The sequence below is a fragment of the Sminthopsis crassicaudata genome, chromosome 3, assembly GCF_048593235.1.
Source record: "Sminthopsis crassicaudata isolate SCR6 chromosome 3, ASM4859323v1, whole genome shotgun sequence".
Taxonomy (NCBI): Eukaryota; Metazoa; Chordata; class Mammalia; order Dasyuromorphia; family Dasyuridae; genus Sminthopsis; species Sminthopsis crassicaudata.
In genome coordinates, this window is record NC_133619.1 from 602,819,002 (window position 1) to 602,963,180 (window position 144,179).

The 144,179-nt window shown below is 38.9% G+C and overlaps 3 protein-coding genes, 1 long non-coding RNA gene and 1 other non-coding gene across 10 annotated transcripts; 1 reads left to right on the forward strand and 4 right to left on the reverse strand.

Moving 5' to 3' along the window:
- Positions 1-15,035: 15,035 nt before the first annotated feature.
- Positions 15,036-35,554, reverse strand: PPP1R8 (protein phosphatase 1 regulatory subunit 8). 4 transcript variants are annotated; one of them, XM_074305639.1, is made up of 7 exons: positions 35,484-35,554; positions 29,689-29,749; positions 23,712-23,865; positions 20,935-21,155; positions 18,089-18,233; positions 17,016-17,080; positions 15,036-16,521 (listed from the first exon to the last, which is right to left on the reverse strand). In XM_074305639.1, the coding sequence occupies exons 4-7, from the start codon at positions 20,998-21,000 to the stop codon at positions 16,168-16,170; spliced, it is 630 nt and encodes a 209-aa protein (XP_074161740.1). In that variant the 5' UTR covers positions 21,001-21,155; positions 23,712-23,865; positions 29,689-29,749; positions 35,484-35,554; the 3' UTR covers positions 15,036-16,167. The 4 variants fall into 4 exon arrangements, with proteins under 4 accessions (XP_074161740.1, XP_074161738.1, XP_074161741.1 ...); XM_074305637.1 differs by lacking the exon at positions 35,484-35,554 and adding an exon at positions 31,351-31,471; XM_074305640.1 differs by lacking the exon at positions 35,484-35,554 and adding an exon at positions 30,737-31,329.
- LOC141563893 (uncharacterized) lies at positions 20,956-22,300 on the forward strand. The gene is made up of 2 exons (XR_012488532.1): positions 20,956-21,173; positions 22,042-22,300. It is a non-coding gene; the product is annotated as an uncharacterized LOC141563893 (long non-coding RNA).
- Positions 27,612-27,778, reverse strand: LOC141565267 (small Cajal body-specific RNA 1). Its single transcript, XR_012488943.1, has one exon.
- A 1,940-nt stretch (positions 35,555-37,494) lies between the features above and the next one.
- On the reverse strand, positions 37,495-70,205 carry STX12 (syntaxin 12). The gene is made up of 9 exons (XM_074305641.1): positions 69,403-70,205; positions 58,613-58,682; positions 53,437-53,536; positions 46,884-47,021; positions 46,371-46,414; positions 43,089-43,194; positions 42,038-42,110; positions 41,050-41,132; positions 37,495-39,120 (listed from the first exon to the last, which is right to left on the reverse strand). Exons 1-9 carry the CDS (start codon positions 69,527-69,529, stop codon positions 39,028-39,030), a joined length of 834 nt encoding a protein of 277 aa, XP_074161742.1. The 5' UTR covers positions 69,530-70,205; the 3' UTR covers positions 37,495-39,027.
- A 14,508-nt stretch (positions 70,206-84,713) lies between these two features.
- Positions 84,714-108,240, reverse strand: FAM76A (family with sequence similarity 76 member A). Of its 3 annotated transcripts, none has more exons than XM_074305643.1 (10): positions 108,054-108,240; positions 105,497-105,561; positions 103,595-103,649; positions 102,275-102,427; positions 98,556-98,716; positions 97,014-97,100; positions 96,331-96,462; positions 92,621-92,756; positions 87,760-87,861; positions 84,714-87,246 (listed from the first exon to the last, which is right to left on the reverse strand). In XM_074305643.1, the coding sequence occupies exons 1-10, from the start codon at positions 108,132-108,134 to the stop codon at positions 87,160-87,162; spliced, it is 1,059 nt and encodes a 352-aa protein (XP_074161744.1). In that variant the 5' UTR covers positions 108,135-108,240; the 3' UTR covers positions 84,714-87,159. The 3 variants fall into 3 exon arrangements, with proteins under 3 accessions (XP_074161744.1, XP_074161743.1, XP_074161745.1); XM_074305642.1 differs by having other exon boundaries at positions 92,621-92,759; XM_074305644.1 differs by lacking the exon at positions 96,331-96,462.
- Positions 108,241-144,179: the final 35,939 nt, after the last annotated feature.

Genomic DNA, 144,179 nt, shown 5'->3' on the forward strand with positions numbered 1-144,179 from the left:
TTTCCCACCTCACCTTAATTCTTCTTCAGGTTTTCCATTTTCTGGAGAAAGCACTATCAGCATCTTCCTAGCTCCTAGGATTTCTTTCATCTCTTAGTCACAAGTCACCCCATCCTAAATTAAGATCTGGACTATTACAATTGCCTCCTAATTATTCCACCTGATTCTAACTTTTCCCTTTTCTTTAACCCATCCCACCCAACACAAAAAACTTGTGTCATTCATATTCACACACAAAAAAAATCCAGTGGCTTCCATTCTCTCAAGTATCAAGGGGCTCTGTGGTCTCACTGATTTGAAAGTTCTCCTCAGTGGTTATTATATGTCCTCCTATAAACGCCATTTATAACATGCCCTCCTGGCAGTTACAATTACTAGTCTGTCCTAGGCCCAACAGAGTACCTTTGACCACTGACCTTTGCAGTGTCAACTCTACCTGGCTCGCCTCCTCTGAGGCCTTCAAAGGTCTCTGGCCACGATCTCTTGAATCTATAGTTTAATAACCAGTAGCACAGTCAAGAACAGCCACGTGTAATCTTAAAAACCTTTATTATACCTACTCACATAATGTCCTGACTTGTTGGTTCCCTAGTGAACACCTGGTCAGAAGACCCATGTGTTCACTACCAAACTCCTTACCTCTCAGCTACCCCAGGTTAGGGAGCCAGGTTAAAAAAACTCATTGCAGGTGGTTTACCCAATATATTGGGGGCCTTCCTCAGACCATTGGAGCACTCTATTCATCTGTCATCTCTCCTTATTGTCTAACCTTCCCTATCATACAATTTCATGATGAGACTTTAATCCTGTCCATCCAAGTTTCTCACTGATTTTATTTCACAACTCATGCTCATTTATAGCACATGCCTCTCCATTGCCCCCTTGTGGTTCTCAGAAGCAAGTGTATTCCATGTCTCAGTGTCATATTTGTAAGATATTTGTATTAAAGACAGACCTTTCATTCCCTAATTGATGGGCAAAGGATATGAACAGGTAGCTCTCAAGAGAAGAAATAAGAAGTTGTTGAATAAGAACCAAGTTATTGAGACATTTTTAGTCGTATCTGACTCTTTTTGGCCAATTTGGAATTTTCTTGGCTAAGACACTGGAATATTTTGCTATTTCCAAAATCATCTACAATATGAAAAAATGCTCCAATTCACTAACATTTAGAGAAATACAAATTTAAGCAATTCTGATGCAGAGTTGGTGGAACTATGAATTGGTCTGGACATTCTGGAAAGAATTTTAGAACTAGGATACTAGCCATGCATACCTTTAAACACTACTAAGCCTAGATTCCAAAAAAGGTCAAAGAAAGAGAAAAAGGTCCTATATATACTCGCAGATTTACAATACTTCTTTTTTTGTAATGGCAAAGGAAACTAAGGGAATGCCAATAATGTGAATAAATTATGGCATGTGAATATAAAAGAATACAATTGTGTTATGAGAACTGAAAGGGGTTGTCAGAGAAACCTGGGAAGACTTATATGAACTGATATAGAATGAAGTGATCAGAATCATAACAACATAAAAATTAAGAATTTTGAAAGACTTAAAAATTTTGATCAACACTGTGATTAATCATGATTGCACAAGACAATATGAAGCACTCAGTTTCTCTCACTTTTCCCTACATATTTACCTGCTTGTTCCTTGCTCTTTGTTCTCTTCCTATTTTGCAATTTAATTTACTTTAATTGGTGTTACAATTACTATAAACTTTGCCCCTTGGCTTGGAGATGGATCTGAGCCTGGAAATTCTTTTTTTTTTTTTTTTTTTTTTTTTTATTTTGCTGAGATAATTGGGTTGTTAAGTGACTTCCTAGGGTCACACAGCTAGGACATGCTGGGATCAAATTTGAATTCAGGGCTGGTGCTCAATCCATGAAATCACCTAGGTACTATGGAAGTTCTTTTGAGATACCTTGTAATACTCTAACATTTTTGGAGTCGCCCTTGAATCCTGACAGTCAATACCTTTACCCAACACACATCCCTATTTTATGCTTCATCTGATGTTTGGTATCAGAGGGTCTTTGAACAAAGTCATTCATTGTTATAGCTTCCAAGGAATTTTAAATGATTTTGATGGATAAGCACAAGGATATGCTGGTAAATATTTTAACAATTAACCAAAAACACACATTTTTATATTTAAAGTACATTATTAACATTTTCTCCATCATTTTCTTAAGTCTAGACAGTCAAAAAACAATAAATCAAGACTGACTTGTGGCATTTGCTGATATCTGAGGTGTAAATGCTCAACCTAAAAAATTTAACAATTAGCTCTTGAGAGTTGGTATGAGCCAGCTTCAGTTAAATGCCTATATAGGAGACATCTTCTTTCATAAGAATCAGTATGGTAGTATTCTGTTCTGCTGAATCAAATTTTTTTTTTAATAATCAATAAATAGTACAGTAGAATCTTATATTCTCTATATTTTTTCAGTTAATTATGAAATGGTTATGATGCAGTATCATTTGTGAAAGTTTGATGTTTATCTACTTACATCCTCACTGAAGATGTCCTTAGTTTATGTATAGAACCATGGTGACTTTTCCATCAAATTTTCAAATGGAAATTTCCAGCTATGTTGTCATTTCCATTAGAAACGAGAACTTCTTGAGAGGAGGGGCTGTCTGATTTTTCTATTTGTATGCCCAGTGCTTAGCAGAGTGAGCACAAAAGTTGAAATTCACACCACCTCAGCACCCACTATCTGGGCCCCCCCCTTACCAGGCCTTCTACTTGAGGTGGGCACAGGAGAATTTGCTCACTCAAAACTGCCTGAATTTTTGGAGAAACATCATTCTGCAAGATGAAATTAACTCTGTTGATTTCTTCAAATCATTTTCTACTCCAGCTTCAGATAGTCATTTTCTTCCCCAATTCCCATTTCCAGCTACCTATATGTTGTTTTCCCATTAGACTATGAGCTTCCTGAGGACAGGGCCTCTTTTATACTTTTCATTGTGCCCAATGCTTAATAAAGTGCCTGGCACAGAGCAGGGGTTTAATAAATATCTATTGACTGATTGTGCTTAATAAATGCCACATTCATTCATGTATTGTTTTCCCAGTTACCTTTTATCACTATTAATAAATAAGATTTTATTCCATGTTGTTGGTATCTTCCCTTTTCAAATACTGCTTATTGGTCCTTCTATACCTTCTCAATTACATCACCTCCAGCATAGATCTCTTCTATATATACTTTGTCAAATTTGTGTATTTTCCCATCTACCTCTTTGTGCCATATCTCCTCTTCCATAAGCACACCTCTGTAATGTTAAGAGACCAAGTGTAATTGGGTCCACTGTCCTTTTCAGAGAAAACTTTATTATAATGACTTGTGCATTGTCTAGACTACTCAGTGGCAAATCAGTCTATATTCCCTTGTATTCAAGCAGCTCTTCAATCCACCTTTCCAGCCTTCCTTCATTCTAACCTTCTAGCCCAAATGATTTAACTAGTCAATCCCTTAAACCTCCCTTGACACTCTACCTCGAAACCTCTTTACATAAACCTACGGCTGGGATGCACTCTTTCCATTCCACCTTTCAGTAACCCCACCTCTTCCTTCAAGATTGTTTGGATGCTCTCTGGTTAAGGAAGCATTTGATGATCCTCCTTCAGCAAGTGTTATTGTCTTCTCCCTTCTCAAATTATCACATGTACTCATCTTTATACCCATTACAAGCAACTTGAAGGGAAAAATTGTTCTTTGTTTCCCCAGAATCTAGCATAGCCATCTGCACATCGTTGGCAGCTAATCTTTTCTGAATCAAGTTGAATTAGATCACCAGTCCCAGGCAATGGAGTCTGAGTCCAGCATCCTTTTGAACTAACTCTACCTATAGCAGGAAAGCAGCAGTTTCAGGGGAAGACAAAATTTCCCTAGAATCAAGGATTTTGAAACAGTTTATTCTCTTCAAACTTTCTTGATTCTCTGAGGGGCAAGCTGATCCACATTGGAAAATCGTGATTGGTAATCATGACCCCAGAAACCTAATGATGAAGCCAGTTTCCCATCTCTTAGCAAAGATAATAAAGACTAAGCACTTTCAGAAACAGTCCACATGTGAATCTATTTTGCTTGACTATATATGTGTTACAAAGGAGGGCTTTTATATGGGGTAAGGAAAGGTATGAGGTAGAGTAGGTTAGCAATGATGATGATGTCAAAAGAGAGAAAAGCAAAGAACTTCAAAGTCAATAATCAGAAGGGAGCAGAAGTTTAAATGGGGATATGGACTAGCAGGACAGTATTAGTATTAGTCTATTTCTTGTAAAATTCTTCTAAAGTACATGTAAATGTTCACATTTATTATTATTTATTAATTTCATTAAAAAGTTTTAAAGTAGTAGCCCGGGAGTCAGAACTGACCTTCTAGTCTCAGCTCTTCCATAACTGCACAACTCTGGACAAGTGGTTTCTTGAGTTAAATGAAGAGATTGAGCTAAGACACTGCCTGATAATAGCACCTAGTAGTTTTGTAGGATTTTATAGGATTTTTGAAGGTATAGGTACTTCCCCCATAATCCCAAAGGGCAGAAAGTATGAATCACTATTTTATCCCATTTTCAAGTGAAAAAAACCTCAGTATTCTCATGTAATGCTTTATCTAAAGTCAAACAGGGATGACAGCTGAGATCCTTGATCTTCTGACTCCTTATTCTAGGTTTGCCTTTTCCTTCTCCAGCTCTTTTTACAGAGGAGGAAACTGAGGCAAACAGGGTTAAATGATTTGTCCAGGGTTACACAAATAGGAAGTATCTGAAAGTATATTTGAACTCATGATAATGAATCTTCCTGATATATCTTATCCACTATACTATCTAGCTGTCCAAAGTATAGCTACGTAGAAATGCTATATAAAAACTACATGAATGCTAGCTACAAACATTGTTTTAAATTCCTGCTCCTTCCTCACCACCTTCTCTTCCCTCAGACCTTTAGGCTTATAATTGATGCTCTGCCTGTGGGTATGGTAATATAAACTCCAATTATTCCCCCACTCACTAGAGTTCTCTCTCATTCCTCCCTCCCAAGGAAGTATCACTTGGCCTAAGACAAAGATGAGTGGGGACAAGATAAGTCTGCCAATCCCTCACCCTAGGAGGGTGGATGAATGTCCTGCCTAGGCTACTGCTTTGACAGCTATCTGACAATTCTGCTTCTATAGCTGCTTCCCTAGATATTTTAAAGTTTTTTTAATCAGTAAAAATAAACTTGCTCTTCCTCCTTTCCCACCTCCCTAATTCAGAAAGGAAAAAAAAAAAAAAAAGCAAATCTGTGATATAAATACACATAGTCACATCAAACAAATTCTGCATTGGCCATGTCCAAAAAATGTAACTCAATATATGCTTTTATCATCTCCAGGCTAGAGCCAAGCAAAACAATCTCTTAAGATGAAAAAAAATTGTAAGCCCTCTTTTTTGTGATGGTAAAAAATTGGAAACTTTAGAAGCGCCTCCCAATTGGGGAATAGTTGAAAAATATAAGATTCATGTGTCAAGTTCCCTCGTACCTCTTCTGCCTTGTTTGTGTAGGTAGACTGTGGGGTACTTTCTCCCATCTGTTCCTACTTCTACCTCATATATTCTTTCCTTTTCACTCGTACTTTAAGACAATCAAAACACAACTGAACTAAACTCCCTTTATGATCCTTGATGATAGCGCTCTATGGGGACGCAAGTAACATTTCCCCTATAAAAACAACTTTCCTTGTTTAGCCCCTTAACTCACACCTTTTTGTATTTGTCTTCAAAGTTTCCAGGACCTCTGAGCTTTTCATTTAGAATGATTGGAAGTCCTCTATTTCATTGTTTATCCTTTAGAATTATATTCATTTTGATGAATGAGTTATACTTGGCTATGAATCTACATCTGAAGTGTTGTATTCCAAACTCCTACTCTTTTATTATAGTGGCTACACAATTGTGTGTGAGCCAGACTATGGTAACTTGGTACTTTCTGGTTGCTTGCAGGATTTTTTGCTTTGATACAAAAGTACTGCATTTTGGCTGTAATGCTCCTGGAAGTTTTCACTTTGAGGTTGCTTTCAGAGGGTGACCAATGTATTCTATTTTTGTTTTGTCCTCTGGCTCTTAACAACACATCTGTGCAATTTTTTCTTGAAATATGATATTTAACCTCTTTTTTGGTCACGGCTTTCAATTAGCTCAATGATTCTTAAAGTATTTCTCTTATCTGTCTTCCAGGTCAATTGTTTTTGCCATGAAATACTTTAAATTTTCTTTCCCCTCGTCTTTTGACTTTTTCTTTTTTCAAGCAGCTTCAATTTCTACTTGGTCCTTTCTAGTATTCAGTGCAGTTTTATACTTTTCCTTTCTTATGTCAAGCTGTGCTCTTTGCTTGTAGATGTTTTGGAGTCATTCTTTTCTGGGTTGGTTTATCATTACACTTTTTTACTTGCTCATACTTCCATGTTACTTTTTTATCTTTGGACTTAACGTTAGAGCCAAGTTCTATGCCCTTCTAGAAGAATGTTTTGGATTGGTCTTTCTATTACTTTCTTGGGGCAATTGGGTCATTCCAGTATCTCAGGAATGATTCAAATTGAGGACCTGCAAGCTCTCAGTGCCCCGAAGGTGGTCTAATTTCTTAGCAAAGTCTAATTTTATGTTCTCCTTGTCTAAGCTCTACAAGTTCCTAAGCTAGGTCTGCATCTGAAGGGAATATCCCATTGTTCCATTTGGAATTCCAGTAAAGTTATTGGACTCAGGCACCATTAGATGGTTGTAAAGTAATATTAATGGCATCTGTTTGGCCTGGATTCCTGCCTTTGTTTGTTCAGGCTTTGGACTGGGCTGGAGGGTAGGACTGAGACTCTTTTCCTGGGGTTAGAACCACACAGGTATTGCTTCTTACCCTGGAACCCCCAAGCACAACCAAGTTCCCTTCTCAGTCCTGGATTATTAGCTAGAACTAGGTACTCCAAAATTGATGGATTTGAAATCTCTCCCTACGCTCTCTTTGTGTTGGAATATCCCTTGTGGGGTCTTTCCTGGCTAGACATCTATCCCCACTATTGGAAGACCTGTCTCGTCTTTCTATAGACTTTTTAAAAGTGTTTTTTCTTGTATCTTCCGATCAGGAGTCAATTTGGTTCATTTTCCAGATCTGTTTGGAAATGTCCGTGGGTGAGGGAGTGGAGTTCTTCTTGCTGCTCTACCTCTATTCTCAGATGGCATAGCAAAAAGAGCAGAAGCTTTAGAAGACAATCTGGATTTTAATGACAATTTTGAGCCTCTCACAAGATGATCATCTCCAAAGCCTAGAACATTTCCCTTTTCTTCTGCTAATACATTGGTGTGGAAAGAAAATTGGACACTGAGGAGCCATTTCATTCAAATGTTTCATTTCTGAAACAGCAAGGCCACAGAATCATAGAACTATTGAGACTTGAAAGACTCCCAAGAGGTCATAATAACTCAACCTTTTTATTTTATAGATGAAGAAAGTTCACTAATTTATTTGCCCAAAACTACATAGATAGTGACAAGGCCAGACAGAATTCAAATCCGCATGCAATGTTATTTCCAGTGCACCTTGCTGTACTTTTATTTGGCCTTAAATACTTGACCCTAATCTACCTTTAAGGCTCTATGAAACTTTACCACTCCCATTCTTGGACATACATATTCTGTAATCTCAATAAATTGGCCTTCTCTCCTCCATGTCCATCTCTATACTTTGGCACTTACTATCCCAGATGTCTAGGATGCACTCATCCCTCCTTACTTCCACCTTATAATCTCTCTTTAAGAAGCAGCTCTAGCACTATCTTCTAAATGAGTTTATTCCTAATTCCCTCAATTGTGCCTTTCCTCCCAAACTAACGTGTATTTAACTGCTTTGTAATATATATTCCACTGACATTTATGCTGTATATTTTAATAAGTATTTGTCTCTCTCCTCTCCCCAATCCTCTAGCCCATGAGACTAAAAGCTCCTTGAGATTAGGGTGTTCTCCTACTGATCAGAGAAATGCAAATTAAGACAACTCTGAGATACCACTACACACCTGTCAGATTGGCTAAGATGACAGGAACAAATAATGATGAATGCTGGAGGGGATGTGGGAAAACTGGGACACTGATGCATTGTTGGTGGAGTTGTGAAAGAATCAAACCATTCTGGAGCAATCTGGAACTATGCCCAAAAAGTTATCAAACTGTGTATACCCTTTGATCCAGCAGTGCTACTACTGGGCTTATATCCCAAGGAAATACTAAAGAAGGGAAAGGGACCTGTTTGTGCCAAAATGTTTGTAGCAGCCCTTTTTATAGTGGCTAGAAACTGGAAAATGAATGGATGTCCATCAATTGGAGAATAGTTGGGTAAATTATGGTATATGAATGTTATGGAATATTATTGCTCTGTAAGAAATGACCAACAGGAGGAATACAGAGAGGTTTGGAGAGACTTACATCAACTGATGCTGAGTGAAATAAATGAGCAGGATCAGGAGATCACTATACACTTCAACAACAATACTGTATGAGGATGTATTCTGATGGAAATGGATATCTTCAACATAAAGAAGATCCAACTCACTTCCAGTTGATCAATGATGGACAGAATCAGCTACACCCAGAGAAGGAACACTGGGAAGTGAATCTAAATTGTTAGCACTACTGTCTATCTACCCAGGTTACTTATACCTTCGGAATCCAATACTTAACGTGCAACAAGAAAATTGGATTTACACACATATATTGTATCTAGGTTATACTGTAACACATGTAAAATATATGGGATTTCCTGTCATCTAGGGGAGGGAGTAGAGGGAGGGAGGGAGGGGAAAATCTGGAGAAATGAATACAAGGGATAATGTTATTTAAAAAATTACTCAAAAATTACTCAAGATCTGGAAAAAAAAAAAAAGAGAGAGAGAGAGATTAGGGTGTTCTCTCTTTGTAATTGTATATCCAGCAATTAACAGTGCTTACCATACAGGAAGGGGCTTAATAACTGTTGATTGAGGTATGCCTGAGAGATTGGGATCAGGACACTAGAGACCAGGAACTAGGGGAAAAGAGGATGCAGTGGGAACAATGGCTCATGTGGTACAGTGGAAAGGACTATGGTCCTCAAATCAATGGGCTGCAGTGCTAGTTCTGACATTAGTTGTGTAGCATAACCTCTCCCAATTCCTTATCTCCAAACAGGGATAGTATTTGAATCGCCACTTCCCAGCATCATTACGAGGAGTGTGCTCTGAGCTAAGAGGATGAGGAGACTGCTGTGGGAGAGAAGGAGCCTGAGTGTGTCTGGTGAGCCCCAGAGAGGGACCAGGGACATAAAGCAGAAAGTGCTGAGCGGGCCCACAAGGAGAAGCCTGAGGTGGGGCAGAACCTCCCCCAAGCTCTGAGGTTACTTCCTGAGAGACAGCCTGGCCCAGAGGTGCAGGGAGGAAGGCAGAGACGAAAAAGAAAAATGAGAGGGGGAGAAAGGAGAGGCAGCGGAGGGCAGGCCAGGCGTGCTGCTGCATTAGGGCATCCCAGACTCTCACTTGGCACAAACCATTTCCAGTGAGCAGCTCAGAGGTCATCCCTCAGCTGCCCAACCTGCGCCACCCATGCTGAGATGGCATCTGCACAGGGTCAAAAGATGCACAATGGTGATTCAAGAGATGCGACAAGCAGCTACCAAGTGCCCAGTCTAGGCCAGGCACTGCGGGGGGCTAAGGATACAGAGAAAAACCTCCCAAAAGCCCAGCAGCTTCACACCTGCAGTTAGCCAAGGTGTACAGCACCCCTGCTGGTGCTATCTTGCCTGGAACACTGACCTGCCACCGGAGAGCTCCTCCATCCCCACTTCCCTTCCTGTACTGTACATGCCTGCATAGACACGTCCCTCCCCCAGCCCCATTTACTACAAGTGAGTGCTTGGGTGTGCAGCTGAATCTGTGGAGGCATGCTGCTCTTCCCCAATGGTGAGAAGCTGCAGCTCCCTTGGCTGGCAGGACACACGGTCCTTTTCCTCTCCTGCCTCTCATTACTTCTCACAGATGCCCCTTGCACGTGGTCCTGCTCCACACAAGCGGACTGAGCCTACTGGCTGAAAACAGAATCACTTCCTAGTCAACCTAGCCCTGAGCAATGGAGATTGCTATAGGGCAGTGAAAATGTGCTGGCCATGCAGTCTGGGCTCAGCTTGTTTTAGAATCCATCAGTTACTAACAACTCGATGCCTGTTGCCTCCCCTGTGGGTGCTCGTGTCTGTCTGCAGACTATAGGAGCCTGCAAATGTTTCTTTCATTAGGTTCCCTGGTTGCTGGCAAGGCAGAGTAGTAAGGGACCCTGGAGGCCATCTGGTCTTCTGAATCATTTTAAACTCCTATCTATCTGAGGGACAATCCTCTCCTTCTGGCCTGTATCATGCCTATCAGCATGTGTCATTATCCTTTTTCTCTTTCCTGTGTCCTCTATTTTTCCTCCAAAGGTCCCTGCATTAGGGTACGTGTCCAAAGAGCTGGACTCAACTGTCGTGGTCACTGACTCAGGTGTGGCAAGGCCCTTGGGCACCCACTGCCCCAACAGGCCTGGAATGCCACTGTTCTGGGGGCTCAGACTCGGCACCTTCTTTTCTCCATAATCTGCCCTTCCTAACTTAGCCATTTTTGCTGGGGCCACCATCACCACTGCCGACCATCTGGGCCCTACTTCACGATCACATATTGCAGGGGATAGAAAGATCCTGGGGACCCCACAGAAGTCACTGAAACCCTCCCGAGATTCCAGGAAACAAGAGAATCACACACGTGGTGACAAAAGCCCAATAAGCCTTAAAGCCCTATCTTTTTATCTCTGACTGTTCAGTTCCACCTCCCACTCAGGATCAGCTGATACCTCTTTGCCTTCCTTATTCTCCTCCACTCCTCTTGCTGCCCCATCTTAGCCACAATCCCTATAGCCTGCCACTGTTTTCTCTGCCAGAGAAGTCTTCTTAAGGCACAGGTCTGATCATATGCTTCCTGCTTTAAAGCTTTCTGGGGCTCCAGAGTTTAATGAAGAAAATATAGATTCTTTAACAAGTCCTGGCCTTCTAAAACTTAGCTCAAACCTATCCCTCTAGCCTTCTTCAAACAATTGACAAGTATTTTATTAAAAGCCTATTATAGAGGGCAGCTAGGTAGCAGGAGGACCTAAGTTCAAATCTGACCTCAGACACTTAACACTTCCTAGCTGTGTGACCCTAGGCAAGTCACTTAACTCCAATTGCCTCAGCAAAAAAAAAAAAAAAAAAAAAAAAAAAAAAAAAGCCTATTATATCACCCAAGAGTCTTAGATTCTATAAGAGATATCAAATACTTTATATAAAATATATGCAAAATAAATTAAATAAAATGAAGGTCAAGTTGAGGCCAAAGGCACTAGGCAAGCTTGAAAGTAGGAAAAACTTTATGCAGAAGTTGGCATTTGAGAGAAGTTTTGAAGGAAACCAGGGATTTTAAGAGGCAGAGGTGAGGAGAGAGGGAGCATTCCAATCTGGGGGCACAACTTGGGCAAAGGCACAGAGATGGGAGATGAAATATCATGTAAAAGATCAGTATCCTTATTATTCAACTCTATTACATCCTCAACATCCCAGACCAAACCATATATTGTTTCCTAACTTTGATTACCATTCCTTTGCTTTGATGCACACTACTTCTTGTGGATAAAATCTCTCTCAAATACATTTTCCTGCCGAGACTGATTTCTGTAAGCTCAGCCCACAGAATCAAGAGTTGCAAAGAACCTTAAGAGCTAAGTGCATCCCACACTTCCATGAGAATCACATCTTTAATTTCTCCAATAGATGGATACCAGACTTCCCTAAAAGACCCTCAGTGAAGAAGAAACCCTACTTTATATAAAATCAGAATCTATCTCTTCTTTGCTGCTTCTGCCTGTTGCTTCCTGTTCTGCATTCTGAAGCTAACAGCCAACATTTCTCTATAATCCACCCTTTTCCTTTTTTGACAGACCCTATTTGTTAAAGTCAGGCAGTTTCTGAAGGGTGTGATAAGACTAAGGTGATCACTCCCAGCCCCCAGTAGAGCTTCTTGTTAATCAGATTGAGCTAGGCCCTCCTCAGTGAGTCCTCTTGTGTCCTTGATTTTGCTAATCAAAGTTAGAGTGGTCTGGTCTAAGTGGAGATCAAACCAGAAAGAACTTGATTGAGATGGATTATGCTTTTCTAGTCAAGAGATTGCACTTGTCTCCTTATCCTATGGAACTGAGAACTATATTAATCTGCCTATTTATTTACATATCCAGGATTGTCTTGCTTTTATCACAAGAGGTCCAAATTAGGCTAAACAGAAAGAAGATATATGTACACCTGGATCTGAAAAACCCTGTCAGGTCTCACTCTGGATCTTGGACACAAATGGAGACTAGCATCACGCTGCATGCTTCTAATAAATTATATCTAGCTTAGAAAATTGCCTCTGTTTCCCTACTTGTTACATTTCATTTTTGACAACAGCCTATTTAATTCCTTCTCCATGAAACTTTTCATTAGATACTAGACTTGATAATTACCATCCCGTCTTCCAGGCTAACTACCATGTTTCTCCAACTGACCGTGATGTGATGTGGTCTCTGTATCCTTAACCATCTTGACTGCCCACCTTTCACTGTTCACCCTCCAGTTTATCAGGCCCCTCCTGAAGGGGGGGCACCAAGAACACACTGGTGAAGATGCTACCTCACTGGGAAGCTGTACCACTCTAAGTCCATCATTCCAGGCACCAGGCTTTCCTTAAAGAAACCTGAGCTCTCCTGAACTTTGTTGGCTGCCACTCCATTCCAAGTTAGGCTGCAATCCACTCAGACCCCAACATCATTTTCACCCTGCTAAGTACCCACCCCATCTCCTCCAGGGAGGCTTCACGGATCTCCTTGGTGTGGGCTGGTATCTCCCCAAGCTGGAGACTCTCATCTCAAGGATTCTAACTGCACTAAAAGTACTTGTTCATCTCTATTTCTTCCAATGTCCTGCATGCAACAGGGGCTTAAATGTTCATTGAATTGCACTAAAGGGCTGGCCTCCATACTATTTTTCCTATTCCCCCACACCCTAAGAGACCAAACTGAGCTGCAACTCAAAAGGAGGAATCCTCCTGGAATGCAGGAGGCCAAATCCTAATCCAGCAAACCCTGTGAGGTGGCTGGGCTTACTTACAATTAAGTGGGGTATTTTACCTTTAAAGGAGCAGTAGGGCTCTAAGTGACCCTGCCTCTCTGCTCCATGCTGAACAAGAGAATTTGGCACAAAGCAGTCTGAATCTGAACAGCTAACAGCAAGGTTCCATTATCCCGTGGCAATGTGCCCGGTTCGTGCCAAAAGGGCTGAGCAGTGGAGATGCCACGGTGAGCCCCAGGATACAGTGACATAGAATGAAGCACCTCCTCCTTCAGCCAGACTCCTGAAATGGACAGAATGAGAACAAAGAGGGAATATGTTAGGTTTGCTCCACATACAGAAGGGAACACCACGTGTGCATATCTCACAATAGTTTTATTATCATCAAGGCACAGGCCAGGAAGTTTGCTGGATAGTGCCCACCTCATCAGGGAGGAACAAAATACAAAAGCCAAAAAATCCCACTCTCCCCATTCTCAAAATTCTTTTAAGTACCTAAACAAGAAAATCCATTATTACCCTAACACATTTTTGAGGTTCTGCACATATATATTCTACAAATTTAAGAAATTACTACAGATCAATCACATATCTATATCACAAATGCACTCACATTCATATGTGGCAAAAATATTATCCTGACGTTTAGTTATTTGTCATGTAACCGTGAAATGAGGAGTCTGACTTGACATCCACAAATTAGAGGCACTTTTCAGGATGGAGATGTCTTGGACATCCAAGTGGTGGATATCCAATTCCTCCAGCTGTTTGAATTCAATTCAAGGAAAAAGCAAACTGCCTGAGGTTTTAAGGGAGCTGGTCAGCAGGGAGACTTGGAGAAAATGAGATCTTCAGAGAACTTCTATCACCTCCCAGAAACTGCTTTTCACTTCAGGCTGGAAGCATCTTACAGAGGTATTTAGAAGCTGAAAAAGGAATGGTAGGGGCAATCAAGATGCCCCTGGCCCTTGGTCCAATTTCTGGAGTTAAAAATGTAAAGTGGAAATGAAAAACCAAACCAACCCTCCATTCTTGTAGGTCAATGCCCCACCTACAAAGGGCAGTAAATTCTGGATTTCTCTTGACAACTGAATTCCTTGTAAATAAAAGGGAATGCTATCCCTGCCAACTCTCAGAACCAAAAAGTCATAGAAATCACAGCACTCGTGAAGCATCCATGCCAGGGTCTGTCCCTGACTCCAAATGGCCCGAGCGGAATGTACTTTTCCATCAGCAAATTGATGATGAAATCCAATAAATTTAGTCAGTCCAATTGCTGCCCTAAAAGGGGGAGGGGGGCAGTTAAGAACCATTTTTATCAATGGTTCTTTGGGGGGAAAAAAGTCCACCCTCTAGATAAATTACTAAAATTCCCCACTCCCACCAAATACATTCCTCTATATCCTATCCAATTTATTCCATATTAAAACCAGATCCCAGAATACCAAGAAATACAAGTTTAATTAAAAAGCTATTACCTTTATTTAACTGCAAAACTCCACTATCTTAACCTTTGGCTTCAATTTGGTCTACCACCACACACCTCAAAACATATATAATTGATCCCAGGAGGTGGAGGTACTGCTTGAGGGGCTGGGAGCCAGCTTTGTATAATACACCTTTGGGTGAGCAGGACTACAGCAGTTTTCTCTCCATGAAGAAGGTCAGTACATGTTAACCTATTTTACATCCTTCAGTTCGAGCTGGGGGACCTACACAGCTAATTAGAACTTCCATCTTCATCGGGAATCTTCATTTGCAGCACCAAAATGGGAACAGATCTGTATATTCTGGGATGGAAAACAGTTCCTAACCATGTGGGAGTAGGGGATGGGGACTGAAACATTAACCCAGCCCAAACGGCAAAAAGTCGCATTTAATTTACAATGTAGTCAAGGTTACAGGTAAAAAGCTACACAGAAAGTGTGGAAAAAAGTCTATTTCACAAATGTACAAACCTCTGTCCAAATCTCCCATAGATGTTCCCTCCCTTTGCCTCCTACGTGTCTTGGCCAAGACCAGCCTTAAAAGTTCTGAGCTACCAAGGACTCACATCACAGGGAGGGGAAAAGCTGCTGAATCTAGCCATAAAGTCATCCTCCTCAAGAGATGGTCACTTGCCAAATAAAATCTTTTAATGTTCAATTTAAACTACCCTAAACTGGTCATAACCTTTTTTAAAAATCATCTTCCTAATAACTTTTGACAGGAGAAATAAAGCCTTGTGAAAACAACACCCTGGAATCAAATGAGAAACATTAGCAAATGGAGTGCTGATGTTTTATAAAAAAAAAAAAAAAAAAACAAACAACCACAGGTCAAATTACAATCATGTTTTAACCGCAACTACAGACCTGGATCTAACCATTCTTATCCCAGCAGTAAGGACAGAAGGGAACAGGTCTAACTATAGGACTCCAATTTACGGACCTGGGGAAAAGCTTTAAGGTTAAGCCTAGATAAGGTTTTCATGAAGAACTCTAGAACCCTTTTATGACCAGTCTATAATCCATGAGAACCCTACTGTCATAGGAAAAATTCATTAAAATCAACTCTATCTGGGAATTTCAAGTATAGCAAATACAAATCAGGTCACATGACCCACATTATCAGTAACACTAGCAGCTTTCCTGCTACATGGCCATCCAACTCATCTTGAGGGCCTGGTGTTCATTACAAACAATATATCTTCAAATAAAAAAAATGATCCTAGAAGGGAGGTCGAAGGGCCTGGAGAAAAGGTGGCTGGGCAGTTTAGCTCAAAAGATGCATGAAATAAATTTCTATACATAGAAAGCGTTCTGAAGACAGATCTTTAACGGGATATTTCAACCCCAACCCCAGCCCGTCATAAAATTACATGGTTAGGACACCAAGAGACATTCTGAAAGACGATACTGCACACATGGAAAGTTTTTTTTTCCTCAGTTCATTAGCCCCCCAAACCACCCTTCCACCCAATTCCCACCCCACCCCAGGACCAAAAATATCAAATCAATAAGGAGGGTGTGGGCTTCTTGCCAGGCCAAGCCTCCTTTGCATATTTCTTCTTCTTGGGCTCGTTTACAGCTTCAGGATTGTAGACCGCAGGGTTTGGTGCAGGGTTCATATTCACTGCTGATGGCACAACGGGGGTCAAGTCCACCTCAGGCGCGAGGTTTGGATAGGGCATGGGCAGGCCACCAATGAGTGCAGTCCCATGGATGCCATGTGACTGAGAGCCTGCCTCACTGTGGGTAGGGGGCAGGCCCCCATACAATCCTCCGCTGAATGGAAAGTTCTGCATGCGCCTGCTCACTGACTCCTCCAAACTGAGGGAACCAGGGCCCTCGACGCGTTTCTTCTAGAGTTTGCAAATAAAGAGAGAAAAAGATGAAGCAGAAAAAGAGACAGACCTTCACCTTAGATCAAGCTCTATGGTAACCCTGACAATTCCCCACCTTCCCTCTTTGATCTATACTGTGGTCTTAAAGACTCACAGATGCAGAAGAACCTTAAAGGTCAACTTAGTCATCCAAATAAGAGAAAGGGAAGAGACCAAGAAATAAAAGGCAATCTAGAACCATCCCGGAGGCCTTTCCTGGAAAAGCCTGTTATATCTATATCCACAATGGGCAGTACCAGGCCAGCTAGATAGAGGATATCTCCCAAGCATCCCGTAGCCCAGCCAGATACAAAACAAGGAATTATCAGGAAACTAGAAAATGGAGACTGATGGGAAAAGCCCAATATTAAAATGAACTATGTCACTAAACCCCACATACATGAGGAAGGGGCATTTAAAAACAAGACTGGAGCCACAGCTCATGGCACATATCATACTTCACTAATCCATACCTTAACTGGGACCACTGCAGTCTGTACCATGTTTCTGAATCTGCCAACAGAAGGATCCACGTCTTCTGCAAAGGGCAATGGAAACAAAGTGCAACCAATGTTTAAATGAGAAGAATGCACATAAACTTGCCATCAAATTATTTCCGCGGCACTGGCCCTTTGCAACATTATAGTAATCTATGATATTAGCTGCATATGTTTGCAAGTACAAGCCTACTTGAAGCCTAGCCCAGCACTTGTCACCCAAATCAATGTAAAGACTGGAGAACAGTGCTCGGCATTCTGACTTGAATTTCTTAACTTATGATCCAGAGGCCACACTTTGCCAAGAGACGTGAAATCTCTAAGGGTTCAATTAGCTATGTTGTACAACAAGACTAGGATAAGTAGCTCCAGCTCTGAAGCTTGTGAACACGTTGTACTAAATCACAATCCTGATCCTGACCTCCCATAATTGGCAGAGGACAGATCAGCTAAAATGACTAAGAATATTAACAATGTGAATAGAGGCAGCATGGGTAATGCCTTGCCTATACAAAGACATGTGTTCCTGAAGAAAAATGGTCCATAAAATGAATTTCTAAAACTAAAATCCTATTTTAAAATAATCCTGCATTGAACTCTTATAACATAAAGAACTTCCTTGGTCATGTGGAGAGAATGCTACACTTGGAATTAGGAGATCTGAGTTGGGATCCCAGCTCTGCTACTTATTAGATACCAACTTAGCCATAAAACAAAGGAGGACAAAAACGGAATAGCCCTGTTTTCATAAAACCCAATACATGAAAATCTAGGCTTAGGACACAGATAAAATATATATAGTACTTATATACTATATTTCATCTGACCTTCTCAAAAGCACTTTGCAGCAGGCAGTGCAAATTTTATCATTTCCACTTTACAGATAAGGAAACTGAAGCTCAGAGATGAAGACTGCAAAGTTAACAAATAGCAGAGACAAAATTTGAATCCAGGTCTCTAACTCCAATCCAAGCTTTCTCTCCACCAAAGATGATGTTTGTTTGGTTCTCTGAAAGGACAAGCTTCTCCCTCAGGGAACCCACACTCACCTGGATTGATGATCTCATCGTCTTCACTGAAAGTTACCCTAGAGTTCTTCCGTTTCCGCTTTGGTCTCTGGATGTCCAAATTCCCTTCCTCAATGGTGAGAGTAGAAATCCGTTTGTTATGGGCTGTGTTGAACTCTGTCAAGTTCTAAGGATGGGTTCACAGAGGAGACAGGGAGTCAGTGTACCTACAGATAAAGGTTTCAGGGCAGGGCAACAAGATAAGAGTATCAGGACTAGGAGAACCTTTGAAAATTCATCTTGTCCTTTCTAGACAAACGGGGATCTATGCTGTTGTTCAAAATCTCAAATTTCTTTGATTCTATATTCACATATCTAATGATACTTATTTGTCGGGATTTGGGAACTTCTCTGTGACTAGTAGAACAGAAATCATCCAAATGAAATGAAAAAGCAGGGGCAAACATTATTTGGACTTTATTATTTGTCTGAAGAAAGGTGATATAAATTCATTCTTATCATGACAGATGAAGAAAAACATCTGGATGCAATGAGATTGGGGGAGCTCCAAAGAACTTGGTTTTAAGCAAAAAAAAAACAAAAACCAACACACAAAGAACAAAGAGTTCCTTTCCTCTGTGCATTTCATTTTTGGCATTAAGATTTTGCTCTTTGTTCCCCATTTTATTCATACTCATGGAGCCATCTATCTCAATAACTGGTTTTGTCTTCAGTACAATTTACTTGCTTTATCTTCTGCTGGACTTACTCCAATCTGCAATGCAGCCTTGGAGTTTCTGGAGACCAGTCCTTGGAGGCTGCTTAGCAGTACAGGGGTTCCCTAGTATTTCACTAGGAAATGGAAAGGAGGATAGTTATTTGTGGGGAATAGGCAGGAGGGCAAATAGGAAACAGAAACAGCTAAAAGTGAATCTGGCTGCACAATTATCAAGGCCAAATCCCTCTTTTTACAGAGGAGAAAACAGGCCCAGAGTGTCCAAGTGACCTGCTCATAAACACAGTGCCAAAGCTGGACTAAGAATCTTTGACTCCTGGCTCTCAAGGTTCTTTCCATGACTACAACTTCTCATTTTGGCAAGACTAATATGTCTCCCTCATTTACCATATTTATACACCCATGAATAGGTATCCACGTATCTAAAACAATCACCCATACACGCACCTATGACACAAAGCATATATACATATGCACAGAATCACCATATCCATAGAGCAAATAAGAGTAAAGAGTTTAATGTAAATTTTGTGAGTCTACGCCAGGAAAATGAAAAACTGGTGTCATGAAGAAGCCTTTGGAAGTCAGGAGATCCAGTCTGAGTTTTGCTCACATTCTGTTGTGGATCTACAGAGTTATGACTCTGAGCAATTACCTTCATCTGTGATGATGCACCAATGTATACGTGCACGCGCATGTGCGCGCGTGCACACACACACACACACACACACACACACAATCCCACCTGTAATATCAGCCCATGTATAGATTCAGAGCTTAAAAAAAAAAAAAAAAAAAAAAAAAAGACATTTATTGGAGAAAAAGAAAAAAACCTTTGAGTTCAAAAACACATAAATTAGTTTTCCAAATCTATCCTACCAATTCATTTCAGGGGTCCCTGTGAGCATCATGGAAGATATGGATGCCTAGAAAAGCAGTACAAGTGAAGGGGGAGAGCCCAGAGAGCCGTGCTGGTGCCCATGAGGTAGGAAGGGTTCCAGGGTTGGGCTGGATTCTCCACAGAGATTCCTGGAGCAATAGAGACTAAAAACCGGATGGGAAGTGCTATAGCAAATGTGGCATAAGGAGCTTCCACACAAATAAGATCACAGATTCAGCAATGCATATGAGGAATACAAAAGTTATACTAAAAATGTAAAACACTGAATTGAGTTTTAGGAACAAGATGATTTTTCACTTTTCAGCTCTAATCAAATCAGTCCTGAATGAGAAATTATGAGTTTGGGTTTCAAAAAGCAAAAGATCAAACAAACTTGTACATCTATTAGGGTGACAATTATATGACTGTCTAAGACAGAAAGCTGATCTGCTTCTACTTTAAAAGGTAACCCAAGGGAGTGAGCAGGGGGGGGCCATAACACAAAAGACACAAAAAGATCTACATTCCAATCCCTCCTCAGAACCTCAGGACCTCTATGGCCATGGGCAAATCACTGAACCACTTGTAGCCTCAGTTTCCCCAACTATAGAATGTGAAAAATAATACCTATAGTACCTACCTCACAGGGTTGCTGTGAGGTCCATACAAAAAAAGCATGTAAACGTTCTTTGCAAACTTTAAAGTGTTCTATAAAATGTCAGTTCATATTAAGGTGCATCAGCAGCAGACCCACGGGAAGCAGCTTCCAGGAAAGGCAGACTGTACCGCTCTAGAAATGGCTTCCTCCTGTGGGCAGCAAGGCCCAGAAAACCAAAGTAAGTCCTATGTTAACATCCTAAGAGTTCCTAAGCTTTGTGGTCTACACAAAGGAACAACATAGGCTATGGCTTCTACCTGTCTTAAAGCAGCCAGCTAGAGGAGAGGGACGAACACCTGTAACTCACAGCCTACAATGTGGTCTATGAGCCCATGAAGGTGACAAAGCAAGGAAGATGAGATGTCATGAGACAGATGAGCTTAGCCCCCCTCACCAAATAATCTCCCCATTTCTGGGTGTGATGAAGTAAGCCAGCATCACAATGCCCACCCAGCAACAATGCTGATGTACATCATGGGGCTCAGGCTCTGTTTGCTGCTGATTCTTTTGTTCTCCCAAGTGGAGAACTACAAATTACAAGAATGGAGGATGTCTCTGCATCATTTACGTTCCACACATTGGTCCATAATATCAAAACAATACCACAGAATTACATCAAGCTCAGTCTCCTCTTCTGGGAGGCCCAGTAAGCCCTTGAGTTCATCATCCTCTCCACCCATTTTCTCATCTCCTTTCACCGCTGATGGCAATGTTTGAGGCTTCTCACGAAGAGTATACGCCCGTGTAGATGCACCAAATGAGACTGTGGAGTCGATGGGGATCTGTTGTGGTTTGTGAGGCTCCAATCGAATGTGACCCAAGAATGTGCCGTGTGCTGGGAAAGATAAGAAAGGTAGGAATGAGAATGGAGCCATTCTATAGCGTCTCTGAGTTTAGATTCTCCAGTCCCAAATAGCAGTGATCTCCCAGATCACTAACACCCTGCAGATAGTCTTAATATACAGTTCCAGAGCACTTTCACATATATTCTCTCATTTGAGCCTCACAACAGGATAGATCCTCCACAAGGAATTCCTAGAGCCATAGAGACTAAAACCCACAAGGTGGGAAGTGCTATAGGGGCTACAGCAATTGTGACATAAGGAGTTCCCACACAAATAAGATCACAGCATCAGAAAAATACAAGAGTTACATTAAAAATGAAAAACTCTGAATTAATTTACAAAACAAGATGATTTCTCATTTGTTAGCTTTATAATAAGTCTTCCTATGCTCACATTACAGATAACAAAATTGAGGTGAAGAAAAACTAACTAGCCCAACAACACAAAGTCAGGAATTGTCAGGGCTAGGACTTTCAAGACTCTAGACTCCTGTCCCCTAGCTACAACAATAAGCAACCAGCTCAAGAGACATAGAATTTCTTGTAACTTAATGGTTACAATCAGGTTTTTATGTCAGAAAATTCACACTTCTCTATGATGACACTCATATAATCTCTAGCCTGGACACCACCTTCTTTTGCCTTTTAAAAAGCCCTAATTCCCTTTTCTGAACTTTGAACATTTTTAGCTCATTCCTTACACAGATGCAAACTCAATTGTCCCAGCATTTTGAATGTTAACTGTTGCCAGGCTGCCCTCATGTGGTCTAGGGTGAAGCAGAAATGTCTTAGCTCTTATATACTACCATAATATACAATGATGCAATGATTATAAAGTGCCCAGTCTAGATTTGCTAACTGAGTTTCTCTAATTCAGAATAAAACCTGACTAAAAGAATGACCATGCTGATCTTCTCTCAAGATTTTTCCACTTGGTCTACACTAAAATGGGAAATCTACATATGACCTATATATGAATGAACAAAGGACTATGGGGGATCTGACTCTCCTAAGGCAATGCCAGTGCCCTCATGTGTCACTTCCAGTTGACCAAGGGATTGAGAAGCCATAAAGCAAGAGCTCATGCAATGAACATGTCTGAAATGAACAAAGTAAAACCAGATTCACTTAAGTGACTCTCAATCTGTATATAAATTATTTGTGGCCAAGTTTTTAATCCAGTTTTAGTTCCCAACAGTCACTTAGCATACGCTATTGTCATGTGCTCTGGGCACAAATGAAAACTGTCAATGACTCACTGGGGCAGCTAGGTGGGCTCAGTGGATAGAGTGCCAGGGATGGAATCAGGAAGACGAGTTCAAATCTGGCCTCAGGCACTTAAATCTGGAAAAGTCATTTAACTTCTGTTTGCCTCCGTTTCTTCATCTAAAAAATGGAGATTACTTACTATTCTTGTAAAGGTTGTCGTAAAGATAAGATGAAATAACAATTGCAAGGCACTTAGCACAGTGCTGAGCACATAGTAGGCATTATTTAAATGTTAGCTATTATTGGTCCAAAAAGGCCACATTCCTAAAATGAGAGCTCTTTAAAAAGATAGTATCAAGGGGGAGAAGTATATGTATATGAGAAAGGTATACATCACAGTATGCAAATACACAGGAAAGAAGGAAGTGTGGGGAAGTGGTAGTCTTTATTGAAAGCTAATACCACAATTGATTATACTCAGGTTTAATACAAGCCAGATTCTAGGATAACAGTATAAACCTTATTCAGATCAGTTACAAAGCAAATTTAATGTCAGCCAAAGTAAAACAATCTGGAAGGTGAATTTTCTGTAATTAAAAAAAAAAATTTAATTACTTTCTAAAGTCAAATAAAGTAATATATGAATATTACTTTCCAAAACGGCTTCCTCTTTCTGCTAGTACAGATAAGACTGGCATTCTCTGCACAATACTGTGACCTGTCCACTGTTATTTACAATAATAATCATTATTATGCTACAACCAGATCCTAGTGCTTTGTCTTTTGACTAATCACCTCAAGACACCAGTGACAGAGTTTAAGCCGTCCCTGGCATTAAATCCTCTGAATTTTAGACTCTTTTTTAAGACCACAACTTCCATAGAACTAACTGCTCTCTATAATCCTGGTTCATGCAATGATGTATTTTCATGGGAGCAGTCATTGACACTGAGTAGAATGGACTTATGGAAGGACTTTTCCCAAATGAGGATCTATAATGAGTAAGTTATAGTAAGTTCTCTACAAATTCTTGGGTTCCAAAAGGTACTCTCCAACCCTCCAACTTCTGGTCTTGGGAAGCTACCTCTCTCTCTGCACTCCTACTACCTTCTCTGAAGGAGAGGGAAGAGAGCCTTCCCCCTTATGGCTTCTCTCCCTATATCTCCAGTCTCAAACATCAGTTATTTCAAGTGAAGAAAAAAAGCTGGAAAAGAGCAAGCAAGTGTTATATATGCAAAATTAAATGAAAACCCCTTAATGTCCCATTTAGTCAGCAGTAAAGCATTATTTAAAGACTGATTAGTCCAAAGTAGTTTTACAGGAAGTAAAGTTACTTACTACTGTTGAGATCTATTAGGAAAACTCTCTTCAGATGCTTGTGATAGACCAAGGCAGCATGGACTCGGGAGCAAGATTGGTGATCAATGGTAAAATCACATAGATCAGGGTTTCTCCCAAACAGGTAATACTTCTTTTCATCAATGATCAGTTTCTAAGGTTGAGTACCAAATAAACAACATTACTTAACATCTTGAATTGTTGACTTTCCCCCAAAGTTTTCCAATCAATAAAAATGTTCAGCTAGTTAATAGTCTTTTGTAGAGTGATAGGCTCTTTGTCAAAGACAAAATATATTTCATAACACTTCTCCTAAATAGAAATCACATGTCAAATTCAGGGACACAATTCAATCCTCCTGCCCCCCCCCCAAGAATCTCATATTTGGAAGGGACCCCAGAGAACATCTAATCCAACCCACTATGTGAGCAGAAATCTTAGCTACAATAACATCCCAGATAAATGGCAATCCAGCTTTTGCTTGAAGACTTCCAGCAACTAGAATTTAATTTGTTTCTGAGGTAACCCATTCTATTTTTGAACAGTTAATTATTACAAAGTTTCCCCCTATATTTAATGGAAATTTGCATCTAAATTCACTGCTCTTATTGCTATATTTTGGAATCAAGCAAAACAAGTCATCCCTATTTCACGTAATGGCCCCTCAAATGTTTTAAAAGAGGAACATTGCACCTCCCTATATGTCTCCTATTTTTTTCAGGCTAACGAGCCGCAGTTTCTTCAACCTTTCTTCAATAATTCTAGCATCTTCAGGCTTCATCCATTCTGGCTGCCTTTTTTCTGGATATACATCAGTCTATCAAGAATCCTCTCAAACAGTTAGTACTTTCCCTTCTCCAAATCTCTTGGTCTTTCTTTTGTACATACTAATCTAAATACAGGTGTCTCCCCTGTTAGAATGTCAAATCTTTAAGCTCAGGGACAACTTCGTTTTGTCTTTATTATCTGCAAGCCCTGATGCACAGCAGCTGCTCTTTGAATAAATGCTAAGTGCTGAATTGTTCCTCTATGATCAGGCTAGGGGACAAGACTATCAGCTCTCTCTCATCCTCTTTTTAAGTTAACTCCTTTTCTACCTCCCTCACTCCAACCCCATCACAAAACAATGCTAACTAAAAATGAAACTTTTCATACTGCCTAATTTTAAGTTGAAAATGTAAAGAAAAAGCACAAGGCATGATTAAAGCAATAAAGATGATTAAACATATTCATTCTGATTTCTCTATCCAAACCAGTGCTAGTCATCACAATAATCACCTTGGAAAGCTATGTGCTTCTTCCACATCAGGTCACAGGCTTAGTTCTACGCGCTCAAGGCTTTGACTTTGACCAAAACCACTACCTTCCACTGTGAATGCATATCTTATTCATTGTACAATGCTCTGTATGACTTTTGTTCAAAAGACAAATATTTGCTAAACCTGAGTATGTACCGAACAACACAACCCAGGTTCTGAAGGCAGTTACCAAAAGTAAAGGCAGCTCCATGGAAATGGAAAGGAGACAGGGTGTCTCCTAAGGTAGAATGGAGGACAAACCTCTCTGCAGGATAAGGTTGTTCTAGATTTCTTTTTTAAATCAAGTTCCCTTTAAACTCACCTTAACTTTTTTAAAATAATTTTTTTCCTAGATAAAGTTAGGTAACAAGGAAGAGTGGCCCAGGGAATGGCACTCTTGGGAATTAGGGAATCCTCAATTCTGGATCTACAGAAGGCTACTGTTTCCCAGGGTGTCTCAGTTTTTCTATTACAAAAGAGATAAATGACTTTGAAGATACAATTGACCACAATGAGGCCACAACATTTTCATTAATTTATTTACATCAAAAGAGAGGTGTTTCCAATAAGCTCTATCAGTAGCAGACAGCCAGGTTCAGTGCAGTGGGGCAAGAGTGTCAAACTCAAAAAGAAACAAGAGCTGCTAAAATAAAATGCACAAAAGGATCCCTGCAGCAGGATGAGGACTTAGAAAAATCACATATCAATGTTATCTATGTTTCACTGTATTTTAAGTATTTCACTAAATATTCCTCAAATACATTTTAATTTGTTCCTACATGTTTGACACCTCTGTCACAGTCCATAGTCTATAGTATTTTTATTATTCAAACTCATTGACTGTAACCTAATTTACTTTGGTCTCAGCTTAAATTAGTTCTCATTAACCTAGATATGTGGCTCTACTCTCAAAACACATACACTGTTCAATAGCTGTCACTCATGAAGCGGCTTCTACTTTGAACCTGCTTTAAAACAATGAAAATTAAAAAGAGCCTAAAAGCTCACTCAGGGTCTGTTGTAGGCTGGTCAGAGTCACTCAGTTACTGAGCAATATGTAATGGGTACCCTCCTTGTCTCCCCTCCTGCCTTACATGACCCTGCTTCTCCAACAGCAATGTTCTCATTTTAGCAGAGAAATCTGAGTCTCACCCAAGGTCACAGAGGTCATGAAGGAACTAAACTAAGATCTGAGCCCAAAGCCCTCAGAACCAGACTCAGAACCAGCATTCCTTTCTCTTGCTCTCTGCCTCTCCTCTGGGTGACCTTATCTATTCACCTGGCTTCGGGTTATCACCCTTGTGCCAATGACCCCCAGATTTCTATCTTCCATATCAACCTTTCCCTTGGGCTCCCGTGCTGGATTTCCAACTTCTGGTTGGATCTCATCATCTACATGAACCAATGGAACCTAATGTGGTCATGTCTAGGAATGAAGGCCTTCTCCCTTTAACCTACCTTTCCCCCCTTACCTTCTCCATTCAGGTAATGGTACCACCATTCTCCCAGTATCTCAATGAGGTCGACTTTAACTTTTCTTTCTCCCTTACCCCATATCCTAGCAGCTGCCAAATACTTCTACCTATACAACCTGAAGTAAATGAACAAGCCATTTATTAAATGCCTACTATGTGCGAAGCACTGGCAAAGCACTCAGTGCTTTATAAATATTACCATATTTGATCTTCACAACAACTTGCAAGGTGCTATTACTATTCCCATTTTACATATGAGGAAACTGAGGCAGTGAGGTTTTGAGACTTGCTCAGGGATACACAGCTTGTAAGAGTCTGAAGAGGGATTTGAACTCAAGTCTTCCTGACCCCAGGCCCAGTATTCTATCCATAATCACTTAATTGCCCTTGGTTTGATTTTTTGAGGCTGTGCTCCCTATCCTAGCCCCTCAACCCCCCCTCCTTAATTCCATTCTTACTCTCTTTTTATATAGGCTACAAGACAATCTTTTAACCACCCATACTACCTTTACCTTATCCCTTCATGCTACTTCCCAAGTAATTTTCCTGATGTTATGGTCACATCACTTCTTACTCCCTTTCAGAGCTCCCTTATTTCTTCTTCATGTATTCTCAATACTATCACATTGGTCTCCTCTGTCTTCCGCGTTCTCCTACACTGTCTCTGTGCCTCATGCTTAAAAGAGGTTTTCTTTCCACCTGTCTTTGGATCCCTCCTTTCCCTTTAAGGCTCAGCACAATGTCTACAAGAAGCTCTTTGAAGACACTCTTTTCCTCATGCCACGGGTCAGTGACTTCCTTTCTCAAATGTCTTAACCTCTTCCTTGTATATTTGGATCCATCTGTCCAAAACACAGGCCAAGTTTATCTTAGTATGTTTTATAAATACTCATGGGGGATTTATGGTGGCAAATCGATTGCACACTCTTTACAAGTCCTGAGAATGACATCGAATAAGGCAAGGCTTAACCATGTCTAACAGGATCTGCTGGGCTATTCCCTCAATGTCCCTGTTTCATAATGTCACATTCTCAGACTATGGGACCATCTCACATCTGAGTTCACTTCAAGCAGCCTGGAATTCTGAGTTTCACTCCTGCCATTATTCCCAGTCTGGCCATCATCAGGACTGTACCTTTGAGTTATAACCCAGAGTGCTCACCTCAACATGCTGGGCTTAAAAGACTCATGGTTTACTTTAATATTGCACTTATAAAACCCAGCTATCACAAGACACATCCCAACCTTCTGGAACAGCTCAGGATACAGATAGCTTGGTTAGTATCAAGTGCTTGATAATTCTACAGAGATAAGACTGTCCCGCTCTGTTGCTAATAAGAATGACAAAAAGACACTCTTAGGATTCTGACTTGCCAAATATGATTTTGCCTGTCATCTAAGGGAGCATTTAAAGGAGAGATTTCATTCTAGGTACTAATAACTAGTTTATAAATTATATCTATTTGTCTCCTCCACACTTAAACTGATAACAGAAATGTTAGTTGAATTCCAGTCAAATCAAGAATTTTTAAAAGTTTAAGAGATTAAAAAAAACAAAAACAAAAAAAACCTCCAGGAGCTTACAGTCTAATGCAGGAAAAAAATCACAAACAACTGTGTAGAAACAAGACATAAACAGGTTATAATGGGAGTAATCTCAGAGGGCTGGCATCAAGATGAAGGAAGCCTGGGAAAGGCTTCTAATAGAAGCTGGGAGTTTAGCTAAGGCTTGCAGCAGGGTAGCCAAAGAAGTCAGAGCTGGAGAAGAGGAGGGATACCAGTGAACACTTGCTGTCAGGAGATGAGTATAATTTCTTAGAAACATTCAATCAATAAACACTTAATAAGTTCCTACAAGTGCCAGGCACTGTGCTAATCATAGAGATACATAAAACAGTCCTGCTCTCAAAGACTTCAGTCTAATGGGGAAGACAACATGCAAAGAACTATATATAGACAGCCTAAACTGAAGATAATCTCTGAGGCAGGCAGAACAATTAAGAGGAGTTGGGAAAGGCTTCCTGCAGGAGGTGGCATTTAGCTGGGTTTGAAGCCAGGGAAGCCAGGAGGGGAGATGAGTGTGATCTGCACTGGTGCATAGCTGGAAGCAAAGGAGCAGAGATCTTCTGAAGTCTTCCTTGCAATAATCTCTACAGGAGGCTCTTATAAGTTCTACTTTAAAAAGTGGAACCTATGATAAAACAACTACAAGTGAGTGACCTGAGATTACCTCACATTTGGGTACAGGAAAGAGCCAGTCCCTCATATCAAACTATACTTTAATCTAGCGTAGTCCAACAGGAACCAATTACAACAAAGTCCATTGGAAGTATCTTTCATACAAGGCCACTTGTCAAGCAGGATAGTACAATACATAATGTTTAACAAGTAAAGAGAAATTATAGTAACTGATGTAAAGCAAAGAGGTTCTTTGTTTCATGTCATTTAGCAACACTGATACTGTCGCTGGGTGATATGATGTCTCAACCTCTTAAGTTCTGAAAGCTCTTTTTTAAAAAGTTCAACTGGATTCTGGTTAAGTACTCTCAGCCTCCAAAATTGTTTATGCACATGTATGCACATGCATGAGGGAGTGGGGGATGCCACAATTTATAAGGTGTAATGTCCAGTATGTAAACTCCTTTTCAGAATTCCTTTTAAAGGTGTGAAGTAAAGGTGTGAACCCTGAGCTAGAGAATTGTTAAGTACCGACTTAGCACCTAGTAAGAACCTAATAATAAGGAACTTTGAACACTTAATTATTTGTTCCTTCAGACAAAGCCATCATTCCCATTCCTCTTTTAAAAGCCTGGCTCCTTTGTCCAATCCTCTAAGCAAAATTCAGGGACAATCCTTATAGACTCCTCTTTCTCATGCTCTGTATTCCATTATTCCATGTGATTTAATCAGCTAATTCATTCCCAGTACATCTCATGCTGTTTCCCAGTAAGAGACAGAAGCTTCTTATAGGCCCTTTGCCTATAGCCTTAAGAGTTCAAAGGTACATGACCTATTTAAAAACTGGGAAACTGGAGAATCTAACATATACCTCATTATGTTCAATGTGTTATATCATTAAGTATTTTTAATGGAAAAATTGGGAATTGAAAATAGCATTACTGGAAAACAAAGCAGAGAAGTGGGGGTGGGAAGTGACTCATGCTTTCCCATGATGGAAAAAATGCATGATATGTATTTTCATACCTCAATTAACTTGTCTCCTTTGACTACATCCAGATGTAAACCAGGTGGGGGTTTACCTGCCCTAGAAAATAAAGAGAAAAAGGCCTTCAGGATGAGTACAATGAATGCTATTTACAGTTTCTGTTCCCATTGAGTGTTGTAGCTCTCCAACCAGCCTATAATTAGTTCATGTTCAAGTAGAAATGCCATCTCCTTCACTGTTATTACAGCTCCTTTCCACTTTTCGATGCTGTACTTCTCCAGTGATTCAACTGCTCCAAAACAGACTTCAGTTAAGCAATATTTAGAACAGCAGGAAAGAAACCTCTATTTTAAAACCATGTCTACCTTGCAGGAAAGGCCTATAAAGACAGATTACTTCCTCCACGGTGATGAGGAAATGTGGGCTTGATTCTAAGGTCTGACACTTACAATCTGAAAAGGCAGAATAAGCCAAGAAGTATCTGGGGCTCAAGGTATGAAATAACATGCAGGAAAACTCATAGTTAGTCATGTCACAGTACAAATACAGACTAGGGACTTGGACCCTGAAAAGAACACAAACATTGTCCAGTTCCGAGTCTTAGGTGACCTTGACATAGGACCCCCTACCTCCTGCAGGAAGACGAGGACACAAAAGAGCATTATCTTCCTCTACCTGCCCACAGCCACGATAAATCATCTCAGTCCTGAACTGGCTGCCTGAAGGCCCAGGGGTGAACTTAAGAACAAGAATCAGACAAGGGATCACATGCACCCAAATCCTCCTCCTCCTCCTTCATTTCGCTTCCAGTGAAAGCCTGGAAGACCTTTCCCATGACCCTGGAGCTAGACCCCTCTGAAAACAAAAGCAAACCTATCTATATCCATCCCGCTAATATCCTACAGACAAGAGCAGTAACGACGGAGTCATGTCAGGAGCCGGACCGCATCCTGCCAGCAAACCACCAGACAGGCGGCGCGCGCCCACCCTCCTTCACAGGCGGCCCTGGTCTGGGGGCTCTCAGCTACTGGGAAAGGGACAGCCTCGGGCTCATGAGTCTGCACCTCCGGCTTTCGTTCTTCTCACTTGTTAGGGGCAGGGGCCCGTTTGAGGACCTCCTCCGACGCTGACCTCGGACGGTCGCTGGATGGATGCTCTTACTCTTGGGCGCGCTTGCTGCCCGTCCGAAGTGCTGCTCAGCTTTGGGAGGGGGGGAGCGGGGAGGGGAGGGTAGGCCAGGGGAGGAGAACGATATTGAGGCTCACACCCTGGGGGTCCTTGGCGGTGAGATTAGGCCGGAGGCCTTTCCAGGCTTCCCGTTCAACCGGGCAACAGCTCTCGGGCAGGGCAGGGGGGGGCGGTGTCTGCGATTTCTCTCTCCCTCCGGTATGTCGGTCCGCCCGCCCGCCTTTCTCTGCTAGTCTCGGTCTACAAGGGCCTAAGTGGGGAGGCGGGGCAGGGGGAACCTTTCCCCCTCTTAACTCTTCCCCTCCCCCTCTTTCAGCGGCCTCAGGCCCGACCCCCGGGCCCCGGGCCGGCCCGGTGAGGGGAGAGGAGGCGAGAAGGAAGCAAGGATGTAGGATGGAGGCCGCCCCCTCTCCCCGCTGCCCCACACGGCCTCCCGGCCCAGGCCGTGAAGCCTGACCGCCGCGCCCCAGAGACGCCCCTGCCCCCGGCCCGACCCGGACCCCGGCGCTCACCAAGTCGGGCAATCGAACAGCGGGAGACTGGAGCCTGAGTTCGCGGCTGCCGCCATCTTGCGTCTCCCCCTCCCATTTGGAGAACCCAAAGCATGCTGGGAAGTGGGAGGACTGAACTGGGGAGGGGAGGAGAGAGATCCCAGCAATCCATGCGCGTCTCTCCACCCTCTCTGTCCGAAACAGCCTCCTCCCCCATCTCGAAGACCTAATAGCAAGGTCTCCGATGGCGCATGCGCTGTTCTGTCCCGCCTCCCGCGTGGGTCTGCGGGTCTGGCAGATTGAGCCTCGGTTCTGACGTTTGAGCCAATAGAGAACTTAAGTTCTGAGAAAGCTCTGCTTCTGGTTAAAACTAACTAGACAGTCTCTGACGTCTTGGGTTCTCACCCCCTCTCCCTCCCAGCTCTGACATGCTGGGTTCTAAGGGCCCTCCCAGCTCTGACATCTTCATGTTCTAAGGCCCCTCTCAGCTCTGATAATCTATGTTCCATGAGCCTTCCCTACTCAGTGTCCTAAGGCCTCTCCCAACTCTGACTGTTGGGTTCCAAGGTTCCCCCTAGCCTTGAGATTCCGTGTTGTAAGGTCCATCCCAGTTCTGACATTTCACATCCGGCTTTGACATTCTGCAATGGATAGAATACTAGGTCTTGAGTCAGGAAGATCTGAATTCAAATTTGACCTCAGTAACTTACAAACTGTGGGGCCCGAGATAAATTACTTAACTTGTCTACCTTAGTTTCCTCAACAGTAAAATTCCTACCCTTGTAGAGTTTCTGTGAAGATCAAATGATGTAATATTTATAAAGTGTTTAGCATGGTATCTGGCACATAGTAGATCCCTAATAAATACTTGTTTTCCTTCTACTGTCTGCTTCTAATATCCTGTTTTTCTAAAGTCTTTCACAGCATTGACACTTTATGCTCTACAGCTACTTCCAGATCACATGGTATGGTTAAGGGTCCTCCTATCCGACCTTCTGTGTTCCATGGCTCTTTTCAGCTTTTTACATTTTATGTTCTAAGGTCCCTTCCAATTCTGACATTCTGTGTTCTAAGGCCCCTTCCAGCTCTGAGGCTCTTTTAAGATCTAATATTCTGTGTCTTTTGATCTACACACAATTTCCATATTCTAGCATTCTATCATTAAGGCCGCTCAGGAAGCAGGACTTTGCCATTTTATATATTAAGGCCCCTCTAGCTTTGATATTTTGGAACGTAGTGTGGTACATATAAGCACTAGGTCTCAAGTCAGGAAGATCTGAATTTAAATCTGAGCTCAGATACTTACTGTGTGATTCTTGTTTGCTTCAATTTGCTCATCTGTAAAAGGAAATGACAAATCCCTCCAGTATCTTTACTAAGAAAACCCCAAGAGAATCATAAAAAATGGATACAACTGAACAGTAACAATAATAGCTTGGATAGTGTATGTTCTAAGGTACTTCTCAGCTCGAATATTATATATTCAGTATGCTGGCATTCTACATGCTATAGTCTAGCTCAGCTGATGACCACCTATATTTTGCAGTTGCTCCTAGCTCTGACATTCTGTATTCTAAGGGCCCTCCCCAAACTTATATTCTGTGATCTAAAATTCAAAAAGATTGATATCCCAAGTTCTCCTCTTGCTCGAAAGCCCATGATTCATATACTCACCACCTTCATTCAGTGCCTTTCCCCATGCTTTGAACAGGGAATCCTGCTTTGTAACTGAAAAGCATGTAGGATAGTCCCATGACTGATTTCTACCTCACCCCATTCCCTTAGCTTTGTCTCTTTTGTGACAAAAATGACTAGAAATTTCTCCCTTCACCCAGGGCTCACAGAACTTTCACATAAACCTTCATTTAAGAGACTTCGAGTCCTACTGCTTTCTGAAATGAACTTCAATTGTATTGTAATATTTTTCAATTTAATTCAACTGAAGAAAGGGACTTGGTAGATACGGCTTAAGTGGGTTTTTATTACCAGCCATGACCCGTGATGAATGATTACATCAAGACCAAATATTATCCAGGAAAAGAAGTAGACTGATCACATAAAAAAAAAAAAAAAAAAAAAAAAAAAAACAAGGAATGACAGAGTCCAAATTTTAGATTGATAACCATTAAATATTTAAAAGTCCAGAGAAATGGAATGACAGGTGAGATGTATAGAGGATGAGAAAGCAAAGATTCCAAGGTTGCATCTACTCTGATGAATACATGTCAATGAAGTCCCAGGACCACTGAAGCATCAATATGCCTGAAACGAAAATAAAAACCTTTCCTGGGGCAAAACAATGAAGAGGCAGAGGAAAGGAGTACTGATGACAACACATGCTGACTTTCTTTCCTAAAGATATGCCATGCTAGAAAGTGCTGAATTTAATAGACACTTTTCTTAAAGCCCTGATTGGATCTGGAGAAAGGCAGCAGCTACCCACAGAAATGAGAGTAGACAACCAAAGTGGAAATCCAAGACTCCTAATTAGTAAGTTATTGTTCCAACCTAATGTACATAGCAGCTTATAAAGTTGAAACAGCAAAAGAGGTAGCCCCCAGGTAGCCCCCCTTTCTCCATAGTTTGACCATTGGCCACAGTACCAAGTTGTGTTGACCAGAAATAAGCCTCTCAGCCAGACCTCAGTTGTGTTGGTTATCTATGCTTTTAAAATGTATTCAGCTCTTCCTTTTCTTTTTATTGGATGGGAAACAAGGTAGTAGGAAATGGAGCCCCCTGACTTTTTCCCCAAAGGAAACAAAATTCTTGGATCCAAAAAGAGGGAAAGAAATAAGCATTTTGCAAGTGCCCTCTATGTACCAGATAGTATTACATGATTTACAAATATTTCAATTGATCCTCACAGTCCTTGGGATGGGAGTACTGCTATTATCGTTTCTATTTTACAGTTCAGTAAACTGAGATTAATTAAGGTACTTCTTTAGGTTCACACATATTAAGTATCTGCAGAAAGAATTTGAACTTAAGTCTGATTCCAATCTATCACTCTTTCCACTAAGCCACCTAGCTACATCTAGGCAGAGATAAAATGACTTCAGAAAAGAATAACATCAATACAGGGTCGAAGTAAATGACCATCTTCAACAAGGTTCAAGAGCCTTTACCATAAGATGCATACCTGTAAATCATAGAGGTAGAAGGAACCCTCAGAGATTTTAAGTACAAATTGTATCCCAAGGATTCTCTCTACAGCATTACTGGGACAAGTGGCCATCGAGCTGACATTGACTGCCTCTCAAAACAATCCAGTTAATTTTAGGACTGCTCAAATTCTTCTGGGTAGATCCTGTACTCTACCAAAAATGCTTCAGCTAGCCCAGAACACTTATCTTAGCAAAGAACTGATCCCTTTGATGTATTTCAGTGACATCTCAAACTGGGGCAAATAGCTGGTAAGCTCACAGTGCAATATAAATTTAATTTGCCTTTAAGAATTTCAGGGAAATAGGTTAGCTCAGTACATTTATAGGATCTCCTCCTAGATAATATATTTTCTGTCCAGAAACAGGATATGTTTTTGTCTAGCTCAGAGGACCATGCTATGGAAACAGCTATGAGCTGGAATACTACTTTTTATCTGTCACCTCAATCTTGTGAAAAACCTATAAAATAGGTTCCAGACAGGAATGCTGAATTCCTGTGTTTTCTCTCTCTCTCCAGTTTTGTGACTCATGACTTCAAGAAGATGGGAATAATTTGCACACCTTATTTTCAGGGAGTGATATCTGAGAAACAATTATGCTTAAAGCAGCAAATGAGACCAAGATTCAATCACTACTTGCTAGGGGTTATGGGGACTTTTAAAGCTTTCAGTTCTTTTGATCCATGCTTAAGTAGTGATAACTTTTGGTCAACAGTAGATGTGTTGCAGAGGAAACATTTAGAGGTAGGGAACCTGGACTGAAAATCCAACTCTGCTCCTTATTCCGTGTGACCATGAACAAACGAATGAATCAATCTGGGCCTTTTCCTTATCTATAAAAAGGAATAAACACCATGGCTTTAAGCTCTGTTGGCCACTCTCAATCATGACCCTAGATGAAGCCTCTTTTGATCTTTCCATTTCTTAGTACTCAATACTAAGTGTACTTTCTCCCCTCTCCCATCTAGTAGTCCCTATACCCCTTTCTTACCCCTATAATCCTTTCTGTTCTAGCCATGTTCCCGCTGTTTCCAGCACAGTGGATGCAAACACAACCCTTTTGGTACAGGGGGCAGCTTGCACTACCTACCCCTCTTATAATGCCAAAAAAAAACCCTCTTTGTTTGAGTTCCTGCATCATCAGTGATGTCAGGATAGGCTTGCAGACTGGGAGGCAGCCATCTAAGTCCCCAACATTGTGCTCTGGAGAGCCTGGGCAGTAGCCTTTGCATTCTGATGTATCCACAATAGGATAAAGAGAAAAGAACTAATCTAAAACCTGGAAATGAGTTCCTGGATGAGAAATCAGAACATCCTGGAGGCACATTTGGAATCAGAAAACTCACTTGGATTATCTGACACCAAATGGACTACAGTAGTTGAAGGCAACATACCAATCAATACAAGAGCCAAGGGACCTCCATTCACACCCATCTCACATACATTTGCTAGTATCGTGGTGATACTAAGCCTCTTTTTTAAGCTTCTGTTGTTTAATAAATAAAATGGAGATAAAAGCATTATAAATTGATTTGCAGAGCTTAAGGCTCTACATCAATGTGTTATTTTTAGTCAAATTTCAATTTGGGGAAAAGTACAATTCTTTCCCTCACTAAACAAATTGATTAAGCCATCTGAAGGCAAAGCCTAGATTAGGACTTAAAACCCATGATGGGTATCTCATTCAGTGCATTTCTAGTGAGTATGGAAGACTAATCAAAACCCTGAGCATGGAGTCAGAAAGACCTGGGTACCAGTCCTGCCTCAGTTACTTATTAACTGGGAGATCTTGGGCGAATCCCCTCATGTCTGTGTTTCATCTCTAAAATGTTGACTATGTAGCACCTACTTCATGGAAGTAAACTGCTTTACAAGTCTTAAATGTGATAAGTTATCATTCCTTTAGTTAATAGGGCCAGGAGGATTACAAAGGCACCATGTTTTGTGAAGTTGGAGAGTATGTACAAGAAGGTGTTTAAGACCCTTGGACAGTCTACACTCCTGCCTCAAAGGCCCCAAGAAAAGGTACATTCTGTAGGAGCTAAAAATGAATCTTAGGTCACAGTCGGCACTGTGTCTAAGACCTTTTCATCTTGAGAAGGGAATTATAGAAGTCCTAAGTGCAAATACTGTAACAGCCTCTGAGTGGCTGAAGCAACCATGAAAGGGAGAAGAATAGTGTCGGTTCTTTCTGCTATGATCTGTTTTGCACTAGATATGATACAATCATTTCAAACTTTTTGCTCGAGAGCCCAAGATGCAAGTGGGCCATGAAACACTCCTCTATTATTCCCTCCCATACCAGTTTGAGATCACTTTAGAACCTAGCAGACTCCTATTTTCAATATTATCCTAATAGGCAGGTAGTTCCAACTTCATTCCACCAGAGAGTTCTGATTTTACCTGAGGAGTAACTGATTTTGTCCAAACTCTCTAGGGTTCTCCACAATTTTGGAGGAGGAGGTGGAAGGGGAAAGTCATAAACAACAGGCTTATAAGGCATTCATCTGGCATTCTTTTGAATAGGTGAGCGAAATCTCCCAGAATGTTAGAACAGACTAAGAACCCTAGGATTTTAGTGCTATGAGGAGACCGCTTTTAAAATCGTCCTCCAATGACTCACTGAGGTACAGTAGAACTCAAAGGCAGGCCTAGTGGATCACAAACTGTGGCAGATAAGCTTAGAGAGGCTACAGACTCATATAGTATGCCTACAATCTGGAGATCAGTGCTGCTGAGCTTAGAAAGACTCACTACGGCATCTTGTATTTTCCCAGTCATACCAATCCTATGGAACAAACCATCTCCCAAATCACAGAGGAGTTACCTAATGATTTGTACTAATAGAGGAAGCAAGTACCCACACTTCCAAGAAGTATTAACTTCACAATCTTGCCCCCCAGAACTCACCTGGAACCACCACTCTTGCTTCTAGGGAGCAGCAGAGTATAGATTCAACATTCATTCTATCAGGACATTGATCCACATAAACATAGTCAAAAAACTTTTAAAAATGTTTATTGATATTAATTGGATGGAATGGTGGTGTGATAGTGCAAAGAAATGTGTGCAATTCTGGGGCCTTGTTTTTCCTAATTTTCACAGTTGGATGGGTCAAAGAGGATCAAACAAATACCAAGGGAGGCTGAGGGAGGGTGGAGGACATCTATACGCTTGGACTGGCCTCGAACCAGCTAGCTCATCATCCGGCGGCTTGGTTCACATTTAGGTCAGAGCTGGAAAGACTGAGCTCACTCCATTCACTCCAGGCCGACACATGGGGAAAGGAGGCCACATCTGCATGTGGCACAAGGACGGGTTCATTTCTAACATTTTCAATCAGTCTAAACTATATTCAGAGAGCTGAGTCTCCTGTTCATAAATTAGTTTCAAAGGTTAGCATTACTATTCCAAACCAGCATTATTTACAAAATGAACCTTTTACCTGCTCTAGCCTCAGGTTCATAGGATAAGTTATTAAAGAAAACTTCTGACTAGTTTTAAAACTCTCTCTTCCATTCATCACCCAGCAACTTTTGAGGGGGAGGGAGGGAGAAGGAAAAGGTCAGAGGAACATTCAACTTTGTGACAGCAACAATCATCATTCACCAGGAATGAAGAGTCACAAACTAAATAAAAGTAAATTTAAGTCACTGCAAATTGTTTGCTCCCATTTAGCTTTTTTTTTTTTTTTTTTTTTTTTTTTTTTTTTAAAGAATGCCACTTTTAAATAGGAGTGATCTGTTCAATCATCCTCTCTATAGATGAGAGAAGGGCCCCAGGAAGTACTAATAAATACATTGGTTAAGTTCATTTGAAAACCAAAATAAGTGCTGTCTGAACACAATCCAAATGGGTGAGGTGGTTAATGATCCACAGTCACCATTGGATTGACTTCAGCAGAAAACTAAAGGATGAAATATTAAGTCAAAAAGGGAGGTGTACCATTAATTAAGACTGGCCAGTTCACACTTCCAGCTGAAAACACAGGGCTGAAATCTTCCAAAGCAGATGGGGAATATTTTTCTTGGAAATTCCCAAATCAAAATGGCAAGTAAGAAAAATTGCTGGCTTATCAAAGGTTCTTGATGGCCTCCATTACACTGGGCTGCCAGAAAATCCTTCTGTTCCAGTTGCTGGTAAAAAAGGCCATTCTGAGCACACACATAAAAGACAACAGCACAAGAATGTAGTGTGTTACCTGTCAAACAAGAACTTCAAGAACGGAATCTCCACGGACTCACTCATCAGCGGACATTTGGGACAGAGAGCAATCAGAATACGAAAGAAAGCAAAAACCCACATAAGTTAATTCCTAATTTGCAAAACTGATACAATTTGTACATAAACTGATAAATACCATCTCCATGGTTCACCAATCCCAAGTCCTAGTCACCAGTGGTTAGTTTCTACCTAGATTACTAACAGGGAGCTTGGGGATGCTCTCTTGAGGGGACCGGTTTGCTCTGGAGACACCGACACACTCTTGCTTGGAAGCTGTTCAGCAGGAGCGGAGTCTGAGGAAATCGGCCACTTTATTTGGATGACCAGACGATAATGAATATCAAGATTCCTATAGCCAATGCAAGCACAAGCACCAGGATGCAGATCTTCTTCCGGGATTTTTTCTAAGGAAAAGAACAGATTGGTAAGAAAACAGCTTACTGGGTTTTACCTCCAAAAAGTCCAAGTCCACTTTCAAAAGGCTTTATACTCCTGCCTTCTCCTAGTACTTCTGAACTGCTATACAAAGGGATTCATGGCAATCTGAACAAGGTAGCAAACTTGCTGGAACAGAAGGCACTAAAGTTAGGGCCCTTGAATCCAACTGTCCTATTTTAATTACTGGATAATGGAATTAATATGAAATTCAGCGGCAAGCCCCCAAACTTAATAATGTAAAAAAGAGACTAGCATAGGTTGAAGGTGGGAAGTGATACTGGTCTAATACTCCCAATATTATGCTTTAAGCACAGTCAAATAGTTCAATATGAGTTCCGAGGAGGATCTGCCTACATCTTATTTGCTCATCCTTCTGACTCTGCAGCCTCTTGACTGTTATAAATGACTCTCCCTTCTCCTTTGCTATTTGTATTCAGGGAATTGTCAAGTGCACCATTTCCCCCGGCAGTGACTCCTGTCTTTGTGCCCTGCTTTCTGCCCCCACATCACCCTGAACCCAGGGACTCACTACCACATCTATCGAGACAACTGGACTTGCCCCCATGGGCTCTCTGAAGAACACTCTTTTGTGACTTGGCAGACACTAGCACAGGACTGCCCAGCATGGCATGTCCTGTCATCAAGAGAATGTGCTGTGCTCTATGAGCAAATTAGAAGTGAATTAGCTCAGGACAAACACGAGATGTGCAAAGTTGGAGAATCCACCAAGAATCCACCCCAAATGTTCATATGAAGTATTTGTGCCTAACCTGTGGCAGGGCACTCTGAGCTCGTATTAGTCTCATAAGCCACAGCCGGACACAGTAACTTGATTCCAACACAGTGATGTAATGCTGGTCATCTTTGAGAGCAAAGGACAATAACTTGCCTCTGAACATCTCTTCTACTCCAGCTCCACCAGTGGCTCTGCAATCCTACCTCTGACTAAGTTTTCTCATCTAAAATTGCGGTTTTATCATTTAGTGCCTATGCCAGTCTAACAGGGACAGCAGTCTATTAAGCTTCCGTCCAGCTTTGCCTTTTTATGTTTTAAGACCCCTTCAAGTTTTGAAATTAGAACAGCTAAGTGCCAGGCCTGGACTCATCTTCCTGAGCTGAAATCTGGCCTCAGACACACACATTAGCTGTGGCGCCCTAGGCAAATCACTTCAGCCTGTTTGCCTCAGGTCCCTCATCTGTAAAATGACATGGAGAAGGAAATGGTATTTAAAAAACCCTTTTTATGCTCAAAGGCAACATAAATGATGACAAAACAAAAGACAAAACAAAGATGACACAATCTCTCATCTAACTTGTAATGACTTCCACTCGGCAGGAACAAAGCATCAGCAGACTGTTCAAGTCTATGGGCCATAGTGAAATAGTTTAACCTTCAGAAACCAGGGTTGAGCAAAGCCTAGTATAAATCAGTGAGATCTGCATGGAAAAGATTGGGAAGGACTGGCCCACTCCCCCAGCCCCAAGGAAGCCATCCTCACAAAGATCTCCATCTTTTGTTTGCAGAGCTTTATTCAACCAAAGGCTGATTCTGCTCTCATTTTTGTCATTATAGACACAAAGTGGCAAAAGAGAAGCCGAGGCCCTAGGCACTGGCTGCTGCTTTGCCCTTTCCCTTCATAAGCCTCCCTCTCCCTTCTGTAAGATGGAGATTGTGAGCAGGGAGCACATTTCACCACCTACTGGAGAGTTCTTTTGTTTCTAACTATAAAAGTATGATATAAATAGATGCTATTATTATTCAACTGAATTTCCAACATGGCCTCCAGAAGAAGTGAGTAAGTAGGACTGAGGGCCAATCACAGATGCTATCCTCCAGCATAAACTTGAAAAGGCAGCTGGGGCCTGCTCCGGAAGAGTCTGACCTCCACATTTACCTGATAGTATGCAGCTCGCTGCAGCTGGTCTGTGGCTCTTTCAACATGTACCTCAGAGCTCTCCACATTGGCTTCTATGCTATCTGGAAAAGCAAGAGATGTTGGAAGTCAACACATATACACACATACACTGAGTTCTCTCTCTTTCTCGCCCCTACTCCCAAGAGAATGAACTGATAGCTCTCCTTGTTTGACCCTGCTATCATTGTCTCAGTTGTTTGGACATATTGAGAGTGCAGAGGAGTTAGGAGACCCTGATGCTACATTGGTGTGGTTGGGGGGGCTGAAAGTTAGGTACAAAGACAATGGCAAAAAAATAAAACAAGGCATGGCAGACACTCATATGTGTAGAGGGCCAGAACTCTGAAAAAGTATACTTAAGACTCAGTATGATTGATGAGATAATGATTCTTTAGCTAATGATGTAATCACTCTAGTTAAATACATATACTTAATGTGCTGTGGTGATATAATGCTACTATAGTTAGCACTTGTGCAGTAATGGCTACAGTTGAGCATGCTCAGTGTGATGTAGTGACAGTAATCTTACTGGAGTATTTAAAGGAAGTCTCGGACACAGAAGACTCTCAGCCGCAGCTCTCAGCCACAAACACAAGAGAAGATGCCAGATTCCAGACTCCATCTTTGACCAGCCTTGTGGTGGCTCTCCTGCCTCCACTAAGACCAAGGACTCAGGCTAATCTTAAGGTCCTCCAGAGAGCTAGTGTGGACATTACACATATAATAGTGTTAAGCCAGGAAAAGGCAAATGGAGCTTGGAATGGAAGAAAGTCCGCCATGACTTTAACTTTTTTTAAAAAGAGGATATTTGTCAGGGGAATTATTTTTCAATATGTTAAACAACACACATACAAGACTTTTGCACAGAGTCTATCTATATGCTTTTTCAACCTAAATGCAACACACAGTAAAGCGCTATCAGGGCCACCTCCCCCTTTTTGCTAAATCAACAATAAATAGTACATACCAATCAAATCTCCCTGATCATGGATCATCATGGCCAAATCTTTAAATATTTGATTGACGTCCAAAATGTCAGCCTATAGAACATAACAATCTTAAGCAACATTTTAATTTATTCTCTTTTTCGTGCTCCATGCTTCAGTTGTCAATGAGAGGAATGCAAGTGTTTACAAGTACCTTACATACTTAGGATTATTTCCCCACAAATTGTGAGTAAAGATGAAGTAATTAGTGCTGGTCAAATAGATGAATGATAAAGGTATGAAGCCATAGGCAGAAGATTTAGAAAAGAGCAAGGGGATGTGAGATGCAGGATGATAGATAACAAGGATGATGTGGTCAGGTCAATTGAAAAAAAAAATTTTTTTTTAACAGGAATGAAGAGATATGTTTATAGATAGCAAGGATGAGCCAGCAGATAGGGACTGAAGATAAATGAGAGAGTAGGATGATAGAGAAGGCACTATCTAAGGTTAGACAGGAAACATCAAGACCAAGGGCACAGAGGGTTTTGTCTTTGTCAGGGATAGCTGGTTCCTGTCATACTTCCCACAAACACACATTTATGGAATACAGTTAGTTCTGCTAAAAGTCTCATTCTGAAATAGTGAATTTGTTTCAATATGATTGATGTATTAAGAACTGATGCCTCTGAACATATAATTTCACCGGCAAGAAACAGCAAGACTACAGACATCCAAACTTAGCTGAGCCAGTCATTGAAAATATATAAAACGTATATACTTTAAGTACCAGTTACCTCACATGCATTATTATATAAGGTTGTATATCTTGATAATCTAACAGTCTCTGAACTTTACCACATAAAAAAATAATCATTCAACATCTTAAGATGAATGTCATTCAGACTCAGCCCCTTCAGGCTGTCCTATCACTACTATCCACTGACTGCCAACATTGAACCCAAAGGGAAGTAGGTAGCAGACAAAGGACTTACAGCTCTGATTCATAAACTCATGGATTTTGAAAGAAATTCCTAGGGGGAATAATAAAACAAAAGGACTCCAATAACTTCATGGACATCTTCCTCTTACCTCCAGCTGCCTGATTGCAGTTTCTCGCTCCTTAATAAGTTCAAGGTCTTGCTCTGTAATATCCAACTCATCTTCCTGTGACTGCATCTGATTCCACTCTTCATTGCTAAAGAAGTAACAGATATGGCCAATGAGACTCCAAAACTTGTGAACAGAAAAGGCATACAACATATAATACACACGGGTATCTGGCTTGCCAGAGAGGCCTCTCCAAGGCTGGTTATACTAGGTCTTTTTTGGAGAATTGTTGTTATCAAGAGAAGTATGACATTTAAGTGGAGCTGCAAAACTGTGAGCAGAGTAGGATACGAACAGAGAGAAATGAGAGAGGCATTTTCTTGAGAAAATTACAGTCTCAAAAATCTTGAATTAAAAATAACAGCACAAAAAATGTTTGTAGCAGCCTTTTTTGTAGTGGCAAGTGGCAAGTGGATACCTATCAGATGGCGAATGGCTGAATAAGTTATGTCATATGAAATATTATGAAATATTATTGTTCTGTAAGAAATGACCAGCAGGATAATTTTAGATAGGCCTGGGGAGACTTACATGAACTATGCTAAGTGAAGTGAGTAGAACCAAGAGTACATTGTACACAGCAACAAGATTATATGATGATCAATGCTGATGGACATGGTTCTTTTCAACAATGAGGTGATTCAGGCCAATTCCAATAAACTTGCAATGGAGAGAGCCATCTGCACCCAGAGAGAGAACTATGGATACTGAAGGTGGATCACAACATAGTACTTTCACCTTTCTTTTTGTTTGCTTTTTTTTGATCTGATTTTTCTTGTGCAGCATGATAAAAGTAGGAATATGTATAGAAAAGATGCACATATTTGACTTATTAAAAAAATAACAGCACATAAAGAATGTTGGATTTGTGGCTGAAGGACCAATAAAAAGTTAGAATCCTGGTTCTTTTGCATATCGGCATTTTTCATTCTAAGTTTTAATTAGAAATGCCTTGAATCACTTCATTGTTGATAAGTCCAGTTTCCAGGTTTTTCAGAAATCAGCCTGCTCATCATTTCTTATTGAAAAATAATATTTCATCCAAGACAATACCAATAAACTTTGGATCAAAAATGCCATCTGTATCCAAAAAAAACTATGGAGATTGAATATAAATCAACACAGGCTATGTTCACTTCTTTTTTCTTTTTTTCCTCTTTCTCATGGTTTTTTCCCTTTTGATTTTTCTTTCCCAACATGATTCATAAAGAAATGTGCATTAAAAGTTAATAAACATATATAATCAGAAAAAATAAAACAATTAAAAAAGAAAAATAATATTCCATAAGATATCATATATAACACATTCAGCTATTCCCAGTTGATGAACATCCACTCAATTTCCAGTTCCTTGCCACTATAAAAAGGGATGCTATAAACATTATTGCACAAATGGGTCTTCTCCCTTCTTTTATGATCTCTTTGGGATACAGACCCAGCAGAGACATTGCTGGATCAAAGGGTATGCAGAGTTTGGACATAGTTCCAAATTGTTCTCCAGAATGGTTGGATCATTTCACAACTCTAGCAACAGTACATTAGTGTCCCAGTTTTGCTACATCCCCTCCAACATTTATCATCTTTTCCTATCATCCTTAGCCAATATGAGAGACATCTCTCAGGTACCTCAGAGTTGTCTTAATTTGCATTTCTCTAATCAATAGTGATTGAGAGCCTTTTTTCATATGACTATAGATGGCTTTAATTTCTTCCTCTGAAAATTGTTCATATGCTTTGAACCAGTAATTGAAGAATTCACAACTCTGCCCCCAAGTTTTTTTTTTTTGGACTACCTAGTTACTAATGTCAAACTTATACATGTGGTTTCCTTGATAAAACCTAAACAGTCTGTCCTTATCGAGTCCCTTGAAATCATATAATTATAAGTTATATAATATTGTGATGATATATTAGTCATATCTTATATGTTAAATTTTCTATTGAATTCAAGTTTGAGACAAAATTTTGAAAATCTAAGAATTCATTGAATGTCCATTTTTTTTCATTCATCATTAAAATTAATTTTGCTGAATATAGTATATTCAGCTATAACCCTAGTTCTTTCACTGCCAATATATATTATTCTAGGACCTGCTCCTTTATTGTAGTCACTGATAAATCCGTACAATTCTAATTGTAGCTCCAGGATATATGAATTCTTTTGTTTTCCTTTGTTTCTTGTAAAATTTTCTTTGTTCTGAGGGTTTCAAAATTTAACTATAATGTTCCTATATGATTTCCTTGGAGGACCTTTTTAAGGTGGGGATTGGTGAATTTTTTCTATTTCTACTTTCCCCTCTTGTTCTATCACTTCAGGACAATTTCCTTATTTCTTGTATTACTGCGTAAAGGTTCTTTTTTGGGTCACAGCTTTTAGGTGGTCCAGTTACTCTAGTTTTTTCTTTTTTATCTGTTCTCTAGACCTGTTGTTTTTCTTGTTTCACTTTCACTTCTACTTTTTCATTTTTTTGTATTTTGTTTTTTACTTTTTTGTAACAAATAGTTTCATTGGCTTCCTCCTGTCCAATTCAAATTTTCAAAGAGTCATTTTCTTTTTTAAGACTCTGGATTTTTTTTTCTAGTTGGTTTTTTTCATAAACTTATTTTTCTTGAATGGTTTTCTTCCCTCACCCCAATTTCTCTATTTGATTTTTAAAGTCTTTTCTGGGTTCTTCTATACATTCTTTCTGGACAAATAGTCAATCCCATTTTTCAATGGACATTTCTTTTTAAACACTAATGGAGAAAAGTTGTTGCAAAATCAAAGGACATGATAGGTTTATTTTCAGATGTCAAAGACGGTAAAAGAATAGACACATTCTATTTTTCACTAGATAGGCTACATTAAAAAATCTAGCACAGGGCATTTTCTGTGTGTCAAGCACTTGTTTACTCATTTACTTAATTTTATTCCAAATGTTCCTCGGAATAGGAGTTCTGTCTCTTTAAAATATATGATGCTGATGAGATGAGATGACATTGGTTTAAAAAAAAGTACAGGGCCATCACCTGGTACAGAAATCAATACCTACAAGTTCCTCATCTTTATTGTTGAGTCCTGGGCAGGCAAAGTAATTAACAGCAAAGATGTAGTTTCCTTTTGGAAATTTCTAGATTCCTTGAACTTAGTCCTATCATAAGGCAAGAATCTTAAATCTGTTCTTAGCTGCTATATTGTGCATAGCTCTGTATTTTTCTTTAAATTAAAATACAGTTATATTCTACTTCCTAACATGTGACAAAATAGAAAGATAATCACTTTACCTGTCAAATGAGACAAGCTGCTCCTCTCTCTGCCTCTCCTCCGCCTATGAAAGAGGAGGGATTATTGCTGCTGGTATCCAGAAATACACCAGAGACATACTTGATAGCTTTTGCTTAAATAAGAAAGGAAGAGACATTTCTCAGCTATGACAAGGTCTGGGGAAGAGTTCAAGGCTCTGGTAAGAGTGAGTAGCTGGGTATAAAGTGGTCAGAGAAACTTACACTCAGGTCTAGCCTTAGGAAAGAAGACTGAATGGTACTGAAAAGAAACTGTCTATAAAGAGCCAGTCTGCCAGGCTGGAGACTTAAAAAGAACACAAAATATCAGTGAATCAGGTTTTTTAGAAAGATGGATATCAATCTTACATTAGAAATCAGGTTTACATAAGAGAGCCTGACATTTCCAGAGGATTGTGTATGTTTTTAAGTGCAAGAAAATGAAAAGCCAAAAGGGTAAAGTCTGAGGGGGAAAGTAGTAAAATTGAACAACTTTCCTCTTGAAAACAAACTTACAGAGAGGCGGGATCCCGCCCTTGCTCGAGCAACAGTCTCCTTCTCCTTCTCAGACACTTTTCTCTGAACAGCCTGAAAGTTGTTTAAGGCTACAGAGAAGTCATTCATTAAACGTTCCTTTTGAAGTTTCTGAAGGCGCTAAGGAAAAGAAAGGAAATATTAAATTAGAATGTGAACTCGTTTAAGTATTCGATTCCCACTAAAGCCAAAACTTACATGCACAGAGGGCTACTGAGGGGAAAAAAAGTGACTAAAAAAGTAGTCTCCTTGCCCTTCTGTAGCCCTTAGTACTTGGGAAGCTCAATCTGTTCCATTTCTAGGCCAAATTGGCTGTTCTTTCTTTCTTTCTTTTTTTTCCTGAGGCTGGGGTTAAGTGACTTGCCCAGGGTCACACAGTTAGGAAGTGTTAAGTGTCTGAGACCAGATTTGAACTCTGGTCCTCCTGAATTCAAGGCTGGTGCTCTATCCACTGCGCCACCTAGTTGCCCCTGTTCTTTCTTTTAAGCTAACCAACTTCTTCATTTCATGCTTGTTTTTCATAAACTCAAAAGGGAAGTCCAAATCTTTATTACTTACAAATGTGACATGGAGGAAAAGATACTTCTAGAACTTTTTCCCCCCCTTAGGCAACTGGGGTTAAATGACTTGCCCAGGATCACATACTAGAAAGTATTAAATGTCTGGGGTCAAATTTGAACTCAGATCCTCCTGACTTCAGGGCTGGTCTACTGCGTCACCTAGCCGCCCTGAAAAAAATACTTCTAAACATATAATAGATGTTTTTCTTCAAAAGGAATTCAACCAGAATTTAGAAAACTCTTGTCTAGACTATACCCACAGCTGCCTCCAAATCCCCAGAAGCATCTTTGATAATATTCAACAGTTGATGTGATGTTAAAAGTCTCATTCAGTTTGGTTGCAGCAATGCCTAACTGGACTACTCCTGCCCACATCAACAATTTAGTAAATTAGAGTTTGACCTTGTTTAAATATAAGCAATTCTCACTATTAACAAAACTATACTCGGGGGTTGCTGGAAACAGCAAGAAAGTGACTACAAAAGAGTTGTCTTATTCCACAGACCTAATTTTTGGGAACCCAGATTGCTCATTTTCTGAGCCGAGTATTATATATTTTTCTAAAATATTGTACAAGGTAGCGAATGTGTGGGTACCAGAGGGAAATGGAAGGGTACTAAGGATGTTATAAACTAACATGAAATATAATTTATGTATCTACTATGTACAGAACCCAATCCTTGAGGAGGAGTGCAGCCTAATCAAAGACAATAGGATATATGTGTTCAAAAGATTTAACACTAAGAGGTATGTGCTAAATACTAAATGAGCATAAGAAAGTACAGGACAGTGCAAAAAAGGTACACAAAGATCTGCTTGGTGTTCCAGGACCTCAGAGTGGCGGAAAAATGGGGTCCTGATAATGCTAGGAAGAGATGAATGAGGTCACATTTGATCAACCAAAAATGATACACATACATACACACACATAAAATGAACACAACATAAAATTTTTTACAAAGAAGATACTAGCAGCTGGGGGATAGGGAAAAGCTATAGGTGTCCCCTAAGCAGAGTTCCAAAGGAAACAGAATTCTGGGAAATAACAGCAAAGCAGAAGTGCATTTAGTGTATAAGGGAAATCCATGCAAAGGTGCACAGCTGGGAAATGGAATGTCATGTGTAATGAAGAAGAAAACCAATGTGGCTGTACCACAGAGTGGGGAGAAAGGGAAGTAATAAGATTGGTATCACTCTGAGAAAAGATTAAAAAACTGATGAATAACAAGGAAGACATGGGGCAGGAATTCTCCTAGGATAACCAGACAAGGCAACTAGTGTGAAGTGTTAATACCTCTAAAAGGTAGCTCTGTTGAAAAAGCAAGCAGGGAGCCCTGAGTCTAGCTGGGTTTGAGGCAACCTCAGGTAGTGTTAGGTTCTTACTAAGTGCTAATGAGATAATAAGATATTAGGTTCTTACTAAATGCTAAGTCGGTACTTAACAATTCTCTAGTTCAGGCCTTTACTGGGAATTTTACATCTGTGAACTCCTGGGGAGGAGCTTGCATGCTTAGGAGGAGCAAGTTCATTGGTTGAAGTAATTTTTCCCAGAAGCCCTTGTGTTATCCCACACCCATTCTCTGGGAGGATAAAAGAGTCTCATTTCTAGGCCAGACCTGAGGCGGCTCTCTGGAGGGAGAGAAAGAGTCTCTACACGAGGTCAGAATTGGCGGCAGTTAATGACAGCAGATCTCCTCTAGACCAGAGAGCGATCAGCAGTTTCTGGAGATGACAGAACGTTACAAGGCAGAACCATAGAAGTCTAGTATCTGAGACTGAGGAAACTTCTCTAGATCAGGAATGCCAGGCCCAGCTGCACAACTGAGACACAGCTGTAGTCAAAAAGAAACCAGAATACCCAGTGAGTGCAGAAGCAGTGGGCAGGGAAGCTGCAGGCAGTGGCAACTTACAGGAGGGTGAAGTATCTGGTTTGGGATTTTAGCCCAGAGAGGAGAGCTGAAGTAAAAGTGAATAGGCAAAGAAAGAATCCAATCACAGAAAGTTACTTTGAGACTAGGCAGGACCAGGGTTCATCTTCAGAGGAGGACACTGAAGTAAAAAAGCTTCTTCTACTCCAAAGGAGAAGGTTAAATGGATATCTGCCCAGAATGAATTTATGGAAGAACTCAAAAAAGACTTTAGAAATGAAATGAGAGAGACTGAGGAAGGAAAAAAAAACAAAAAAACAAAAACAAAAACAAAAAACCCAAGATTATGAAAAGAAAGTAAGCCAACTAGAAAAGGAGATCCAGGGTCTTAAAAAGAAGAAAATGACTCTGAAAATTAGAATCCGACAAGAGGAAGTCAGTGAAACTATAAGAGGACAAGAAAAAACACAACAAAACAAAAGAAAGTAAAGCATCTTATAAGAAAAACAACAGATCAAGAGAAAATATAAGAATAATTGGACTACCTGAAAGCTGCAACCAAAAAAAAAAGATCATTGACACAATAACATAATAACCAAAGGAAATTGTCCTGAAGTGACAGAAAAAGGTGAAAGTAGAAACAGAAAAAATCCACTAATCCCCACCTTAAAGAGATCCTACAAGGAGAATATAAAAGAACATTATAGCTAAATTTTGAAACCCCAGAACAAAAAGAAAATTTTGCAAGAAACAAATCAAAAAAACCCAAAACCAAAACCAAAAATCAATTCAAATATCCTGGAGCTACAAATTAGAACTGTACAGGATTTATCAATGGTTACAACAAAAGACAGCAAATTCTGGAATAACATGTATTGACAATCAAAGAACAAGGGTTGCAGCTGAAAATACTATATCCAACAAAATTAAATATTGAATGAATAAAAACTGACATTCAGTGAACTCTCAGATTTTCAAGATTTTGTCTCAAACAAACCTAAACTCAAACCTAAATTTAACATATAAGAGTCATCATCAAAAACTAATTCCAAGAAATTCAATATGTTTTATGTAAACCACATATCTAAGACTGAGAGCAATTAGGTAGTAATTAGGTAAGTCTGAAGCAGAGCTGAATCTGATGCAACTTTAAAAAGCAAAACCATCTAGGAAAAGGCAAAAATAATAATTATGCCACATGAATGAAGTGTGAGAACAAGACCCAAAAAAGATATAGCACCCTCCAAAATCTATAAAGAAATAAGGAAGGAGAAATAATGGGATAAGATGGTGTACAGAAGCATGTGAAGATCAATGGGAGTGGGAATAGGTATGTAAATTAATGGGAATGAGATAAAGGAGGAAAAGGTAGGGAGAGAAAATAAAGGAGGGATTCAGAGCAGGGGGAGTTAATAGCAAGGCAAGTTAAAGACTTAAGAAGACTTAAGTTAGCAGAAATAGGAAATAAGAGATACACAAACACAATTATGCTCAGGAATGGAATATTAGGGGGAAAAAAAGTAGAGGTAATAATCATTAAGTCAATCAAGAGACATTTACCTGTATGTCAGCCATATTAACATGGTTTTAGATGCAAGTCTATTTATGTGTGCATGCATATGTATATATGTAAGTGTAAGTATGTGTGTGTATGTACACATAAGCATATCCATGCTTAACTAGAGCCTGCTTGGTAGAGATGGAAGAAGGGAAATAAAAGAGGAAAAAAAAGGAAAAAAGTAAAAAGTGCACAGCAGAGAACAAAAGAAAACCTATAAAGAAACAAAGAAAAATGAATAGTCATGAATATAATGTCTTCTATTATTATATATGTTTTTTTGAAATGGAAATTTATTTAATGGAAAATATCTCGAATTCTCCCTGATTCTGCTGGGCATATGACAATGTTTTGTTTTGGGTTTTTTTTTCCCCCTTTTTCTATTTTGCATTTAAGTTAAAAAAAATTTTTTTTTAAATTCAACAAATAAGCCATACTAGAATTTTTTAAAAAGCAACCTATACATGCATACATATATGTGTGTATGTATGTCTTTGTAGATATCTATTTACCATTTTCTGGCCAACAGAGGAATTTGTTTTGTTTGATAATGCTTGAATAAATTACAAAAATTTTGTTTGTCTTTTTCAACAGTAAAGTGTGATAGAGGTAGGAAGGAAAGGAAAGATTAGTTTAAAAAATTAAATTAAATAATAGTCTGTGAGATAACTGCCTTTACTTCTTTGCTTACAGCTGCAATCTTTACTATAGGGAGATCTTGATAAATAAACCAACAGTTAAATGAAAGATATCCCTTAGTGTCTGGTTGAAGCCTATAGAATAAAGATTCATAGTTCCCTGGAACATTTTCAATGGAAAAAAAATTAATTAAACTTTATTTATAAGAAAATTTAAAAATAAGGTAACCATTGTCACCAAATTTCTCCATGGCTCAGCTTTTCTATGAAGGTTTCTATGAAGCCTTCCCTAATCAGTCCTCCAAGTGGGAAGTAAATGCAATTGTCCTCTTGATTTCAGAGGACATTTTCTCATCATCATACAGCATATTCAATGTGAATCTTACACTATACTTATGTGTGTACACTTCATGTAAGCCACATACGGACAAAGACTGGCATTTAAATGCCTCCACAATCTATTCCTTTACAATCTGGCTCCCCTAAACCATTTAAAAAATGTATTTTATGTATCTTTTTACATATTTTACACATTTACATGTTTTATGTATCAATTCTATGTAGTAACCAAATAATACTATTCACTGTCTCCCTTCTAGTCCTTCCCTCTCCCACCTCTGTACTATTTGCACTATGCTATTTACTATTCCTTGGCATGAATTTACCTTCCCCATTTCTTCTGTTCAAATATCTTCCCTTTAAGCTCCAATTTAAATGCCATGTTTTCCATGAAGCTTTCCCTTATCTACTTAACATAAAGCAAACCTTCTGTCCAAAAACTTCTCAAAATATTTTGTCTGGACATTTCCCTGGTATTTTTGTTCTGTTTTGTATCATATAATTATGTTTACTCACTTCTTATCTCCACTACTTGATGGTAAACTACTTGACAGCAGGACAGCTTTATAGAATCTAGCACCATGCTTTACAAATAGTGTTTTAATCACTGAATGACAGTTTCAGAACTGGAAGACAGTTCAGAACTGGAGATCACCCAGTTTGTTGAGGAGGAAAGTAATTTGGGCAATAGGTCACCCAGACAAATCGCTGAGTCTAGAATCATTTGCTAAATTATTCACTTTTGCAATCTGCAAAGTACTAAGCACAGAGTCTGCACACTGTGTGTATGCAATACTTATTAGACAGAATTTTTCTATTTAAGCTGGATGGAAACTGATTCCCATTTCCCATAATATCAACACATATTAATTGAACATATATTACTTCCTGAGCCCAAAGAGCTTACACTCTTATCTTTTAAAAATAAAAAAAAAATTTATACACACACACATATATACATATATACATATACATATACACACACACACACACATATACACACAAATACATGTTCTAAAATGGTTAAATTTAATGTGAATAATACACAAAATATGGGTTGTGGTGATTAGAGAAGATTTGTGAAGAAAGTAGGAGTCGAACTGAGACTTGAAGAGCAGACAGGATCTTAAATGGGGTAAATGGGGAAATGAGCATCCAGGACATGAGGAAATTGTGATAAAAAACACAAAAGTAAGAAAGCACACAGCCCATTTGCTATTTCATGATGTTTTTTTGAAAAATCTTTAAAAACCTCCAGGAAAAAAAAAAATTAAGTATATTTTTTAAAGTTTCCTTATTATATTATTTATTATTATTATTTCCTTAAAAACAGTTTCCTTATTATTGCTGTCTACCAGATTGTCCAGGGAACTATTCAACCTGTCAATGATTCACTTTCAGAAGAGGAAGAGAAGGGGATACTATGTAAAGAATGATATCTTGGGGAATGAATCTAACCTTGCTTTGCAAATACATAACTGTTAAACATTCACCAGAAAGAAGTAAGCATCAAGATTTCCTTCACCTGAAATCCTTTAGAATAATTTCCCCTTCAAAATGGAAAACACCAACCTGTTCTGAAGCAGACAGTGGGAGTGGCAATGATCCCAGCTCTTTCAGACATTCATTTGTCTCCTTGGCGAGCTGATTTGTAGAATGTTGCAGTTGTTGTCTGAAAGAGAAAGGATAGTTTTAAGAATGTCATTATTTCCCAGAAGCTTTTATAAAATGAATCCATTTATTCCACAGTGAGGGGAAGGACACTTGAAGAGCAAGGGTGGGAATGAGTTTCTGGTCCTCAACAGAAGTAGCATTGCCAAGGTAATTCTTCCAAGTATACAACAAAGCAGCATCTGAGGAGTAAAGGGACCTACCTTGATGAGAGTTTCTGGAAGGACTACAAACTAAAATGTTAACTATTTCAGCAGAAAGATACACAAAACATAAATAAATAGTGAATACAGAATAACTATTCCTTTATGAATTCTAGAATGTGGCTGCTAGTTTTGATAGGCGTGAGAAGAATAATTTATACTTCTTGTAAAATCTGATAGGTTGAGCTATTATCAAATCTTTTGAGTTGGACATACACAAAATCCTGCATTCCTGGTATAAATCATAGTCCACTATAGAAAGAAACTCAGGCAAAGATATCTGAATGAAATGTGCAATAGATGTGTGCACAATTCTTATCCTTAAAAACCAGTTTCTAGACTTATGCCTTGTATTGGCCATATTTTGGGCTTTAGCTTCAGATCTATACCTGCTTCTAGTTCTGGGTTGTTTCAATTGGAGATTCCATCTCCATTTCTACTTTCCATCTAACTGGCTCTTTTCCCCTCCTAACTAACACAAGATGCCTTATGTAGTTTAAGGGTGGGGATGAGATTTATAAGGGATGGGTAATGGAATGAATGAAAGAGTAGAAGATCTGTGAAGTGAGATTGGAGAAACTATGGTTAAGAGGCAGTGGAAATAGAAGATAAATTCCTTTTCTTCATGGTTTCCTTTTTTCTGCCCCCTTTTAAAGATTTCTATAGGAATGATAAGGCCCTGAACTTTCTTTTATTTTTTAGTTTAATTTTTTAAAATAAACAAGCACTTGTTTTTATTCCCACCTCCCTTCACCACAATTGAACAAAAAAAGAAAATCCTTGTAACAAATATGCAGCATCAAATAAAGCAAATTCCCATATTGGTCCATTTGTTTCCAATTTATTAAATCTTAGTGACTGAAAAGAAGCTTCTAGACTAGAGAAAATAACTGAAAAAGGGAACTGTGATAAGTCCGTCTTTCCTACAAGTAGTACACCACATTGCTATTTGGAGACTTCTACAAAGAAGTTCAAATATGTCAAAAGGCTTTTCTCATCCTTTGAATGAAAAAGGAAATATTAAAAATATTTAAAAGATGAAACTGTAATTCCAAAAGCACAAATAGAGTCAAAACAAAGTGATTCAAAGAACCCAGGAATTCACCATGCCAATCCACTGTTTTTTCTTTCCCTTTTTTCTTTTAGAAATTGATGCTTTCTGTTTTTGTTTCATAACACAGTTAGTTCCCAATATAATTCCTCACTCCATCCTCACTGCTTTTTTCCAAATAAACACAGTTAGGTATAACAACTAAGTCTAACAAGATATGCTATACACTATTCTGCATTGTTAGTACTCTCCCAAGAAAAGGGGGATGGGTATTATATGTGCTGTTCTCCGAAATAAAGTACATTTATTGAAATTAATCTACAGTCAACTGTTTTTTAGCACTATTATGATTTAGATTTTCTTTCCTGACATATCTACTCTAATACTTTTGGGTCACTTAAAATATTTTGATGGATTTGTGATCCTACTGATGTGGGTTCTCATTACAAGATAAATAACCATCTATTCACACTTTATTATCCTAAGCAATTCATAGTCTCATCCTCCTTTAAATCCTCCATGTAGACAGGAAGATTTCATATTCTATTCAATAAAAATGTGTTCTACTCTAAACTGTCATTTAGGAAAAGCCTCCCTGTTCCTTTAAAACAACAAAAACAACAACACTTGAAGTGCACGTATATTGCTCAAAAATTTTGTAGAAAGGCCTGGAGAGACTTACATACTTCAACAACAATACTATATGATGATCAATTCTGATGGACGTGTCCCTCTCCAACAATGAGATGAACCAAATTACTTCCAATAGAGCAGTAATGAACTGAACCAGCTACACACAGCGAAAGAACTCTGGGAGATGACTATGAACCACCACATAGAATTCCCAATCCTTCTATTTTTGTCCGCTTGCATTTTTTATTTCCTTCACTGGTTAATTGTACACTATTTCAAAGTCTGATTCTTTTTGTACAGCAAAATAACTGTACGGATAGTACATACAGTATATGTATACATATATTGTATTTAACATATACTTTAACATATTTAACATGTATTGGTCAACCTGCCATCTGGGGGGGAGGGAGGGAAGGAAGGGAAAAACTGGAACAAAAAGTTTTGCAATTGTCAATGCTGAAAAATTATCCATGCATATATCTTGTAAATAAAAAGCTATAATAAAAAAAATTAAAAATTTTGTTGAGATTGAAAAATAGGCACAAGGAATAGTAGATAGGAACATTTGCTGGTTGCCTTTTTTTTTTTTTTTTTAAGAAAGTCAAATATCTTTTTTAATTCTTTGGTATCTTCTTTCAACTGTCTTGAGAATTGACCCTTCTGTTTGAAGTATATGTTTTATACTATGTGTGGCAAGGCCTCCTCTGTGCATCCTGGAGCTAGTCTGATTGCTTGGTACCTTCTATTTTAGGGCCATTTCTACTTCAATCAGTCAAAAGCATGATTGATCACTCTATAGAATGGTGAGGATACAAAAAAATTAAAAAGCCGTCCTCATGGGGCATATCAAGATCTCAAATCCAAATATGATGGTTCTATTACTAGTAATATTCAAAAAGGATCCGTTATAGATTAGTGACACTTTCCTCCATTTTCATTGTGTTCCTTCCAGTTCTATCCTTAAATGCTCTAGGAATGATATGAGCTGGCTAGGTTCCTTACCAAGCTTCCTGTAAACTTGTTTGTCCTTCTACTGCTCGTGATTTTCCATCTTCTTCCAATGAAGGATTTTGAAAACAAATGTACATTCTAAGCCAGTTTTGTCCTTGACTGCTATATCTCTTCTTTTGGCAAGGAGATCAAATGTTTGCTGGCTGGAGCTGTCTCTGGGTTCTTTGTTTCTGGACTGTGACAGATTTACAATGGTTAAACTATACCAACCAGTCTATTCATTTCCCATTTTCAGACTTGACCATTTACTTAAAGATGATGGAATGGATCATGAAGCTAGTAAATATCTGAGGTTGGATTTGCACTCAGACACATGAGTCTTCCTGAGTTAAGGATCAGTGCTTTATCTTCTGCCATACCACTTAGCTGTCCCACATTGAAGCTTAAGTTATAATATTCTTGATATGATGGTCCTTTTGCCAATTCTATACAAGATGACAATATGTCTCATGAAAGATTTCTACAATACCATTCATCTCTTATATAGAGTCACCTAATCTTGCCTTCAATAGGCCATTACAACCATGTTCCACTTTGTCTCCTTGTTTCTACTTTCACCCCTCTCTGATCCATCCTCCATAGTGTTACCAAAATGATTCCTCTGATGAAGTTGGGGTCTGGCACCAAATGATGGGATTCTGTAGCAATTCACTTGAAGAATTCACAAGGGCTTTATCCTTGCTTAAAAGGTACTTTTATTTAGGAGATGAAATTCAGACAAAATGAAGAAATAAAAAAGATATCAAGAGTGGCAAACATGAAATAGTATCAGGAGAGCATCTAGTTAGCAAGAAAAGAGGTTTTTACCAAATAACAGTGGAAAAGACAGGTTCCCCAGTGGAAGTCACAACTAACCAGGAGAAAGGAAATACACCATGAAGTAGGAGTATACCACTGACTGGCAGGCTAAATCTATATAGGAACTTAGCACTTTAAAAGAATTAGCTATAACAAGGAGAAAAACACCATGAGGCATGGGAGGGTGGTGAGAAGAAAGATTCCTTGACCAGAAAGCTAAGGTAGAACTGCTGTGGTGAGCAAATCCCAATAAAGAGGCATAGGCCACAGATTTATAGGAGATTTATAACCCCACAGATTTTGGGGTTAAATAACTTGGCTTTCTGATTGGATAAAGCTGAGCTGATCCCATCAGTGCCCTTCCCTATTTTCCTCAGGGAATATTATAATATTATCAGTACTTCAGACTTTCTCAACCAATGTCATCTAGTTCTTGGGAACTCATCACCTCATCTTCGAAAAAATCTTCTGTGGCTCTAATCTAACTAATTTAGGAATGGAAGGAGGTCCTTTCCTATTTCCCTTAAAAACTATGCTAAATATTTTCACTCTTGTTTTCTTTCTCAGGTTTTTTTTTTCCTTCTTGATCTAACTTTTCTTGTACAGGAAGATAACTGTATAAATATGTATACATATATTGGATTTAACATATATTTTAACATATTTAACATGTATTGGATTACCTGCCATCTAGGAGAGGGGGTGGGGGGGAAAGAGGGGAAAATTTAGAGCACAAGGTTTTGCAAGGGTCAATGTTAAAAAATTACCCATGCATAATGTTTTGTAAAATGTAATAATTTTAATTTAAATTTAATGAAGAAGAGGAGGAGGAGCAGGGGGAGGAGGAGGAAGAAAGAAAAAAAAACTATGCTAAATTGCCTCAAGAAGAAGGCAAACCAGGCACTTGAAATTTTAGGGTAAGGAAATTTATGACCTTCCATTAATGTCCTACCTACTCTGGTACCATGGAAGTGAGTCAAGATTTTAGAAGGCTGTTGTGGAATGGGAAGAGGAGAGAAACTACAGGAGGTTCTATCAAGTTAAAAACATTTCCATTTGAAGCTTAATAGGTATATGTCTTGGCCTAGTTACAAAGACTTGATCATTAGGAGATTCAGCAGGGACAATTCACAAGACAGTGTATCACAGCACTGAAGGTTTCTAGGGTCTCCATCAACAGGAGAAATACCCATCCCAATGAAAATCACAGATCCTTAAAATATAAAGCTCATGATATACTAGCATTAAATTTTGCAGCTTTTTATACCTGATCCAGTTATGACCCAACCTCTAATCTTTACCTCAAAAGCCCTGAATTTCAATAAGCCCTGAAAGACCAAGGGTTCTCAAAAGCCTTAGTCTTCTTAGAGTTACTCACAGATTTTCCTGAAGTTTGCTGCAATCTTGCTTAGTTCCCAGTTGGCTCATCAAATTCTTGATCTGAGCAGCTAGAAAAAAACAAAAAAGATTTTTGATGAGGTGATAAGTAAAGGATGAAACTGCATTTATCACTGCTGCTCTATACTTCTTCTCTGAGGAAGCTGGCATCAAAACCTGAGAAAATCTATTCCATCTCAAACTAATGACAACGTAGCCTTTTCTCTTATAGGATAACTACATATTCCCTAGACACGAATTGTATGCCATAGACTGTTTTGTCACTCTGAAGTGAAATTTCATTAACATTCTCCCAGACCCATTACATTTCATTTTACTATGAGCTAAGGATAAAGTCAACTTATGATTAAAAATGTCAATGGGCACTAATTAAAAAAAAAAATCACTAGGTCACCTTCTTCAGCAACTTTTGATTAGATATGATATTCTTATTTTTTTTTATGACCTTCTTTCTATACTTATTTTTTTCTGTTTCAATTTTATCCTCCCAAAGTCTCTAGATTTTTAGGTCTAAAACGATTCCCCCCCCCCTAAAAAAAAGTATTATTTTCAGCTTTTTTTTTTTTTTTTTTTTTTTTAAAGAATCCAACTGCACAAAATTTATAGAATCCTTCCATGTTTCATCATGATTATGTGATGAGTTTGGATTCTCAAAATTTTCTTAAGTGATATTTTAAAGCCATGACAGATCCTCCTCAAGCTGAAGGACTTTTCACTACAGGTCCATTTGATTGGGCCTATTCAATTACAGGGATAGTTCAGCATAAGGCCATCCAACAACCAGTCTAGCTAACTTAAGGAAAGACTCATCATTCAGTTGGCAACAGGATAATGAAATTTTTGGCTACAGTAACTCTCAAAGACAATCTCCTGAGTTGTGGACCTAACAGATGGTATAGGTGTATCTGTACCAACAAAAGCACAGATTTTGAAAAATAGTACCATCATTTTAATGAATAATGTAGTGACAGCTGGTCATGCTATGAGAATACTGCTCAGATCTAACATATTTTATCTTCATGTTACAATACAACTCTAAAACAGTCTTTCCCATCATTGTTAAAATCTGACTCAACTCCAGATGGCTTAAAGGTCAACCTATGAGAGTGGCTGGAGGAAAACAGAACTGAATGCAATCAACTGAACTATGTGGCAAAATGTAGAGCTGGTTCAAATCCTACCTCTGATACGTATTACCTTTGTGACCCAGCATAAATCACTTATTTTGTCTGCCTTAATTTCCTCATCTGTAAAATAGGGATCCTTATAGTATCTATGTTCTAGAGTTCTTGTAAAGTTCAAATGAGATAGTATTTTAAAGTGCAAGTCATTATTATTATTATTCATAAATTAAATTAAAATTTCTGCCACTACAAATTCAATTTTAATAGTTTAATATCCTTCAGATTTAGAAAATTCAGGGTCACTGATTTATGTCTGATATTCTCATCAAAGTGAAGTGACTAAATCCCCTTCTGTTACCAAAAATAGGCTAATTAGTATGTTACTAAGCAATACTTTATTACAATCAACAAAACGTCATTTATAAAAGTAATAACAACTCCCTCTAAAGTTCTCTTTTGATACTTTTTACAGTAGGGAGGTTAAGCTAGTGCATGCAAGCTCTGACAGTTTCTATAGTAAGCTGGCAAAGCTCTAAGAATAGTCTCTTGCAATAAACTGTCTGCCAGCTCAAGACAAATGTAGGTAAAAAACAAAGATGATCATCCCCAATAGGTAGATCACAAACAAATTATGTGGCTGTTGTGACCATGAAATAGGTAAAAGATATCAAATGAGCCTTGGTTTTGTGTGGCTTTTTAAAATTTATTTCTTCAGTCAATATGACATAAAAGAACCAATTATGTAAAATAATTTATAATATTTCACTGTTGGTGCTTAATGTTGAAATGTTTATCTAATGACTGATTCATTACTGAAGGAACTTCAATCATTTTTCCTCTAAATGAAAGCCTACAGAAGCAAGAAGGATAATTCACAGGTTCTCCCAAGGGGCCAAATAAAAAAGCCGATAAGGTTGTTTTCATTGTGTTCCCAAAGGCATGAAGAAATAGCATTTCATGGGTCATTTGTTCATCACAAGAAGTACCCAAGATGAAAGAGAGAAACTAAGAAAAGTTTGACAAGATTCTCTCAACTAAATGAACATATAACTTGGTAAATTCACAATTGTGGAGGGAAAGTAATGGAAAATATTGCTCAAAATTAAGAAATGAAAGTTTTAGTATCTGATAATGCTACATGAATGCAAATAGGAACAGAACAAATGCTTGCCAAAGCAAAGATTCTATATATAAACTTCTTCCCTTCCTCAACCAGTGAACCATCCCTTGAAATAAATATTTAGTTGTAAAATTACCCATGCATATATCTGGTAAATAAAAACTATTAAAATAAATTTTTTTAAAAAAAGAAATATTTAAAAAGAAAGAAGAAAAAAAATCTCATTCAGCAAAACTAGCTAATCTCAATCATACCTTCCAGTAGATACAAGATGCAATTTATACTCAGTCTCATGGGGTCAAACTTAGTTATCATAATTTCATTTGTCTTTTTTTGTTCTAGCTATATTATTATAGTAATCATGTGTGCTGTTTTCTTGGTTCTATTTGTTTCTTTCAAAATAAGTCACATAAGTCTTCAGTGGTTTCTCTGAATTTTTCATTTTTATTATTTGGAGCAATTTTAGGTTATTATTTTAGGTTGCAATTCTTTTGAAAGTAGTTCATATAGGGGCAACTAGGTGGTGCAGTGGATAGAGCACTAGTCCTGAATTCAGGAGGACCTGAGTTCAAATCTAGCCTCAGACAATACTTCCTAGCTGTGTGACTCAGGGCAAGTCACTTAACCCCAATTGCTTCAGGGGGAAAAAAAAAAGAAAGTTGTTCATATCTCTTCACTACCAATACATTAGGAAATGGATAAAAGAATGTATAGAGATGAGATAAAATAGGCATACAATTTAATAGTTGCTAATCAACTTTTTAAGAATATCATCCATGCATGTATACTAATATTGTATTTAATCTATACTTTAACATATTTAACATGTATTAGTCAACCTGCTATCTGGGGGAGGTGGTGGGGGGAAGGAGAGGAAAAACTGGAACAAAAGGTTTGGCACTTGTCAATGCTGTAAAATTACCCATGCATATAACTTGTAAATAAAAAGACATAATAAATAAATAAATAAATAAAACAAATTAAAACAAAAAACAAAAACAAATTTAAATTAAATAAATAAAAAAGAATATCATCCATGATCACCAATAACATCTCCAAAGACCTATTTTGGGAGGATTCTTCCCCTTTGTGATATACTGAAAATTAGTACCTTAGAACATCTGAACAAATGTGGTATAATGAAATGTTACTGTCATAAGAAACGAAGATAAAAGAGATCGGAAGATCTGTATAAATTGTTGAACAGTGAAGAGAACAAAGAAAACAATGTGCACAATGACTACAATAAAGTAAATAAGATGAACACTAAATCAAAACTGAACACTATGTAATTGTATTAACTAATATCAGTCCCATGGAATGAATGAGGGAAAGCACCTCCTTTTCTTTCTCTTCTGAGCGTGGCTTTAGGCAGCTGGTGGCTCAGTGACCTGGAGTTCTCAGAAGACCTGAATTCAAATGCGACTTTAGATACTTATTATAGTGCAATTCTGGAAAAGGCACTTCATCTCTACTGGTTTCAGTTTCCTCAACTATAAAGTGGGAATAAGTACCTTTCAGGGCTGTGGAGGATCAAATGAGATATTTGTAAAGTACTAGGCACAGTGCCTGGTGCAGAGTAGGAGGCTTAATAAATGAGTGTTTCCTTCCCTTCACTGGAGAACTGAAAGATTAAGGGTTTGGTCATTGCTATTAGTTTGGCTTATCTGTTTTTCTTTGCTTCAAGGGCAAGCTCCTAGTTGGGGGAAGGGTACAGAAAGGAAGGAGTACACTTGGAAATGAATATGGGGGGAAAAAACCAAACCCCCAAACCTTTTTTAAAAAGAGAAATAAATGACAGATAATACTTGGCAAAAAAAAAAAAAAAATCCCAAATTATGAGAATCGTCTATTCAGTATAAGAATATCCTTGATAAAATACTAAGAAAGGTAAAAGCATTTTTACAAGAGAACACACCTTCACAATCTCAAACTTGATCATAAGATATACAGAACGTGGATCTCATGTTTTTATTATTTGTTGGTTATGAAAACGCAATGGATAAAATCAAACAAAAAGAAGTCTCAAAGACTTCATGAGTATCTTCCATGCATATGTTAAGACCATACACTGACCAAAGTCAGTACAACCATGGAGATATACTGAGGTGCTATCAAAAAAGTGACCGCTAAGCAAGGCAAAAAATAGGACATATAGGATCAAATGGATTTCCTAGCATAATGGAGAATATTCTGGTCAAGGTCCAAATAGAAGAGCCAGTTTCTATATAGATGGTGAGATTTTCCGGATGCTCTTGTTTTGAGAATAACATAGTGCTGATTGAAGGAAGCCCTTTTTCATATTATAGGCCTTCTTTATAGAAGTCTACTGACACTTTAAAGAGATCAGCCTAGCAATTTGCACAGGAAAAAAACAACTGAATGATGAATGTAAATTGCCCAGATTAGCTAGGCTAGGCCCTATGGGAAGATAATTATCAGTTCCAGATTTGAATAGGAAAACCAGAATCAGCTGGATGCCATATGTGAAATTGGGTAGTGCTTTCAATGGAAATGTTATATGGCTACAAACTACTGACACAACATGATTTTAGAAGAATCAAAATTAAAAGTGACATAAAATGGTAATAGAAACATTCATGGTAGGTGAACTTTCAGCAATGACACATGCTAGACATGACAAAGTGTATCAAGAACATTTTGTTTTGTTTGTTATTTTTCAGTCACAACCGACTCTTTGTGACCCCATTTGGGATACTAGCAAACTGCAGTGGTTTGTCACTTCTTTCTCTAGCTCATTTTACAGATGAGGAAACTAAGGCAAAAAGCCTTAAGTGACTTGCCTAGGTTCATATAGCTGTATATCCCAGGCAAATCTGAACTCAGATCTTCCAAACTCCAGACTCAATGCTCTATACACTGTGCCACCTTGCTGCCCACATCAAGAACATGTATAATTCCAAAAAAAGAGATGTGTGCTCAACATAGCAAGGAATTCTGGACAAACAGCTTGAGTGCTACTCTGATATCTGTAAAGTATTAAAAGAAACAACAGGTGGTTTCCAAAACACAGAACAAGAAAATCTATAAAGAATTGATGGAAAGTAACAATCCTGATTGAATATGAAAAAGTGAAGGAGGACTGCAACCCACAAAGGGAAAGGAAGTTCTCCAGCAAATAGTGGCTGACTTTTGTATTTAAATTTAAATTTACAAAGTGCTTTCTTGCAATTCTCTTCAGAGGTGTGTAAGGTAGTGCATGACAGTGGATAGAAGGCAGAACTTGGCCTTAGGAAGACTGGGTTCAAATGCCCCATTTCTACCACCCTCAATTTCTCTGAACCACACCTTCCTCCCTCATCAATAATGAGTGGCAGCTACACAGGTTAAAACCTCAGCACAAAGTCCATGAAATTACTTCATATGGTTAAATTTTCTTATTAAGAAAGCAGGCTAAAGGCAGCTAGGTGGCACAGATGATAGTGCACTGGCCCTGGCGTCAAGAGGACCTTTATTTAAATGTGGCCTCAGATACTTTGAAGCTGGGTGAACCTGGGCACGTTGCTTACTCCACTGCCTCCCAAAAAAGGGAAAAAAATAAAAAAAGTAAAATTAATTCAGAGGTCAAAGAAGACATGTGAATAGCTCACTTAATATGTATTAAGCATCCTGAGATTCAAAGAACAGAGAGAAGATAAAAATCAATATTTAGCAACTCTACCATGTTCTCAGTGAGAACATATAGCTATAGAGTTCTTTTTCATCTTGTGCTCTTCTGGAATCCTTTCTTGAAATTATGGTAGATCTGGATGGGTTTTTTGTTCAATTCAATACTTTTAAGTACTTAGTGTGTGCAAAGAAATATGCTAGGTAACTTTATATAGAGAATGCAGAGGATCACTTGCTAGTTGGGGTGAAAGAATTTTTTCTCCTAAACACGTATCATTCATTCACTCAATAAACATTTATTAAGTGCCTCTGATATGCAAGAAGACTACTGAAAAGGGAGGAGGGAGCTAGATCAGGAAGCGCTTGAATGCCAAACAGAACATTTTGTACTTAGCTCCTGGAAACAACAGGGAGCTCCTGGAGTTTACTGTATAATAAGGAGGTTAATTTTTCTGACTCCTGAGAAATAGCTACAGCAAACACTCACCAATATTAAATAACAAGAATAGACACCTAGATCAAAAACCAACTATTTCAAACCCTCATTTGACTTGACCTTTATCTTTTCAGTCTTCACCCATCTTTGGTCCAGGCCTACCTGCTGCTTTTCATACACAGAGCTCCATCTATCTTCTGCTATTCCCAATGCCTGAAATGCTTCTTGCCTCTTGGAATCCCTTTTCTGCAAAAGGCCTTTCCCATGTCCCTAGCAGCTAGTGACTTTCCTTCCAATTTGTATATGTTTTGTATACACCTATGTATATGTATTGCTTTGTCCATTAGAATGCAAGCTTTTTTAGGGAAAGGACTGTGCTATTTTCTAAAAATCCCCACCACTTAGCACAGTGCTTAGCATATAGTAAACCCTAATAAATGCTTGTAGATAAATTGATTTGCAAAGCATCAGAAAATTTGCAAAGTTACACCTACTCTCTACTCAATTGGAAGTATTCTGCAGGATATATTTTACTCTGGATTTACTTATTAAATGCTAATGGTCAGGACTTCCTGTTTAAAAAACAGGAAAAAAATAACTTGTGATTATCAGAAATTAGATGATCTAAAACAATACTATGACAGGATTTCCTATTTTTAAAAAACCCTAATAATCAGGAACTAAATGGCCCAAACCAATACACATGCATTTTATGTGTATTCAGTTGTGTTGTATTCCTTTTAAAGCCATATACACATATACTTTAGAGATGAAGACATCTTAAATTTCTCTTAACACCAACATCTCATTCAAAGCAAAGACTTGCTAAAAATTTTGTGAAAGACTAGGAATTAAATTGGGCAGTCTAACAATAGCTGATGTCAGTTTCATTATCTGTAAAATGAAATTAGATGACCTCTAAGAACATTTTCAGTTCTAACATCCTATGATTCAAATGAGGATCTGTTCTAAAATAAATATACTTCCTATCATTCATCATTAGGGATTCAGAAAATAAGTCTCTAAATGAACTCTGGTCCATCCAAAATATAACGTCCACTGATATGAAAGATATTGACATCAAGAGGAAAAGCAGCTCTTCAGCATCTGCCCACCAGATGACTCAGTATCTTAAGAAAAAAACTGAAGTCCATTAGTCAGATTATGGAGACAAGAACATATGAGGTAATTATGATCCTGCAACTTCCCAAATATGCCAACATGGACATCAAAACTGCATTTTCAGTTTTTAAAAATTGCAATTAATTTGGGAATTATGCCCAAAGGGCTATGAAACTGTGTATATTCTTTGATCCAATAATGCCTCTTCTGGGTCTGTGTCCCCAAGAAATCATAAAAGTGGGGAAAGGACCCACATATGCAAAAATATTTATAGTAGCTCTTTTTATGGTAGCAAAGAATTGGAAAATGAGATGCCCAGCAAGTGGAGAATGGTTGAATAAGTAATGGTATATGAAAGTAATGGAATATTATTGTTCTATAAAAAACGATTAACAGGCTATTAGAAAAGCCTGCAAAGATTTATATGAACTGATAGTGAGTAAAACAAGCAGAACCAGGAAAATATTGTACACAGCAACAGCAAGATTGTGTTATGATCAGCTTTGACAAACTTGGTTCTTCTCAACTGTTCAGTGATCTAAAGCAATCCCAATAAACTTTGGATGGAAAATGTCATCTGCATCCAGGGAGAGAACTATGGAGACTGAATGTAAATCAACACATGCTATGTTCACTTTTTTTTTTCTTTTCTCATAGATTTTGTTGTGATTTTTTTCTCTCAACATGATTCATAAGGAAATATATTTTAAAAAGAATGTACATGTATAAGAAAAATGTGTTTACTTGTTACTAGGGAAAATAGAAATGAAAAAAAAAATGCAATTAAAATTACCAGAAAAAAAAGATTCAATAGTGTTACTACAATTATATCTTAAATGTGGATGTTGTCTGTTTCTAACAAAAACTAGAAATGGGCACTGGAGATAACAAAGTGTTTTTGTTTATTCTATTACCAAATTTAAAGGACAAGAAATGAATTTTTGAGCATCATGGTTTCAGCTCACATAAGTATGATATAGTGAATGTAATGAAACAGAGAAACTTCGAGAGGTTTGGACTATGTGAACATAGTCACACTAACAGTAAAAGGATTCTTCCTATTTCATTTCCAAATGGCATTTTAGATTCTCCACAAAGAGGTGCAAGGGAGAACAGACTCTTTAGCCAGGACTGCCGAGGGTTAACAGTCATAAAATTAAAAATATCCTGGGAAGGTAGTTGGCAAGAAGAGGCTGGGTGGGAGAGAGAAAGCTTCCAATTCTGAAATTTGTCTTAAGAGGGAAAAAAATAAACTCTACTCCTTCACCTGAAGTAGTTAACATTTATGGATCGGTAATATAATTAAGCAATGATAACAATTTTACTACTTGCTTGCCAATCTTCCCTAGTGAAAACTAACTCTGGGTAATGTTTAAAATGGAGTATATCTGCACAACTTTGTTTTCCTATCATACCCTTAACCAAATCCTGTCACTTTCCCCAAGAAACAAAATATGACTTCACACCACAGAGCAAGGAATCAAATATATAGGAACCAAATATATAGTACCAAAATGAGCAAGAGATTTAAAATCAGAAGCCCTAAGTTTGAGCCCCAGTTTTTTCACTTACTAACTTTGTGATGTTAGCCAATCCCTGTGACTCAAATTCAACATCTGTAAAGCCAGGATAATATTTGGACTGTACATCTCACAGGGTTATTTTAAAACTGTAAAAAGCACCATATAAACGAGTTTTATTAGTAGATTTTCACAGCATCCTGTCGCTGAAGTCATCTTCCAGTGCCTCCTCATGGCATGGAGGTAACCTCGAATTTTCAAAGGCTAGGCTAATGGAATACAAGCTCAAAGAGGTCTCTCAAAAAAGTTCCAAGTACAAACCCAGGGATCATAGGTTTACTGTTCAATGATCATGTCAGATAAGAGGTTAATTGGCCACAAATAGGAATATTTCTGCTACAGTAACTCCTGAGGACTACCTACAATTTGTAAGAGAGCTATACTCCCCACAGGTATTGAATTATACTCATCCTATAAAAGAGCTGTTGAGATTAACTTGTATTCCAGCCATCTCTAAATACAACTGGGAAAATCAATTAATGAGTTTAGCTGCTTTAACCTTATTTGATTCACAGAATTTCTATCTACCACATACTGTTTCTTGTTTTCTAAATAACTAATTGCAAAACAAAGTTTGACACAGTCCTTTAAACTTCAGTAGGGGGTAGGAAAAACAGCCCTATCTCAGGATCAGAAAACAGGTTTGAGACCAGGTTGAAGCATATAGAGAGGAGATAATGCTGTTTCCTCACAAGATTGTTGTGAGGAAAGTATTTTGCAAATCTTAAATCATTTTAAATATACTCTTATTATTGATAAATATAATCACTCAAGTCAATAACTAGACTAGGAATATAGCTCCAATCACTAAAACACATAAAAGTCATGTATCAACCTAATGCCCCAAGATGATGCTACTTGACTGGTATTGATGAGGTATTTATTTTTAAGTTACATAATGAGGAAGACAACCCATAAACACAACAACTCTAATTGGGGCTTGACATATACTGCTAAGTGATGTGGAGTCACAACTTCTCTGTATATGAAATTCACTTCAAGAAACAGCTAATGAAACTGACCAAAACCAAACACCAGCTGCTGCTATCTAAAAGCCAGATTGATAACGAAGAAATTTCTGAATTTTAGCCAAGAAAGATTAATAAAACAAGCTTTATTTGAATCTTAGGTTGCCAAGGGAAGTTAAAAAGAAATGTTCGACACCCTTCAGAAACCAACCAAAAAATAGACCCACGGCCTCTGGGCCCCTCACACCCTCCCGGTAATTATAGGCCACGAAATTCTCGGAATGGCTTAAGTGGTACAACTCACTTCACCTTAATTGCCATTTAAATTGAATTCCACCGGGCTCAGTACCATAGAGAATACAGAACGGGAAGCTAAACGATTCCACAAACGCTGAGCGAACAGATTGTGGAGGAGGCAGGGAAGTAAACTAGGCGTCTCAAACTGGGCTGCCCCAGACCCAGGATCAGAGCTGTGGCAGCTCTGGGCCTTTCCCTGCTCTCCACCTCTGGTTCCTACCTGTAAAGTGAAGAGACTGACTAGTCCATCATTGAGATGAGCTCAGCTATAAGGCCGAAATACGGCCCAAGAGAGAAGGGGCCCCTCTGGGGGAACCTGGAAAGGGGGGGAAGTAGGACGGCGCCTCCCCAGTGGACAGGCCGGGCCCGGAGCAGGGCCGTGGTCCGGGTTGACCCTCAGCGCTCCCAAAGCCACACCCACGGGGAAAGGGGCACTGGCAGGGGCCCAGAGCCGCCCCCTCCCCGGCCGCCCCGGGCCTCGGCTCCCACTCACTGGCGTAGCTGATCTTCTGGATGTGGCCGCAGCAAATGTTGAAGATGCTATCAAAGTCCCGGGGATGGGGATCCTGGGAGCCCGAGGGCCCCGCCGCCCGGTACATATCTATGGGTCCGTAGGACATCGCGAGGGCTGCCTGGCTGGACCCGGGCCGATCTGCACCGATCTCCGGCCGGAAGGAGACCCGCCGAACAGTGACAGGGAGGAGGAAGAGAACAGAACTATCGGGGAGGGGAGCGAGGGGGAGGAGAAGTAGGAGACTGCTGCGTGCGCACCGCAGCCTCGCGCTGCGCGCATGTGCCCGATGCGCCCCGCCCTCCCCGGAGGTTCACGTGACGTGACGTAAAAAGGCGCCTTGAGGGCGGACGCTGGCAGACGTTTAGTTTCTTGGTCTTTGGGGTTGTTGTGGACCCGAATTTTACTTTGCATTAGACAGATTTGGGGGCCCCTAAAGGAAAGATCCACTGCACTCATCCGATTCGAAACCCCTCTTCTGAGAGTCCCGTATGGGCAGTTCCGCCTTCACCCCTCCCTGCTGTAAACATCTGTAGACTCATTTCCGCCCCAGAAGCGATGACCTCATTGTTCTCGGGGAGGGGCCCCGCATTCCTGGGGTACCGGGCGGGGAGGAAGTCCGGGGCCCAAGCGGCTGCGGCTGTGTGTGTGTGTGGGGGGGGAAGGAGCCAAGTGACTGAGGTCCAGCACCTCGTCTGCAGTCAGACAGACGGAAATCCCGCCCCGGACGCTTGCTCTGTGGGTGACCTGGGGCTGGCGCCCCCACGCCCCAGCCTCCCGTTCAGTGGTGCGCGACTCTTGCGGTTTCCTTGGTAACGATACTGGAGAGGTTGGCCATCTCCTCCAGCTCGTTTTACTGATGAGGAAACGGAGGCACGCAGGGTGAAGTGACCTGCCCGAGGGTCACCCAGCGAGCAAGAGTCTGAGGTGGATTTGATCTCCGGAAGAGGAGCCTTCTTGAATCCGGCACGCGACCACTCTCTGTGCTACCCTGTAACCTCCACAGTGGATAAAAAAGCATCGCACTTTGATAGTCAAGTAGCCACGGACAGGAGGAGATGGGGGGAAAGGGGTCAGTTCTACCGTTTCAGCAACAACTGAAGTTAGCACATGGAAAGTGCTAGATTCGGAATCGCCAATCACTAAACCTCTCTGGGGTGAGCCTCAGTTTCCTCATCTGTAAAATGAAGAGGTTGGATTAGACTTCCGTTCCAAATCTGTATTCCATGTGCGGGAACCTTTGCCCTGTTCTAGATGCCTCAGATACACTGCATTTCAAAACCAGAAAAGAACAGAACATCTAAAAGCCTCAATTTTATTAAAAATTTTAGAATTTTTTTTCCTATCTTTAAGGAGTATATTTTGCTTATAAACGTAGAAATGTCTTGCCCATGGACATAAAGTGCACAGTACCAAAGTTAGCACTAAAAGCTCAATCACCCAATTCACTTAGTAGTTTACCATGTTAATAATGGAAACAAGTCTCCACTTCAAAAGCCCGGATATTAGAAAAGGTTAAACATTGCAAGTCTCCCTGCATTAAAATAGATTCCCTTCTATGCAAATGAACTTACTTAGGGTGGTTTGGGAATATTGAGTTCACATTAAACTAGGAGACCGAAATCACAGTGCCTATTATACTCCGATATAATAATAGCATTTTTTTATACTTCACTTGAACATCGATTTAAAAAAAATTTTTGAGTTCCAAATTATCTCATCCCAGATCTCCCCTACCCATTGAGAGGGCAAGTAATATGACATCAATAATACATATGAAGTCTTGCAAAACATAATTCCACATTGCCATGTTGCAAAAAAAAAAAAAGTTAAGTGAAAAAATATGCATAAATCTGCACTCAGTTCATCAATCCACCTCTCATCTTTTAGCCTGAATTTTCTTGGATCATTATGATGAGGGCGATAGCCCCTTTAAGATCGTCTGATCTACAACTTCCTTTGGGACTGACTGATTACAAGATCTAGTTAAAACCACCCTCTTGTATTCCTAGGGGAAAAGATCTGTATCTGCGCCAGTTTTGGGCTTACACCCAGCCCTCCCACTGGATCTGAGCTGGCTTGGATTTTCTCAACCCCCCACTATCTGCTCAGGTTTCCCCAAAACAGTTTCTTCCTTATCTGAAAAGCCTGTCAAGAATTTGGCACTACCCTAGGCTTCTTGAAGCAGATAAAAGAGCCAAGGTGGAATCATCCCTTGGCGGAGAGTTGAAAGATGCCAGCATCACAGACTCTCCATCCCTGACACTGCTTTCGGTTTGTTTCCTTCTCTATCTAATGCCTTTCACTAACCAGACTTTAACCTTACTTCCAAACCCTACAATAAACCTCTTTTTATCAATCTAGGTTTTTTGGGCCTGTAAATTCATTTTATAGGGACTCTCGCTGCCACTAGACCTCATTTAACCTTGTATCCTTGCACCGAATCCTAAGGGGTTGCAGGGGAACTCCATGTGACTCCCTGTACCCCAATCTTGCCACTAGACTTCAATTAATCCTAATTTTAATGAGGCATAAACCTCATCATTAAGTATTTACCTCATCAATTATATTGATTAGAGTAGTTAATCAGTTTTACAGTATTACTATTCTGGTATACAATGTTTTCCTATTTTTATCTAGTTTACTTTAGTAGCTGGAATTTATATAGCACTTCAGCAAAACATTTTATAGGTTTGCAAAACACTTTATAAGTATTATTTCATTTTATCCTTACTTACCCTGTGATGCAGGTGCTATTATCTCCATTTCACAGTTGAGGACCTTGGATTTGATTTCAAGACTTCCTGACTCCAGCAATATCTAATGTTGCAGCCAATTACCTAGGGAATAAAGGGTGGGGCAGCTCAGTGGCCCTGTGGATAAAGTGCCTGCCCTGGAATCAGGAGAACCTGAGTCCAAATGTGACCTCTCACACTTAATACTTACTAGCTGAAAAAGACAGAGAGACAGAGAGAGAGAGAGAGAGAGAGAGAGAGAGAGAGAGACAGAGACAGAGACAGAGACAGAGACAGAGACAGAGACAGAGACAGAGACAGACAGAGACAGAGACAGAGAGACAGAGAGAGAAAATAAGGAGTATGTGGAATTAACTGAGTGAAATGGAAATATAGCCTTAAACTATACCTTATTTGTGACTTCAGACTTTATAATAAATATAGCTATAGCTAAAAAAAAAGTTGCAGGTATTAATTAGAATTTAAGTACTTTTTAAGATGATGGTTTTGAATTCTATAATCTGAGGATATCTGCTTGTACAGCAGTTCTCTAGGGAAATTTAAATTAAGAGTTTATTATTATTGACTGGTATTCTTTTGTTTCTGTGCTAGATTTCTGGGTTTACAGTGTAATCCTGGACTCCCCCAAACAATGGGAGAAAAGCTGGGGGGGTTCTGTTCTATTTAATCTGGTGTTTTACAGTTTATACTTTTGCAGATGCAAGACATTTCTACGTTTATAAGGAAATAATACTCCTTAAAGATAGAAAAAACCTTGTCAGATGGGAGATGCCCTTTGTCTGAAATCGTAATAAAGCCCTTTTGCTTTTTCTTACTCTGAGAGTCTCTGATTGTTTTTGTGGTCCATAGTGTCCCACACAGAGGTATATATTAAGTCGGCCCCAGGCAAGGCCTAAGAATTCTTGGCAGAGCAGAAATAATGATCCCAGTTTGCTGAGTACTCATCTTCTAGCCAGGCAAACTCAATTCAGCATCTACTAAGCTACTGTGGTTCTATGAACAGTGTACCACGCAGAGCTAAAAAAAAATCTAAAATTCTGAACTACATTGTACATTCTGGACTACATTAAGGATAGAAGCTATTTAAAGGTAAAGAAGATATTAAGGAAGCTTTTTACAATCTCACCAATGTATAATCTTTTTACTCATCTCTATTTCTTAAACAGGGCTTTTCTAAACCTCTCTCTTCCAACACCCAATTCTCCCCTTTTAATCAAATAGCATGGTCTCTTAATTTACTAAACGGATTGAGACTATCCATCCTAAGGTTCCACATTTTTCCTTCCTCCATATTTAGAAATATGGAGGAAAAATTATTTAATTCTATTTCACTGTGAAATAAACAGTCCTTTTTGCCATGGCTAACTAATATGATCATAGACGCAGAGCAGAAAGAAACCTTAGAAGATGATCAAGGATAGCTCTCTCATAATATGGAGAAGTAAATTGAGGCTGAGGTTAAATACTAATTCAATGTTATGGAATATTATTGCTCTGTAAGAAATGACCAGCAGGAAGAATACAGAGAGGCTTGGAGAGACTTACATGAACTGATGCTGAGTGAGATGAGCAGAACCAGGAGATCATTGTACACAGCAACAATGATACTGTATGAGGATCTATTCTGATGGAAGTGGATATCTTCAACATAGAGAAGATTTAATCCAATTCCAATTGACCAATGATGGACAGAATCAGCTACACCCAGAGAAGAAACACTGGGAAATGAGTGTAAACTGTTAGCAATTTTTTGTTTTTCTCCCCAGGTTATTTTTACCTTTTGAATCCAATTCTTCCTTTGCAACAACAACAACAAAATTCGGTTCTGCACATATATATTGTACCTAGGATATACTATAACATATTTAATATGTATGGGAATGCCTGCCATCTAGGGGAGGGGGTGGAGGGAAGGAGGGGAAAATTCAGAATAGAAGGGAGTACAAGGGATAATGTAAAAAATTACCTATGCATATGTACTGTCAAAAAATGTTATAATTATAAAATTAATTTTAAAAATTAAAAAAGAATTAAAACACTATGATGTAAAAAATCATATTGTAAAGATTTAAAAAAAAAACTAATTCAAGATCATAGAGATAGAGTCTGAGGCAGAATTTATACTCAGATTTTCCTGATTCCAAGCCTATCAGTGTACCACACAGCTTCCTTGAGTCACTTTTTTTTTTTTACTTTAGAGGTAATAAGTTTATTTTTTTTAAATAGCTTTTTATTTTTTCAAAATATATGTAAAGATAGTTTTCAATATTCGCCCCTGAAAAACTGTGTGTTCCAAAATTTTCTCCCTCCCTTCCTATCTTCCCCCTCCCCTAGACAGGAGGTAATCCAACATAGCTTAAATGTGCAATTCCTCTAAACACATCCACATTTATCATGCTGCACAAGAAAAATGCAATCAATTACCTTAACTCACTCCTAATACTACCTTTCATCTCTCAGTCTGCCCTATTGCTTTTTTTCTCCACTCATCTTCTCCGCCCCACCTTCTTGTAGACCCTCATCACCTCACCCCTGGACTATTGCAAAAACCTGCTGGTATGTCTATCTCCCACAAGTTTCCTCTCCACTCCAAACCACCCTCCATTAAGCCACCAAAGTGATTTTTATAAAGCCCAGATCTGATCACTTCTCCACTTAATGAACTCTAAAGGTTTCCTCTTGCCTCCAGGATCAAATAGAAAATTCTGTTTGAGTATTCAAAGCCTGGGGGGCGGCTAGGTGGTGCAGTGGATAGAGCACCAGCCTTGAATTCAGGAGGACCCGAGTTCAAATCTGGTCTCAGACACTTAACACTTCCTAGCTGTGTGACCTTGGGCAAGTCACTAGCCTAAAAAAAAAAAAAAAAAAAAAAAGAGTATTCAAAGCCTGTCATAGCTTAGTCTCCTATTATCTTTCCAGTGGTTCACACCTTAGCAGAGCAGCACCAGACCACTCCATCCCTCTCTCCCACCATATGACAACCTCCTGACTATTCCACAAAGTTTTTAAACTTTTTTTTTTTTGCACCCTTTTCCAAAAAAGGATTTCTCACTTCATTATCCATCTTCTCTTTCTGTTTAGACTAGGCTCACATTTTGTGAATTATGATCCCTAAAAGTGAGCTCTTTTTTCTCTGTAGTCTGCATATAATTAAAGCTTCCAGAGTACCTTTTATTTATAATAATTATATATTATATATATAATATAATGTAGCGAGCTATCGTCTCTAGAAGCTGCTGGATCGCTCTCTGGGAAGAGATCTGCTGTGTCTACTCAAATCTTTAAGACAGATTCTTCTTCCTGTAGTGAACCGTTGTCTCCAGGCAGTTGCTGTTAACTCTTGTCCAAAGAAGTGACTTCCCTTCCTGCAGAGAGCCCCGTCAGGCCTGATGTAATGCAGAGAGTCTTCCTCTTTCTCTGAGAGTCCTCTTCTTTTATTCTCCCAGAGAATGGGCGTGGGATAATGCAAGGGCTTCTGGGAAGAACCACCCCAGCCAATGAGCTTGCCCCCTCTATCAAGTCAACCTGAGTTCTCACCTTGTAATTGTCCAGAAAACCTGAATTCTCACCTTGTCACTGTCCAGACAACCTCAGTTCTCACTTAGTAATCCTAACATCTCCCCTTTTCTTTTGATTTAGAACATAGGACAGTCATGACCTTGAAACATAAATCCATCAATATGGGAAGTATTACAGATAATTACATAAATGACCTTGAAACATAAATCCATCAATATGGGAAGTATTACAGATAATTACATAAATTACATAAGCATATAGTAACACAGTAACATAACACATGCTAGAAGTATATAACATAATCATCAATTGAAAATTTATAAATGTCCATAAGTCCATTGTCCATTAGTCTCATCTTGTGTGAGGAAGTCCAATGATTCCTGCTGGTTTTAAAGTTCTTTAACAGTCTTCTTATTATCCATGCTCTTTCAGTGTCAGATGTTTCTTAGATCTTCTCCTTTATTTTGAGGTCTTTCTCTTTTTCTGTCTCTCTCTGATGGACAAGGCGAATATGACTCGTTGGCACCTATCTGATTCCTTTTCCTGCTGAAGAAATACAAGCAAACCCTCTCTCCCAGGCAGTTAACCTATCTAATTTTCTTCTATTTACCACTTTCTAAATCTCTTCTCATCATCTAACAATTACATTGGAGTTGTTTGCACTGGATACAGCCCTGTTGGTTTAAAAGGCCTGTATTCTCCCCAAGTGTAATCCATTTTTGCAATCTGATTGCCTTTTGACTGACTTATCAGGTAATCCCTTTCTGCCATGTGATTGATTCTCTGCTGATTGATTAAATCAGAGTCCTGGCCTTCTAAAGGTTCTTTGGGTGTAACATCAGCTGCCATCATGCCCCAAGTCTTTTTTGCCTGGGGCCCTGGACCTGGGCCCCTCATCCCATTTCCCTGAATTATTCTACACTCTGATGCCCAATGGAGTCCTCTGTTGCATTTTGGACATGGGGTTTTAGGTCTTCTCTCACCCTGTCTTCTCACTGTATCTCCATACCTACACTGAGCTCTTAGATGCCCAATTTTTCCACATTGAAAACATTGCCGAGTTTCTCTAGAAGGCCCTTGCCAGGAGGGACCCTGTCTTTCCACATTCATCATTGTCCGGGTGTAAAAAGCATTTGTTCCCACTGTAGCACAGCGTCTTATGATCTCCTCTAAAGGAGCATCTTTGTCTAATCCCCATATAATTCTTTTGCAAATCTCATTGGCATTTTCCTTAGCCAGATGTCTGGTCATTATTTCTGTAGCTGAATTTTCTCCAATAGTTCTTTTGACAGCAGTTTGCAAACGTCCCACAAAATCTGCAAAAGGTTCATTGGGACCTTGCTGTATTTTAGTGAAAGCCTCTCCACGATCTTTCTGTCCAGGAAGGACACCCCAAGCTTTTATTGCAGCCTTAGCAATTTGTTCATATATTGTCATGGTATAATCAGTCTGTTCTGAATTCTCTCCATACCGACCTTCACCAGCCAAATGCTCAAAAGTGAATTGTGTGTTAACTCCTATTTCCAAATTGCATCTGACTTGAATTTTACATAATTCATGAAATTCCGAAAGCCATAATAAATTTTCTCCAGGTTCCAGGCATATCCTTGCTATGGATTTCCAATCATTCGGGGTTAGGACTTCATAAGACAAACCATCTAGTAACATTTTAACATAAGCTGATGTAGCCCCATAAAGGGTACAACCTTTTTTCAAATCTTTAATTTTATTTAAATCTAAAGGTGCATATTTTCTCCTTTTATGGCCTACAGAATCAATCTCTTCAATCACAGGATATGCATGTATAAAATCACTTATATCCTGTCCTTCTCTCTTAGCTTTAACCAATGCTTTTTCTAATCTTGTCATAGGCTTAGGCTGCTTCACAGGCAATTCTGTTTGTGTTTCTGCCTCTTCCTCTCCTCCTTCTTGCTCCACCCATGAAGGGTTAATTGAGGGAGGAGATGGGAGGTGCTCCTGTTGCTCAGAATTGTACTTAACTTCATTGTTATCTGATTCATCCTTTTCACCTAGTTTAGTTGACACCTCCCCATTTTGCTCCTTCATCTCTTCCTTTAGAATAACATTTTTTAAAGCCAATTGGATTACATTGTAGGTATGAATTGTATCTTTGGAAACTGAGTTTGGTCTGGAACCAAAGGGCAAAATGTCACAAAGGCAATTGTAGTGTTCACCTAATTGCTCTCCTACTAATTTCCACTCATCTGGATCCAATTCTTTTTCCAGAGAAAAAGAAGGACATATAACCTTCACAGTTCTTAAAAGTTCAGTAATCTCCTCTAAAATTATAATCAATCCTTGGCTTTTCATAACCTTGATGATGCTCTCCAAACATTTTCCTTGAACAGAAGGTGTTTGCCCCATTTCACTATAAGAGATTCCTGGTTTAGCCCTTAACAAGTTAACTTCCTTATTTATCTATTAGCACACTCACTTAATCTTTAACAAAGTTTCCTCGTTACTCACGGTTCAGGGTCAGAGAGACTGAGATCTGGATGGGAGGCTTTTCCACTGGAATCAGGACCATGTCTGTCCCTGTTCGGGTGCCAAATTGCGAAGGTCTGGTCTAGCTCCTCTTGTCAGGATAAGCAAAAGTCCTTGCCCCACGTGTGGACGCCAAATGTAGCGAGCTGTCGTCTCTAGAAGCTGCTGGATCGCTCTCTGGGAAGAGATCTGCTGTGTCTACTCAAATCTTTAAGACAGATTCTTCTTCCTGTAGTGAACCGTTGTCTCCAGGCAGTTGCTGTTAACTCTTGTCCAAAGAAGTGACTTCCCTTCCTGCAGAGAGCCCCGTCAGGCCTGATGTAATGCAGAGAGTCTTCCTCTTTCTCTGAGAGTCCTCTTCTTTTATTCTCCCAGAGAATGGGCGTGGGATAATGCAAGGGCTTCTGGGAAGAACCACCCCAGCCAATGAGCTTGCCCCCTCTATCAAGTCAACCTGAGTTCTCACCTTGTAATTGTCCAGAAAACCTGAATTCTCACCTTGTCACTGTCCAGACAACCTCAGTTCTCACTTAGTAATCCTAACACATTCTAGCCTCTGCCCTCTAGATACTTTCTGCCTCTGCCTTGTAGGGCTTACCCCATGGATTCTCCTTTTCCATGTACCATAATCTCAGAACAACAATTATTGCGATTGTCAGAAAGACACTACCCAGTGGCGATGCCCCCCCCTTCCCAAATGATCTATACCCTTCTCTTGTTGACCTTCCTTCCCCACTCCATTTGGAAATCTCTCTATGTCTATGCTTTTCCATCCTTCCAAATGCTCCCAGAGATACCATGCCAGAACAAGTAGCCTTTTCAGGCACCAAATCCCCAAGCCTTATCAAGTGTAAGAACTTCATTTTCCTTCATCCTTAGAAGCATCAGAGAACTCCTCACACTTTCCAAATTAAGCCCACCTTCCTTTCCTCCCTTTTCATCTTTCCCTCCTTCTGTTTACCCACTGTCCTATAGGCTCTTTTCTTCCTGAGACTACAGAGGTCACATTCCCCTCATTATAGCTCTTGATTTGACCCTGGCAATACTCCTTTTTATCTTGCTTCTCTTGGCTTCTTTTCATGTAACCTCCTATAACGTAATGTAGTCCTACAAAAGAAGCATTCTCCTGTTGATTGGTTCATAATGTCCCTGTCTGCCTTTTCACTGTTACTCATACCAGATTTCTACCTTAAGAAGTTGCTTACTAATTTTTCTTCATTTACTCTGTTGCTTTTGCTATCTGCATTTATTGTAGTTGGGGTGTTGAAGAACCAAATAATCTCTTCAGTTCTTATTTTCCTTCTAAAAAATGTTTCCAATTCTTTATTAGTGAATGCCCATATTTTGTCCTGTATGGTTAAGCTCAGATATTCAGAATAGGCCATCCTGAGCTGCATCCAAAGCTCTTCAAAACACATTATTCCATTCCCTTCTCTTTTTTCTACTGGATGAAGAATCATCTTGCATTCTTTTTTTTTTTTTAATAGTTTTTATTTACTAGATATATATGCATGGATAATTTTACAACATTGACAATTGCCAAACCTTTTGTTCCAATTTTCCCCCTTCTTCCCCCTTCCCCAGATGGCAGGTTGACCAATACATGTTAAATATGTTAAAGTATAAATTAAATTCAATATATGTATATGTCCAAACAGTTGTTTTGCTGTACAAAAAGAATCGGACTTTGAAATTGTGTACAATTAGCCTGTGAAGGAAATCCAAAATGCAGGTGGACAAAAATAGAGGGATTGGAAATTCTATGTAGTGGTTCATAGTCATCTCCCAGAGTCCTTTCACTGGGTGTAAATGGTTCAGTTCATTACAGCTCTATTGGAACTGATTTGGTTCATTTCGTTGTTGGAGAGGGCCATGTCCATCAGAATTGATCATCATATAGTATTGTTGTTGAAGTATATAATGATCTCCTGGTCCTGCTCATTTCACTCAGCATCAGTTCATGTAAGTCTCTCCAAGCCTTTCTGAAATCCTCCTGTTAGTCACTTCTTACAGAACAATAATATTTCATAACATTCATATACCACAACTTATTCAGCCATTCTCCAATTGATGGGCATCCACTTAGCTTCCAGTTTCTGGCCACTACAAAGAGGGCTTGCATTCTTTAAATATCCTTTCCATTGCATTTGAAGATCTGTCTCCCCATGGCTTCCAGAACTTGTTTTTAACCTGAAATGTTAAATCTTTTTTATTTTATTTTTATTTTATAATTATAACTTTTTTTGACAGTACATATGCCTGGATAATTTTTTATAACATTATCCCTTGCACTCACTTTTGTTTCGATTTTTCCCTTCCTTCGATTTTTCCCTTCCTTCCCTCCACCTCTTCCCCTAGATGTCAGGCAGTCTTATACATGTTAAATATATTATAGTATATCCTAGATACAATATGTGTGCAGAACTGAATTTCTTGTTGCACAGGAAGAATTGGATTCAGAAGGTAAAAATAACCTGGGAAGAAAAACAAAAATGCTAACAGTTTACACTCATTTCCCAGTGTTCCTTCTCTGGGAGTAGCTGATTCTGTCCATCACTGATCAATTGGAATTGAATTAGATCTTCTCTTTGTCAAAGATATCCACTTACATCAAAATTGATCATCATGTAGTATTGTTGTTGAAGTGTATAATGATCTCCTGGTTCTGCTCATTTCACTCAGCATCAGTTCATGTAAGTCCTTCCAGGCCTTTTTGTATTTATCTTGCTGATCACTTCTTACATAACAATAATATTCCATAACATTCATATACCACAATTTACCCAAACATTCTCCAACTGATGGGCATCCACTCATTTTCCAGTTTCTAGCCACTATAAAAAGGGCTGCCACAAACATTTTGGCACATACAGGTCCCTTTCCCTTCTTTAGTATTTCTTTGGGATATGAGCCCAGTAGTAGCACTGCTGGATCAAAGGGTATGCACAGTTTGATAACTTTTTGGGCATAATTCCAGATTGTTCTCCAGAATGGTTGGATTCGTTCACAACTCCACCAACAATGCATCAGTGTCCCAGTTTTTCCACATCCCCTCCAACATTCATCATTATTTTTTCTTGTCATCTTAGCCAATCTGACAAGTATGTAGTAGTATCTCAGAGTTGTCTTAATTTGCATTTCTCTGATCAATAATGATTAGGAACACTTCCATATGAGTGGAAATAGTTTTTATTGCATCATCTGAAAATTGTCCATATCTTTTGGCCATTTATCAATTGGAGAATGGCTTGATGAAATGTTAAATCTAAACATTACGTATCTTGGTGTTTGCAACTTTGGGGTAGTTTTCAGATTTTGTTTTGTTTTGTTTTGTTTTGTTTTTTGCAAATAGTACTTTATTGCTTCTAATTACATGAAAAAATAGTTATCAATATTCATTTTTTATAAAATTTTGAGTTTCAAATTTTTTTCCTTCCTTAAGACAGTGAACAATCTCATATAGGTTATATGCATGCAATAATGTTAAACATATTTCCACATTAGTCATATTGTGAAAGAAGAATCAGAACAAAGGGAAAAAAACCACAAGTGAAAACAGGATGTTTTAATCTCTGGATATGGTTAGCATTTTCCATCATGAATCTTTCGTATTGTCTTGGAAAAGAGCTAAATAGTTGTCTATTACACAATGTTGCTGTTATTATATATAATATTCTACTGATTGTGCTTCCTTCATTCAGCATAATAGTTCATATAAGTTTTTCCAGGTTTTTCTGAATTTTGCCCACTAATTAATCATCTCCAATAGAACAATAATATTCCATTACATTTATATATCATAGGGCAGGTAGATGGTGCAGAGAATAGAGCACCAAGCCTGAAATCAGGAGGACCTGAGTTCAAATTTGACCTCAGACACTTAACACTTCCTAGCTGTGTGACCCTGGGCAAGTCACTTAACCACAATTGCCTCAGCAAAAACAACAAACAAATAAACAAAACCAAAAAGAGATGAAAAGATACATTTATATATCACAACTTGTTTAGCCTTTCCCCAACTGATGGGCATTCTCATCCAATTCTTTGCTATCACAAAATGAGTTGCTATAAATATTTTTGTGCGTGTGGGTATTTTTCTCTTTTTAATGATCTCTTTGGGATATAGACCTAGTGATGGTATTTGTTAGATCAAAGGTATGCACAGTTATGTAGACCTTCAGACATAATTTTTTATTTTTTGAGACAATCTGTCAGTTTTTCAATTGGAATTCCATTTTCTATGTTCACAAGTTCTTAATAGTTCTCTTCTATTATTTTCTTCATTATGATATTAAGGGTTTTTTTGTCCTGTCATATTTTTATAGAAAACCTATGACCCTTAGCAATTCTGTCTTCAAGATCAGTATGTTTTGCTTGCAAAAAGAGCATTCTTTCTCTTTATGTTGTTTTTTGCCTTTTTTCTGATAATCTCTTTGGAGACTAAGTCTCAGCTTCCTCCCATACTGGACAATTCATGGGTCTTCAGCCTAGGTCTCTGTTCCAACTGATTTTTGCATGTTCTGGACACATACACATACACAGAGTCCTGTCCTGGGGACTTGCCTCTTTCTCTCTTTTCCTGTTTTCTGGATCAATACGTGCAGTTCAGAGCCTTTTTTTTTTTTCCCCATGCTGGCAGTTCAGAGCTTTGCAGCACTGGGGCTTCCTGGCTGCAGTCCTAGCAGGCTTTTGTTCCTGAAGGTCTCTATGGCTAACCTAGCTGTTGAGGCCTAAGTGAACTTCTTATAGCAGGGGAGGAGGAGGGGGACAGGGCAAATATGTTTGTGTCATATGCTTGGATCAATTGGTATGGCCTCATTGCTGATGGCATGGGAGGTAGGGGAGAGTGCTAAGTGAGCTCAAGGTCAGTGAGCCTTAGTTCTTGGGCTTCAGCTTTTTTCCATTTTTTGCCTTCTTTGGGAGTATGGGTGTCCTAGACCATAATAATGACTAAATTTGATTTACCTAAAGTACACAATTTCTATTTTGGAGAGATTGAAGAGGTCATGGGAATCAGAGAAAATATCTAGTCCACTGTTTTATTGCTCCCATGACTCAAATTCCTTACTTCCTTTAAGTTCTAACTAAAATTCCCTTTTTTATAGGAAGACTTTTCCAAATTCTCTAAAATCTAAATGGTTTTGGAAGAATGACTTTTTAAAATTATCCCCAATTTATCTTGTGTATAATTTGTTTGCACATATTTCTTTGACTCTTTCTGAATCTCCAGTGTTTAGCATAAAGTGCCTGACACCTAATAAATGCTTAATGTCTGACTGATAGTTAAATTCACGAACTTTTGTCATTTTCATCTCTCTGAAGTCAAGACTTGTTTCCTTCTTCCTGAAAAATCTCCCCTTTCTTGGTTGCCATGGCACCGCTCTTTCCTAGTTCTGACTAGTTCCTCTTATTTGTCTCAACTAGCATGCCTTCAAGGTCTTTGAGAACAGGGTTTTTTTTTTTTGTTTTTTCTCTATTCCTAGCACGCAGCACAGTGTCTGATAGGTTAGTAGAGCCTTAATAAATGTTAACTTCTCCTTCACGTCATTGCCTTCCTCCTGCTCCTCCTCCTCCAAAGCTCAGTCCTAGTACTCTTTCCTTTTCTTTTTATAATTTCCTTTATGGTTTCATCTATTCCAATGGGTTGAATTATCTCCTCTATGCAGATAACTCCCCAAACTAGAGATGGCTATCAAGGATGAAACCTGCATCTCCAGCTATCTGTTGGATATCCAATCAGTAAGAGACAGCATGTTAAAAACTGAATATTACTGTCTCTCTTAAATCTGCCTTTCCTCCTACATCCCTTATTTCTCATAAAGATACTACTGTACCCCTTTTCCCAGTCACCTAGAGTAAAAAATTAAGTCTTTTAAACCATTCTTTCTCCCTCATTACACTCCCCACCTCTGCATTACAAGATGGGCCTCAATAGGCTGACAATTCTTCCAACTCAGATTCTGTAAAGTCCTATTGATTTTAACTTCACATTTCTTCAGTCTTCCTCACATTCACACTGCTACCTTTGTTCTCATCAATCCTTAAACTTTATAACTGGTCTCCTTACCTCTGATCTTTTCCTTCTAACCTATACTTCACAGAACTGCTCCAAAATTGGGGTGTGTGTGTATGTAGAGAAATGGGAGGGAATTGAAGTGTTATAAAAATATTTTATTAAAACATGTTTAAAAAAATAGTTCTCTGAGATGATTGCAGGCAGTCTTGAAGGAATATAGGGGAGGAATAAACTAGATTAAAGCTTCTTAAACTGTGGGTTGTGATATGGGGTTGTGTAACTGAATGGGGGTGTATGTCATGAAATCACAATTTATTATCAGTAAATATTTGATTTGTATAACTATTTTATATACCTTTATCCTGGAGTCATGTAAAAATTTCTGAAGTGAAAAGGGATCACAAATGGAAAAAGTTTAAGAAGCCCGAACTAACCTTTTAAGAAAAAGATCCTTTTCTTTGGAACTATAAATATTCATATAATGACCAAACAAGAAATGAATAGAAAAAAAAATTGTATTTCAGTCAATAAGAATTTTTTACACTCTTACATCTGTCAAAGTCTGTACAAACCAAAGAATTCCTGCATTTTAAAATTTCCATTATTACAAACATACAAAGAAACAACGGTGTTACTAAAAGTCACTTATTCAATTTCATGATAAAACAGCATCATGATTTAAAAACCCAATATTTCAAACCAGGGGCCCCCTCCCTCCCTTTCGAAATCTAAGGAAAGTTAGAAAATGTGTGAATTTGCTTCATATTAAATGTTGAGTTTAAAAAAAAAAAAGCTTTAGTACAAAACTAAGTTTGTCATTTTATGGTATCACATTTGATGTAACAATTTCGCAATCTCTAAGGTTTAAAAAACAGTATCTATCATATTTTTTCAACCTTTTCTTCAATCTTAGAACAAATGTACCTGAATAATATTGCCTGATCTTCTTTATTTAAAGGTTCTAATTAAAAAAAAATATACAATTAACTGGTACTGCTGGTCCCCCTTGTTTGGAAGGGAACCTGGTATTTTAAATGACAGCAATGTATGGACAACAGAACAGACATACTTTATTTATACCCCTTCTACATAAGGCAAAGAGATCCATTTCCAGATCTGTTTTTTCTTTTTCCCAATTTTGTTAGTTAATCTATCTGTGAGAGTTGAGATGCCAACAAACCTGGAAATAGCTATAATATTAAGCCACCAGTGTACTCCATTCTCAACTGTAATATTCTGCTTCTAAAAAAATGCATTGAAGCTGAATCCATCCCTATAATTATGCTAGCTTAGATTCATTCATGTCTTAGACACACACACACACACACACACACACACACACACACACACACACACACACTCACTCACTCTCTCTCTCCATTGCATTTGCCTCAAATTCTTGCCTGGCATTTGATTAGTTGTTGTGTGGTATCTCATGGATCAATGGGGCCAAAGTAATGGCTAACTTATATGAGTTACTTATTATCTACTACTTAGTATAGTTGAGTGTGTTTCATGGTTTAGACTGTAAATCTTAATCTCACACAATTTTCTCTCAAATATATGCTGGGCTAAGAAAGGTGGGACTTATTAAGAGTATACAAATAGAACTGCAAATTCATCCCTCCTATGAAACAAATAAGCAAAGTGTATTGTCTACTGAATGTAAGTAATTGGGACATCTTGGGCAACACTCACAATTATGTCTGAGAATGGACTACATGCAAGAAATATCTTCCCAATTTATGTCCATCAAAACTTGAGGATGATATCTCTCTCTCTCTCTCTCTCTCTCTCTCTCTCACACACACACACAGTGAATGTGTGTGTGTGTGTGTGTGTCTCTCTCTCTTTCTCACACACACACATGCACACACAGCAGCAGCAGCAGCAGCAATATTTCTCACAATCCTTCCTTCTGACTCAAACAGCCTATCCTGAGATGGCTCATTTCATTTTAAAACATGCTTTATAGTTTGCAGTTTTTCCAATTCACTATGTTCCTTGGCAGTGACTTGATCTGACAACTGGTGTTGGGAAGGAAAGGGACTTAAAAGCAAGTAAGTGGCAGTATGAAAAAAGTTCAAAATTAATTACATAAAATAATTAGGAAAGTGAAGATGTCCAGTACAACCTGGACAAAACTTTCTAACATTATCTAAAGAGACATTTTCGAAATCCCTGTTCTCTCCTAAAATGTCTCCTCAAATGCCCTTTTCTTAATGGGTCCTTAAAAAAAAAGCACCTAATGCCCCAGTTCTGAATCCAACTGTTTCACTCACTTTAACCATCAACATTATGAAACAACTAGGCATTAAATCAGATGAAATTGCCATCCTTTTCTGTAGTCTAAATGGAGATTGGGGTAGTTTTTTCAATAGTTATCATAGCTCTGTCACAAAGCGAACTAGATGGTCTGATTATTTCCCTTTCTCAAGAAAAAGGGTTTTCATTTTTTGTTTTTTAAATAAATAAACTTCTGTCTCTATATAGTACAAAGTTCATAGTATACCTGGAAAAAAAAGTAGCCCCTGAAGCAGCAATTTAATGGAGAGTGGAAACCTCCATTGGGTTAAGTCTTATTAGAGTGGCAGCTTCTGAGTTCAAAAGGTGGCAGTGATAATATTTACCCAATGCCAAACTATTTGTTCATGGGAAATGCAGGATGCAGGAGTGGGAAAAATAATTCCTTCTGCACAAAACACTGAGCAGTTACCACTATAAAAAACAAAAAGAAGTACAAAAAATAGAGAGATATCAATTTAACCCTGACACCCTCCAGTATGTGATCCTAATGTAACACACCAGATGTTTCCACCCTGCCCACAGCCACAGTATAAAAGAAGGTTCCTGGTAAAGCTTGCAGCTCCCAGTAGAGCCATGCCTCCAGCACCAGCCTAAGACTTTTCATTGCTGCTGCTCAAGAAGCTCCCAGGCCATTTTTCATGGAGAAGTCATTGCTCCTGACTTCTCAGACTTTTTGCCCTTTGACAAAGCAGCTGCTTGCTTCAGAAGCTCTCGGTTTTTGGCCTGGAAACAAAATGCAAGAATAAGGTTTTAACAAGTGGAGACCTGTAATCTACATAGAATAAGAGAATTGCAAAGGCAGAGATATAGGCAGGAAAATAAGGATAGGGGAGAGAAAGAAAGCAAAGGTAGCAAAAAGCTACCAATGAGCATGTATGAACCTGGAAGGGAATGCAATCACCCTTAAACAAAGTTGATGATCATGAGGAACCCCATCACCCTGCTGCACAAGGGGTTATACATTTACAAAACATGGAGATTCTTGTGTGGTGAGTACTTTATAATCCGAACATCTGAAATTTTATTTAGCTTATATGCAGTCAAAGAAAGTACAAAGTTATAAATATTATATTTTCTGAGTGAATTAAATCTGAAAAGGCATAAGGTATAAGAGTAGAAGATACTTATAGATTCATAGATGATTTACTATAACTATGAGAACAATTTTCTAAATACTTGTTCATTTAAAATATGGTCTATATAAATATTTCACCACACTGAAAGAAACTCCATCACCTGTAACTGCTCTGTGACTTCTTTGTGGGTCTTCTCCATTTGATTCATTTTGGCTCTCATCTGAGATTCCTGGTATTGAAGATCAGCTTTCAATTCAGTAATCTGAAAGAAGACAGAATAATCAAAGGGAATTCTTTTGTACTAAGGAACTGGATAACCTCTCAAAAAGATCATCTTTAAATCCAGTGATCTTTCTATCTCAAGGTCCGCACCTAAATCATCTAAAACCCAATGATTTTCCTTTTCCTAAAGATCTCTGGGAGATTTTATAAGTTCCCTAAGGAATATGTTACTAACATAACAATCACCAGAAAATTTTCTGTTCCATATAGCTGGTAATTCAAAATCTAATTCATTCTTTAATTTTTTTAAGATCAAATAATTCCAACTTCAACCTTTTCTCATGTAAGTAATTTTCCCATACTGAATTTCCAAACTCTTCTACAGAACCTCTTCAATTGCTCCAAATCCCTCCCAATAAGTAAGTGGCACTGAAACAAGATGGAGGGCACAATTCCCATACATAAAAGTGGAAAGAATACTTTGCTACTGCTTGCATTTAAAAGCCCTTTTATTTAGAATAAAATCTTCTACCATTGTTTTAGTTCTTAAATTGTTGATCTTAAGACTCCTAACTTTTTTTTCTTCTGGGCTCAGACATTTCCTATTTTCTATTTCAACAGTACCCTTTTAGTTTTTAAATACATTAATTTCTATTTGTTCCTACTGATGTTCAACTTTTTACTTATTGCTCTAATTTATGAGTCATTTAAAATTTTATTTCTAGCTTCTACTGAGATGCTAGAAGCAGAGCTGAACCTATGAAAAGCTAATGTTATTGACATGCTAGTGACCAACAACCCCAGAAAATTTGGTTTCTAGCTACTAAAGACAACATAGCTTTCTCTTGATAGCAAAAAAATAAAAATAAAATAAAATGTATATATTGATTTAAAATAATAGTGAATATATAAGCATCAAAAACTAGAAGAGTTAAAATTTCATGAAGTGAAGACCACTCTCTTACATAACTTTCCAAATTAAGAAGTTGATTCCAAGATGTATATGAACTGATGCAAAGTGAAATGAGCAGAACTAGGAAAACACTAGGCATAGTAACAAAACACTGTGTGAAGATCAACTATGAATGGCTTACCTCTTCTAAGCAATACAATTATCCAGGACAATTACAAAGGATTCATGATGGAAAATGCTATTTACATCCAGAGAAAGAATTGATGGACTCTAAATTTAGATAGAAGCATACTATTTTCACCTTCTTTATTTTTTTCATGATTTTTCCCTTTTGTTTTGTTTCTTCTTTCACAATGACAACTAATATGGAAATGTTTTAAATGATTACACATATATTACCTATATAAAATAGCTTACAATTTAGAAAGAAGGGAGAGGAAGCAGGGAAGAACAATTTGGAATGTTAAAAAAATCCTTTCTTTTTCCTTTTAATATTTTATTTTCCAAATACATGCAAAGATAGTCTTCAGCATTCACCTTTTACAAAATCTTACGTTTCCAAAATTTTCTTCCTTTCTTCCCCCTTCCCCAAACAGCAAGCAATCTGATATAAGTTAAACATGTACACTTCCTTTAAACATATTTTCATATTCAGCCTGCTGTGCAAGAAAAATCAGATCAGAAGGGAAAAACCCACAAGGGGAAAAAAACCCAAACAAACAACAATAACAAAAAAAAGGTGAAAATACTATACTTTGATCCATATTCACTCTCCATAGTCTCTCTCTGGATGCAGATAGTACTTTCAGTCACAAGTCTATTAGAATTGCCTTGAATTACCTCCTTGGTGAGTTCATTAGTTGATCATCACATAATATTGCTTTGTCTGTATACAATGTTCTCTTGGTTCTGCTGACTTCACTTAACATCAATTCATGTAAATCTTTCCAGGCTTTTCTGAAATTAGCCTGCTTATTATCATTTCTTTTAAAACAACAATACTCCATTCATATAGCATAACTTATTCAGCCATTCCCCAAATCATGGGCGTCCACTGTTTCCAGTTTCTTGCCACTACAAAATGGGCTGCTACAAACATTTTTGCCCATCTGGGTCCTTTTCCCTCTTTTACAATCTCGGGGATTGGGACCTCGGAGAGATACTTTTGGATCAAAGGGTATGCACAGTTTGACAACCTTTTAGACATAGTTCCAAATTGCTCTCCAGAATGGTTGAATCATTTCACAACTCCACCAGCAATGCATTATTAGTGTCCCAGTTTTCCTATATCCCCTCCAACATTCATCATTATCTTTTCCTGTCACCTTAGTCAATAAAGTGGAAGCTGAGAGAGGTCCTATTTGCATTTCTCTAATCAATAATGATTTAGAGCACTTTTTCATATGATTAGAAATGGCTCTAATTTCTTTATCTGGAAATTATCTGTTCATATCCTTTGATCAATTGAGGAATGGCTTATATTCTTATAAATTTGAGTCAATTCTCTATATATCTTAGAAATGAGATCTTTATCAGAAATACTGTAAAATTTTTTCTCAGCTTTCTATTTCCCTTCTAATATTAGCTGCACTGGTTTTGTTTGTGCAAAAACCTTTTAATTAATTTTATCAAAATTATCCATTTTACATTTTATAATGTAGCTCTCCTTTGGCCATAAATTTCTCCCTTCTCCACAGATCTGAGACAGACTATCCCTTATTCTCCTAATTTGCTTATAGTATCACCCTTTATGTCTAAATTATGAACCCATTTCGAATTTATCTTGATATAGTGTTAGATATAGGGTGTCAATGCCTACATTCTACCATACTATTTTTTAGTTTTCCCAGCAATCTTTGTCAAATAGTGAATTCTTATCCCAGAAGCTGGAGACTTTGGGTTTATCAAACACGAGATTAGTATAGTCATTGACTATTGTGTCTTATGGACTAACCTCTCCCATTGATCTACTACTTTGTCTTAGCCAGTGCCAAATGGTTTTCATGACACTTTATAATATAGTTTTAGATCTGATACAGGTAGGCCACCTTTTTTTCCCATTTTTTTTCATTAATTACTTTGAAATTCTTGACCTTTTATTCTTTTAGATTATTTTTTCCCAGCTCCATAAAGTAATTTCTTGGCAGTTTATTGGCAGATTGATTTTCAACAATGAGGTAATTTCAAGGGAATTCCAATTAACTTGTGAATGAAAGTGCCATCTGCATCCAGAGAGAGAACTATGAGGGTGCATATGAATCAAAACATAGTATTTTCACCTTTTTTTTGTTGTTATTCCCCTTTTGATCTGATTTTTCTTACACATGAGCATCTGGATATTCTTTCAGTTGTTTAGATAGAACTTCATTTGTGTGAAGTATTTTGTAATTGTGTTCATATAGTTCCTAGTTTTGTATTGGGAAGTAGATTCTCAAATATTTTATATTGTCTAAAATTATTTTTATTTTTTTGCTGAAGTAATTGGGATTAAGTGACTTGCCTAGGGTTACACAGCTAGGAAGTATTAAGTATCTGAGGCCGGATTTGAACTCAGGTCCTCCTGATTTCAGGGCCAGTACTCCATCTACTGTGCCGTCTAGCTGCCCCTGTAATTATTTTTAATGGGATTTCTCTTTCTGTTCCTTGCTGCTGGGCTTTGTTGGTAATATACAGAAAGGCCAATGATTTACATGGATTTATTTTATATCCTGCAACTTTGCTAAAGTTGTTATTTTTAATAGATTTTTTTTGTTGATTCTCTAGCACTAAAAATACCATATCATCTCAAAAAGTGGTAATTTTGTTTCCTCATTACCTACCCTAACTCCTTCAATTTCTTTTTTATTCTCTTATTGCTAAAGCAAGTATTTCTAGTACAATGTTGAATAACGGTGGTGATAATGGACAACCTTGATTCACCTTTGATCTTATTGGAAATGCTTCTAGCTCATTCAAACTAAAAGTTTTGTAAAAATAAATACTAAAGTTCTCTTTGTAGTGGCAAGGAATTGGAAATTGAATAGATACCCATCAATGAGGGAATGTCTGAATAAGTTATGTAATGTTATGTAATCTTATTATTCTACAGGAAATGATGAGCAGACTGACTTCAGAAAAACCTGGAAAGAATTTCATGATTTAGTACTCAATGAAATGAGCAGAACAAGGAGCAGAAGCAGGAATACATTATATACAGTAACAGTAAAATTATGTAATGATCAACAATAATAAACTTAGATCTTCTCAGCAATGCATTGGTCTAACACAATTCCAATAGATTTGGCATGGAAAATGCCATCCACACCCAGAGAGAACTATGGAAACAGAATGTGAATCAAAGCATAGTATTTTCATCTTTTTTTATGTTTGCTTTTTTCGTTCTCATGATTTTTCCTCTTTTCTTCTGATTTTTCTTGTATAATATAACAAATATAGACATATATTTTTTTAAACCATATACATTTATAGCCTATAATGGATTGCTTGCTGTCTTGGAGAGAGGGGAGGTAAGGAAGGAGAAGGGAAAAAATTTGGAATATAAAATCTTGCAGAAATGAATGTTGAAAACTATTTTACATGTATTTGGAAAAATAAAACACTACAAAATTTTTCTTAAAAAGAAAGTTAAAAATGAATGCTAAAAATAGCATTCATTTAAAAAAAATATTATTATTTTAAAAAAGAAGTTGATCCCAAACATCACACAAGAGCAAATTATCAGGGAAATGACAGAAAAATAGAGCGCACAATCCTGGAAGACTAATAGGGAAAAAATGGGCACCTTCATACAATATCCATTTAAAAAGCAATCTTCCTATACTCAAAGGTATGCTATATCATATGTACACATACACACACCCTACACATATATCTGAATCAATAATACCTTCTTTTCTTTTTCTAAGATCATCTGATCCTTCTGATGAAGCATCTTCTTAAGTGTAGCCACTTCTTCCTTTAGCTGGGCAATGATGACAAAGTGATCAGTGCCTGGAGAGTCCAGAGCTAAATCTGGTGAAAAGCTGCTTTTAAAAAAGAGGGAGAGCAATAAATTAGACGAAATTTTCCATCTATTGTTTGTGGTCTCTGGAGCCAGGTTCTGGTTAAGGTCACTGAACAACTACAACTGAACCATTCCAACAATGTACCTGCAATAGTGCAGTCTTTTCATTCACATTGAGTACTTACATGATGCCTCAGTAGTATTAAGGAGATTTCATCTGTGTTTGAGCCATTTTAAAGATCCTGTTGACTTAATATATTAAAATTTTATTATTTTGTTCCAAATGGAACAAATAACAATTTGGAGAACTCTGCATAAACTTCTCAGAGTCACCCTTCAGATGTAATCTCTCTGCACTTTAGCATGGAAAGAGTTATAATTGGGTAGAACTGTTGAACAGCTGCATTCCAACCCAGAGGCAATCCCATCTTAAAAAAGCAATAAATGAAAAGAAGACTTGATTAGGAGAGAAACTGGTTTTCCCAAACAGTTAAGTAATTTAGTGTTAGAGATCTTTAACCATCTGGCTACTGTTTTATCTTCTCAGTAAAGGAACTTTCATGACTGTCAGACCCGAGAGAAAAACAGGGAAGCAGTGATAAAACTTTGGGACCACATGCTGGTGTTCCAACTGGATTCCAAAGTAGGACAAGAGTAGAAAATTCCATTTTACCAAAATGGTAGTGAACTGTTTTTGAATCCTGTCCTTGCCATTTACCATCTGAGTGCACGGAACCTCTCTGGGCCTTGGTGTAAGATGAGGGGTTAGACTAACTAACCTTAATATCCTTTCCAGCTTTACATAGTAGGAATAACCTTTCTTTTTAGGAGAGATGTTCCCCCTAAGGAGAATTTATTTTTAAAAATCTACAACTTAAGAATAAAACAAGAGTAAAGAAATAGTTCAAATTTATACTGGTGATATGGGTTAGGGGAACTGTGGCAGCTAGGATTATCCCAGACACGGAGTAATAGCAAGTGTCTCTTCAGAGAATGCCTTCAGGTTAGGGCATTTCTCCCCTTTGTTGCTAGCAGGCTGTGCCTGCCAGCCTGATCTTATCATGGCTCAATCATTGGCAAATCTGGCAGTGCTAAACCCCAACTCTCCTCCTGAATGAACAGAGATTCTTCACAGAAGCTTTCCAGGAAGGGCTCAAAATATCAAAATGCTCATATGTGTCATACACAGAAGAAAATTAAGTGGAAGCTTTAGACAAGCTCCATAATCCCATAGGAAGGCTGAGGATCAGGGATGTGAAGGTCAGTTCTATTTCCAAAACTGACTATTTAACCCTGACAAGAAACTCAACCTCTCTACAATGATTATGGCTAACATTGTAATAGTACTTTAGTGAGGTTCAGCAAAGTGCATTACATACATTTAATCCATAAAGCTGCTGGCTTTCTATATAAAGAGATCATAAGTCATTCATGGCTTTCTCACCTTATTCAAAAATTAATAATCTCATATAAGATGAGGAAATAGGTACAAAAAAGTGATCCAATGATTTTTTCTCAACTTCTAATCAATCAATAAGCACTTATTAAGCACCTACTCTATGCCCAACACTGTGCCAGACATGGAATTGAATCCAGGTTTTCTGGTTCCAAGTCCAGACTCTTTCTACTAACCCAGATGGAGAAGAAGGAAGAAAGAAGAAGAATCAAATGAAAATAAAGTTGAACTCATCACAACTTCATCTAAGTTAAGTTTTAGAGGAAAGATTCAGAATAAATCCCAGAGGCTAGAGGAAGGTAAGGAGAAATAACAGGTACAACAGATATTTGTTTGAAAGAGTCAACCCCAAGACTGGTTCCCAAATATGAACAGAATGCAATGTTTAGATTGTTGTGATTTAAGAAGTCTAGATGAATGGGATTAAAAGCAATTGCTGTATGTTTCCTAGAGAAAAAAAAGTAGTAAGGAAATGAGGGTTTTCCCCTCCAGATTTGATACTTTGTTAAAATTTCAACAAGACAAATCTGCAAAGATGAGTGAAAGTAAGCAGTAAAAGAAGGAATTTTATAGGAGATTGGAAAAGAGAAATGAAAGGCTAAAAAAATCCTAAAAATGTGAAATTTCTGGTTAATTAAGGAAACAATATGATTTATATATTGTTAAGTTATTAGATAAAGGAAACAAAGTTTTGTGAGATGCATGAAAAGGAAGGGACAAGAAACAGACAATATGAAGTTTAAGAAACTTGCAGATGATAAGTGAATTCCAAAAAGAAAAAAATCAAAGGGCTGAAAACACAAGGAAAGGGTGAGTGATTTTTTAACGTTAGAATAGCAAAGGAGGAAATGTGTTATCAATACACTGAAAATTAAGGAATTAAAGTGGTTGTAACAGTTGATTACTTAGAAATGACAGTGACTAGAATAGTTAGTTATGTACAGCAGAAGAGCCCAATAAATGCATTTAGTTTATTGTTACTGTTAAAGAACATTCAAGAAAACTATATTTTTAAAAAAAGAAAGCGGGGAGCAGAAAGAAATAGTCCAAGGGGACTGAAGAAGATTGAATAAGGAAAACTTATTTTCATTAATATTTAAGTTTAAAAATTTTCTGCTAAAAAGAAAAATCATAATTAACTAGAAAAGAAATGCATAAGGAATTGTAATAAAAAAATTTTAGAATAGAATGTTTTTAAAAAATATTTTATAGTATATGCATTTCCAAAATCTATTTTTAATAAAAACTTATAAGAAAAAAAAATGTGAATAACTCTTTAGAAGAATGCTTTTATGTATAATCTAGAACAATTGCTACTGATCCCTTAGTTCAGAGCCTACCTATTATTATACAGGACATTCTGAAATTAAGTCTTATGGCTCATTAAGCAGGAGTGTCCCACTAGAGAAAAGCAGATACCTTATATAATCAGTTTATAACTTGAATAGCAGACAGGATGGAAAGGTATTAGTTTAGCTCAAGCTGTGGGGCAGACTCTAAAGTAAGGCCAAAATAAAGTAATCCAAGAAACCCAAAATGACAGAGAATCAATCACCTTACAGTAAAATTTATAGACTTTTGTTTTTCAGGTAGTTTAACCTTATCCCAAGGTCAATAATGAGCTTTTTGGAAGGCCCTGGCCTTGGCTTCACTGCCTAGCTTTTGCAGCATTCACTTTAAATCCTGCTACTGTAGAGACTCTCCACTTCAAATGTTTTCTTGCAGGCGTGGCCAGGCAAACTGGAGGTGACAGGAAACAATTTGCACTTGCCCTAGGGTGTTTAGTTAGAGCTTCTCAGGAACACTGAATCTGACTAAAAAGAAGAAATTCCTTACAGTTCATTCCCCCCACTCAATTTGCACATTTAAATTAGATTCAAGAAATCCAGAATCAACAGGACCAGCTATCAGAAGAGCAACTGTGAGGGATTTGAAATAAGTTGAAATTATGACTGAGTGATTAATGAATTTAAAAGACCTTCTATTCCACTAAAATCAATAAAAGCCAGCCCTGGAGCCTGCACGATGATCTGCTCCCGATTTCAGTCTACTCTGGAGGGAGATCCTTCAGGGGGACACTTTCCAGAACGGAGATAATTCCAAGGATTTAGGGGAAGAGCATGTCAGGTGATCTCACTTCAGGATGCCAGTGCCTGGAGGAACAGGATAATGGTTGGCACCAAGACTCTGTTGGGAAGCAGCCCACTGCACCAACACGGACGGGGCACTCTGGATATTAGGACAAAGCAGCTCGTAAGAGGAAGGAACGCTGAGAAGGAGAGAGGAAAGCGAGGAATAAAAATATGCATTTATACAAGTTTAAAATTAAATATATAGCAAATATCTATATCCATCTCATGCTTTCCTTATATAGCTTCTGAGCTGGTCACAGAAAAGTCTCACCTTTTCTTTCTGAACAGAAGGAAGATGACATGGATTGAACCAGCCCTCAAACTTACAATCTGTGTTCACTATAACTTGTCTTCTCTGCCTCTCAGACCAACAAGACTACTAAGAGGTGTTCCCAATATAGTCCACAATGACAAAGTGGATCACAGTTTTTTCTCAACCTAGAACTACCACTAACTACTGGGAAAAGCTATGCCTGATAGACTACAGGGTTCAAAGGCTATAGGATTGTTAACATTTCTAAAAATTTATTGAGGAGGACAGAACCATAGACAAATATCAACAAATGTAAGCAGTGATATTAGCACCTGTGTCTAGTAGCAAAACATTCTGAAATGTGCCCCTCTTATAGAAACTGCACATGCATCTCATACATCTCACACACACAGACAACACACACAACTAGCTCACCTGTCTCCATTAGCAGTGATAGCATCAAATTTGGGTTTCTTCTTTGGAATTTCATTCTGAATTGAAGATGTAGACAATGTTTTTTGGCTTTAAACAACAACAAAAAAAGGAATACATTAGAAATAAACAAAATAGTAAATGAAGTTTCATTTCATTTTCACAAAAGGCAAAGGTTATAGCTATGTAAAGTGCCAATTCATTTACATATTATTTAAGTGAATCATATAATAAATAAATTGCTTTTAAATTACAGATTTTGCTTCCTAAATGGCTGAACAGCTAAAACAGAACTTAAGTTATTTATAGTTATTTGCAGTTTAAAATAATAATTCACATCTCCTTTAGCTGTAACAAATCCTTTCTTTCCCCAAAATGAACCATGTAGTGAAGGTTACCCTAGTTTTGTAGATGAGAGAAAATGACTTGGCTAGAGTCATCCTGATCAGCACAAGAGCAGAGCCAGACCTTAGACCTAGTTCTTTGGTCTCCGAGGCCAGTATTTTGTACACCACATAATATTGCCCCTCAAATACTACCTCAAAATTAAGTTCCTGGGTTGTTTAGTGGCTATGAAACCCAGATCAATAAAGGCTTGATCTTATTAAGCTACTAAATTCTGAGGCCCACTGCAGTTTAAAAACTCCTGCTCTTGAGATCTATAGGAATCAACCTTATTCTGCTTCTGAAATCATCAAAACCTATATCTGATCTCCACCTAATTTAATTATATAAGCTACCATCTTCCAGAGGAGCTAACTGTAGATTTGGCAGCAGAAGTGAAGCCCAGTTCTATTTCTAGCTCACATTTTATCCTTAGGAATTAAAAGCTAGCTAGAGGACAGTCTAACCTAACCTTAAAAAATGGCATAAAGCAGGTTAAATACCCCCCCAACCTCAGCTGTTGTTCTAATGTCCCCTCTGCCCTTACAGCTAATTTCAATTATGTCCTTACTACAGTTAATTTTAACAAGTTTTAATTTCATTTTATTAGGCTACTTAAGATGCCAGGAGATGATGTGGAATAGTGGCAAGAATGCTGCAGCTCTTGGTGTCCATTTTTCATCAATGAAATGATCTTATTTATTATCTGAGGATCTGGCTTAAAGGTTAAACAGCACTTCCTGTAATGTGCTAGATATTCTGAAAAGGAGTCTATGATCAGTCACAACAGGACATCTTTCTATGTGGCCCTCCAAGTGAAAAAGTTTAGAATGTGTTTCAGACATTTGACTAAATGAAGAGTAAAGCAAAGCTCTCTTGTCCCAAAAGACAAAATAAAAATAACAAAGTTTCCCCCATAAAGTGTGAATTAACTTTTAATGGTCATGTAAACTTCATGAAAATTTCCTTAAAGTAGAATACCAGTAAAACTTGACTTCTTGATGTACTGTTTGCTTTAGATAATCTTGTAAATGAGCTTCTATAAGAAAACTACCCAAGTAAAAACAGAGAATTATGCAAAACAGCAACCCTACATCTAAGGTGCTGAGCATCCAGTCCAACTTTTCAGAAAGTTTTTCAGAAAAAAAGTCTTTGCCTTACCTGTTAAAATGGCTCCCAGAACTCAGCCGGCTGTACTGTTCCTTCTCCTGATGATGGCCTGCTCGGGAGGAGCTGCTCAGATGCTTCCGCTGCTCTCTGGTTTTCTGAAGGACTCGCTTGTATGACAATGTACACAGCCAACACAGCAACTTCCCATCTACCTGAAAGACCAAGATAAGTTAAAACGGAGAGGCTTGTGCCTCTTTTTCTCTACCTCATAACAGAGGCCAACGCTGAAATCTTTCAAAAGAGAATCCACTGGGGATGGGGTCTGGGAACTGGAGAAGAGCACGATGATGGGATTGTGAAGGAGAAAAAGGACAAGATGACTCTGCTTAGCCCCGGAGGGCCAACAGAATAAGGAGTAATGGGTCTCAGATGTGAAAATGTTCTTGATTTAAAGAAAAGCTAAACTTTCCAAGCTACCCAAATATGGAATGGGTGGTTTTCACAGGCAATGAATTCCTTACCACCAACATTGGACACATCATTGTTAAACATGATGTAGAGGGATTCTTTTTCAATTAATTCTCAGACTAGAGCAAGAGGACTAGACTACAAAGAAAATCTCCTTGGAAGGAAAAAAAAACCTGTTATCTTTATTTTCACACATCTTTGATTTTCTTTGTAATCATATGTGTTTTATCTCATACATTTAAAAACATTACTCTGGTATCTCTGATGCATCACAGTGGTAAATTTCCAAAATGAAAAATAACCCCTGACTAACGTACAACAGAGAGGAATTATGCCATATTGATATCAAATGCCTTTCTTTCCTACAAACACATGATCACAAGCAATGTTTTACCTTCAGAAAAGCACCAATGCTCAACAAAGTCTTAAAAATATGAATCCCTAGGAAATACATTTAGACTTATACTAAAATGAAAAACAAAGAGCAGCTCTGATCTTGTCTAGATTTCATTAAGAATTTTTCTTAAGCTTATCAAAAAGTTGATGTGACCCAGTAGAAACATCTCAGTCCAGAATGCATGATGTTAGAAGTTCAATTCTTGAATTTTGCCACTTACTAGCTACAACACAGTAGGTTAGTCACTTTATCTTTTCTTATCTCAGTACTCCCTTTAGTAAAATGGAAATACCATCAGCCCTACCTCACAGGGTTACAAGAACCAAAGGAAATGATGAATATGAAAGGGCTATGTACATAATAAAATTATATATAAAAATAACAATAGTTAATCTTTATTTTAACCTATTATTGGTACTAACCTGTCAGTTCATTCAGTATGTTTATTGTGAAATTTATTTTTAGCAAAGCAAAAAAGATCAGACTTCTTAAAATACTAGCCTGAGGCATGATTAAAAAAACAAAAGGCTTTCTCTGGGAAACTTAATCTTAAATACACAATGTCATTCAATAAACATATAGTAAACTGATGCAAAGAAAGCAAGCAGATCCAGGAAAACAATATACACAATAATAATGTAAATGGAAAGAATAAAGAAATTGAATATTACATAATTATAATGTCTAAGCTTGGCTATAACAAGAGTAGAGAAGGGGAACCTAGGTGGCACAGTGGATAGAGCCTTGGAGTCAGGAGGACCTAAGTTTAAATCTGACTTCAGACATTTAACACTTCCTTAGCTGTATGCACCTGGGCAAGTCATTTGGAAACTATGAATGTGGACAATTTCATGAATGGTCAGATGTAGCTATTGTGTTCATTGATTTTTAATTGCCTTTTTCTCTCCCCGCCCCCCCCCCCAATCTTTGTTACAAGAGATTCCTCACAGGTAAGGAAGGGAAAGACATATTTGCAAATAAAGATTTAAAAAAAAAAAAAAAAAAGATGAAAAATAATTTAAATCCAGGACACAATGTTAAACACCTGTGGAAAGGAAGATGGAGGGAATAATTAAAATGCAATATTTTAGGGAACATATTTTCATCCATATGGCTGCTCCTTTTATCAGTATAGACTGTGGTTCTCGGATACCTTTGTCAATTGCTGTAACCTAAAATACTCATTGACTCGTGGCCAATAGTAATGAGTTCACCCATATTTCATGAAGCTGGTCCCTGGGTGACAGATAAGAGTTCAGCCCTACCCCCTCACTGTGAGATTTCCTAGCTTAGTAGGCCTTACCAGAACCTGTATTGACATACCCTGGGGTACTTCAAGAACTCACTGTCACATCCATGTCCTCATGAGGCAGCACAGTAGGCTCTACTATAGGATTAGTGGAGAACAAAGAACAAATAAGTAATTCTTTTCTATCCTGATGGAATTTCTGTATTCATGGAGTTTTTAATCCAAAGTCCACTGAAAGAATAAATATTAAAAAAAAAAGAAGAAGAATCTTCCCTTCTGACTCATTTAAAAAGAGATTCTATTGACTTTAATTTATAAGAAATCAAGCCATTCTCCAATTGATAAATGGTCAAAGGATATGAACAGACAATTCTCAGATGAAGAAATTGAAATGATTATAATGCCCACATGTGAATCAGAAGAAGAGCTTAAGGAAATTTCTAGCCATGTGAAAAGATGCTCCAAATTATTATTAATCAGAGAAATGCAAATTAAGACAACTCTGAGATATCATACACACCTGTCAGATTGGCTAGAATGACAGGGAAAGGTAATGCGCAATGTTGGAGGGGATGTGGGAAAACAGGGACACTGATACATTGTTGGTGGAATTATGAAAACATCCAGCCATTCTGGAGAGCAATTTGGAACGATGCTCAAAAAGTTATCAAACCTTTGATCCAGCAGTGCTACTACTAGGCTTATATCCCAAAGAAATATTAAAGCAGGGAAAGGGACTTGTTATGTGCAAGAATGTTTGTGGCAGCCCTCTTTGTAGTGGCCAGAAATTGGAAACTAAGTGGATGCCCATCAATTGGAGAATGGCTGAATAAATTGTGGTATATGAATATTATGGAATATTACTGTTATGTAAGAAATGACCAACAGGATGATTTCAGAAAGGCTTGGAGAGACTTACATGAACCGATGTTGAGTGAAATGAGCAGGGCCAGGAGATCGTTGTATACTTCAATAATACTATATGAAGATCAATTCTGATGGATGTGGCCATTTTCAACAATGAGATGAACCAAATCAGTTCCAATAGAGCAGTAATGAACTGAACCAACTACACCCAGCAAAAGAACTCCAGAAGATGAATATGGACTACTACATAGAATTCCCAATCCCTCTAATTTTGTCTGCCTGCATTTTGGATTTCCTTCACAGGTTAATTGTACACTGTTTCAAAGTCTGATTCTTTTTGTACAGTAAAACAACTGTTTGGACATGTATACATATATTGTATTTAATTTATACTTTAACATATATTTAACATGTATTGGTCAAACTGCCATGGGGGAGGGGAAAAATTGGAACAAAAGGTTTGGCAATTGTCAATGCTGTAAAATTACCCATGAATATATCTAGTAAATAAAAACTATAATTAATAAAAAAAAAAAAAAGAGAGAGAGAGAGAGAGAGATTCTACTCTTCATTAAAGTAATACCTAATAAATTTCCAATTATCCATCAGAAAAAAAACTAACTGGGTAGATAACCATAAGCATGAATTTCAAATTTAACTTTTCTCTCAAAAAACTAACAAAATATTAAATAACATATCCTATAAAACCTGATAATTGTGAATAATAGTAATAATTATTATTGACTTATTTTCTTTAACAAAAGCATATCGGGGGAAAAAAAGACTCACCTTCTTTCTGTCATCTTTCCTGTCAAAGGCACACTGCTGTTTGCACTGTTCACAAGAATATGGTGGTCCATACTTCTTCTCTGAGTTTGTACAACGCTGACATTTATTGCCAATAAATGCTGCAATAATGTTGCAATACTGACAAGGTTTGGGCTTAAAAGAGAAGAGAGAAGGATAGATAAAAGCTTAGTACAGCATCTATAATAACAATAAAAATGGGTTGCTTTTTACCCAGGAAAAGTAGATTATTTTTAGCTTGACCTGCCCTCTCTCACTTCTAAGCCGCTGTGTGTGTGTGTGTGTGTGTGTGTGTGTGTGTGTGTGTGTGTGTGTACCATTAATGTTGGACTATTCTCTACCTAATGAAGTTTTTCTCTTCTTTCAAGGTTCAGCCCAATTATCATCTCTTCCATATCCTGATCTTCATTTATAAGTGATTTCTTAAATTTCTCAGGCTACTAACTTCTACATAAGTAATCACTTCCTAATGTCTATTTGACTTTATTGTCTCATTTCCCTACTAGATCTAACAAGTATCTGAAAAGCACAAACTATTATTTTTCTTCTTTATATTACCAACACAGTGATTCTGCATGTTAATAAGCTCTTAATAAGATATTTGTTCAATTGAAAAAATAGTCACTTTTCTGTGCAACATACTTCAAAGTGCTAAAAAAGAAATCAACAGAACAAGTCCTTTGTAGAAAGCAGCAAATTTCTGAAAAAACATCTGCTTTGGAGTGTCCCAAAATCCTATATGTTTAATTGAAAACTGAACCAAAATGAATGTACAAATCAGTTGATTTGCCTGGTTTCTACTCTTCAAAAAGCTGCCCTGAACAGGCACGAAGCTTTTAGCATGCAAATTCTAAATAGTTCACAGATGAATACAGAAAAGAATGGAAAGACTTCTAAGAACTTGGGCAAAATGAGGTCAAGCGAAGCCAGGAAAAACAGTTGCTATACACAATGACTAACACAATATAAATGGAAAGAAGAATGATAACAACCACAAAATCCATGCAAACATTGTATGATTATAATGCCCACACATGAACCAGAAGAAGAGCTTAAGGAAATATGCTTCTCTCCCTTCTTGGCAAAGGCCACTGACATGGACAGTGGAAAGCTGCAGCTCCTGGCCAACTCAGGTGACAAGCTGGGCAGCCTGACTTCTTCCCCCTTTTTCTTTTTGATTCCTTTGTTACAAAGCCTTGGCCCTTCTACAGGAAGGTTCTATTTGGAAATGATGGCTATGTAAAAATAAAAGATATCACATTTTTTAAAAATGAAGAGAACTCTTGAGAGATGCCTACTTACCGTTCCATACAACTTTACATTCTGAGCACATTTCTTGCATATCGTATTAGTTTTACTGTTAAGGGAAAAACACATAAACATCTTCAGAAAGAAAAATTGTTTTATATAGAAAAATGATCAATACCTAAAAATTGAGAAACTGCTTTTCAAAAAGCAATTTAGTTATAATATTCATATGAACTGAAATATTACTATCTGATCAGTGATTTTGTTGATACTCTGCTACCTTACAGAATATAGGGCTATGAAAATAAATCATATAATAAAATTATTTCAGGTAGAGGTTATCCTTTCATTTCCAGCAAATGGCGTGTTTTGTTTTGTTTTTGGCGGGGAGGGGAAGATGTCAAACAAGAATTTGGTAGCTATGGTGACTAAGTTATTTAGTAGTTATTAGTATTCCCAATACCACCAGGCAGTATAACTGGTACTACTGTTATGGACTGGGTCAGCAAAAAATATAAAATCAAAACTGGAAGGTTTGCAAGTGAATTACTGGTAGGAAAAAAAAAATCTTCAATAAATAAAGAATTCTTAGGATTGAATTTAAGATACATTAGAAAAAGTATGTGGGATAAATTTAGGAAGCTTCACTCAATGCTGTTTCATGTTTTTCTTCATAAGCAAAGGCATTAGAAAATCAGAAAATGTGGAAGAAAACTATTGAAGCTGTGATTTTAATATCTGTCTACAATGTGGATAACAGCTCATTTTCCATAATGATTTCCATAAAATCTAAGCTCATGAAAAAAATAAGTGTTCCCTCATTCCCTTTTTGAAATTCTAAGAGCCATAATGCAAATCAAATGTACCTATGAGCTAATGATTCAGGTTAGCCAAGAATCCCCTGCTAGGCCCATTGACTTCAAGGAAGTTTCTGCCTAATATTATATTCAGTTGGAAACAATATTTAGAATAATCCCATGGCTCTTAAAGAGAATATAAAAATATTAACACCCCAATGTATTCTAAAATGTTATGATTAAATATTTTCCCAGGATAACTATAAAAGAGAAATACCACAGACTTTTAGAGTGATCCTTTCAAAGGAAGAAAGGGGGAAAAAAAAAAAAAAGGAAACTAAATATAATTGAAAAAAATTACTTGTCTAAAATATTTTCCAGAGCAATTATCATCTATTTCTAGAATATAAATTAACCTGTAAGAATTGGAATAAGGATCTTGCACAGCTATATAATGCACAGCCAATCCCTCCTCATTTGAGGTTTATAAGGAATTTTGCTAATGATATACATAACCAAGGTGCACTAGAAATATTTGATTATTCTTATTTTATGGATAAGGAAACAAGCTAGAGAGCCAAGGTCACACATTTAATAAGTGTAAGAGACTTAACTTCAGGTCCTACTCTCACTACTGGACCATAGTAGAAGAGATACCCTAGTTGAAGAGGTAGTTCTTGCCAGCAGATATGAATCAATTTATTCAAACAGTTTTCAGTTACACATGTCTTTCACTAAAGCTTTTTATTCCCATTATATTAAAAATTATAAGTTTGCACATGTCAACACTCAGAAATCACAGAAATGGGCCTTTCTGAGAAGGTAAAGTTAGCAAGTAATATGCATTTCTTAAGGAGGTGCTGTAGTAATACAAATTTCACAAGTAGTCAGACACAATAATTGATACTTAGAACAAGCCTGCCAAGTTTCCCAAAGTATCTCAGTCTCTTCTTTGTGAAAAAAAGATACAGAGAAAAGAGACTCAAGGGAACAGTATTTATTAAAAAGAAAAATTACAATAATGACATGGCCAGGGCCTTAATAAAAAGATGCTTGAGTAAGAAATTAAGTATTTAGAGAGTACAATTTTTTTTTTTCAGGAGGTAAATGTGTTTATTTAAAAAAACATGAGAAAAACCACTATCAATGGAAACTTTACCTTTCCTGCTGGAATTCAGTTCGGCAGTAGGTGCATTTAACAATAGGATGTGCAATACGACACTCCTGTAATGAAATAAAATTGTTAAAATCAGATGTTAAAATACTTGTGAACAAAAACTATAAATAGAGGACACATGCTGGAAAGAACCCTAGAATTATTTAACTTTGGCAAGTCATTTACTCTTCATGTCAGTCTAGTCACCTGAAAAATGAGGAGCATGACCTCTGAGATCCTTTTCCATTTCTGGAAGATCATACCGGACAGAGAAGAAAGAGCACAGGATAAGGAATCAAAGGAACCTAGGATTTAATATTGGCTCTGCTACTTGCTACAGGCATATACTTGGGCTAGTTCCTCACCTTTCTGGGGGTTGATTTCTCAGTAAACAAACACTTATTAAGCACCTACTGTTTCCTAGCCACTCTGCTAAGTATACACTGAGAATACAAGGAAAGGCAAAAATAAAATTTGGGAGCTCACCTTCTGGAGAGGGGAGAGAGCAGGCAAATAATTATGTACATATGAGATAAATATAGGAAAATGCAAAATATCTCAGAAGGGGACCCAGGAATTCTGCAGAAAGTCAGGTTTAAGTTCAGTCTTGAAAGAATGGACAAGGGAGAGTATTTCAGGAATGAAGCATATGGAGAGAGCCCTGGAGTCAGGAGAATTGAGCATTGCAAGCAACAGCATTTAATCCAGTGAACTGGACAGAAGAGTATGCGAAAGGGAGATGTATAAAAAGATTATAAGGTAGGAAGGAGCCAGGTTGTGAAGAGCTTTAAATGCCAGGGGATTATAGTTGATTCTGGAAGATCCTAAGTTTGGGGGTGACATGTCAGATCATTTTTAAATAGGAAGGCTGGAGTAAGTAATCTCTAAGGATAATAATAAAAAATGCATACATATGCCTATTTCTTGGAACCCAAATAGATATTATGAGACCACATAAAACATTCAACCATCAAACTTCTCCAGATAGCTAATAAAAGCAGAAGGAAGACACCTTATTCTCTTCAGTAAAATGTGAAAACTCACAGCCAAAATGGGAAAGCCAGATTACGATTTATTTTAGAATATCTAATGTGTATTGCTTGAGCAATAGTCATCTAGATATCTGGTTAGGTGACTTATAAATATGTCACTTCTCTATGCTAAATTCACCTGAATCAGACACTTAACACGTCCTAGCTGTGTGACCCTGGGCAAGTCACTTAACCCTAGCCTCAGGAAAAAAAAAAAATTCACCTGAAAACTGGAGACAATGCTACTTGATGGGAAATCAGATATCTTGATGCAAGTTTAAAAAATTACCAGCAACTCGTCAAAGTCAGTGAGTTAGAAGGATAAGGAATCTTAAATATGACCTTCTTTGATCTCCTTATTTAGAGATGTGGAAATTAAGACCCACAGGGATGAAGCAATTTACCAAGCACTACAGGTTTTAGAGCTTGAAGGGATTTTATGAATTACATGGGCAATTAAGGACAGAAAGGTCCCTAAGAGGTTAATAATTTGCCAAACTCACCAAGGTATTAAGTAGTAAAGGTTAGATTCAAAATCTATTTCTTCTATTCAATATTTTTTCCACTATATCACTTTCCAGAAAATAGAAGTGATATGAGATAGAATGCTAATTTTGAGTCTGCAAATCTTTTGACTTCTTCCATTTGCCTTCCTTTTGGGGCAAAAACCTATTTAAAATTATTTCTAGAATGAGTGGGGCTCTGGAATGAATGGTATATAGGAGCTTCTTTAACATTCCTATTAGCAACAGCGTCAATAAAGATAAAAAGCCGAGATGAACGGAAGTGCTCTAAGGTTTACAAAGCACTTGATTCACCAGGCTGAGGTGAGGCAGAAGCTATTTTTATTCCTGAATTATAAAGAAGAAAACAGAGTTTCAGCATCACGCACAGGAAAGATCTGGACTCAAGTCTACCCATCTAGTCCACCCTCTCAGAAGCTCTCCTTACATCATCCAAGTCTTTTCAAAAAACCCCCTTTCCACCAGCCCCTCCCTGAGGAGGCAGCGAGGTGAGACAAGCGCGCCGAACTCGCAATCTGGAAGCGCCGGGCGCGAGGCTGGCACCTCCTGGCCGCGGGAGTCCCGACCAGTGCCTCCCCCTCAGTGGACCTCAGTTTCCTCAGGGGTACAGTGGGGGAGCTGGCCACCATCGCTTCCAGCGCTATCCACGCCGACGATCCCCCGGACATCAGAGGCGTCGAGGTCCAGGTGGGCGGGTGCCCTGGCCGTGGAACCAGTCCCGGACCGTTGCTAAGCACCAGAGGAAGCCGCGGGCAGGCGGGCCCTCGGGGCCTTCAGGCAGCCCCACGGGGGCGCGACTGGGCGGAAGCCGGACGGGGCAGTCGGCACCCTTTGTTTCCGCCCCCCTCAGCCCATTCCTCCCAGGCGCGGGGAGCAAGCTGGTGGAAGCTCCGGCCTCCGCCCCCGCCCCTGCGCGGGCTGCCATCGGCCCCCGCCTCCCGGCGGCCACCCAGCCCCGCCCCGGCCCGGACGCCCAGCGTCCCGCCGCCCGCCGCCGCCGTTCACCTTGCACAGCTGCTGCCCCTGGGACAGCGCCTCGAAGGGGAAGCGCTGATGGCATTTGGTGCAGGCGTAGAGCGCCGCCATGTCCCGCTCCGGGCCTCAGCCCCAGGCCGCGCTCCGAGCTCGCCCCGCCTCAAGCTTCGCTTCTCCCCCTGACAGATTCAACCCCAACCTGTAGCCACCGAAGGCGCAGGCGACACAGCGGGGAGGAGCGCGGCAGGCACAGTTGCTCTTCCCGCCTGCTCATTGGTCTGACCCGACGTCCATCCCAAGAAGAGAGGCGGAGTCCGGAGGTTTGGGACGTTCCGATTGGGTCGGCAGGACATACGCCATAGGTGACACAACGAAACCGCGGTTATGTAAAAGTCAGGGTCACGCGGGCGGGCTACGAGAGAGGCGGGGCCCGTGGGGAAAGGTTTCGCTCTGCCTCGGTGAGCTTTGGGCGTCTGTGCCGTGCCTATTCCTTTTCACTGCCTTTTCTTTTGCCAGCCTACTGTCCGCAGTTGCCACTCACCCCTGGAGGGTGGAGGTGGGGGAAAAAAACAAAACAAAACAAAAACAACCCTCAAGTCTCGCGAGAGACTTCTTCCCTAGGTCCCGGGGAAGTTGAAAGGCGTTGCATGAGTACCGCACCTCCTCTAAGGAAAAGGGCGGTGCCTTATAGGAGTGAAGATGGGCACCAGGGGGCGGAGCCTGGGCTAGAGGAGGGAGGGGAGGAGTAGTTGGCGGAGGAGGTGCATGAGGCGGAGCCAGGGCAGAGAGGAGGGGTGGAGGGTTTGGGTGGGACGGAGCCGGAGTCCAGTTCGGGGAGGGAAGCAGCAGCATCCCTGCGAGAAAGTCTGTGTGGCCCGCTCCTGGAGGCAGGTGCCAGGTGGCTCAGGCTCGAAATTTGTTATAGGGGATTTGAGGAGAGACAAGCTCCAGATCTAGTGAGACTGGACAGGAAGGAGCGAAGGTGGTTTCGTCTTCCTCCACTCTATGTGAGGGGGGAGGGTCCCCCATCCGATTGGAGAGTTCTGAAAGGGAGATTGTCCCCACCTGGGGAGAGGAGGGACCACGAAGGGGGACCGTCCGGAGGGAGCACTCCCTTCAGGGAAAAGAACTCCTGGGTGATGGCACTCCACCCCGAGTCCCCCAACGGATTGTCCCCGCTGTCATTCCAGCCTAAATTCTTTTCTCTCTGTTTGTGTTTTGTCCTGACATATACATCCAGACTGGGTTTAGGTATTTTTTGTTGTTTCATCGGTGTTTTATTTTTTAATTACATGTCAAGATAGTTTTCAACATCTATTTTTGTAAGATTTGATTTCTAATCTTTTTCTCCCTCTCTTCAATCCCCCTTCCCCAAGACAACGAGCAATCTGACGTAGGGTATTTATGTAGCTGATATAGACACCAGATGATGGTAGGGACCACATGATTTAGAAACACCAAAATTGGGGGTTTGGTCATGTAAAGACATGTAAAGATTCTCTTTGGCAAAAGGCAGGTTTATTTAGGGGTAGAGGTTACAGACAAAATAAGAGAATAGACACCAGGAATGTTAAATATGAAATAGAATGGGAGAGCTCACAATTATCCAGGAGAAGGGCATCATCCCATGGGCTGGGGGCATGTCCTTAGGTGGCGGGCTAAATCCTGAAAAATTCCAAAAAAGTTAGTCAACTGTGAGGAGAAGTGGGTTAGAACAGATATCATGTGGCATGGAGGGGGGGGGTTAAGGGAAAAAGATACCACAAGGCAGAGTCCCTGTGGTGAAGTGAGCCAAAGAAGGACAACATGGAAGCCATGGGCCAGAACTTATTTTATGGGGGGAAAAATGTCAGGAACTTGACATAACTGAGATTCTTTTTGGCTCCAATTTATCTTTATGGAGTAATTTTATGTTACCTCCTCTCCTGTCCCCATCCATGATATCTCATTACTCCCCTCTTTATGTTGTTGCACAAGCTGCCCTCCAAGTCTGGAATCCTCTCCCTCCTCACATCTTCCCCTTGAAGTCCCTTGTTGTTGTTATTCAATCATTTCAGTTTGCCCGTCTCTCCATGAAACCATTTGGAGTTTCCTTGGCAAAGAGATTGGAGTAGTTTGTGATTTCCTTCTTCAGCCCATTTTACAGATGTGGAAATGAATCAAATGACTTACCCAGGGTCACATAACTAGTAAGTGTTCATGTTCCATCCATTGCACCACCTATTGCTTCCTTCAGAGTTCACCTCAAGTGCCACCTCCGACATGAGGCCTTTACTGATTCTTCCAGTCACTTTTCAATTTTTCTTTGTTTCCAGGACTAGAATCATAATAAGCCCTTAATAATTGTTGAATTAAAATTAATTGAATTTACCTTGTCCTATTGTCAGCTCTTTTTGATCCCAGTATATATGTAATGTATTCATTAACTATCCCTTTCCTGATACACTCAAATTCTTTTCTAGGAATTTAAGTGAAGATGTCATTCTCTTCACCCCCTTTTTAAAAATGAATAATTAATAATATGTTCACTCTTCAGTTTTGAGGTAACTTTTCTACTTTCTGTGAACTTTTTGAGATCACTGATAGCAACTTAGCAACCATCTCCAACATTTCTTTCTGTAAGATCATGTGAAGTTGAGGTAGTGATTTGACCTTAACAAAAGTCTATTAAATAAATGAATTGATCTGTAAAATAGAGCTAATAAATTGTAGTATCTGCTATGCAGAGATGATATGAGGATATGCTGGATGAGTTCTTAGTCATGTCAGTGAAGCACCAAGGCTTCCCTGTTAACAATATGCAGCACTCCAGAAAGCCCCCGGGTTCAAGGGTCTTCTGTGTTCAACATAAAACCAAATGTTCACATGTGTTTATTTTTGACTACACCAAGTAAAGGACCCATTAGTTCAAAACGAAAGGCATTTAATGTAATAGGATGACATGATAATGACAAGAAGTATTTGTCCATTGTCTTCCTCCTCCACCCACAATCCACAGGTCATCATCAGTGGACAAGGACCACATTCTCCTATGGGTTACCACATATATCACAGGGGAGGGAAAACATGAAACCAGAGAACTTCCCAACTTGGTATTCATAGTTGTACAAATTGAGCTCCTAAGGGTTAGCTGTAATTACAGATTCAAAGGTACTCTGTGGGTTTACACCCCTAAAATTATAGCTTAGGACTCCCCACCAGTGTGTTTACCTTAGTCATCCACTAGACACAATTAACTCAAAGTGAAATCTCATATAACAGAACAATAGCTATAAAACACTTCCCCATAAACCTGGGAATGCTCTCCCCAAGAACATCATCTACAGAAATTGGGCATTACTTTATTCATAAGGGACACCACCAAGGTAATTCATGTCTCCCATAGTGCCAGGCTCCAGCATCCCTTTTCTTCTTGTGGATGGGTCAGTTCAGCTGGACTCTCTGGACCAGCTCTGCTCCTTTACTCAGATTAACTGCCAGGGTTAGTCTTGAATCCTGCCACAAGTCAAACTCCTCAGAGTTGCTTCCTTCCCTTGCCTCTGTCTGTGCTTCCTGCTGGGTGCATCTGAGCAGCTGAGCAGCTCTGTGGCAAGGTTCCTTGCTCAGGGGTGAAAAAAACTCCCTCCCTCCAACCCCCAGGTGCCCTTTGGTAAAGGATCAAGGACTTCACTTTATTAACCTGCTCTTTGCCTTGAACATACCTAGACTATTTGAGAGTGGACTTTTTCTATTTATTTGTGTGTCTGTTTATTTATTTATTTAGGCTTAATTTTTCAACCCCTTCAGGGATATGGCCAGCTATTGCCAACTTCTAGTTCAATCAGAGATATCTTTCCAAAACTTTGTAAAAGAATAACACAATGTGAGCACAGTGTGCTCACACATTGCACCTATTTTCTGACTTTTAAAAACCTAATTTTTTCTCTTGTTTTTCTTTTCAACATTAAAAAATTAAAAACTTTATTATTTGCCCTTTTCTTGGATTTTCTTGGATTTGCGCCTTTTTTCAGGCTTTTAAAAGCCTGATTTTTTTCTCTTGTTTTTCTTGTCATCATTAAAAAAACTTTATTATCTGCCCTTTTCAGGCCTTTTTTTACCAGCCCCCCTAAATACTTATATTGATATGTTGGGAGGACCAAATACAATTAAAGTGCTTTGCAAATTTTAAAGTGTTATTAAGGTATCATGTAATGCATTTCAATCAATAAACAGTAAGCTCCTGCTATGTGCCAGTCACTGTGCTGAGTGTGGGAGATACAAAAAGAAGAGACAGTCCTTGTCATCAAGGAGCTCCTAGTCCAGCAGAGAAGATAGTGTGCGAGTACATATATACAAAACAAACTATATACAGGAAAAATGGAAATAATTGAACAAGGGAAAGGACTGGAATTAGAGGAGACTGAGGAAGGCTTCCTGTAAAAGGTGGGATTTCAGCTGGGACTTGAAGGAAGCCAGGGAGATCAGGAGGCAGAGATGAAGAGGGAGAATGTGCCAGGCAAGGGTGGGCAGGCAGAGAAAATGCTGAGAGATGGAAGGTCTTGTTCATGCAATGGCTGGGAGGTGAATGAGGCTGGATGGAGGGGTGTGGCGGGGAGTGAGGTGGAAGGGCGGGCTTTGGACACCAAACAGAGCACTTTGTTTTGGGTCCTGGAGGGTGTTATGACCAAGGGGCACTTTTGGAGGTAGGTAGACCTGGGATGTATACCCTGGACACTTATCCTAGGCTATCTCTCTATCTTGAGATATCTCTTTTTCACTGGGGAACAGACTGCATTGAGAGAGGAATCCTGCCCAGGACTGCAGGGGGGAAGAAATCTATCGTTCCATGACAAAACTGAAACAATGAGTTCAATTTGGGGGGCTGCATTTTATCAGGAACCTGAACTAGCTGGAGCAGGGTTCTGAAGCTTTCAGGGGTCCTGGACCTTTCGAGATCCCTCCTCAGAAAAATATTTTTAAGTGCATGAAATAAAATATGTTATGACAAAGGAAATAAATTATTTTGAAACAGTTATAAAAATGTGAACTTACTAAAACAAGTTCACAGCATACAATGCAGTAGAGCCCAGAAGACATCATCTGGGTGTCTGAAATTCCTTATATTCTCTGCTGCCATCTGCTGGTCTTGAACTGTAATCATATATATATATTTTAAATCAAGCTGCTTGCTGCCATCTGCTGATTGTCAGCTGAGCTATGGCTTCTACTGGACCAGAACCAGTAACTCTTGAGTTAGCTTAAAAGACCAATGTCTCCCAGTGCATCCAGGGCCATCTCCAGTCCTCCAGATCTCTGTCTGGCCATTGGACCCAGGTGGCTCTGGAGAGCAAGTGAGGCAGGTGACCTTGTCCAGCCTGAAATCCAATTCACTTGCATGTCATGGTATCTCCGCCCTGATGTCATGGTCCTCTTGGAGAATGAAGGACGAACAACAGCACCAGAAACTAGATTTCATTCCTCCTAGGATACATATGCCAGCCAGCTAAAGGAACTGCCTAGCTCCCCCTCTACCCCTTCACAGAAGTGAGAGGCTCACACATTGCACTCCTATTTTCATTAAAATTTATATTGAACAGTTATGCTGATTTTTTTCTTTTGTTTTTTTCATCATTTCTTTTGGAGGGAAGGAGGGATATCAGAGAAAATCATAATGTTTAAAAATTTAAAAACAAATTTTTTAAAAAGTGTCTTTTGGACTGTATTTTCCTGTTATTGCTCAGGTTCAGACCATATTCTCTATTGAGTTTTGATCAAAGTTCAATGGATAGAGTGCTGGACCTTCAGTGAGAAAGACTAATCTTCTTGAGTTCAAATCTGCCCTTAGATACTTCTAGCTGTGTGATCCTGGGCAAGTCACTTTAACCTGTTTGCCTCAGTTTCCTCATTTGTAAAATGAACTGGAGACAGAGATGGCAAACAAATAACTGCCAAAAAAGAAAAAAATCTGCAAAAGGGATCATGAAGAGTCAGATATGACTGAACAACTTAACAATAAAAAACCCCAAAATTCCTTGGGCCCTCTATGATATCCCTAGGCTTGTTGCCCTGCTTTCCCTTCAAAACATCAGAGAATTTCATTTTGCAAAACTGCAAAGATGCTGCATGGACAATGTTTCAGTCTCCATGATGCCCCTATTTAACCATGAAAATCATCTCAATAGCAATATTTTCCTCAGGAAAATAAGGAAATTTCTGGAACCTTTACATCAGCTATCATTATTCATCCTCAGACCATACCATCTTAATCAGAATTTGGCTCTGGTCCCAAGGGTACTTTACTTTCTAAGCCTAGGATAACCCTCCCTGCTGCTCTAGTACCCACGTTTTTAAACTATGGCTCGTGACCCCATATGGGGTCTCATAACTGAAAATTTGGGGGTTATGAAATTATGGTTTTATTAATGTTAAATTTGAATGCTTACATATCTGGGGTAACATAAAAATTTCTCAGAAAAGGGTTGATAGTAGAAAAAGTTTTAAAAAGCACTGGCAAAACTGTGTCTGAAATAGTGTGTTCAATTCTGGATATTGCATTTTATGGGGGATAACCAACACAAATGAGTTCTGAACCTTTTTTTGGATCCTATCCCAGAAACAATTCAAAGAAACCTGTGGATCTCTTCTCAGAATAATGTTTTTAAATGAATAAACTACATAAGATGACAAAGGAAACCAATTATATTGAAACATAGTTATGGAAATATTAAAATACTGAAATAAAACAAGTTCACAGACTCAAGATTAAAGGCTAGAGAGCCTTTAGAAAATAAGCAGAGGGGCAGCTAGGTGGTGCAGTGGATAGAGCACCAGCCTTGAAGTCAGGAGGACCTGAGTTCAAATGTGGCCTGAGACACTTAACACTTTCTAGCTGTGTGACCCTGGGCAAGTCACTTAACCCCCATTGCCTCAGGGAAAAAAAAAAGAAAATAAGCAGGACAATAAGTGTCAAGGCTTTACTTTATGAACATTGGTTGAAGAAAGGAAGGAAATTTAATCTGGAGAAGAAGATTCTGAGGTGAGAGGAACAAAAGTTGTATGTGAATGACTGTCAGATGGACATGAGATCAGGCTCCAGTCAGGCAAAAGGAGGAGCAATGGATGAAAATTTTGAAAAACCAAATTTAGGCTTAATGGGAAAAAAAACAAACCCCCTAACTTCCCAATAATTAGTACTAGCCAAAATAGCATGATCTACTTCAGGAGAGAATGAGGGTCCTCCATCCTGGAGATCTGCAAAAATTTATTAATTAGGTGATAGAGGGGATTTCTGTATATGGAGTGGGCTTGAGGTCTCTTCCAACTCTTTGAAAGTCAATCAACATTTATTAAGATCCTACTATGTACCAGGCACTATGCTAAGCCATAGGGATATAAAAAGGCAAAAAATTAGTCCTGCTCTCAGGAAGCTTACAATCTAATGGGGAACACGACAGTTATATACAAAACAAGCTATATGCAAGATAAATAATTAGCAGAAGAACAGTACTATAAGAGCGGGGAAGGAGTTTGGGTTGGGACTTAAAGGAAGACAGGGAGGTCAGTGGTCTGAGGAAAGGAGAGAGCACTCCCAACACAGGGGTCCAGTGTCATTGGGGGGAAGGGTGGGTGTCAAAGAACTAGGTCTAAGACTAGAAGAGTAGGAGGGGACCAGATTTTGAATACCAAAAAGAGCAATTTGTATTTGTCCCTGGAGGCAATAGGAAGTCACTGGAGTTTTCTGAGTGGTTTTGTGTGTGTGTGTGTGTGTGTGTGTGTGTGTGTGTGTGTGTGTGTGTGATGATATCTTGGCCATACGGGGCTTTCCTGTGGGTCCCAATCACCAATCAAGGTGCAGATGAACAGGTATCCTTGCCTAAGGTACGGCTCTTTGTGAATGTTAATTTCTGAAAATGATGGGGGGACCATTTACTTTGATCTCCACTTATGGAGAGCTTATCATCTCTCTAAAAAGACTGATCTATGGCTGGCTTGAGTTGTTGGGAAGTTTTTCTATACTTTGAGCTAAAATCCATCTCCCTGTAACTTCTGCCTGTTAGTTTTGGTTCATGGAATCACAGAATTTCAGAGTCAGAAGAGAGCAGGGAATTGCTTCTATAACATTCTCTGTTAATAGTTATCCAGCCTCTGCTCTAAGAACCTCAAAGAGAGGAAATTCATTTCTTCATGAGACAACTCATTCCAGGTTTGAACAGCTCGAACTATTGGATCAGTCAGATGCTGTCTAAGGTTACTTCTAGGTCAATCCTCTGACCCATTTTTCCCTCACAGTGACCTCAGATCTGATTTTCTGGAACTTTTGCCAGTTGCTTCCTTTAGCCTCCAGAGAACTCTCTTCCTGGAGCAGGAAGGAGGGGGAACCCCCAGGGATCTAGACATCCCCTCCCCTCCATCAGCCAGCTGTTAATCATTTACCAGCTGTCCACTGAATGTTGACAAGATAGAGCATGTCTAGTAGAGAGAGCAACCCCACTCCCCATCAGCAGCTCTCCCAACGAGGATACATGCCTCAGTATTTCTCCACCATGCTCCAGAAACCTTTTTATCCTAGAATTCATAGCTGTCACTTCAGCCTCTCTTTCCTACATCATGGCCCTCCCAAGACCTCCACATGCCAGCCATGTCTTCCTCTCTTTCTACTTCTGAACTCTGGAATTCTCTCCCACATAACCAGCTGTAAATAACCTTGTTATTCTCAGTAGTACAATCATCCAGGACTACTCTGAAGGACTTATCCTATCCATACCCTGAGAAGGAACTGCTTGTGTCTAAATATAGATTGAAGCATTCTCTCTCTCTCTCTCTCTCTCTCTCTCTCTCTCTCTCTCTCTCTCTCTCTCTCTCTCTCTCTCTCTCTCTCTCTTTATCTTTTTCTTGAGGGTTTTTATTTTCATTGGGGGGGATCTATGCTTTCTTTCATAACTTGACTTTTATGGAAATGTTTTGCATAATGTATGGTTTCTTAATTGTGAGTGGGGATAAGGGAAAGAACATAGAACTCCAAAACCTTAAAAACAAATGTTAAACAAATTGTTCTGAATGTAACTGGGAAAATATTAAATGGATAAAATATAATGATAAAAAAAGAATTTTCTCCAAGCTCCCACCACTGGGAAGATCTTTTGGTTATCCCAAGATAGAATATAAGCTCCATAGAAAGCAGGGATTACTACATAGAATTTCCAATCCCTCATTTTATCCACCTGCATTTTGGATTTCCTTCACAGGTTAAATGTACACTATTTCAAAGTCCAATTCTTTTTGTTCAGCAAAACAACTGTTTGGTCATGTACACATATATTGTATTTAACTTATACTTTAACATATTTAACATGTATTGTCAATCTTCCATCTGGGAGGGGGGAGGAAGGAGGAGAAAAATTGGAACAAAAGGTTTGGCAGTTGTCAATGTTGTAAAATTACCCATGCAAATATCTGGTAAATAAAAACTATTAAAAAAAAGAAAGAAGGAAAGAAAGGAAGGAAGGAAGGAAGGAAGGAAGGAAGGAAGGAAGGAAGGAAGGAAGGAAGGAAGGAAGGAAGGAAGGAAGGAGGGAGGGAGGGAGGGAGGGAGGGAGGGAGGGAGGGAGGGAGGGAGGGAGGGAGGGAGGGAGGGAGAGAGAGAGAGAGAGAGAGAGAGAGAGAGAGAGAGAAGAGAGAGAGAGAGAGAGAGAGAAAGAAAGAAAGAAAGAAAGAAAGAAAGAAAGAAAGAAAGAAAGAAAGAAAGAAGAAAGAAAGAAAGAAAGAAAGAAAGAAAGAAAGGATTGTCTTTTTTTTCCCCCAGGCTCTATATTTCAAACACTTAGCACAGTACTTGGCACATAGTAAATGCTTAATAAATGCTTGTTGATTGATTGATTATCTCACTATCTTGCCAACCCTGCATTACACATGTGCTATCTTGTCACCATTTAATGATATGCAGGTAAATGTCTAATTGACTGATGGATGAAAGGGGAATATTTTGAAACATTAAGTTTTTGGTCATTCAGCCATTTTTTAGTTGTGTCTGATTCTTCATGATCCCACTTGGGGTTTTCTTGGCAGAGACACTGGTGTGATTTGCCATTTACTTCTCTAGTACATTTGACAAATGAGTAAACTGAGGCAAACATGATCAAGTGACTTGTCAGGGTCACACAGCTTTAATAAGTGTCCGTGATCAGATTTGAACTAAGGAAGATGGGTATTTCTTATTTCAGGCCCAACTTTCTATCTACAACTTGCCCCACTTTTTTTTTTTAATAGGGGAAATGTTTTATTTCTCTTTGTTATAAATGTAAATGTTATATATTTTTTTCACCTAAAATCAAGCCTGGATATTTTTCTTTTTCTTTTTTTTTTTTTTTGATGATTTTTTAAAAATTAATTTTATAATTATAACATTTTTGACAGTACATATGCATAGATAATTTTTTACAACATTATCCCTTGTACTCCCTTCTATTCTGAATTTTCCCCTCCTTCCCTCCACCCCCTCCCCTAGATGGCAGGCATTCCCATACATATTAAATATCTTATAGTTATCCTAGGTACAATATATATGTGCAGAACAGAATTTTGTTGTTGTTGTTGTTGCAAAGGAAGAATTGTATTCCAAAGGTAAAAATAATCTGGGAAGAAAAACAAACAAACAAAAAAATGCTAACAGTTTACATTCATTTCCCAGTGTTCCTTTTCTGGGTGTAGCTGATTCTGTCCATCACTGATCAATTGGAATTGAGTTAGCTCTTCTCTATGTTGAAGATATCCACTTCCATCAGAATACATCTTCATACAGAATTCATTGTTGAAGTGTATAATGACCTCCTGGTTCTGCTCATTTCACTCAGCATCAGTTGATGTAAGTCTCTCCAAGACTCTCTGTATTCCTTCTGCTGGCCATTTCTTACAGAACAATAATGTTCCATTACATTCATATACCATAATTTACCCAACTATTCTCCAATTGATGGACATCCATTCATTTTCCAGTTTCTAGCCACTACAAAAAGGGCTGCCACAAACATTCTTGCACATACAGGTCCCTTTCCCCTCTTTAGTATTTCTTTGGGGTATAAGCCAGTAGTAGCACTGCTGGGTCAAAGGGTATGCACAGTTTGATAACTTTTTTAACTTGCCCCACTTTTAACTTTAAACTTCAATATTAACATTTTCTCCAACACTTTCTCCAACAATAGATCAAGCCCTGATTTATATCAATGTGCATTTCTAAGGTGTCAGTACTTAAATGGAAAATTCTCTAGAGTTGACTCAAGCTAACTCTAGCAAACTTCTCCAGCATCTTTCTGAAACTGTGGCATCCAGGATGGAGAAGCACACTGCAGGTACACACTGGCCAGGGCAGAGAACTGGAAAACCCTCATCTCCCCTTTTTGGCCTTGCTGCTCCTTCCCTGTGACAAGCCTTTGTTCAGGCAGGAGAATCTTGAATTTGGTATCAGGAGATCTGGATTTGAATTTTGACTCTGACCTTTCTAAGCCATGTGATCTTGGCAACTCATTTAACCTCACTGAGTCAGTCTCAAGTTTCCCCCTTTAAAAAATGAGAATAACAGAATTTATACCACCTGCCTTACGTGGCTGCCATGAGAAAAGCACTTTGTAACCCTAAAGAACAGTAGGATGGGGAAATTTTTTATTCTGTCTTCTTCCCCTGCTAAGTCTTCCCTTCTAGATTCAGACTTAAGTTTGAGCACTGGCCTCATTATTACTATTCACTGTGTATTCTTTTGTCTCTCTGGATTTTAGTTTCCCTATTTGTTAAAAAAAAAAAAAAAAGGGGGGGGGAGGTTGGATTGAATGATCCCTAAAGCTTTAGGACTGCTAGGTGGTACAGTGGATAGTGCACTGGATATAGAGATAGGAAGACCTGAGTTCCAATGTAACCTCATGATCCAGAGCAAATCCCTCAGTTTCTTCATTTGTCAGATAAGGATGACAAAAAGCATCTACCTCCCAGAGTTGATGAAAGCATCAAACGAGATAATATTTGTAAATTTAGGGGTTTTTCCTCAATTACAAGTGATGAAAATTTTTTTTTCTGAGATAGTTGGGGTTGAGTGACTTGCCCAGGGTCACACAGCTAGGAAATGTTAAGTGTCTGAGATTTGAACCCATGTCCTGACTTTAGGGCTGGTGCTCTGTCTACTGCACGGCCTAGCTGACCTGAAAAAATGTGTGTACAGAACTTAGCACAATGCCTGGCCCATGGTAGGTGCTTAACGAATGCTTCTTTCCTCCCTTTTTTTCTAGCCTATTTTCATAGAACCATAGATTTACAGCTGCAAGGAGACCTTAGTAGCCATTAATTTACAGATGGGGAGACCAAGGTACAGAGAAATGAGACTTAATGGGCAGTAAGGGGCAAAGTATGTGACCATACTCTTCCCACCCGAGCACCCCCTCCCGCTCTCAGATTTCTCTTCCTGGGCAGCCACAGAGGCGGTTGCAGCTGCTCCTGCACCTAAGTGCTGACTCTCTCAGATGCCGGTGATGGCCAGGCTCCCCCTCCCAGCGCCACTTGCCGGACACAGTTGAATTTCCTTTTCCATGATGAGTACTGGACTGTGTCCACTCTCCCTTCTGGGCTGTAGACCAGAGAAAATGAAACCGAACCTTAAGAGGGAAATAGAAACAGACTGAGCATCAAGAAGGGGATCACAAAAAGGGGGACCAGCAGCTGCACAGGTCTTGTCTAAGGGGGGGTGCTGCACAACCAGCCAAGGCTCTTTCAACAGGGCTTCTCACGCCAAGGTAAGAGGAAAAATGGCTTTTCCCATCCTTTGAATTCTCTGCTCTAAAGAATTTAATTTACTGGAAATTTGGGGTTTTTTTAAAAGTTCTTTTGGAGTAGTGTTCCAAGTGGCCGGATGGTTATCAGTCAGGCATGTTGCAGAAGGGGATGAATCAGACAGGGAGTCCAGGGTGAGGGTAGGAGCTTTAGGCTGGGCTTCTCAGGCCCACTGCCACCCTTCAGATTCTGGGACAGTTGTGGGGGCTGGCTAGAGCATCAGTCCAACAGGGTGGGGTTTGGGAAGGGAACAGAGTTCTAGTCCTCACCTCACCCCTGATGAGCTGGCTGACTTAACCCTCTAGTCTTTCTCCTTCTCTAAAAAGGTGTTGGACTCCTTTGGGAGCCGGACTCGGTGATCTCCAAAAGCCTCTTCTGTTTCTTACCATCTCTAAACAAAATGCTCCCTAGCAGCTCCAAGACAGCTTGGAAGAATAAAGGAACTGCCATTTGCAAAGGACCCACTTCAGGGGGCTAGTCCAACCTCCTCATTTCCCACTGGGGAAACAGAGACCCAGAGAAGGAAAGGCACTTGCTGGGAGTCACACAGAGTTTCAGGTCTCTGTCTAAGGGATCATTCCAAAACTGCATTTTATATCATGGAATTATAATTAGACCATAGGAGACTATCCCCATGTAGCTAAGAATTCTCGCATTTGGGGGTTCACTTGCATGAAGAAGTAAGGGGGAGGTTGGTATCAGCCCAGGGGTCAGTAGGGCCAGTAGTACAAGTAGGCCGTCATCCAGGGAAGACAGATTCTGGAGGAAGGAGTCACTGCCCTGGGGTCCTGTGCCACAGGTCACCAGTGAGGCCCCCCACTTTAGTCCAACTCACTTAAAAGTCATGGTATCACCTTCCTGATGTCAGGATCCCCCGGAGAACAAGGACAACTAACCACCTGTGAGTAGTAGGAGCTGCCCCACTGGGGACTAACGGACCAGTCCCAGCTTTCTTCTTTCTTTCCTCCTCTTCCTTCCTCCATGTAGGGAATCATATCCTTATCTTTGGGTATGCTCTGCCCAGAAAAATATAAAATTCGATTACTCAGGCTGCCTTAAACCTAAATCACTTCGACTTTCAGCGATTGGCCAACAAGAGGTCCCAGGACAAGCCACACTTGATCATTATTTGGATTTTGATTACTCAGAGTGAATGTAAACAGCAGTTGATTCTGTTTTGGTCAGAAACCCTGAAGGTCTTCCCCTCTCAGATTGATTTGGTTTTTTGCTAGAGAAGAGAAGCCATTCTTTGCCTCAGTTCTTACCTAGCCTTAATCACCAAATGGATGTTGCCTCAGTCAAAGTGAGACTCGATAAAGACCTTAGCTTAAAAAGGCCAAGGTCTTCCACTGCATCCAGGGCCATCTCCAGACATCCCAATTCATATCTTGCTACTGAACCTAGATGGCTCTGGAGGGGAACATGAAGCAGGCAACTTTACACTGCCCTACCTCACTTAAATCCAATTCTCTTGCAAGTTATGGCATCAATCCCTGAAGTCATGGTCTCCTTCCAGAGTGAAGGACAAACAAGAACTAGAGAATTGCAAGGTAAGCTGTGGAAAGGAAATATGATTTTCCCATGCTTCCGATCTAGGCCCAAGTCCCATGAACTCCACACTAGTAGGGCAGTGACTATCTGGGACAATTTATCTGGGTTAAGAATGGCTTGGGGTGGGGTAGAATCATGCACTATGACCAGAAGGAATTTATACCAGGATTGCAGGACAGGTTCAACATAATTGACCATATCAATAACAAGACCAACAGAAATCATATAATCATCTCGATAGATCCAGAAAAAGCCTTTGCTAACTTACAACACCTATTTCTATTGAAAACACTAGAAAGCATAGGAATAAATGGAGTTTATTCTAAAATGATAAGGAATATTTATATAAAACAGTTAGCAAACATTATGTGTAACCGGGATGAGCTTTCTAGCTCAATACAATCATGGTGAAATAAGGATGGCTATTATCACATCTATTATTCAATATTGTACTGGAAATGCTAGCAATAGCAAAAAGAAAAGTAAAAGAAAAGAAGGAATTAGAATAGGGAATGAGAAAACTCTTACTCTTTGCAGGATTAGGATGAGATGCTTAGAGAATCAACCAAAGAGCTAGTGGAAAAATATTAACTTTAGCAAAGTTATAGGACATAAAATAAACCCACATACATCATTAGCAGTTTTATATGTTATCAACAAAGTCCAACAACTAGAGATACAAAGAGAATTTCTATTTTTTTTATTATATATATATATATATATATTTTATAATATTATCCCTTGTATTCATTTTTCCAATTTACCCCCCCTCCCTCTATTCCCTCCCCCCGACGACAGGCAATACCATACATTTTACATGTGTTACAATATAGTCTAGGTACAATACATGTGTGCGAATATCACTTTCTTGTTGCACAATAAACATTAGAATCCGAAGGTACATGCAACCTGGGCAGACAGATATTAGTGCTAACAATTTTCATTCCCCTCCCAGTGTTTCTTCTCTGGGTGCAGCTACCTCTGTCCATCATTGATCAACTGGAAGTGAGTTGGATCTTCTTTATGTTGAAGATTTCCACTTCCATCAGAATACATCCTCATACAGCATTGTTGTTGAAGTGTACAGTGATCTTCTGGTTCTGCTCATTTCACTCAGCATCAGTTGATTTAAGTCTCTCCAGGCCTCTCTATATTCCTCCTGCTGGTCATTTCTTACCGAGCAATAATATTCCATAACCTTCATATACCACAATTTACCCAACCATTCTCCAACTGATGGACATCCATTCATCCTCCAGTTTCTAGCTACAACAAAAAGAGCTGCCACAAACATTTTGGCACATATATGACTCTTTCCGCTCTTTAGTATTTCTTTGGGATATAATCCCAGTAGTAGCGCTGCTGGGTCAAAGGGTATGCACAGTTTGATAACTTTTTGGGCATAATTCCAGATTGCTCTCCAGAATGGCTGGATTCTTTCACAACTCCACCAGCAATGTATTAGTGTCCCAGTTTCCCCACATCCCCTCCAACATTTGTCATTATTTGTTCCTGTCATCTTAGCTAATCTGACAGGTGTGTAGTGGTATCTCAGAGTGGTCTTAATTTGCATTTCTCTGATCAGTAGTGATTTGGAACACTCTTTCATGTGAAGAGAATTTCTATTTAAAATAAGCTTAGACACGGGGCAGCTAGGTGGCGCAGTGGATAGAGCACCAGCCTTGAATTCAGGAGGACCCGAGGTCAAATCTGGTCTCAAACACTTAACACTTCTAGCTGTGTGACCCTGGGCAAGTCACTTAACTCCAGCCTCAGGGGGGAAAAAAAATAAGCTTAGACAATATTAATACTTTCGGGCCCTGACAAGACAAACCTAGGAACTATATGAACACAATTGACAAAACACTTTTCACACAAAAAAGTTAAATTTAAACAATTGGAAAAATAACAATTATAGGCCAAATCAATATGATGTAGTCTATGATGTAGGGTTTGACCCCAAATGTTATGAGCCACCCAAAGTTGGGTTCAGTCATATGAAGGATTCATAATGGCCATTCTCTTTGGCAAAAGATAGATTTATTTAAAGGAATAGGTTACAGACTATCTGCACTATCAGAGTCTTCCTGTCTGTCCCAGGTAACAATTTTTATCAATTCTTCAATCTCTCTCTGTTCTTACATCCACCATTCAGGACCTCAAAATGACAGTCCTACTTACGTTATTTATGTAGTGCCATACCACTCAAATAACCAAAAAAAGTATTTTTTAAAGCTTGAAAAAATAATAGCAAAATTCATCTAGAACAAAGCTCCTTAAATTGTGAGCCCCATACCCATATGGAGGTCACATAACTGAATGTGAAGATCATGAAAAATTTGCCAAGACTAAAAGATTTTTAAGACAAAGACCAAAAATTAATTCAAAATCAAATGTGAAATGAACCCAAGGTGTTTCTGCAACACTGGCTAGTGTTGTATCACATGATATCACTATAGCCTTGGTTCTGAACACACAACATGAACAGTTTGTACTGCATATGAATAAACTCTGCCAGAAACTCTTTGCTTCAGATTTGAGATGGGAAGGGGTGAAAATTTCTCTTGAAAAGGAGTCACTAGTGGACCAAGTTTAAAAAGCCTTGATCTAGAAGAACAAAAGGTCAAGAATATTGAGGAAATTAATTTAAAAGTATTAAAGAAGGTGTTCTGGCCATACCAGATCTCAAACTATCATAAAGTGATGATTATCAAAACAATCTGGCACTAGCTAAGAAATAGAGTGGTGAGATATATGAGATACACAATACAGAATAGTAAAAAGAAATGATAAACCCAAAAATCCAAGTTTTGGGGACAAAAACTCCTGGGAAAATTGGAATACAGTATGGCAGAAACTAGGTGTAGATCCACATACATAGGCTGATGATGAGGACGAAATGAAGGGAAAAGATCTATTTGTACAAAAATATTTATAGTTCTTTTTGTGGTAGCAAAAACTGGAAATTGAGGAGACGCATTATTAATTGAGGAAGGGCTGAACAAGTTGTGACATATGATTATGATGGAATATTATTGTGCTATATGCAGGATGATTCCAGAAAAACCTGGAAAGACTTACATGAATTGATGCAAAGTGAAGTGAGCAGAACCAGAAAATGTAAACAGTAACAGCAATATTATTTGATGAAGAATTGTGAATAACTTACCTATTCTCAGAAATACAAGGATCCCAGAGGACTCATGATGAAACATGCTATCTACCTCCAAAGAAAGAACTGATATTGTCTGAATACAAACTGAAGCAGACCGGGAGCAGATAGGTGATGAAATGGCTAGAGCACTGGTCCTGGAATCAGGGGGATTTAAGTCAAATCTGACCTCAGACACATGATACTTACTAGCTGTGTGACTCTGGGCAAATCACTTAACCCCAAGTGCCTCACACACACACACTCAAAAACCAAACTGAAGCATGCTTTTTTTCCCTTTCTCTCTTATGCATTCATTCATTTATTTACACATTTATACATTTATTTATTTGTTTTTAGTTTGAGTCTTCTTGTGCAAAATAACTAATGTGGAAATATTTTTCTCAATAGTATTTTATTTTTCCAAATATATTTAAACATAGTATTCAACATTCATTTTTGTAAGACTTTATATTCCAAATTTTTCTCCCTCCCCAAGACAATAAGCAATCTAATATAAGTTATGCATGTACAATCCTTTTAAACATATTTTCATATTTGTCATGTTATGGAAGAAAAATAAGATCAAAAGGGAAAAAAATGAGAAAAAAAATAAACAAAAAAAGGTGAAAATACTGTGCCTTGATCCACATTCAGCCTCCATAGTTCTCTGTCTGAACGTGGATGACATTTTCCATCCCCAATTTGTTGAAATTGCCTTGAATCACCACTTTATTAAGAAGGGCCACGTCCATCATAATTGATCATCAAATAATATTGTTATTATGTACAATGTTCTCCGGGTTCTGCTCATTTCACTCAGCATCAGTTCATGTAAGTCTTTCCAGGCTTTTCTGACATCAACCTGTTCATCATTTTCTTATAGAACAATACTATTCCATCACATTCATTTACCATAACTTATTCAGTTATTCTCCAACTGACGGGCATCCACTCAGTTTCCAGTTTCTTACCACTACAAAAAGGGCTGTTGTCTACATTTCTACCCATATGGGTTCTTTTCCCTCTTTTATGATCTCTTTAGGATACTCAGTAGTGACACTGCTGGATCAAAGGCTATGTACGATTTTATAGCCATTTGGGCATAGTTAATGTGGAAATATTTTACATGATTGCATATGTATAACCTACAATGGATTGTTTACCATCTCAGGGAGGAAGGAGGGGAAGGAAAAAAGAAGGGATAGAATTTGGATAGCAGAACTTTAAAAAAAATGTTTAAAATTGTTTTAATATGTGATTGGAGAAAAAACAAAATGTTATTAAAAAAAGAAAAGAATAGCTTGGGATGGGAAGAAAGCAGTTAGAAGAAAACATAACTTGGTTATGTTTGTGCCAGGAAATTGACATGAAATGGGTCCCTCAGTTCAGTGGGAGGCTAGGACACCCACCCGTGGGGAAAGGCTCAGACTGTGGACCACTGGAAGGGCTGGGAGAATGGAGGACTGATGAATCCTCCCCTCCATGCACAATCCCATCCATATCCTATTGCGACTAATTATTCCATCTAACCAGGTGCTAAACTATTGTTTTTCCACTGCTGAAGCAGTGCTGCTGTCTTTGCCTTCCAAATTCTGCACTCACAGGAAAAGCTGTGAGTGTCCCACTCTAATTATTTTTGATCTGAAGGATGGGTGGCGGGTGGGGGGCTGGGGAGGGCTGGGGTAAGGAACAGGAATTGTTTTCCCTGGGTCCAGTACCTTTGGGGCTGAAAAATAAGGAGTGGTCTAGACAAGCTTCTGCAAATGAGTACAGAGCAATGCCTCTGGGAGGCATCATGATAATAACTGGCATCCCTAGGGAGCTTTGAGGTTCAACAAACACTTTCCTCACAGCAACCTTATAAGGCAAATAGGATTAGCCCCATTATGCAGAAGAGAGAAACTGAAGCCTGTGGAGGTCGCATCCTATGGCTAGCTCATGAGTCCTTTTGTACAAGTGCCTTTTTGTGCCTCAGGCAACTGCTTAGGGCTTACCCACTAACTTTCTCTAGCTAAAAATAGCTGTTATTTATCTAGCCTTTACTATGTGCTGGGCCCTGTGCTAAGTGCTTTACAGTTGTGATCTCATTTGATCCTCAAAAAAGCCCTGGCAGGTTGGTGTTATTATCTCCATCTTACAGATAAGGAAACCAAGGCAAACAGGTTAAGTGACTAGCCAGCATCACATAGCTAGTAAGCGAAGCTGTATTTGAATTCAGGTCGAAGTTTAAGTCCGAAATTTCTGGGCATGATGGTACCCCTTAGCTACCCCTAAGTCAAGATTTGTCGCAAAGGACTCCTTCTGCTGCTAAAAGCACAGGTGATTAGTTGTTCAATCTATATCTACATCTCTATTTATCCACCTCTAACATGCAAACACATATAGACACACACAGAGAACAGAAGGCGCCACCAATGCTGCTGAGCCATCCCTCTGCCTCCGGGCTCTCCTTATATTAGCTTGTTCACTCAACCTGCTAGAAAAGGTGTTCAGCGTATGGGTATCAGGTATAAGACAGTTTATATCTTCCACCATAGAACATTCTTAAGACAAAAAGATATGCACAGCAAATCAGAAGATATAAAATATTTCTTTTTAAAATTTTTTTATTTTATAGCTTTTTATTTTTAAAACATATGCGTGGATAATTTTTCAACATTGACCCTTGCAAAATCTTGTGTTCCAAATTTCCCCCTCCTTTCCCCCACCCCTTCCCCTAGATGTCAAGTAATCCAATATGACATAAAATATTTCAAGGCACCTCTTAGACTCATCATTTTCTCCCAGTTGGTACCAAGGAAGGAAGAAATATATTACTTTCCCCTCAGCCCTGTACTGTCCATACAATAGCTTCTAGCCAGCCAAGCGCAGAAGCTCTTTAGTGCTTCAGGTTTCGGAATAGTTAGTCATTCTTTCCAGTGAGAAATGGGCTGTTTCAGGAAGCACTACTCTCTGGGCAGCTGGCCTCCACCTTGGGAATCCAGGAATCCTTGCTCTGAGGAGGTAGCTGCCACTATTGGAAAGATCCATTTGTCAGGGTTGCTGTTTGCTGACCTGTCTGCAACAAAGAAGGAATAAAACAGGAAGCTGGGGCCTTGGCTCACCAAGGGAAGCACATGTTCCTGGTGCCACATGCCTGGTCACCGTGATTGCTGGGGGCAAAGTGTGTGGCAGGGAAAGGAGAGATCAAGTGAGAAACGCCCTCCCCTTCCCTTTACTGAAAGGCTGAAAGGAGAGAGAGTGCTGAATGCTTCCATCACCAAAGAGAAAATACCCTGTAAGAAATTAGCTCCTGTTATATAGCACACAAAGGAATCATCTTACACACACACACACACACACACACACACACACACACACACATCAAGGGAACTGCTAATAATGAGTAGCTATGTCATTTATACAGGATGTTTATCCTTTAGCAAGAGACCAAAGCACAGGTCCAGCTCCAAGGGAGGTGCTCCAGCCCATTGAATTCGGGTGTGTGTAAGGATGTGTGTGTGTGTGTGTGTGTGTGTGTGTGTGTGTGTGTGTGTGTGTAAATATATATAAGAGAGCTGGAATTGGAACTCTGGATTACTCAGATCCAAGTTCTAGCTGTGCCCTTTATTTGTCCAGTCCTTCTGGGCCTCAGTTTACTCATTTGTAAAATGGAAGGATGTGGTTCTAGAAACGGGGCATGCCCTCATACCTAAGGTACTCGTCTTCCTTGAATACCCCACAAAACCCCCAATTCTCATCCTTGGCTCTGAGGATCTGTAATATGTACAGTAGCCACATCCCAGTAAAAGGATCTTAGATGGTTAAACCAGGCAGAGGGTAATTAAGAAGCCTTTTACTAGTCGGTGAATTGGAGTAGCTGAAACCAAGCATTCAAGGATTTCCCCCAGTAGAATAGACAGATGAGAGCAATTCATTCCAAGGGCCAAAAGGTGGCTAAAGGAGATTCAATGGTCAGACAAGGTCCTCCACTGCATCCTGGGCCATCACCAGTTGCCTTGCCACTGGACTTTTATGACTGTTGAAGAGAGTAAGACTACCTCACTTAAATCCAATTTACACAGAAATCAATCAAGTCTGACTGGAAAAACTAAGGGCAAATAAAAACACTATGTATGTTCCTTTTCAGTTGTGCCCCATTCTTTGGCATCCCAGGTAGGGTTATCTTTTAGTGAGATACTGGAGTAGTTTGCCCTTTCCTCCTCCAGCTCACTTGACAGATGAGGAAACTAAGGCAATTATGGTTATGTGATTTGCCCAGAGTCATCTAGCTAGAAAGTGTCTGAGGCCAGATTTGAACTCAGGAGGATGAGTTTTTCCAACTCAGTCTGGTACTCTATGCACTATGGTGCCCCCTAGCTGCCCTATATGTATACATATGCATATTTTTAAAATTTATAAATACATATTTAAAAATTAATACACGTATATACACACAGCATGCATGATGTGTATTAACATATAATATACGTACGTACAATAACATGTATATTATATACATAATACCTTAAAGTTTATAAGCTTTAAAATAATGTTATAGTATAGTGTGTTATTTTGATTCTCACAACAACTCTTTTTTAATCCTCATTTGACAGATGAGAACAAGTCTAAAGGAAAGTGACTTGCCCAGGATCATACAACCAGTACCAAAGAGGAGTTTCTTTCACAATGAAACTAGTGGAACTCTTATACTATGGGTTCTGACCCCCAGGAGACAGTGGGGTCTAGAGAGCAGAATGAGTTTGGGACCCAAAAGTCAGCCTCTGCAGCTCACTGATAGAAATTTGAGTAAATCCCTTGATCTCTCTGAGCCTCAGTTTCTTCATGTGTAAAATGAGGTTGGTAATGGTAATTTGGACTTTTTTTTTTTTTTTTGGTCCAGGCCAGTGATTTAGTTGGTTGGGGAACACCTGGTGTGTACATGTGTACACTTCCTCCACTTCTCTAAATCTGCAGTTCATTTGAAATTTAGGGCCCAAGAGAATCTCTGATTGCACTGACAAGGTGAGGGATTTGCCAGAATCACACAGCTAAGATGGGTCAGAGATAGGAGATGTGAAATTGTTTTCATCTGACTCCAAAGCTGCTTTCTATCCACCACACCATCTTGTTTCTCACTTCAGTGAGTAGCACTTCAACAAAGTTGCTTTGTGGAAGAAAATCAGACAAGGAACAGAATGGAATAGTACATAGTGTACTTGACTTGTATGTCAGCTAGCTAACTGCATGTCCCTGAACAAGTCATTTGATTGTTTGCTCAGCTGTAAAATGAGGGGGACAATTCAATGACTGCATGTCCAACGCAAGTCTTTTGTTCCTCCCACCCTAGCTCACCTCTTTGCCCTGCTGAATGAGAGACATCTGTGTTGGGGATACAGGCTGCGACTACTCTCATGTCTCTAACTATGGACTGATTCAGCTACTCTTTGTTGCAGGGTTGTTGGCCTTTGGTCTACTGGTCCTGAGCTTCACAAATATGGGCATCACTACCAGTTCTGTGGCCTCATGTCTGATGAGCTGGTCAGCTGTGATGAAAAGTGGTAGTGTACCAACTGGTGGGTTTGTGGTCACCCTACAAAGCCTTAGTAAGTGGCACCCTATATAGGCCCAGGAATGGGATTGCATTTATTCTCCATAAAGGGGAAAAACTTGCCCAAAGTCACATGGTCAGTTGGTGGCAAGATCTGTGACTGAGAACTCAAAGCTAGGGCTCTTCCCTCTACCTCTCTGTATATCTGAATGAACTCTATGGGGTCCACAGCTCTGTTTCCCTTCAAGTTTTCACCTTAGAGCTGTAGAATCTGAGGTAGAAGGGCCTCAGAGACCAAATAGTCCACTAAAGTAGTGTGAACAGCATTCTTTTACTGTGGGATGAAAGAATATTCTTACTAAAACAGAAGGTTTACATTTCTCCTTGAGGCCTCCATGGATGAGCCTTCCTGCCCGAGGCAATGGACCCCTATCTCTGAGTTCCTCACCCCATGGGAAACTCTGGGCTTGTTTTCCAGGAGCTAGGTTCACCTGGTTGGTGTGGAAGCCAAGGCTGGCTATGAGATCCATCAGAATTTTGTGTGCCAAAAGAAGTGTGAAAATGTGAGAGTTAAAGGATGAACAGGCACCAATGACTATCAATAATTCTCCCCAATCAATCAGAGCCCAGATAAAACTTGCTGACCAGCCAGAGACCTTAGAAATGGGCTTAGCATTCTGGATGAATAAACTGAATAAATCTACTCACCAAAAAGTTCATGTCTGTCTCTGACTTGTCCTGTTGAGAAGCCTCAGGCAGTGAAGTGTCAGTGGGTATTACCCATTTCTCCACCTATCTCATTTCTAGTCTTCCCTCCTTCTCTCTGACCACCCAGCACCACCGCAACCAAAAAGCCTGTGCTCTCCCTTCCCAGGAAGATCTGTGACCAGAAGCATATTAGGGGTGGTGGCCACACTAATGGACTCGGCAGCAGTAGCTGGACTGGAATCTCAACTCTGCCACTTACCAGCTATGTGACTGAAAATGTCACTGAATCTCTTTGAGAATTCGTCTTCTCATCTAAAAATGGGGAGGAGAATATGTATACTAGTTATCATACAGCATTGGGAGCATAAAATGAGGTAGCTTTGTTCTATAGCGCTTTGTAAGCCTTATAAATCACTATATAAATGTCAACCAAAGAAAATAAGAACTGAGAGGAACCTCAGAACATGGAATGCTACACCTAGGAGGGCCTTAGAAGACAGGATGCTAAACTTGGGAAGCCTTAGAACATAGAATGCCAGAGCTGGGAGGGGCCTTAGGGATCATCTTTTCTAAAGCCACTTTACAGAAGACAAGAGCCCAGAGAAGGGGGCAGTGACTTCCCTTAACAGCTATTAATGACAATGAGGACTCAGATCTAGGTATCTCTAGTCCTTTGCTTTTTCCTCCCCTCACTCCCATAGACCGCCTCTGAAATCTATTTTATAACAAACAGAACAGAATTAAAATCCTCAAATACAGACTGCCTCCCTCAAAGTGGTCCCTTTGAAGTCTATTCATTTATACCAACCATGCTGCCATCATTCTAACCCTCTCTCTTTGGCCTCACCTGTGCCTGCTCTACACAGGGCTCCTGTTGGAAGTCTTCTTACTGCCTCCATCCCTCCACTTACTTATGAGGTAGCACATTTTAAGTGCTCTATAAATATTTCTGAGACCTCATTACCATCATATCAGCAGAGACCACATCTCTTCATAATTTCATGGCATCTAACATGAGGACATTCTATATTACTGCTCCTTCTATATTACCCAGAATTCTACCTAGCATTCTGGGCATCACTCTACCTAGATCAGCTCCTGATGCTTTATACTTTCTTGCCCACCTAACTCCCTTTCAAACAGATGTCCTGCTAGACCTTTCAGGGCTATTGGATATTAGATAATTTGATAAATTTAAAAGCATCTTGGTTTCAGTGGCTGTAAATGATTTAAAAAAAAAAAAAAAAACCCAACCAGCCACCCTTCCAGATAATATTTGCATTCTGACAGCTATGCTGTTTTGATTCAGAGAGTGTGTAGGGTGGGCTCACAAAGGAAAAATGGTGGAATGCCAAGCACTACCATTCACTTATCATATAGTACTTTTAGGCAAAGGAATTTGTCAAGTGCTTCTCCAATTGAACCATGCAGGTAGTCTCTATCCTACCTCAGTAACTTGTACTCTGTGCATGGAGGAAGGAGTATTTAGGCAAGCAAACTTCCATTGACAGACTGATAAGAAATACACAACTTTGTTGCATCTGAATGAACAATCATGAATGAATTAAACATTAAGTGTGCATTTATTATGTGCAAAGCATTACTAGGAATATGAATAGGGAAATAAGATATCTCTGCTCTCAGGAAGTTCACCATCCTCCAATTTAGGAGATGACACATGTGAAAGACTTTAGCTACAACTCAGATGGAAAAAGCCCCATGATCCTTGGGGTAGAGTGACAAAACAAGAAGAAATGTTTATTCCTTAATGTCATTTTCACTGATAAAATCAGATCAGTTTCTTATATTGAACCATATGGTATTGGGATGTAAGCATCGCTATTCTTGAGGCTCTTGGGTCTTGGGTTATCTTCATCAGGATCCAAGAGGAGATAGTAGTCAAGATGGTGGTGGCAATTTAATTTGTCTGGTACATGCTGCCTCCTTTCTCTCAAGCCTCCTTGCTGCTTCAGCTGGGCTGACTTGCCTCTTCTGAGTGACAATTCCTGACGCTTTTTCCATAGGTCATTTCCCCAGATGGTATCTGTGAAGCATGGAAACAGGATCATTGCCTAAGGGTGCTGTCACTCCCAGGTTGTTGTGTCGATCTGCCTATGGGTAGCAGTGGATCGCCAGTTGTTGATTATGATGATGAAGAAGGCTGGCCTATTTTTCATAATAATTTCTCCCCTTGATGACCACAGGGACTGAGCTGGCAGCAGTTCTGGTGATTTGGAGGCATTGCTGTTCCCAAAGCTATTGGGTTCTGGATTCAGGGATGTTTCCATAAGAATCTGAGGAGAGATGTTGGTCATTATAGGAGTGGTTGTTCTACTTGAGTGACATATTGCTTTCTGTTATCACCTCAGATGTGGTGTACCAGAAGTAACAGATGCTATGCATCTGATCCCAGGATAGGGAAGAAAAGAGGAAGGAAAAAGAAGAGGAATATAATAAGAATAGAACCAGGGCAGAGGGGAGAAGAGGACTGAGATGTTGAGAATTTATCTGTGGAACAGTTAGGAAGGCTTTTACCCTGAAGACAAAGGTAAGGATTAAAGAACTCTAGTATATCCCAAATTTTGTGGGATACAAATAAAGCAGTGCTTAGGATAAGATTTATATCTCTAAATACTTATACCAATAAAAGGGAAAGAACAGATCAGTGACTTGGGCAGGTAAATAAAAAATTAGAAAAAGAAGAAATTAAAAATTCCCAAATTAAACATCAAAATAGAAAACCTGTAAATCAAAGGAGAGATTACTAAAATTGAAAGTTAAAAAAAGGCAAACATTGAACTAATAAATAAAACTAAGAACTGGTTTTATGAGGGGGATAATAAAATAGATAAGCCATTGGCTAACTTAATTTAAAAATAAGAGGAGAAAACCAAGTTACTAGAATCAAAAATGAAAAGATGGAATGCACAAACAATGAAGATGAAATTAAAGCAATTATTAAGAACTATTTTGTTCAATTATATGCCAATAAAATTGACAGCCTAAGTGATATGGATGAATATTTACAAAAACACAAATTGCCCAGATTAACAGAAGAGGAAACAGAATAAATAATCCTGTATTAGAAAAAGAATTTGAACGAGCCATAAATAAACTCCTTAAGGAAAAAACTCCAGTAACAGACAGATTTATAAGTGTCAAACATTTAAAGGATAATGAATCCCCATACTGTATCTACTATTATTAGGGGAGGTCAGGGAGGGAAATAAAGAAGCTCTACCAAAATCCCTTCCAAGACACAAATATGGTTTTGATACTTAAGCCAAGGAAAATAAAAATAGAGAAAGAAAACTATAGGCCAATTTCCCAAATGAAAATTGATGCAAAAATTTTAAATAAAATACTAGCGAAGAAATCATAGCAATATGTCACAAAGATCATACACTATGACTAGATAGGATTTATACTAGGAAAGCAGGGCTAGTTCAATATTAGGAAAACTGTAAGCATAATTGACCATATCAATAACAAAAGCTATATGATTATATTAATAAATTTTGAAGTTCTTTTAAAAAAAACACCTTTATTTCTACTAAAAATTCCAGAAAACATGGGAACAAATGAAATTTTACTTAAAATAAATACTATCTATCTAAAACCAAGAGCAAATATTATCTATAATGACATCAGACAGAAGCCTTCCCAATAAGATCAAGGATGAAGCAAGGATCACCACCATTATCACCACTGGTATTCAATATTGTATTAGAAATGCAAAAAGACAAGGAAAAAAGAAATCAAATAAATAAGAATAAGCACTGAGGAAAGAAAAGTATCAATTTTTTTGTAGATAATGTGATGTTACATTTAGAGAGCCCAAGACAATCAACATATAAAACTACTTGAAACAATTAACAACTTTAGCAAAGTTGTAGAGCATAAAAAAAATCCATATAAACCATCTCCATTTCTATATATTATCAACAAAGTCCACTAGATAGAGAAATTCCATTTAAAATAAAATACCATTCCATATAAAATACTTGGAAATCTACCTGCCAAGACACTCCTAGGAACATGACAATTGCAAAACATTTTTCATGCAAATAAAAATAGATATAAACAACTGGAAAATAGTAATTGCTCATGGTTAGGCTGAGCCAATATAATAGAAATAACAATACTTATTCAATGCCATATCAACCTAGCAAAGAATTAGTTTATGAAGCTAGGAAAAAATAACAATAAAATTTATCTGGAAGAACAAAAAGTCAAGAATATCAAAGTAGAAGGAAAAATGGGGAAGGAGAAAGTGAAGGAAGGCAGCAGTAACAGATTTTAAATTATTCTACAAAGTGGTTTTCATCAAAACAATCAGGTACTGGATAAGAAATAGAATGGTTGATCAATAGAATAGATTTAGTATACAATATAGAAGCAAATGACCATAGCAACCTAGTGTTTGGTAAACCCAAAGATTGCAGATATTGATCCAAGAACTTACTATCTGAAAAAACTGTTGGGAAAACTGAAAAGTAGGCTGCAGAAATTGGATATAGAAAACCAAAATATACCAAAATAATTTCAAAATGGGTGCCTGAGTTAGATATAAAGAATGTTATCATAAGCAAATTTGGGAAGCAAAGTCCTCTTTTCCTGGAAAATTAACCTCTCAGATCCATGGATAAGGGAAAAGTTCTTGTCAAAATAAGAGATAGAGAGGATCACAGGAGATAAAAGTGGATAATTTTGATTACATTAAATAAAAAAGATTTCATATAAACAAAACCAATGCCCCCAAATTAGAAAATAAGAAACTGGGGAAAGCATTTTATAGCGTTTCTTGGAAAAAGGCCTCATTTCTCAAATTATAGGGAATTAAGCCAATTTATAAAACTTTATAAAATTGTGAAATATTCTCCAATTGATAGCTCTAAACAATTTATGTATGTTGCCTCATTCAAAATTCACAACAAAAAGTCGTGTGATGTCAGTGCTATTACTATCCCCTTTTACAGATGAAAAAACTGAGGCTGACAGAACTTTAAGTCACTTAGACATAGTTACTATGTTATTAAGTTACTAAACTATTTGAACCTAGATTCCTGATTCTAAGTCCTAGACTTTATCCCTTCCAGGGAGCCATTGCCAGACTTCTTGACCTATGCCCTGCCACTGGACACTCTCTGGAGGAGGGAGTGAGGATGACCACTACACAATTCGGCCTCATTTAAATCTAATTCATTTGCAAGTCAATTCATCACCCTCCTGCTGCCGTTGGTCTTCCTGGAGAACAACAATCTCCTTCAACAGCTACCTGCGGCTCAAGTGAGTGCTACTTTGACTGAGAAGATTTTGGCCACATCCTAGGGGGTCAGCCAGTGGAGCCAGGAAAGAGAAATCTAACAAAGCCCTTTAGGGGAGAAACCACCAGCCAGGAGGAAGAGGAGAGTCATATTCCCTGAGGTCTTGACTTGGCAGTGGGAGTGAGAGTTGTCTCAGTAATTGCAGAACACGTGGTCTAGTAAAATGAGGGGTTTGGATGAGCTGCTGCTCTGGTTCTAAGAGGCAGAGCTTGCTGGAGGGAAAGCTGGATTTTTTTTGGGGGGGCATTCGGGAATTGAGACACAGCTTGGAGCCTGGCTGAGTTTGGAGAGTAGGCCTCTGTTTTAGAAGGGTCTGGATTCAAAGCCCAGCTCTGGTTTAGTTTACTGCATTATCTTGACAAGATCACTTAATCTCTCCATGACTCAGTTAGCTTTCTAAATTGCTGTTTTGTATATCCCAGAGGATATTTGCTTTATTGATAAAATTACTGGTCAGTCTGTTCCCTCACTCCTCCCTCAATTTCTGAAACCCCTATGGGGGCTCCCTGAAAGTTAAGGGAAACAGGGGCTCTTATCATGGAATCCAAAAAAAAAAAATCTGGATTCCTCAACCTGCCCCAGCCTCTGCCCCAAAGCTTTGTTCTCTCTTAGCTCAATTGGGGTTACATGGGTTCATGGGAGCCAGGCAGGGCCCAGGTGCTCTCCTCTCCCTGCAGCCCCTCTCCAGGGATAATGACGCCAGTCTGGCTATGATGGAGTACCCAGAATTCTTTGTGAGTGATTGTCCTTCACCACAGCCAAGGCTGATGCAATAGTCCTTGCAGAGTTTTCTTCATGCTGAGGACTCTCTCTGCCCAAGGACTTCCTCATAATAGCTAACAGTTATATAGTGATTTAAGGTTTACAAAGCATTTTACATATATTATGTCATTTGATCCCACCTTGACCCCCAAATACCCACCTCTCCCCAACCTCAAAGGGAACTCAGACGGTAAAAAATGACCTTCCAGAATAGGATAAACAAAGGAAGCTCAAATTTGAAAAGATTTTTGGACACAGAAAGTCAAAATTAGAGGGATGCTTGGAACATAGAACATCAGAATAGGAAGGAACCTTAGAACAACAGATTACAGAGTTGGAAAGGACTTGAGAATACAGAAGTGGGGGGAGTTGGAAGTAGCTTTAAAACAGAATATCAGAGCTTGGACAAAGTAGTGGAAAGAGAGGACTGGAGGGGGAAGCCGTCCTGGGTGCAAATTCAATTGCATCTCCTTACTCCCTGTGCGATCCTGGGCAAACCACCTCCCTATTTTGGTGATCAGTCTCTTTAATTATAAAAATGAGTAGATTGGGTTTTAAAGCATCCTATGACACTGAGCTATTATAGAGAGAAGGGATAAGAGACTTTAGAAAGCCCTAGACCTCTCAGTTTTACAGAGGAAATCACAGAGATGAAGTGCCCCATAGTAGAGACAAGGCTAGACCCCAAGCTCTCTCTGACTATAGCTAGGTAGTGTTGTTTCTGTTACACCACACTGCCCCTCTTAAATGGATCTCTACTTTAACAGAGCCAACTGATGCCACAAGGCTAAAGAAGATATTTCATAGAAAGTCACTGCCTCTTTCAATGTGTCATTTCACAAAGTCAGAGAATTTCTTGTGCTAAAAGCCATTTTATCCTACAACGTCCCTTCAAAACAATTAGCAGGTGATTCAATGGGATATGTTAGCTAGGGTGTGGGGCTTAGAGTCAAGCAGAGCTGTGTTCAAATCATGCCTCCCATGCTCAGAAGTTGGCTGATCCTGGGCAAATGATTTAATTTCTCTCATCTATAAAGTGAGGTACAAATTTTTCTCATTGGCCTTCAATGTCTCTTCCAGCTTGAAAGATCCTACCTTGATGTCTATGTCACAGGCTAGTTTTTAGATCTAAAAAGCATCAGTCAGAGATGAATTATTAACACCAAAAAAAATCTCTTAACCTGGCATTCAAAGCCTTCTATAGTATGTCTCCACTCTACTTCTCCAGCTTTATTTCATTTATTTCTTTTTCTACATTCCTGCCAAACTAGCTCTTTTCCCCCTAAACTCAACTCACTATGTCTTCCCTCTTGGATTTGAACAGACCCTTTTGCATGTCAAGATGCACTCTCTCCTCATTCTGCCTTTCAATACCTTTCTCTTCATCTCTCTGAAGCTATCTTTGATTGCCCCATGTAAAAGTATTCTTTTTTGCCTAGGTCTTTTTGTCTCTTTCCTTCCTTTACCCAGGTTACACCTTGACTTGTATTATATGTATTTATGTGTATGTCCCAAAGGTACGAAAAAAATAGCCCTCCCATCACCATCCCATAATATAAAATAAATATCTTAAAGTCAGATACTATGTCATTTTAGTTTTGGTATTTCAAACACCTAGTATAATGCCTTATGTAGCCAAATTTATATGTATATAACACTAGAATAAGAAAGACTTGAATTCAAATCCTATTTTGGACGTTTACTAGCTGTGTAAAATCTGGAAAAATCACTTAATCTCTGCCTGCCTCAATATTCTCATCTGTAAAATGGGGATAATAATAGCACCTGGCTCTCAGGTTGTTGTGAGGATCAAATGAGATGATATTTGTAAAGTCCTTTGCAAACCTTAAAAATGCACTAAAAGTACTATTGTTATTACTATAATACTAACTATAATAATACTATTAACTAACTAATTAATAAAATGCTATTAACTATAATTACTATAATACTAGTACTAACTATTATGCATTGTAAGTGATTAAATATTTCTTGAACTAGATCTAATTGAATCATTGACATGGATGAAGGTGTAAATGGCTTATTTATCAAATCTGGGAAGCTAGGAAGACTAAATCTAAATACTGAATGATAGAGTCAAATATAAAAGGATCTCAATAGGCTGGAATCATGGACAAAGTTAATATAAAGTTTTAATAAGGATGAATGTAAAGAGCTACATTTGAATTCAAAAAATCAATGACACAAGTTCAGGATAGGATTGTCAAAGGTAAACAGTTTGTGTAAACAAGATCTGGGTATTTTAATATGCTGAAAGCTTAATAGGAGTCAATAGCATGTCATTGACTGGTTGACTGACATGACAACAAGAAAAACTAATGAGATCTCAAGCATTGTGTCTGGAACAAAGGAGATGCTGGTCCCATTGTGCCCTGCCTACATCTGACCTCAGCTAGAGAATTGTGTTCACTTCTGGGTAGTCCATTAATAGACTGGAAAGCATTCACAAGAGGGCAAGGAGGATGAGGATGAGGAGGAAGAAGAAGAAGACGATAGCCTCAGTCTTACGACCACAGTTTTTTGAAAAGAATCAGTTGAAAGAAATCATTTTGCCCTGAGAAGAGAAGACTTAGGAGAACAAAATAGTGATCTTTGAGTATTTCAAGAATTGTTATATGAACAGAAGATTAGCATTATTCTGCTTAGCTCCCAAGGGAGAACCAGGAATAATGGGTGGAAGGTCCAGAGACATGAGTTTAGGACTCTTTATTAAAAACAAATCAAAAATCTTTTGAACAGCTCCAAAGATGAAGTAAATACTAGGTCCAGATTCCAAAGAATTTTTTTTAATGTGGGGAGAGGACCTACCTATACAAAAATATTTGTAACAGCTCTTTTGTGGCAGCAACAAATTGGAAATTGAAGGGATGCCTATCAATTGAAGAATGACAGAACAAGTTATGACATATGAATGTAATGGAATAATATTGTTCTATAAGAAATGATGAACAGGTGGATTTCAGAAAAACTTGAAAAACTTACATGAACTGATGCTGAATGAAATGAGCAGCACCAGGAGAACACTGTACACAGCAGAAGCAGCCCTGCGCAATGATCAGCTGTGAATGATTTATCTCTTTTCAGCAATACAATGTAAAAAAATCCCAGAAGATTCATAATAAAAAACACTATCCACATGCAGAGAAAGAATTATGGAGTCTGAATGCATGTTGAAACATACTATTTCTTTATTTTTAAGGAAACTTTTTAATGGCAAATAAAATAAATATTCATAAAATTGAAAATAAAAAATGTTAAAAGTAAATTAAGAGTATTATTAGAGAATTCTACATATAAGTTTTTATTCTGAAAGATAGATAATTTACAATATTTAAGTATGAAGCATACTATTTCTTTATTTTTTCTTGTTTTTCTTTCTGTTTTCTTTCACAACATGAGTAACTGACTGCACATGGATAATTTATATCAAATTGCTTACCACTTTAGGAAGAGGGGAGGAGAGGAAGGAAGGGAGAAAAAACTGGAACTAAAAAGTAAATGAATGTTAAAAATTGGTTTTATATGTAATTGGAAAAATATTTAAAAACAAAGGTGGAGCATATTAGTTTGATAGAAAGTTCTTTATCATGGAATATGCAAATAGAAAATGGAAGTGTCTTTGTTAGGATGTAGTAGAAAAGATTCTTTTTGAGAAATGATTCAGGGGAGATATCCTCTGAAATCCCTTCCAACTCTAACATTATGTGATGTTATACTTTGTCTCTTCCAAATCTGAACATTCACAAACTTTTAAGGTGCTTTTCAGTTTTAACATTTTTCATTTTAAAAAATTAAATCCTTTTCTTTTGTTTCTTTTTTTTGGCTGAGGCAATTGGGATTAAGTGACTTGCCCAGGGTCATACAGCTAGGAAGTGTTAAATGTCTGAGACCAGATTTGAACTCAGGTCTTGCTGAATTCAGGGCCTGTGCTCTATCCACTGTGCCACCTAGCTGCCCCCAAAAGCTTTTTCTTTTCTTTTTCTTTTTTGCTGAGGAATTGGGGTTAAGTGACTTGCCCAGGGTCACACAATTAGGAAGTATCAAATGTCTGAGGTCCAGGTCTGGTGCTCTACCCACTGTACCACCTAGCTGCTCCAAGGCTTCTAGCACTTTAAAAATCCTCCTTATTATTTTTTCCCAAGGGATAATCTTGTTCCTGTAAGCCCCCAACTCACAGATTGTCAGGCTCACAATATTCCCTTGGTATTCTATGCTATGTGTCATTGCAACCACCAGGTGGCAGCAATGGCTCTGCCCTGGATGCATCCTAATCAAGCAAAGTACTAACAGGAGCAGAAGGAACCTTTTAGAGATTATGTGGTCCTATCTGCTTGCCTCTGGCAGGCTCCATCCCCCTGCCTCTCCTTGTTTGTGTATCCCACGTCCTTGAACTCACCTCCCCTTTCCAGCCCTCCATCCTCTCTCCTCCTGCTCTCCTCTTCCCAGACAAAGGCTATCTCAGAGCTAACAGAAGTGGGCAGCAGAATGCAGTGCTAAGTCCCTTTGTATATTTAGGATAAAATTCTATGGTAGAGTCAAAACTTGGTTATTTTTCATTCCTTTTTTGCAGTCATGTCCAATTCTTTACGACCCCATGTGGCTCACATTTGGCAGAAGTCAATTTGCCATTTCCTTCTCCTTTTTACAGTTGAGGAAACTGAGATAAAATAGAGTTAAGTGATTTACCATCATCTTGTTGATCCTTTCCCCATCCCCTTAATGCTAATGCCTCCTTGCTAAGGTTGCCTCTAATATAGCTTGTCTGTATCTTGTTTGTACCTAATCATTTGAACATTGTTTCCCTCATATTCTATGAACTCCTCAAGGACAGGATTGTTTTTTCCCTTACTTTGTATCTCCAGCATTTACCCCAGTGTCTGGCATACAGCAGGTGTTTAATAAATGCTTGACTGACTGTTTATAAAGGAGATGGTGAGTGTACAACTAGAAAAGAAATTGCTGAACACAAAGAGCCAGCATTGCTTCAAGAACAGGCCATATCTGACTAACCTTTTTCTATTTTGGACGGGGTTACTAGTAGATTGGGAGAATGCCATAGGTAAAAGTTTACCTAGATTTTAGCAAATGATTTGATAGTTTTTCATACTTTGTTGGTAAATGAGTGAGAGAAAGATAGGCTGGTTAAAGTACTGTTAGGAAGCTACAGGACAGATAGAATAGCCAGGCCCAGAGATAGTGGGGTACAGTGAAAGGAGTTTTGGTTTTGAAGTCACATGTTCATTATTGTTCGGTTGTTTCCTGATCCCATTTGAGGTTTTCTTGGCAGAGATACTAGAGCGGTTTGCCATTTCCTTCTCTGGTTCATTTGACAGATGGGGAAACTGAGGCAAACAGGATTAAGTGACTTGGTCAGAGTCATACAGCTAGTAAGTGCCTGGTGCCATATTTGAACTCGGGAAGATGAGCTTTCCTGATTCCAGGCCCAGAGTACCCCAAAGATGCTGTTTCAGATTTTCTCAGTAACTGGGGTAAAAGCATAGAAGTCCTGTCCATTCTGTAAACCTCCTCTTTTCTCCCAATAAGGCTTTTAAAAAAAACCAATAGGGACAGCTAGATGGAGCAATGGATAGGGCACCAGTCTGGAAGTTCAAATCTGGCCTGGACACACTTCCTATTTACTAGCTGTGTGGCCCAGGGCAAGTCATTAACACCAATTGCCTCGCCAAAAATTGGAACAATTCTTATGAGTGCCACTTTTTGGGGAAAAAAAAAAAACACTCTTCATCATTTTCCCTTGTTTTCATATTTTTAGAAATGCGCCTTTTTGTTTTCATCTCTGTGGAAGTTTGAGGGACCTTGAGACCTGCCAAAAGGGAACCTGAACCCACAAGCTATTCGGAAAGTGGGCCTATCAGAGCATGAATTCAGCTGTGTGAGAGGTCAGGAGAAAGGGGGAGGCGGAAGCCAAAGTAAGACATTGTGTCCTTCTCCCTCGACTGCTTTGCATGAAGGCTTCTCCTCTGAGAGAGAGTTCCTATAGCCATTGCATCTGACTCTTTCTTTGTGACCAATCTTCTGTTCTGTCTCATTTGGGTGCTGGTTCCAGTGCCAGAAAACCAAGAGAGGGAGAGATGGAGAAATGCTGGTGGTGGAATGTGACTGTCACCTGACACTATTTCTGTCGTTGCTGTGGTACCGGCTGCAGTGACTGGGATCTCACTGCAGAGCTGAGGTCTGCTGGGGCAAAGTCCAGCATGCCAGGAACAGCTCGCTCATTAGTGGAGAGCCAGGAGGGTTGGGGCAAGTAAGGAGAGGGACAAAGACCTTTCTCTCAGTGTTGTCCTTGCCTTGAA

Coding starts and splice junctions, on each gene's coding strand:
- PPP1R8 (XM_074305637.1), bottom strand. CDS start 31,406: ATGGCGGCAGCCGCGAACTCAGGCTCCAGTCTCCCGCTGTTCGATTGC. Junction 23,866..29,688: donor AAGGAGACAAGTTAATTGAG/GTATGAAAATAC, acceptor ACTCAACCTTAG/AAACTGATCATTGATGAAAA. Junction 16,522..17,015: donor CTGCAGTGGTCCCAGTTAAG/GTATGGATTAGT, acceptor TGCAAACTCTAG/AAGAAACGCGTCGAGGGCCC.
- FAM76A (XM_074305642.1), bottom strand. CDS start 108,134: ATGGCGGCGCTCTACGCCTGCACCAAATGCCATCAGCGCTTCCCCTTC. Junction 105,562..108,053: donor AGGGGCAGCAGCTGTGCAAG/GTGAACGGCGGC, acceptor ATTTCATTACAG/GAGTGTCGTATTGCACATCC. Junction 97,101..98,555: donor TCTGGGAGCCATTTTAACAG/GTAAGGCAAAGA, acceptor TGTTGTTTAAAG/CCAAAAAACATTGTCTACAT.
- STX12 (XM_074305641.1), bottom strand. CDS start 69,529: ATGTCCTACGGACCCATAGATATGTACCGGGCGGCGGGGCCCTCGGGC. Junction 46,415..46,883: donor GGGCGGGATCCCGCCTCTCT/GTAAGTTTGTTT, acceptor CCTCTTTCATAG/GCGGAGGAGAGGCAGAGAGA. Junction 41,133..42,037: donor TGATCAGGGAGATTTGATTG/GTATGTACTATT, acceptor TTGCTTTTCCAG/ATAGCATAGAAGCCAATGTG.